The 144179-nt window shown below is 41.8% G+C and overlaps 2 protein-coding genes across 4 annotated transcripts; both read left to right on the plus strand.

Moving 5' to 3' along the window:
* The first annotated feature begins 3610 nt into the window (after positions 1 to 3610).
* Positions 3611 to 115138, plus strand: LOC139578197 (chemokine-like protein TAFA-5). Of its 3 annotated transcripts, none has more exons than XR_011675507.1 (5): positions 3630 to 4265; positions 76421 to 76570; positions 105470 to 105597; positions 112102 to 112236; positions 114414 to 115138. XR_011675507.1 is itself a non-coding variant. In XM_071405501.1 (4 exons), exons 1-4 carry the CDS (start codon positions 4154 to 4156, stop codon positions 114420 to 114422), a joined length of 399 nt encoding a protein of 132 aa, XP_071261602.1. In that variant the 5' UTR covers positions 3611 to 4153; the 3' UTR covers positions 114423 to 115138. The 3 variants fall into 3 exon arrangements, 1 of the variants encoding a protein (XP_071261602.1); XR_011675508.1 differs by lacking the exon at positions 3630 to 4265 and adding an exon at positions 50589 to 51626; XM_071405501.1 differs by lacking the exon at positions 112102 to 112236 and having other exon boundaries at positions 3611 to 4265.
* Positions 115139 to 130703: 15565 nt separating this feature from the next.
* LOC139577979 (golgin subfamily A member 6-like protein 22) lies at positions 130704 to 132554 on the plus strand. Its single transcript, XM_071405097.1, has one exon. It carries the CDS (start codon positions 130704 to 130706, stop codon positions 132552 to 132554), a length of 1851 nt encoding a protein of 616 aa, XP_071261198.1.
* The last annotated feature ends 11625 nt before the right edge of the window (positions 132555 to 144179 follow it).

A 144179-nucleotide genomic window follows, 5' to 3' on the forward strand; every position in this document is an offset into this window, starting at 1 on the left:
AATTAGTCACTAACCAAGAAACAACTTAATCAGATGACAGTCTTATAACATGTTATACAATAAATCTATGTTTTGTTCGAAAAATGTGCATATTTCAGGTATAAATCATAGTTTTACATTGCAGCTACAATCACAAATATCACCAAAGCAGCTAGAATAACTACAGAGAGCAACGTGAAATACCTAAATACTCATCATAAAACATTTATGAAAAATACATGGTGTACAGCAAATGAAAGACAAACATCTTGTGAATCCAGCCAATATTTCAGATTTTTTAAGTGTTTTACAGCGAAAACACAATATAGCATTATATTAGCTTACTACAATAGCCAACCACACAACCGCATTCATTCACCGCAAAGGTAGCGATCGCAAAAAAACAGCAAAATATATACAATTATTCACTAACCTTGACAAACTTCATCAGATGACAGTCCTATAACATCATGTTACACAATACATATATGTTTTGTTCGAAAATGTGCATATTTAGCGGTACAAATCGTGGTTTTACAATGTGAATACGTAGTCAAAATGCACAAAATTGTCCGGAGAAATCTTGGACAGTCACCTAATCTAATCAAATAACTCATCATAAACTTTACTAAAAAATACATGTTGTACAGCAAATGAAAGATACACTAGTTCTTAATGCAACCGCTGTGTTAGATTTTTAAAAATAACTTTAGTACGACATACAGCTTACGTTATAGCGAGACAGCGCCCAAAATAAGGCCGGAAAATATGACTAAACATTTTCAACAGAAATACGAAATAACATCATAAATTGTTCTTACTTTTTGCTGAGCTTCCATCAGAATCTTGTACAAGGAGTCCTTTGTCCAGAATAATCGTTGTTTGGTTGTAGAATGTCCTCTTCTCCTGTCGAATTAGCAACCAAAGCTAGCCATGTGGCGCAAACGTGCCCAACTTCATATAACGCAAAGAAAATAAAATTCCGAAAATCGCAATAAACGTTCAATAAACTGATATAACTCGGTTTAAAATAACTACTTTATGATGTTTTTATCACATATATCAAATAAAATCAGAGCCGGAGATATCTAACGTCTATACCGAAAGCTTTTCAGAACGCAATCTGGGGTTCCTTCTCGCGCCTTCCAAGACAATGAAAATTCCAGACACGTCATTCCAAAAGCTCTTGTTCGGCCTCAGATCAAGCTAGACACCCCATTCCACCTCTCACTGCCTGTTGACATCTAGTGGAAGGCGTATGCAGTGCATGTAGATCCATAGATTTCAGGCAAATTAATAGGAAGGCCCTGGAACAGAGCCTCGATTTCAGATTTTTCACTTCCTGACAGGAAGTTTGCTGCAAAATGAGTTCTGTTTTACTCACAGATATAATTCAAACGGTTTTAGAAACTAGAGAGTGTTTTCTATCCAATAGTAATAATAATATGCATATTGTACGAGCAAGAATTGAGTACGAGGCAGTTTAATTTGGGCACGATTTTTTGTGAAAATGAAATAGTGAAAATAGCGCTCCCTATTGACAAAAGGTTTTAAGGTAGGCTGTTCTCACTGTTTGTTTGTGGGTGATTGTTGCTGTGTCTGTGTTTGTTTCACCACACGGTACTGTTTAGTTTTGTTCGTTCATTTGTTCCTACCTGTTTGTGCGTTCATGTTTTATGTTCTCAAGTTCAGGTCTGTTCACGTCGTTTTGTTATTTTGTATTTTGTCAGTGTTCTGTTTTGTTGGATATCATTAAAATTCGACATCATGAACATTCACCACGCTGCGCCTTGGTCCTCCTCTCTTCCACCTAAAGACGAGCGTTACACATACCCCCTCTAGCACCAGTGTTTTGCCATCATGGTAAGCTTGCCACACACACACTATACAATACATTTATTAAACATTAAAATTAGTGAGTTTTTCACAACCTGGCTTGTGGGAAGTAACAAAGAGCTCTTATAGGACCAGGGCATAAATAATAATAGAATAATAATCAATAATTTTGCTTTATATTTAGCCCTCTTACATATTACAACTTTATTTGTACATTGAAAATGGTGAATAACTGACCACAGGTTAATTAATGAGAAGGGTGTGCTTGAAAGGATACGGGGGCCCATTATCAGCAACAATCACTCCTGTGTTCCAATTGCATGTTGAGTTAGCTAATCCAAGTTTATCATTTTAAAACGCTAATTGATCATTAGAAAACCCTTTTGCAATTATGTTAGCACAGCTAAAAACTGTTGTTCTGATTAAAGAAGCAATACAACTGGCCTTTAGACTAGTTGAGTATCTGGAGCATCAGCATTTGTGGATTCGATTTCAGGCTCAAAATGGCTAGAAACAAAGAACTTTCTTCTGAAACTCGTCTGTTCTGAGAAATGAAGGCTATTCCTTTGGAGAAGTTGTCAAGAAACTGAATATCTCGTACAACGCTGTGTACAACTCTCTTCAAAGAACAGCGCAAACTGGCTCTAACCAGAATAGAAAGAGGAGTGGGAGACCCCGGTGCACAACTGAGCAAGAGGACAAGTACATCAGAGTGGCTAGCTTGAGAAACAGACGCCTCACAAGTCCTCATCTGGCAGCTTCATTAAATGTACCCGCAAAACACCAGTCTCAATATCAACAGTGAAGAGGCGACTCCGGGATAAAAAACATTTGTTTTTTATTTATTTCACCTTTATTTAACCAGGTAGGCTAGTTGAGAACAAGTTCCCATTTGCAACTGCGACCTGGCCAAGATAAAGGAAAGCAGTTTGACACATACAACAACACAGAGCTACACGTGGAATAAACAAACATCCAATCAATAATACAGTAGAAAAGGTCTATATACAACATGTGCAAATGAGGTAGGATAAGGGAGGGAAGGCAATAAATAGGCCATGGTGGAGAAGTCATTACAATATAGCAATTAAACACTGGAATGGTAGAATGTGCAGAAGATGAATGTGCAAGTAACAGGGCAGACGTTTTTTAGAATCCCTGAATGTAGCTTTGTGTTTCCAAACTCTCACTGGGTATAGAAATGTGTGAGTACAAGATGTGCTCGATAGAGCCAGACGTATTAGACTTGTATGGGATGGCGTGATACTCACTGTGTGATTGACTCTCTCCGTGAACAGCTAGCTAGTATAATATCCTACTATACAACAGCTGAAGAATCTAACACTGTAAAAATGAGAAACAAATCGATAATGTAATAGTTGCAGGTTGAAAATACAAGCTACACAGAACATTCTAATCAGCAGGTTTCGCACGGGTGCAGTTTGGTTTGCCTGGTGACATCACCATGTGGTAAAAGTTAATAGACCAATAACAAAGAGTTTGAAACCTCTGCCAATAACAACACATTTTCAGTTTACATATCCCTCCCATTAGGCCCCTCCGCTCTGGTGGATTGATTCACATGTTGAGTCCCTCTAGGATTTGTTGAGATATTTACTGGCAAAAATGCTTTGTTTTTCTGGGGCAATTCTGACATTTTCCCTGGCAATATGATTTTGTCCAATTTGTCTCGAAAATGCGCTGACGAGGGTCAAGGGGAAAAGTTTGTAGAAGTGTGGCTTGATTAAACCATATAATACGCTATTATGTGCGGTGATTGGTTGAAATTGCTAGCACTCCTTTTGTACTGCGGTGATGGGTCAGTCATTCGATAATTGCGATGTCTCCCCAAAGTAGCCTGCATGTGCCTGAAGTCAAAACGCCCCCGAGACCGCTTGAAGGAAGCAGACAATTGAGCAGTATCTGAAAAAGCGTGACCCCGAGTTTCAGATGGTCTTATAGCCCTCAAGTGTGTGGCATGAGGTTGCGAGAACATTTCGCCCTCTATTTTTTGGAAATGTCAACGACCTGCTTTGAATTCATTGAATCCATTCTCAGAGAACACGGATACGTATAACACGTATCTTCATGTCTAATTCGTAATTGGATCATATCCTATCTAAATAATATTTACTATTGTAACGGACATCCACCAGGCACCAGACAGCATTCATTTTCACAGTGCATTAGCCTACGCTCGGACACCGGGGTTTATCTTGGACTAGCACACTCTGGAGATGTCTTTCTTTGGGATTACTCGTGGCGAGAGGCGCTCCCACCGAGCGCGACCTGGCTGGTGAATTGTTCAATTTCTTTCGCTACGGGGAACTGAAACTCAATGGCTTCGTCTCGTAAACTGAGTCGGCGGAGGAATGTTACTACCTGGCCAAGAATGTCTTCAACTTTCTGGGCTGCGGTGCTACTGACCAGTCTGCTCATCATATACTGCGGTAAGGAACTGCGCACTTGCTGGCGTTGCTGCTTTAAGTGTGTTTTTATGGGATTTATGTCGATAATGGTTTTTGATTGGCTGATTACTGCCTTGGATAGAATGTATGCAGATTGTGTATGTGAACAATTTAATTGGTAGAGATGAAGATTGAATGTCTTCAACACTGCAACATCAGCTCAATGGAAAATGTGTAGAGTTGCAGACAATTAGTTTTACAACAGCAGCATTTTCTCTACACTAATAGACTATGTTATAGTTTACACTTCCTCATGAAAAAAAAACGTTTTTCCCCCCGTTTTTTTTTCTTGTTAGCGTATGATGAGGGTCCCTGGGTCGCCGGTTTGCCTGGGCGGGCGTCCCTGATCAAGAAAAGTTTGAAAACTCCTGGCCTTTCGTCGTTTGCTGTCCGCAGAGCTAGTGCTGAAAGGTGCCCCGCGGGAAATTCTCCCCACGTCCAAACCTGATTTACATTGTCAGCACCAGCTCACGATTCCTCCTGTTCAGCTGAGCGTGCGGTGTTTAGGAACAGCAGTCACTCTCAAATACAATTCGTTGTCACCTATCCTTCCTGCAACAAAACGATTAACTTTGTTGTAAAAGTAATAAACCATATAGTGCGCAATGATGGAGTATACCCAGCGCGAAACGTGCTGTAGTCCTATACAAATTGATAGCCTGTACGCAGTGGTTTTGAAATGTCACAGTTTTTTACTGTGCAAACATTCTGACTATGGCAAGCAAACTGAAGAAAAGTGTACGTTGGTATGTCCTAAGACAGAAATATACTTCCAAAATGTGGGTCTCATCCAACCTCTCTCTCTCTGGCCTTTCAAATCAATTGAAGGTCAGGGCTCTGTGCAGGCCAGTCAAGTTCTTCCACACCGATCTCGACAAACCATTTGTGTATGGACCACGCTTTGTGCACAGGGGCTTTGTCATGCTGAAACAGGAAAGGGCCGTCCCGAAACTGTAGTGGGCTCCCGAGTTGCGCAGCGGTCGAAGGCACTGCATCTCAGTGCTAGAGGCGTCACTACAGACCCTGGTTCGATTCCAGGCTGTATCACAACTGGCCGTGATTGGAAGTCCCATAGGACGGAGCACAATTGACCCAGCGTCATCCGGGTTAGGGTTTGGCCGGGGTAGGCCGTCATTGTAAATAAGAATTTGTTCTTAACTGACTTGCCTAGTTAAATAAGTAAAATAAAAATAGTCTAGAATGTAATTGTATGCTGTAGCGTTAACATTTCCCTTCACTGTCCAAATTCTACATTTATGACATCAATATTTAAAAAACTGAAGAACAGCACCTGACCATTATTCCTCCTTCACCAAACTTTATAGTTGGCACTATGCATTCGGGCAGGCAGTGTTTTTTTCCTGCCATCCTCCAAGTCCAGATTTGTCCGTTGGACTGTCATATGGTGAAGCGTGATTCATCACTCCAGAGAACGCGTTTCCACTGCTCCAACGCTTGGCATTGCGCATGGTGATCTTAGGCTAGTGTGTGGCTGCTCGGCTATGAAAACCCATTTCATGAAGCTCCCGATGGACAGTTCTTGTTACTTCCAGAGGCAGTTTGGAACTCGGTAGTGAGTGTTGCAAACGAGGACAGACAATTCTTACACACATCAGCACTCGGCAGTCCCGCTCTGTGAGTCTTTTGTTTAGACATATATCTAGCTAGCTAAACAATGAACCATAATTCCAACCCATACAGTACAAACGGATTGTTACAGCTAGCCACCATGCATGAAATGCTGTGGTATGAATCTGCAGGTAGCTAAAGCTAACCAACTAGTTTCAATGTTAGCTAGCTAACTTTAGGCTATAACTAGCAATGCAAATAGTTTCTGAGATACATTTACTACACAGATCATACACGTAACGATAGCTAGTGAGCCAGTAAGCTAACATTTGCTAGCTATCTAACAGTACGCTTTAACTTGCAATGAAACAACCTTCTGACAAAATTAGAAATGTATAATATCTGAAAATGTAGCTAGACTCTTACTGTATACATGGATAAACGCTTCATGGCAGACTGGGACCACTTTAGCTAAGTAAGACATCCCGTGTCGCTTCCGTTTTGTTTGTAGCTACAGCTTGTTTGGCCCATTGTGTCAAGTCGCTCTGGTTCACACTGACAGAAAGTGCAGAAAGTAGTCCATCACAACTTTTTTCTACTGATCTTTGTCAATAGCACCTGCTAAACTCAGGGCAGCAATGTTGTTGAGAGCAGTAGCAACAATTTTGCAGTTCTCCATGGCTAACATTATATCTTTCAAAAAATTTGCTGTAGCAAGGATTATCTACACATGCTGAACAGCTCATGCTATAGACAGAAGCGAGCTACATGGCAGACCAATCTGAACTCATCTCTTGGCATGTCCAGCCCATCCGTTATCTCAGTCATGGCTAGCGGGAAGGTTACTGACTTTTTCCGTGGCTAAACCAACTAGGCTCGTAATTTCGCTATTTTATTTGTATTTACGGATGGCATACAAGTATGGTATTATTAAGGCACATGAAAGTTCACATGTTCCCGACGGCATTTCTGCCCCAAAACCTTTTTGTTGTTGCCTCTCCTGTGAAGTAGTGTTGTGCGACATACGCCTAGCTTCCTGAAACGGGTCACATATGGTCATACATTTGGCAGGAGGTTAGAAAGTACAGCTTAGTTTCCACCACATCTCTCTCTCTCTCGCTTTCTCTCTTTCTCTTCTCTCTCTGAATTCTGTTAGTTGCGCACCTTCTCTTGTCCTTGTGTTTTTTCCAGTGGGAAGCGGAGGTCTTGATGCATCACTTCACAGCAAAAAAGGAGAACACAAGTCAATATCACAGGACAGTGGTCATTTTAGGGACTGTAACTGGATTTATTTTTGTAATAAATAATGCAGCGTTATTTCCTTAGGCACCAATGTCGCAACATCACAGTGTAGTGTCAATGTGTTGTCCATGCACAAGGAATAGGAAATCAGTGGCTTTGTTTGATTGGCATTGGTTTGTATTCAGTATGGCCCTTAGATCTTGATTGGTATTTTGGGGCTATGACTTTGATTAGGAAGGAATCCAGTGGATTTGACCCTCCCATTTTAACACACAATCAATAATGTCTTGGTCAAAACACGAGGGCTTCTCTACCTATTCAGGCCAATGGCCTTAGGCTGATATACACAAACGATGTATGTAAAATGTAAGGCACCTTTAACAAGACTCTGAGAAAATGATGTTTGTGGGTTATGTCAGTTATGCAAGAATATTGAAGAGCTTATTTCCAAAACACTATATCCACCAATCTTTCACATTTGTGTTTTTACATCAGAAATGATTGCTTATGGGTAGGGTTGGTCCTGTAAGTCACTCTGGATAAGAGCGTCTGCTGAATTACTGAAATGTAACTGTTTCAAAATTCTGGGAATTTTGAAACCCTACTTACGTTCATGTGTGTAAAATACTGTTCTCAGATTTGTTTTTTTTAATAAGAGAAAATGTTTTTTTTGCTAAATGCTATATATCCATTGTTTAGCTCGAATGGAATGTTCGTATCCTGTATATTGACTGTGATATGTGCTTGTCTCACCTAGCTATCTTAAGTTTAATAGATAAGAGTCGCTCTGGATAAGAGCATCTGCTAAATGACTAAAATGTCAAATGTAAATGTTTTGCATAGAGATCTCATAATACTGTATAGATTATTTTTTTAAATATTGATGTCATAAATGTAGAATTTGGACAGTTCTTTATTAAAATTGTATGTATTGAGTACAGAAATGAGGTAGTCATTAAAATAATGATGTTAAACAATATTACTTTGTTTTATTTTCTCTCAAAGTAAGAAAAGCTATTTTAGAATTGACAAATTACATTTGTTTTGATGGTTTGACGGCATTTTATGTTTTGAAATAATACAAATTCTAAATTTGCTTTATGAGTAGGGCATGACCCTAGGGGGTAACACATACAATATATATATAAAAGGATGTGGACACTGCAACTTCAGCCACACCCGTTGATGACCGAGGTATAAAATCGAGCACACAGCCATGCAATCTCCACAGACAAACATTGGCAGTAGAATGGTCTTACTGAACAACTCAGTGACTTTCAATGTGGCATCGTTATTGGATGCCACTTTTCCAAAACGTCAGATAATCAAATCTGCCCTGCTAGAGCTGCCCCGGTCAACTGTAAGTGCTGTTATTGTGCCGTGGAAACGTATAGGAGCAACAACAGCTCAGCCACGAAGTGGCAGACCACACAAGCTCACAGAATGGAACCGCCAAGTGCTGAAGTGCGTAGCGTGTAAAAATCGTCTGTCTTCGCTTACAACACTCACTACCGAGTTCCAAACTGCCTCTGGAAGCAACGTCAGCACAATAACTGCTGGTCGGGAGCTTTATGAAATGGGTTTCCATGGCCGAGCAGCTGCACACAAGCCTAAGATCACCATGCACAATGCCAAGCGTCGGCTGGAGTGGTGTAAAGCTCGCCGCCATTGGACTCTGGAGCAGTGGAAACGCTTTCTCTAGAGTGATGAATCACGCTTCACCATCTGGCAGTTTGACAGACGAATCTGGGTTTGGTGGATGCCAGGAGAACGCTACCTGCCCAAATGCATAGTGCCAACTGTAAAGTTTGGTGGAGGAGGAATAATTGTCTGGTACTGTTTTTCATGGTTTGACTCCTGAGTGGCGCAGCGGTCTAAGGCACTGCATCTCTGTGCAAGAGGTGCCACTGCAGTCCCTGGTTTGAATCCAGGCTGCATCACATCCGGCTGTGATTGGGAGTCCCATAGGGCGGTGCACAATTGGCCCGGCGTCATCTGGGTTTGACCGGGGTTTGTTCTTAATTGATTTGCCTAGTTAAATAAAATTAAATAAAATTTAAAAGTAGCGAAGTAAACTATAAAAATGGACGTTACACACAGCATATAACATTTAACGAACCAAACGTTCAAATACTGTTATAGAAGATAAAGTAAATGCCCAAACCGGTCAGTGCATCAATACCAGTATATCATAAAATACCGTATACCGCCCAGACCTAACATGTATTGATTCAGGGAGTTGAATACTTATGTAATCAAGATATATGAGGGGGGTTTTCTCAGAAATTCTAAATTCTGTAAAAAATATATATATATATTCCACTTTGACATTACAAAGTATTTTGTGTAGACGGTTGACAAAAAATGACAGTTCAATCTTTTTGAATCCCACTTTGTAACACAACAAAATGTGGAAAGAGTAAAGTGGGTTGATTACTTTCTGGAGGCACTGTATAGCGATCTGGAATGAAACTCTTCATATCAAGAATATCAATGAAAGCTGCCCACACTGCCAGACTACCGCCAGCCTGATAACGCTGTACCTTATACCCTGTGGTATACGCTGTCAGCGCAGTAAATGGGGAGAGTGAAAGGGCTGTTAGGTTCCACTTGGATGTCTTTAATGCTAGGATGCCCAGGCGTTGTTTGTTTTGGTGGGTCAAAATGGATAGTTGTATGTGGATCATTTTCACAGCTGCCTGTAAGCAAAAGCACCTGTGCTCTGTTTGGGATGATTTTAGCCACTACTCCCTAAATGGCACTGAAAATACATCTCATCCATGAGACCTGTCATTATGGAGCAAGACCACACACACACTCCACCTCTTTCCCTTACAATGCATTTCCTTGTTACTCATTCTTTTTGCTCTGAAAAGCATTGGGAGGACTGGCAGCTTGTTAGTGAGAAGGGTTGCATTGATTTCAGTGACTCATGCAGTAGATGTGTCCTGATATCAGTTTACTACGTTCCTGGCTTTCAGAACCTCAGTCAGTTTGGAGTTGTGTGTGTGTGCGTGTACTCTGGTATGTTTGCACAGCTCCCTTCTGTCTCTTTCCCTCTTTCTCGCTATCTACACACACACACACACACACACACACACACACACACACACACACACACACACACACACACACACACACACACACACACACACACACACACACACACACACACACACACACACACACAGAGGAGCAGAGTAAGACAGCGAGTGGGAGAGAATGTGATTAGAAAGTAGATGAGAGTCTAATCTAATTACAAAGTCATTTGCATGAATGGTGTCAGGCTAAGGTCGCAGCTGTCCTTATTAGGTCTTGAGTGTGATGTGACAATGGCCACGGATTAAGAATATTAGATTTTAAACATTAGACAAGCTTGGCATTGTGGCCTTCTATTGTGTGCTGGCTCCCTCCCCTGGTTGCTACCTGTCATGCAATCTTATTATTCCACTGTGTTCTAATCAATCATATTAGTGGCACTGGGGGACCTGCATTTGTTTTAGATTCGGAACCTGATGACGTCGGATAAGGCAGTTCTGTCATAAATCTAGCTTTCCTCCAGGACATATTTCTACATTGGGAGCCACAATGAATGGAAATACATTAATTGAAACCTATAGGGCTTATATGTTGCTCTGGCTTTATGACATCATTGTCTTATAATTTGTGTCCTTATCCTGCCACATGCCTAGTACTGAATTAGTCCTTAATACTCTAAAATTGCTTGCTTTCTTAGTGTGAAACGTGTCTTCACAGGGAGCAGTGTCCAGTAATTTTTCAGACTTTATTTCTCAGTTCAGTCAGTTACTTCCATGCGGGCGCAATCTCATTGGTTCTCTGAAATCAGAGGAAAAAGCTCTCACCATACAATGATCATGAGCCCCATGAGCAAATGAAACAGGATGTACAGAATCACCATTGTCAGGCAGGGGCGTCACCTGAGTTTCATAACATTCTGGGCTCAGCCCTGAAGAAAAGGGGCTGAGAGGCTCGTGATGTGACACAACACAATCACAGCAATTTAAAAAAATAAGCTATTGATACTCTGTGGCTAAATTATGCTCTCTGGTGTAGTATTTTCAATGATTTAACTAATTTCTGTACAGACAAGAGAAGACTAATTATATAATTTGGCAAATGTATTTCAATTTATCTGCAGCACTTCCAGCACCCCTTCCTGCTGCTATGTTTTCGTCCATGCTCTGTGCTCTCCCCAAGGCCAAATAATCAACACTTCTCCTTACTAACGCAATGGATTGTATTCAGTAACCTTATATGAGGCTATCTATCAGCAAGTAGCCTTTAGAGTTAATTCAGTAAGTCAATGAACACGTGTTTCTATCTAATCAGTTATTTTTTTCTGTTTAAGCCAATAGTGATTTCTGCTATATTGTTGTAGATATGATATAGGCCTATATTTAAGCAACAAGGTCCGAGGGGGTGTGGTATATGGCCAATATATCATGGCTAAGGGCTGTTCTTTTAGCACGACGCAACGCTGAGTGCCTGGATAGAGCCCTTAGCTGTGGTATATTGGCATCTGCACGCCAACCGTCTGCACGCCAACCGTCTGCACGCCAACCGTTTGCACGCCAACCGTCTGCACGCCAACCGTCTGCACGCCAACCGTCTGCACGACAACCATTTGCACGACAACCATTTGATCCCAATCATTTTGGGAATATGCAAATCGATCTCCTTTAATTATAGCCTATCTAATGATTAATCAGATTTTAGAGTAGAGGGAGTTAAACACAGCCACCTGCATAGTTAGCCTATAGTGAGCGATGTTGAGTTCTGGCTGCATGAGAAAACATTTTTGGTTGTTGTAATTTCAGCACATTCATCCTAAATTGTCGTAAGAAATTACGTGGTGTTTTTGGTCATTATACAGTGCATTCGGAAAGTATTCAGACCCCTTGACTTTTTCCACATTTTGTTATGTTACAGCCTTATTTTAAAATTGATTAAATGGTTGTTTTCCCTCTTAAATCTACATACGGTAACGACATTATTTTGTTGTTGCAAATGTATATAGTAAAATAAAGATATAACATTTCTATAGTTATTCAGACCCTTTAATCAGTACTTTGTTGAAGCACCTTTGGCAGTGATTACAGCCTCGAGTCTTCTTGGGTATGATGCTACATGCTTGGCACACCTGTATTTCGGGAGTTTCTCCCATTCTTCTCTGCAGATCCTCTCAAGCTCTGTCAGGTTGGATGGGGAGCGTCGCTGCACAGCTATTTTCAGGTCTCTCCGGAGATGTTTGATCGGGTTCAAGTCCAGGATCTGGCTGGGCCACTCAAGGACATTCAGAGACTTATCCCGAAGCTATTCCTGCGTTTTCTTGGCTGTGTGGTTACTGTCGTATTAAGTATTAAGGGACATCCTCTCCCTGAAGCTGATGCCTGATGTTATGTTATTTATACCACAGCATTGTTGAATACTTGTTTCTGGTGGGTTGGAAGTGCATTCAGTGCATGATGAACATGCATTTCTCCGTTCCCTACTGTTGCAGTCTGAGGTCCTGAGCGCTCTGGAGCAGGTTTTCATCAAGGATCTCTCTGTACTTTGCTCCGTTCATCTTTCCCTCGATCCTAACTAGTCTCCCAGTCCCTGCTGCTGAAAAACATCCCCACAGCATGATGCTGCCACCACCATGCTTCACCTTAGGGATCGTGCCAGGTTTCCTCCAGACATGACGCTTGACATTCAGGCCAAAGAGTTCAATCTTGGTTTTATCAGACCAGAGAATCTTGTTTCTCATGGTCTGAGAGTCTTTTAGGTGCCTTTTGGCAAACTCCAAGTGGGCTGTCATGTGCCTTTTACTGAGGAGTGGCTTTCATCTGGCCACTCTACCATAAAGGCCTGATTGGTGGAGTGCTGGCAAGATGGTTGTCCTTCTGGAAGGTTCCCCATCTCCACAGAGGAACTCTGGAGCTCTGTCAGAGTGACCATCGGGTTCTTGGTCACCTCCGGGACCGACCATGATCTGTGCCTCGACACAATCCTGTCTCGTAGCTCTACGGACAATTCCTTCGACCTCATGGCTCGGGTTTTGCTCTGACATGCACTGTCAACTGTGGGACCTTTATGTAGACAGGTGTGTGAGGAGAAAAAACAATGTAATACATTTTAGAATAAGGCTGTAACTTAAGAAAATGTGGAAAAAGTCAAGGGTTCTGAAAACTTTCCGAATGCACTGTATATGCTATGATATTTGGTTTGTTATGTAGAATGCTAATTCATCGTTAAGTGTTCGTGTGAGACAGCACCGTTCCGAGAAGCAGCAAAACGTCGCTCTGCGCACCGGCAGCACTACAAATCTGATTATAATTGTGGATGACTTCGGGAGTTTCACATAACCAGGATTCTATGAACTAACTAAGCGGCACATTCAGTTGACAAAAACATATTTTTTGACATAATTGCAGCAGCGCAAAAGATTCGGGGCTGACCAAAAATCATTCGGGGCAGAGCCAGGTCCTGGTGACGTGTTGGATTTTTTTATTCACACCTGGCAAAGGGCTGGAAAATGGCCATAATATATGTTAGTTTTTTCCTGAAACTAGGCATATGTCACACATCACTATTTCACAGGAGAGCCATTTGAACGTAAACGTTTTTTGTTGTTGTCGAAATGCATTTCTTTTTGGCAGAAATGCCTTCTGGAACATGTGAACTTTCATGTGCCTTAATAACAAACCTGTATGCCATCTGTAAATACGAATAAATTGTTACATTACGAGCCTAGTTGGTTTAGCCACAGAAAAAACAGGAACCTTCCCCCTAGCCATGATTGGCTGAGATAATGAGTGTGCTCGACATGCCAAGAGATGAGTTCGGATTGGTCTGCCACGTAGCACGCTACTGTATATATTATGAGCTGGTCAGTATGTGTAGGGAATCTTTTCTAACGCAGCTTTTTTGAAAGATATCACGTAGTAAAACTGCAAAAGTGTTGCTCTCCACTTTCTAGAGGACCAAGTTTTGAAATCAGTGGAATTAGAGTATGATAGCTAAGGAGATGGAGAAAATTCTGGCGTTGGATTGCAAATATGCAGAGGGAGTCGAAAAGAGAACACACAGAGGCTATTGTATAAAACACCTGTGTCCGGATTACATCTTCAAACTAAAGGCAACCATGGCATCCGTGACAGAGAGGGAGAAGTGTCCATCCATGTATATGGGTAAGATAGTCTAGCTAGCTACATTTTTAGAAATTACACATTTCTAATTTTGTCATGAAGTAATTTTAATTTAAAGTTAAAGCATACTCTTAGCTATCTATCTACCGTTAGCAGGCTGGCTCGCTAGCTAACGTTACATGTATGAACTGTGTAGTAATGTCATTTGCATTGCTAGTTATAGCCTAATGTTAGCTAGCTAGCTAACATTGAACCTGGTTGGTTAGATACCTGCAAATTCATGCAGGGTAATAAGGTTATGAGTTGGGATTATGGTTCATTGTTTAGCTAGCTATCTACATGTCTAAACAAAAGACTCCACTATGCAAGTAACCATTTCAATAAAATGTTCATGATGTCACTGCCACAACTGTCGATAGACATAGCTGGTAAATTCGCTCTGGCTGTCTACTCCAATTTCAGAGCACTCTCATCTGAGTGTGCCAGAGTGCAGAATAACTGACGAATTTAAGAACGCTTAACACCTGTTGAATATGGCCAGTGTCAGTAAACGTTGGCAAAAAAGCGTAATTAAATTGTTGCCAACAGCACAGTTGGTCACCAGCGCTCTGGATAACATAAAAGCAGCATAACCAGCTCTGCTAGGGCAGGTAAAATGGTCAGAGTGAGCTGTTCTCTCATTTGTCTGGAAGTCGCTAGCAAGCTAGCCAACGATAGCCAGTTAGCTTGGGTGCTTGACTGCTGTTGTTAGGTCAGAACGCTCGGATCGAGACTAGTCCTCGGCCAGAGCGTCCAGTGTGCGCTCTGAACGCTCCAAGAGCAAAACGCTCTGAACTGACCAACGGACAATCTGACAACGCTAGAGCACACTCTGAGCGCACTCTGGCACTCCAGATTGAATTTAGAAACACACCCGTAGTATAAACCAGTCTTTAGTCTTGAAATCTTTGGTTGTTTAGTACATGGCCTCACATGTGAATCTTTGAAGAGATGGGTGGGGCTAAGGCTAAGAAGGTGTGAACAATGCTGAATGGGTGTAAACAAAGAAGACCTCTCCAGTAGGTTTACCAAAAGATTCAAGGGACATTTTTTCAAAAGTGAGGTTACAAGTTTATCAACTTTCAAAGCAGAATTACTTTCCCATTGTTCCTCAACTGTAGTGTATGATATACCATTTTCTAGCTCTGAGTCTCTACTTTTATCCAATGTAAAAACACAATTTCAAATTTTGCTACGTAAGATCGAGCCGGTCGGTCACATATGAGTGTAGTATGAACAACGCAAATTGTCCTTTCTCTAGCTAATTAGTCTCGCCCATTCAGACACAAAGGCAGTGTCCACTTCAAAGTTATTGATGTTCATCCTTAACCTCCTAAACTCTTACACTTTGACCTCAGAGGCATGAACATAATCTTCCTTTGGGCAGGATGAGGATGCAGCCGAGTTTTTAAATTAATGTTTTATCAATTAGGAACACTTTATGGCTAAAGATGTAATTTTTGGAACAAACTGTTCTCTATTCCCCTGAGGTGCAACATTTCACTGCAGAATGTTAACTGAAACTGAGGAAAATGGAATGTGAAAAACACTTGGTTGTGTTTCTTATAGAGTCAAAATGTCCTGGTGTGAGTGTTATTGTGTGAGTGTTATTGAGCATTTTCAGGATGGTTGAACATCATTGTCGTCTGTGCATGTGTAGGCATGGCTTACTCAAACCTGCGTTGGCCAAGAGCTGAATGGATACGTTCGGACCCGAGACAACCTTGCACTAAATCAAATCTTCCAGATGTATCACTCAATTAGCACACCACCCAGTATATTTATTTATTTATTTTATTCGATTGCTTCCTTTTCAGTGTGTCACCCTGATTACTTTGAGGAACACCACAGGGATGCGTTTGATTATGTTCCCTGGCAGACCATCCATCTATGGACTGGGGTAAACAAAAGAGCAATAACAACTAAACAAAGATAAGATTTGATTTATTCCTGTTCCATTTTATCACTAGACTTTACAATTACCTCAAGCCATTATATTTGAGAAGTTATTGTTGGTCCCCTATATACGTTATCTTTTCCAAAAGTGCTGACAGTTTGTTTGCAGGCTGTGCAGATTCACAGTCCCCAAGACATCAGAATGAGGCATGCTCAAGTAGGGTTGGGGTCAATGCCATCTGAACTTAATTCACTGAGTGGAAGTCACAAATTGGATTGAAACATCATTCATGATTAAGAAGATGAATGGTTACACTACTTATCGCAAGCTTTTATTAAGGGACCTCCTCTCCCTGAAGCTGATGCCTGATGTTATGTTATTTATACCACAGCATTGTTGAATACTTGTTTCTGGTGGGTTGGAAGTGCATTCAGTGCATGATGAACATGCATTTCTCCGTTCCCTACTGTTGTAGTCTGAGGTCCTGAGCGCTCTGGAGCAGGTTTTCATCAAGGATCTCTCTGTACTTTGCTCCGTTCATCTTTCCCTCGATCCTAACTAGTCTCCCAGTCCCTGCTGCTGAAAAACATCCCCACAGCATGATGCTGCCACCACCATGCTTCACCTTAGGGATAGTGCCAGGTTTCCTCCAGACATGACGCTTGGCATTCAGGCCAAAGAGTTTAGTCTTGGTTTCATCAGACCACAGAATCTTGTTTCTCATGGTCTGAGAGTCTTTTAGGTGCCTTTTGGCAAACTCCAAGTGGGCTGTCATGTGCCTTTTACTGAGGAGTGGCTTCCATCTGGCCACTCTACCATAAAGGCCTGATTGGTGGAGTGCTGGCAAGATGGTTGTCCTTCTGGAAGGTCAGAGTGACCATCGAGGTATTGATCACCTCCCTGACCAAGGCCCTTCTCCCCCAATTGCTCAGTTTGGCAGCCAACTGTAGGAAGAGTCTTGGTGGTTCCAAACTTCTTCCAGAATGATGGAGGCCACTGCGACCTTCAATGCTGCAGACATTTTTTTGGTACCCTTCCCCAGAACTGTGCCTTGACTCAATCCTGTCTCGGAGGTCTACGGACAATTCTTTCGACCTCATGGCTTGGTTTTTGCTCTGACTTGCACTGTCAACTGTGGGACATTTATATAGACAGGTGTGTGCCTTTCCAAATCATGTCCAATCATTTGAATTTACCACAGGTGGATTCCAATCAAATTGTAGAAACATCTCAAGGATGATCAATTGAAACCGGATGCTCCTGAGCAGGAGGACGTGAATACTTATGTAAATAAAATATTTTCAAAAAATGTGCTAACATTTCTAGAAACATGTTTTTCGCTTTGTCATTATGGGATATTGTGTGTAGATTGATGAGGAAAAACTTTATATAATACATATTAGAAAATGACTGTAATGTAACCAAATATGAAAGAAGGGAAGTGTCTAAGTATTCATAACCCTTGACTTCATCCACATTTTGTTACAGCCTGAATTCAAAAATGGATTAAATATATATTGTTCTTACACATCTGCACACAATACTCCATGACGACAAAGTGAAAACATGTTTATAGAAATTTTAGTTTTATTTTCAAAAAGTTTGCTTTCTCATTTACATAAGTATTCATACCCCTGAGTCAATACATGTTAGAATCACCTTCGGCAGCGGTTACCGCTGTCAGTCTTTCTGGGTAAGTCTCTAAGAGCTTTGCACACCTGGATTGTACAACATTTGGCCATTATTCTTATTGGATTAAAAATCATGAGCTGGCGCACACCCAGAAAAAATAGTTTGTGTGGAGGTGCAGACTAACGGCGAATAAACTATAAACTACCAAAATAAAGAAAGTTGCACACTCCAAGTATAAACTCCCAGCAATTGAATGGGTATTTACCAACGTTTCGGCATCACGGTGCCTTCCTCAGGGTAATGTCATAAATACATGTATCAGGTTATGTAAACAAACAGTGCAATTAGTGCAACTCAGGAACATTCCTGAGCCACTCAGGAACTTTCACTCTCTTCTTAGGAAGCAACGCCAGTGTAGATTTGGCCTTGTGTCCTGCTGAAAGGTAAATTAATCTCCTAGTGTCTGGTGGAATCAAGACTAAACCACGTTTTCCTCTAGGATGCTGCCTGTGCTTAGATCCATTTTGTTTATTTTTTTATATTGAAAAACTCCTCATGCCTTAATATTTACAAGCATACCCATAACATGATGCAGCCACTACTATGCTTGAAAATATGGAGAGTGGCACTCAGTAATGTGTTGTATTGGATTTGCCCCAAACATAACACTTGTATTTGGAACAAAAAGTTAATTGTTTTCCTAAATGTTTTGGAGTATTACTTTAGCAAACAGGATACGTTTTGGAATGTTTTTATGTACAGGCTTCCTTATTTTCACTCTGTCAATTAGGTTAGTGTTGTGAAGTAACTACAATGTTGTTGATCCATCCTCAGTTGTCCTATCACAGCCATTAACCTCTGTAACTGTTTTACCATTGGCCTCACGGTGTCAACATTGGCCTCATGGTGTAATCGCTGAGTGGTTTCCTTCCTCTCCGGCAACTGAGTTAGGAAGGACGCCTGTTTATTTGTAGTGTCTGGGTGTACTGATACACCATCCAAAGTGTAATTAATAACTTCACCATGCTCAAAGGAATATTCAATGTCTTCTTCTTTTTTACCCATCTACCAATACGTGCCTTTCTTTGCGAGGCATTGGAAAACCTCCCTGGTCTTTGTAGTGGAATCTGTGCTTGAAATTCACTGCTTGACTGAGGGACCTTAAAGATAATTGTATGTGTGCGGTACAGAGATGAGGTAGCAATTCATGTTAAACACTATTATTGCACACAGAGTGAGTCCATGCAACTTATGTGACTTGTAAGCAAATACCATAACAAAGGGGTTAAAAACTGATGTTTCAGCTTTACATTTTTTATTAATTTGTAAAAATTCAAAAAAACATAATTCCATTTTGACATTATGAGGTATTGTGTGTAGGCCAGTGACAAAAACAATCTAAATGTAATCAATTTTAAATTCATGCTGTAACACAACAAAATGTGGAAATAGTCAGGGGATGTGAATACTTTCTGAGGGTGCTGTATCATAGTTCAACCTCAAAGGATGGAGGTGATGGCGTTCGTTGGCCCTGTAGTATAGCCCCACAGTTGTCATGACAACACTGGAATAAGTAAGGGATAATAAAATATGGGCTATGTGTTCTGTGGAAAATAATGTACGACGTGGAAGGTGACACGATGCGCTAGCGGAGTGGCACTAACCCTCCACAGAATGACATTATTTTCCACAGAACACATACAGCTCTGAGTTGATTATTCTGCTTATACCGTGGCTATAATTTAACTCATTTGCCACTAGAAATGTGTGTATTGCACTGAAGTAGCTAGCAAGTTAAATAGATAGCTGTAGTTGCCTTGGTAACCAAGGAAACAGACTTGCTAGATTAGCCAAATAACATATATACAGTTGAAGTCGGAAGTTTACATACAGAAGTCGGAAGTTTACATACACCTTACCTAAATACATTTAAACTCAGTTTTTCACAATTCCTCACATTTAATCCAGTAGATATTCCCTGTTTTAGGTCAGTTAAGATCACCACTTTATTTTTAGAATGTGAAATGTCAGAATAAAAGTAGAAAGCCTTTAAATTGTTTAACTTGGGTCAAACGTTTCGGGTAGCCTTCCACAAGCTTCCCACAATAAGTTGGGTGAATTTTGGTCCATTCCTCCTGACAGAGCTGGTGTAACTGAGTCAAGTTTGTTGGCCTCCTTGCTCGCACAAGCTTTTTCAGTTCTGCCCACAAATTTTCTATAAGATTGAGGTCAGGACTTTGTGGCCACTCCAATACCTTGACTTTGTTGTCCTTAAGCCATTTTGCCACAACTTTGGAAGTATGCTTGGGGTCATTGTCCACTTGGAAGACCCATTTGTGACCAAGCTTTATCTTCCTGACTGATGTCTTGAGATGTTGCTTCAATATATCCACATAATTTTCCGTCCTCATGGTTCCATCTATTTTGTGAAGTGCACCAGTCCCTCCTGCAGCAAAGCACCCCCACAACATGATGCTGCCACCCCTGTGCTTCACGGTTGGGATGGTGTTCTTCGGCTTGCAAGCCTCCCCCTTTTTCCTCCAAACATAATGATGGTCATTATTGCCAAACAGTTCTATTTTTGTTTCATCAGACCAGAGGACATTTCTCAGAAAAGTACGATCTTTGTCCAGACGTGCATTTGCAAACCATAGTCTGGCTTTTTTATGGCAGTTTTGGAGCAGTGGCTTCTTCCTTGCTGATCGTCCTTTCAGGTTATGTCAATATAGGACTCGTTTTACTGTGGATATAGATTATTTTGTACCTGTTTCCTCCAGCGTCTTCACAAGGTCCTTTTGCTGTTGTTCAGGGATTGATTTGCACTTTTCGCACCAAAGTACGTTCATCTCTAGGAGACAGAACGCATCTCCTTCCTGAGCGGTATGTCGGCTGCGTGGTCCCATGCTGTTTATACTTGCATACTATTGTTTGTACAGATGAACGTGGTACCTTCAGGCATTTGGAAATTGCTCCCAAGGATGAACCATACTTGTGTAGGTCTTCATTTTTTTCTGAGGTCTTGGCTGATTACTTTTCATTTTCCCATGATGTCCAGCAAAGAGGCACTGAGTTTGAAGGTAGGCCTTGAAATATATCTACAGGTACACCTCCAATTGACTCAAATGATGGCAATTAGCCTATCAGAAGCTTCTAAAGCCATGACATAATTTTCTGGAATTTTCCAAGCTGTTTAAAGGCACAGTCAACTTAGTGTATGTAAACTTCTGACCCAATGGAATTGTGATACAGTGAATTATAAGTGAAATAATCTGTCTGTAAACAATTGTTGAAAAAATGACTTGTGTCATGCACAAAGTAGATGTTCTGACCGACTTGCTCAAACTATAGTTTGTTAACAAGAAATGTGTAGAGCGGTTGAAAAACGAGTTTTAATGACTCCAACCTAAGTGTATGTAAACTTACGACTTCAACTGTATACTGACAAGATTTAACTCAATGCTGTAACTATTGGAATCATTTACACGAAGGCAAAGGCAGGTGGGAACATTCTAGTCAATGAAAGTGCAGATTTGCATTTGAACAACAGGCACAACTACAATATAACATTGTTTTTTAACTGCCACATGCGTCCAATTAAAGTTACATTTGTAACAACCTAAACATTACAAAAATGTCTATTCGATCAAATAAGCCTAATGTAAAAAATTAGCAATTACATTTTATGTTGACCAAATTTTACACACTCCCATTGACCTTCATACAAAAAATCTCAACTTTCATTGGTTAACGCTTTATTTTTGTGTGGACAGATTTTGGGGCGTAGTCAGCCCTTTCGCTTCGCCTCTTCCTCTCTGGCTTAGCTAACCAAATCATCAGTCCTGCTTACTTACTATTTTGAAAATCGATTTCAACAATGTCTATAATATTTTCAATTCGACTTTTGCTTTCAAAAGCAGCTCAAACATAGAACATGTAAGAATGAACCTTATAGCCATTTAATATTGTCGTGCATTAAAGGGAAATAATATACGCTCTAGAATGCCTTTCAAGCCAAGTAGAAATTAGTATTCGGCAATGCTGTGTTATAAACTGCTACAACACATGAAACATTTTCAACATAAAGGAACCCCACAAAAATGTAGCTGAAGAGACAATGCAACAAATGCATTTCAACTTTGTTTCTGAGGTCAAGTCTCTTCTAGGAATCTTCTGTAATGGTGTTGTTAGAATTGATTGTGTCTTTCAGAAGGAGTGCCTGGTTTTGTATATGCTGGCTACTCCATGACTCAGCCTCTCTAGCCTGTTCCATGTTCACCAGCCAGTCATTACATTCATGTAATTACCTCAAGGTTCCATATTTCTTCATTGCAAAAAGACTTGCCTGGAAGCAACTCAATTCTCATTGGGAAAACTAATTCATGAGATGCTTACATATAGCTAGATTATTGGTTCGAGTTTATCTTAGACATAAAGAAGTGATAGCATAAGTCTTCAATGTTCATACAGAATGTGAACACTGTCAACATTTAAGAATGTTGTGTTTGTCATTGGTGGTTAGTATTCTAGCCGAATTTAAACAAGTGAAACAGATCATAGTGAATATGTGAATTGTTCATGTACAATATACAGACCAAAAAAAAACCTGCAACATCCAACAATTTCAACGATTTTACTGAGTTACGGTTCACATAAAGAAATCAGTCAATTTAAATGAATGAATTAGGCACTTACAGTGGGGAGAACAAGTATTTGATACACTGCCGATTTTGCAGGTTTTCCTACTTACAAAGCATGTAGAGGTCTGTAATTTTTATCATAGGTACACTTCAACTATGAGAGACGGAATCTAAAACAAAAATCCAGAAAATCACATTGTATGATTTTTAAGTAATTAATTTGCATTTTATTGCATGACATAAGTATTTGATACATCAGAAAAGCAGAACTTAATATTTGGTACAGAAACCTTTGTTTGCAATTACAGAGATCATACGTTTCCTGTAGTTCTTGACTAGGTTTGCACACACTGCAGCAGGGATTTTGGCCCACTCCTCCCTACAGATCTTCTCCAGATCCTTCAGGTTTCGGGGCTGTCGCTGGGCAATACGGACTTTCAGCTCCCTCCAAAGATTTTCTATTGGGTTCAGGTCTGGAGACTGGCTAGGCCACTCCAGGACCTTGAGATGCTTCTTACGGAGCCACTCCTTAGTTGCCATGGCTGTGTGCTTCGTGTCGTTGTCATGCTGGAAGACCCAGCCACGACCCATCTTCAATGCTCTTACTGAGGGAAGGAGGTTGTTGGCCAAGATCTCGCGATACATGGCCCCATCCATCCTCCCCTCAATACGGTGCAGTCGTCCTGTCCCCTTTGCAGAAAAGCATCCCCAAAGAATGTTTCCACCTCCATGCTTCACGGTTGGGATGGTGTTCTTGGGGTTGTACTCATACTTCTTCTTCCTCCAAACACGGCGAGTGGAGTTAGACCAAAAAGCTCTATTTTTGTCTCATCAGACCACATGACCTTCTCCCATTCCTCCTCTGGATCATCCAGATGGTCATTGGCAAACTTCAGACAGGCCTGGACATGCACTGGCTTAAGCAGGGGGACCTTGCGTGCGCTGCAGGATTTTAATCCATGACGGCGTAGTGTGTTACTAATGGTTTTCTTTGAGACTGTGGTCCCAGCTCTCTTCAGGTCATTGACCAGGTCCTGCCGTGTAGTTCTGGGCTGATCCCTCACCTTCCTCATGATCATTGATGCCCCACGAGGTGAAATCTTGCATGGAGCCCCAGACCGAGGGTGATTGACCGTCATCTTGAACTTCTTCCATTTTCTAATAATTGCGCCAACAGTTGTTTCCTTCTCACCAAGCTGCTTGCCTATTGTCCTGTAGCCCATCCCAGCCTTGTGCAGGTCTACAATTTTATCCCTGATGTCCTTACACAGCTCTCTGGTCTTGGCCATTGTGGAGAGGTTGGAATCTGTTTGATTGTGTGTGGACAGGTGTCTTTTATACAGGTAACGAGTTCAAACAGGTGCAGTTAATACAGGTAATGAGTGGAGAACAGGAGGGCTTCTTAAAGAAAAACTAACAGGTCTGTGAGAGCCGGAATTCTTACTGGTTGGTAGGTGATCAAATACTTATGTCATGCAATAAAATGCAAATTAATTATTTAAAAATCATACAATGTGATTTTCTGGATTTTTGTTTTAGATTCCGTCTCTCACAGTTGAAGTGTACCTATGATAAAAATTACAGACCTCTACATGCTTTGTAAGTAGGAAAACCTGCAAAATCGGCAGTGTATCAAATACTTGTTCTCCCCACTGTATCTTTGGATTTCATATGACTGGGTAGGGGTGCAGCCTTTGGTGGCTGGGAGGGCATCGGCCCACCCACTTGGGAGCCAGGCAAAGCCAATCAGAAGGGGTTTTTCCCCACAAAAGAGCTTCGTTACAGACAGAAATACTCCTCAGTATCATCAGCTGTCCGGGTGGCTTGTCTCAGATAATCCTGCAGGTGAAGAAGCCTGATGTGGAGGTCCTGGGCTGGCGTGGTTACACGTGGTCTGCGGTTGTGAGGCCGGTTGGACATACTGCCAAATTCTCTAAAAAACATAGCTGATATGGATGACTTGCTTGAACAAATGTTGTTACTGCTGTCAATTGAGATGTGCAAACTATGGCATAAGGGGACAACAAGCAGATAAGAGGCAAACTGTAATTTCATTAATGAGCGAGCTAGGATGGATGTAGTCAATATAACTATTTGTTCAGCACCTTTGTACAGTGAAATGTACAGCGTCAGAATTCAGAACATGGGCCGTTCTTAGTGTTCTCCCTATACACCAAGTCAGAACCGTAGTATAAATAAAGGGGGCATATAAGCAGACAATAAAAGCTCTTACAATATTCAATGATTACATTTCTCTAAATCAGGTTATAGGCTACATGTGCAACAGCAAGTCACAGGACAATAATTTAAATTAAGAGGGGAAAATAGACCAAATTATTAGGGTGAGGCACATGGGCTTCTAACAGCTTACTACACAACATACACTTAGCATTACTTTATTAACTACAGTATGCATATCTCCCTGGTATATTACGTCATTTATGCAGCAGCATACAATACATTTTTGGACTCACCTTGTGGTGTTGTGCTCACTTGAACAGGAAGGTGGCATGGCCGTCCTTCGTGGGCAAATTTTGCCATCAAACTTTAATCAAAGTCTGCCGTTCTCTGGATTTATGGTGCTTTCAAGACAACTGGGAACTCAGAAAAAAACAAGGTAGAATCACGTTGACGTCAGTGATCTTCAGGTTGTAGTTCAAGAAAGAGGCCTGAGTTCCCGACTTACAATCCCGATGTGGATGACCATTAAAAATGTAGTTCCCAGTTGTCTTGCACTCACTAAAGTCAGATTTTCCAGTTCTGAGTTAACAGTTTTGAGCGCGGCAGAAATCATCCTGGATTGACAGTATGATTGACAATGTTGAATGCTTATAATTTTAAGCTTGGAAAAGAGAACCTTAAACTGATAATTGTGACCACACACCCACTTCACTGTATAGCAGGATAGTGATTGCTAGCCTGCTATTCCCTTCCAAACCACTCATTGTTGAATTTGCAATTTCCAACTTGTGTAATGTTTATGTCCAATGGCTGATGAGCACCGATACGTTGTATCTATAATTTCTCTTCATTTTTTCTCTTCATATGACACGGATTAAAAAGGATTTGCCGGTAGATTGTCAACTTGATTCATGATGATGACTGCTACCGTAGGTAAAATGTTGTCCAATCAAAGCTACTGTAGATGTAAGGTGATTTGACATAATTTTATCTGTGGCCAATGACCTTGAGCCTTCTTGGATGGGCACTTCTAATGTAACTCTAGAGCAGCACGCAAGGGGCTTGAATTTTCGAGCTCTATGTCACGATCGTTGAAATGAGCGGACCAAGATGCAGCGTGGTATGTTTCCATCCTTTATTTTGGAATAGAAAACTTAAAGAACAAAACAATAAAGCGAACAAACGAAACGTGAAGCTCAGAGTAGTGCTTACAGGCAACTATCTGTGGACAAGATCCCACAAAGCACAATGGTTGAAATGGCTACCTAAATATGATCCCCAATCAGAGACAACGATAAACAGCTGCCTCTGATTGGGGACCATACCAACACTTTACATGCTGCATTTATACACTGCTCAAAAAAATAAAGGGAACACTTAAACAACACAATGTAACTCCAAGTCAATCACACTTCTGTGAAATCAAACTGTCCACTTAGGAAGCAACACTGATTGACAATAAATTTCACATGCTGTTGTGCAAATGGAATAGACAACAGGTGGAAATTATAGGCAATTAGCAAGACACCCCCAATAAAGGAGTGGTTCTGCAGGTGGTGACCACAGACCACTTCTCAGTTCCTATGCTTCCTGGCTGATGTTTTGGTCACTTTTGAATGCTGGCGGTGCTTTCACTCTAGTGGTAGCATGAGACGGAGTCTACAACCCACACAAGTGGCTCAGGTAGTGCAGCTCATCCAGGATGGCACATCAATGCGAGCTGTGGCAAGAAGGTTTGCTGTGTCTGTCAGCGTAGTGTCCAGAGCATGGAGGCGCTACCAGGAGACAGGCCAGTACATCAGGAGACGTGGAGGAGGCCGTAGGACGGCAACAACCCAGCAGCAGGACCGCTACCTCCGCCTTTGTGCAAGAAGGAGCAGGAGGAGTACTGCCAGAGCCCTGCAAAATGACCTCCAGCAGGCCACAAATGTGCATGTGTCTGCTCAAACGGTCAGAAACAGACTCCATGAGGGTGGTATGAGAGCCCGACGTCCACATGTGGGGGTTGTGCTTACAGCCCAACACCGTGCAGGTTGTTTGGCATTTGCCAGAGAACACCAAGATTGGCAAATTCGCCACTGGCGCCCTGTGCTCTTCACAGATGAAAGCAGGTTCACACTGAGCACATGTGACAGACGTGACAGTCTGGAGACGCCGTGGAGAACGTTCTGCTGCCTGCAACTTCCTCCAGCATGACCGGTTTGGCGGTGGGTCAGTCATGGTGTGGGCTGGCATTTCTTTGGGGGACCGCACAGCCCTACATGGGCTCGCCAGAGGTAGCCTGACTGCCATTAGGTACCGAGATGAGATCCTCAGACCCCTTGTGAGACCATATGCTGGTGCGGTTGGCCCTGGGTTCCTCCTAATGCAAGACAATGCTAGACCTCATGTGGCTGGAGTGTGTCAGCAGTTCCTGCAAGAGGAAGGCATTGATGCTATGGACTGGCCCGCCCGTTCCCCAGACCTGAATCCAATTGAGCACATCTGGGACATCATGTCTCGCTCCATCCACCAACGCCACGTTGCACCACAGACTGTCCAGGAGTTGGCGGATGCTTTAGTCCAGGTCTGGGAGGAGATCCCTCAGGAGACCATCCGCCACCTCATCAGGAACATGCCCAGGCGTTGTAGGGAGGTCATACAGGCACGTGGAGGCCACACACACTACTGAGCCTCATTTAGACTTGTTTTAAGGACATTACATCAAAGTTGGATCAGCCTGTAGTGTGGTTTTCCACTTTAATTTTGAGTGTGACTCCAAATCCAGACCTCCATGGGTTGATAAATTTGATTTCCATTGATAATTTTTGTTGTCAGCACATTCAACTATGTAAAGAAAAAAGTATTTAATAAGAATAGTTCATTCATTCAGATCTAGGATGTGTTCTTTTAGTGTTCCCTTTATTTTTTTGAGCAGTGTATATTTGTTCAGTATGTTATCTTTATTTTACCTCTAAAATACTTATAGAATTTGGAAGCCACAGTCCTTTCATGTCTGCTTGAAGTATTCCAGAATTTTTGCAAATTTGCAAACATGTTCCTGTGAGAATAGACTGGCTTGTGCCTTAAAACTTTAAGAACATCAAGTGGTTTGTTAAAAGGGCCTTTAAACTATTTGGGAGGGTATGAGGCAGAGCATCTCAGAGGAGTCTGACGTCATGGAAGATAGCTTTTAAGCTTGCTTCCTCTTTCCTTGTGGGGTTTGTTAACTTTGCGACAGAGCAGCCATTTACAGTGTCTTCCGAAATTATTCACGGCCTTTGAACTTTTACACATTTTGTTGTGTTACCATGACGACATTGAATGTTCTTGAGTGGCATATTTTTTATCTCAAATCAGCTTCAAAATCTATGGCAAGACTTAAATGTCTGTCTAGCAATGATCAATAACCAACTTCACAGTAATTGAAGAATTTTTAAATCAATAATGTGCAAAATAGAAACTTACCCAGAAAGACTCAACTGTTATCGCTGCCAAATTTGATTCTAACATGTATTGACTCAGGGGTGTGAATATTTATGTTAATGAGATATTTCTGTATTTCATTTTCAAAACATTTTCAAAAATTTCAAAAAATATGTTTTCACTTTGTCATTATGGGGTGTTGTGTGTAGATGGGTGAGAGAAAAAAAATATTGAATACATTTTGAATTCAGGCTGTAACACAACAAAATCTGGAATATGTCAAGAGGTATGAATACTTTCTGAAGGCACAGTAAGTGTCAACCATTTACCAGGTCAAATACTGTATACCATTCAAGTCAAGTAATCTCTATTATCCCAGCATTCGATTGACATTCAGCTACGCACAATAGCAATACCACAATAAAATGCTTATTTGAATTCATATTGGTAGCAGAGCTGTGTTTACAGTGTGTACATATGCACGCATGCACACACACACACACACACATACACACACACAACATCACTGAGAGGGAGGGCTTTATCCACATTGGAGAATGAATGTTAAACCCATTCACACACTCGTAGATGTCTATTAAATTAATTGTTCAATATGAGAAAAGGCAAAACTAGGAAACGGCTCTCAGAATTCCTGGAGGGCCACATCAATGGGAATCGGCTTTCGCTGCTGTGGCAGAAAGCGTCTGAGGGACAAGATGAGGCAGGGAGGAGAGAACAGCGACAACAAGACATAACCAGTCAGAGGAAATTGTTCAGTCCGCTGATTCAACAGCCAAGGGAGTCAACAGATTTAATACAATAAATAAGTTAGGCCCAAACCCTTAGGGAGGGTAACTTCAAACATGACATGAATATGAATAGAAAAAATACATACTCATATTTTACTTTCGGACAGATACCAACCATATTTTGGATCCCGTCACATCTTTCTTGACCTGTAATATGGAGAATTTACCTGAATATAAGGTAGCCTGTTGTGAAAGTTACACTAAATCCATTAGAAATTTGATCATGGGCTCTGAGGTTAGGCTACACAGTTATAGCTACCATCAAAGCCTGGGTGTTTATTTTCCTCAAATAAACATTGGATAACTCTGGTGTAATGTGTCATATAGCACTTACATATCGGCTCTGAAATAACTTCTAAATGTTGTCATTCATTTCCATGGAGTGAAACTACACTATCAATGTCAACAATGGTTTATATTTCTGGGTTATGGATAGAACGATGAGGGCTCGCACATGCATTCCACCCTGACCACACACATAATATGTGAACACAGGTTATTATATTATTGCAGAGAGGATGTTTTGTTCCATTTTGTAGTTTTCATTCATTCATTACCACCCCAAAACATTAAATAATAATAATAATACACTTAATAGCGATTTTCATTAGACAGGATCTCAAAGCACTTGTTAAGCAAAATAAACAAGAAGTTATTTAAAAAGAGATATAGGCTACAACAGTAGCTGGATCAAGTCTGTTTGAGTGCTTCTTGAAGCCTCCAGATGGGCAGTCACAGTCATGAGAGGATCTGGAAGCTCATAGCTAGATGGTCAATGGAGGGGGTGGTCAGGTCAGCATGTCCAAGGGCAGGCAGGTAGGCAGGCAGCTCGATGTCATCAGGGCATCTCCACTGATCTATGTATTGGGACTCACAATTAAAGTAATTAGTGATTTATGCCAAGTGCTCCAGGCGATCTTCACATCAAGTCTATTCACCCTAATGCTCTCTGGCTTGTAAATCACATATAATGTGGATCATTCCTGCTGGTGCATCTATACAACATGGCTGTGCTATGCTTCATCATTGGCTACTCATATAGGGGTAGAACCCCCCCTTCTTTCGTCATCTTTCTGTCTCTGCTCAGTTGCTTGCCTATCAATTACATAACTGTATTTCTGACACTATGTCCATTTTATTGGCCCCTCAGGGTTTAAAGGGTCGTTGTGACACTCCAACTTGAACCCATTTCAAGTAAATCACCTTTCTGTTCCACTAGGATTGAAGTGTTTCAATCATGCTTACATTGACCACCTACTGATTGGTTGGTCATGCAGGTCCAGAAATCACTTGGCTATCACATTTTTAATCTAGTCAAAACCGATGAGGTCAAAATAGCCAGTTTGTGATGTTTTCGTGTGGTCACTGTACTCTATGGAATGACTCATATCCCTATTCAAGCGTAACAATGATATGCTTGCTAACATGCTTCTCCCCTTTATTTTCTGAATAGATCAGTTGAGGCATAACCCGGTGTGTGTTTTCAGTATGATTCCAAGTAATACCATACATAATTCATAGAGCACATTTATACCACATAAAATCATTTGTTTTGATCTTACTTTCATTAATATGTATTAGGACTTATCTCTCCAAGCAAATGTTTTGACATCTGTTGTCGCCAACATTCTACTGGGCGGTGATTCAGAAAATCACTTTTACTCACCTAATACCACCCAACAGAGGACAGATGTCGAGATGCTAATTAGCTAATCTGCTGGTAGTGTTACAGAATATTTTAAGGTTTTGCATCCACCGCTTTAATGGGGTAAGGTGTGCTTAGTGTGGTATTATGGGCTTACCTGGGGAAAACGTAGCAAACAAACAAATCTATAAATGGAGGAAGATTTAAACACAATCACCTTTTTCTAAATTGCAAACATCCACAGTAATTGGTTGTTCTACCTCGTACCCAGTGGCCGATGGTTAATTGTTTTGTGTTCAGTCATTATTGGTGAAATGTCTTTAATCCTCCTTTTCCCTTAATATTTTCCCTTAATATTTCTACCATGATGGGAATTTGTAACGCTCAGTTAAGACCGCACTGGATCAGGGGATAATTGATGGGAAGGCTTGGGGGCTCAAGAACTCAAACTTATTTTAAGGGCAAAAGATTCCCTCCACTGGCAATGATGTTAGACCACATGGTTATTTCTATCTGTTCATCTGCCCACAGAGTTTCTCCTGCTAATGTAATCGGAATATTATTCAGCCAGCATCTATTAAAGGCTACCACTGTTGAATTTATCGCCCAGGGTTTAAGTCTACGGTAAAGGATCACATTAGGCAGATGATATCGCAGTGTATGGAATGATTATGCACCCTTGCTGAAGAGAAAGGGAAGGCTGGCTTAATTAAATGCAAGGCCTTGGTTATACATCAACGGCTTCCTCGAGCAGTCCACGTACCCCGGCCTGGTCTTATACCAGGAAGCTGCAGGCTAAGCAACATATTTTTTCACACCTATTTCAGAAACTTTTTTGTAAATAATAAATAGAACTCCAAGCCTGGGGTTTAAATTTAGCGGCTGCGATGTGGCTAAACCGTAATTTTGTTCAGCGCTCTTAAAGACCTTACTTGAACCTATGTTTGTTTCATGCTAATTGCTTACACCCATACTAGATTTCCTGTTACATTCTATAAAACACAAATTAGAGGAAAGTGGACTTTCAGTAATCATAGAAACAACCATTGTTTTATCCAACCATAGATCATTCCTGCTGCCAAACTGAGAGGACAACACAGTGCTTGGCTTAAATCTGAGTCATGCTGTTTTTGAGCTGTGTTGTGAGAAGAAAAATGACGTTTGTCACTGTGGTTCCAGTCACAATATATTTCATGGAGTTAGCGCCCATCTCAGGATAATTCAATTTGAAGCACAGATTCCCTCCAGGGTTGACCCACAGTATTGTTTCGCACCCGCAGGCCGCTACAATTTCAACACTTCTCGACACTGTAACCCTTGTAAATTGTGTCCCTGTACACGGGGCAGTGGAGGCGATATTGCCAAAAATGTATCAATGTGATGGTAAAGCAATAGAAAAAAGCAACAAATACTTTGGCCCTCCAAAAGGCAGTTCGTCAAAAGGAGGCATTGGCAAAGCCGAGCTTTATGGCTTCTTCCTATCTGCGAGGCATTTGTTGTGTGGGATATCACTGTTACTGAAATTGTTTTTCCCACTTCCGTGACGCATCATTGCCGTGTGCAACCAGCCATCATGCCCTTTACGCTGAGCTTTTCTTGCTAAACTAAATCAAGTTAAAGTTAAATGTGCAAGGCATGCCAAAGTGGAGTCTTGCAGCCCCTGAATAATGTAAAGAAATTGCTATTTTGGCTTGTTCGAGAATCTGCTCGGGGTTGAACTAATTTAAAGAATGCTTTCAAAACAGTTACATAAGCGTAATGACTGTGTTTCCATGCTTTCCCAAAGCTCTCAAAACAAATTACCGCAGGCACAAGACCTGACCTTTCATCCATTCATTTATATTGAGAAATGCTTATCTTTTTCCCGTCCAATTTGCAAGCCCAGATTTGTTTGTGCTTTAGCTGTGTTCCGTGGCAGGGTACCTGTATGGGATGAGGAACATCTAACATCGCTTTGGCTCATGTTAAACTGCAAGAGGCTTTTACGTTCAAGTGGAACTCTGAGACCATTGGGTTCACACTGAATATTCTGGACATTGTCTGGATAATATGAGCTGTGTGTGCCTCTGTCTCTCTCTCTTTGTCTCTCTCTGTGTGTGTGTGTGTGTGTGTGTGTGTGTGTGTGTGTGTGTGTGTGTGTGTGTGTGTGTGTGTGTGTGTGTGTGTGTGTGTGTGTGTGTGTGTGTGTGTGTGTGTGTGTGTGTGTGTGTGTGTGTGTGTGTCAGGCAGACAGAATCCAGAGAGAAAGATAAAGGGAAAGGAGTAGGCTATGTATTTGTCTGAATTTAGTGGGCAGCAGTGCGAGGAAGTAAGCTCTGGAATTAGCACAGTTAGGTAGAACTAGGTCTCGCATTTACTAAGCTAGTATAAACGTCTTAAAAAGTTCACAAAAAGGATACAGTAACGAGCCACTTAATTTCAAACCACATCGGCTTCTGGGGGAGTGGCCTTACATTGATGCAATCAAAGCTTGGAGCACGCCTGTAGCTTCAATCCTAGGTAATACCCCCTGAGATGCATTCAATGTCATAATGCCTCGACCATGGGGCAAAAAGACACAGGCTAACACCAAGTCCTAGTGTCACTTTCTAATCCTCTTTGCTTAAGTATTCTAAACGATTTGCAGCCTTCTACATGAATCTTTCTCTCTCTCTCTCTCTCTCACACACACACACACACACACACATCCACACATCATACCCAGGCACACCAGCACCCATGAAGCCCAATAAGACTAAATGCATCTAGTCGCTCAGATAACATTATAATACCCATTCACAGAATCACCTGCTGTCAGATGCCGGGGCCCAGGTATGATTTAAGTAGACAGGAAATGCACATCATGTTTAGGGGTTTGTTATTATCTTCCCTTTCATTTAAACCCTCCTCTCCGAACCCCCTCTTCCTCTGTAGAGTTTAGTTCATTGAGATTGTTTCTTGAGCTCGGTAGCCACAGGGACAGCTGGTTTATGGCTTGCCTTGAGAATGTCCTTGTGTGCTTTGCATAGCAATGACCGGGAAACAGATATAATTTCCGAGCTGAATTTAAAATAAATGTATTCCCATTTGACCTCCGGGCAATAAAATTCATAAAGTGTCCTATCTTTTATGGGTACATTAACTTTTTCCCCCTCCACTCCCAATACAGTGTGTGATGTTGGAGCAGGAAATGTGGCTATCTTCAATGGAATGCTATAATGTCATTACATCTCAGGCCAAAACTATATTTTAGCCTAAGCATTATTTTATATCCGTAATATCTCAAAATGATATTGCTTTCAAATGTTTTTACCTATTCAAAGCCCTTGCTGAAATCCACTGTTCATATGTATCTGAGGTCAAATTGGTAATTGGACCGTTAAAATGCACAGTTGAGTTTCTCTGCATATCCCTGATATTTTTTAGTGACATTACCGTAAAAAGCCTTAGTTACAACATATTTGAATTTAAGTACAAGACACTTCCAATCGGTGCAGACACTCCAGATGCACCACTCCAGGAGGCTAATATTTTTGTTATTGTGTTACATGCTGATAGGGTCATCTTTCGTCAGCAGTGTGATTGACTACACTGTCATGGTTGTCATTGGTTGTATGATGACGGAGGCGATTTATCACCCAGGTGTTGGGATTGGTGCGCTGCCACTTCTCTCTGGGATCTTTAGTTAACGGTGCGGTTTGCTCTTGCACTTGACTTTTCAAATCTTCTTAAAAGTTACGAACCGTAAAACTTCAAATAAATGCTGAGTCTCAAATATCCGCCTGTCCCTTTTAATGGCCGGGCAACGGCACCCCTTTTCAGAAAATGAAAGCCCATTTCAAATAAACACTAGGTCTAAATGAATTGTTTACGAAGTTGCCATGAATTACCATGAATTGTTAGCGAGATTTAATGTTGATTTGTTACATTAAATAATTCAGTAATGACTCGAAAAAAGGACGGGAATCAAACTAAGACAAAAGAAATGTGACACAGTATAAATACAAAAAACAAATATTACAATGCTGGAAGTGAATGCTGTTATTAAAAAATTAACTATACAAATGAGCAAAAGCTGTGTGCATTAAGGAAATAGACGCCTGGCTCAAATAGAATCCTGTCTCTAGTAAGTGTCTCTTGTGTTCAGTGATTTAAGAAAATAAACACCCAGGAGAGCCTCACAGTTTGAGGAAATACCCTTATCTTTTTAGCCTAATACGGCTATTTACTTACTTTTGTAGCTCTTCATCAGAAGCACACTTTTTGTAAGTAGTTAACTGTCCTCTCCAAGTTTAGCTGGTATTTAGACCGAATGGATTTGACAAATGTGATTGGTTGATGATATGACATTGGCCTACGTCTCATCTTGCGCTGCACAGAATATCGGATCTCACAATGATTGTAAAAGTGTTTAACATCACCAGTATCACATCTTTATGATATATATCTTGTCAAAAGTGCAATGTGACTGCAGAAGAGACAGGTTGGAATGTCTGACTGAAATACGGGACAAATTTGTTGATAAAATGCAGGACAATGCAGGTGTAAGAAGATGGCACCGATAGAGATGGCAGCTTCGCTTCTAGTCCTTAGGAAACTGTGCAGTATTTCGTTTTTTATGTGTTATTTATTGCATTGTTAGCCAAAAAAACTTGAAGTGTTATTACATACAACCGGGAAGAACTATTGGATATCAGAGAGACGTCAACTTACCAGCACAACCTCCACTACAATATGGAATATGACTTTCCCAAAGCGGGTCCTTTGTCTGCACCTCCCAGGGCATTTGAACTGATTCTAGAGGCCGACCCAAATCAACGCCACCGGAGGAGAGGGTGTCGGAGCGGTCTTCTAGTGAGGCTTCGGAAGCGCGCACACCACCCACCGCTCCCGAGTATATTACTCGCTAATGTCCAGTCCCTAGTTAACAAAGTCAACGAAATCTGGGCAAGAGTTGCTTTCCAAAGAGATAGAGAGTCCATACAGCCAAACCATATATCCTGAGGCTGCATTTATTGTAGCTGGGGATTTTAACAAAGCTAATTTGAGAACAAGGCTACCTAAATTCTATCAGCATATCGATTGCTGTACATGAGCGAGTAACACGCTCGACCATTGCTACTCTAACTTCCGTGATGCATACAAGGCCCTCCCCTGCCCTCCTTTTGGCAAATCTGACCATGACTCCATCTTGTTGCTTCCCTCCTATAGGCAGAAACTAAAACAGGAAGCACCTGTGCTTAGGTCTATCCAACGCTGGTCTGACCAATTGGATTCCACGCTTCAAGATTGATTCGATCACGTGGACTAGGATATGTTCCGGGTAGCCTCAGATAATAACATTGATGTATAGGCTGACTCTGTGAGCGAGTTTATAAGGAAGTGTATAGGAGATGTTATACCCACTGTGACTATTTAAACCTTCCCTAACCAGAAACCGTGGATTGATGGCAGCATTCGCACAGAGCTGAAAGCACATACCACCACATTTAATCATGGCAAGGCGACTGGAAACATGACCAAATACAAACCGTGTAGTTATTCCTTCTGTAAGGCGATCAAACAACCAAAGTGTCAGTATAGAGACAAAGTGGAGTTGCAATTCAACGACTCAAACACGAGACGTAAGTGGCAGGGTCTACAGACAATTACGGATTACAAAAATAAAACCAGCCCCGTCACGGGCATCAACGTCTTGCTTCCAGACAAATTAAACAACTTCTTTGCATGCTTTGAGGACAATACAGTGCCACTGATGCAGCCCGCTACCAATGACTGTGGGCTCTCCTTCTCTGTGGCCGATGTGAGTAAAACATTTAAACGTGTTAACCCTTGTAAGGCTGCCGGCCCAGACGGCATCCCTAGCTGCATCCTCAGAGCATGCGCAGACCAGCTGGCTGGTGTGCTTACGGACATAGTCAATAAATCCCTATCCCAGTCTGCTGTCCCCACATGCTTCAAGATGGCTACCATTGCTCCTGTTCCCAAGAAAGCTAAGGTAACTGAACTAAATGTATATTGCCCCGTAGCACTCACTTCTGTCATCATGAAGTGCTTTGAGAGACTAGTCAAGGATCATATCACCTCCACCCTACCTGTCACCCAAGACCCACTTCAATTTGCTTACCGCCCCAATAGGTCCACTTACGATGCAATCGCCATCACACTGCACACTGCCCTATCCCATCTGGTCAAGAGGAATACCTATGTAACAATGCTGTTAATTGACTACAGCTTAGCATTCAACACCATAGTACCCTCCAAACTCATCATTAACTTCTCTAGGGTAGGGGGCAGCATTCGAAATTTTGGATGAAAAGCATGCCCAAATTAAACTGCCTGCTTCTCGGTCCCAGAAGATATGATGTTCATATAACTGGTAGATTTGGATAGAAAACACTCTAAAGTTTCCAAAACTGTTAAAATAGTGTCTGTGAGTATAACAGAACTGATTTGGCAGGTGAAAACCTGAGAAAAATCCATTCGGGAAGTAGTTTTTGGGGGTGTTTTGTAGTTTTCTATTCAATGCCATTACAGTATCCATTGACTTAGGACTCAAATTGCAGTTCCTATGCCTTCCACTAGATGTCAACAGTCTTTAGAAATTGTTTCAGGCTTGTATTGTGAAAAATGAGGAAGTAAGAGCAGTCTGAATGAGTGGACCCTAAAGTGTCAGAGAGCTTTTTCATGCGCACGACCGAGAGAGTGCCTTTCTTGTTTACCTTTTATATTGACGACGTTATTGCACGGTTGAAATATTATCTATTATTTAGGCTAAAAACAACCTGAGGATTGAATATAAACATCGTTTGACATGTTTCTATGAACTTTACAGATACAATTTAGATTTTTTGGTCTGCTTGTTTTGACTACGTTTGAGCCTGTGGATTACTGAAGAAAGGTTTTTGGATATAAAGAGACTATTGAACAAAAGGAACATTTATTGAGTAAATGAATGTCTGCTGAGTGCAACCATATGAAGATCATCAAAGGTAATGGATTAATTTTATCTCTATTTCTGACTTGTGTAACTCTTCTACTTGGCTGGTTACTGTTTGTAATGATTTGTCTGCTGGGCTATGTTCTCAAATAATCGTAAGGTATGCTTTCGCCGTAAAGCATTTTTTAAATCTGACACCGTGGTTGGATTCACAAGAAGTTAATCTTTAAACCTATGTGAAATATGTTTTGTTTTCTGAATTTTTATAATGAGTATTTTTGTATTGAATTTGGCGCCCAGCAGTTTCACTGGCTGTTGAAGAGGTGGGACGCTAACGTCTCACGTACCCTAGAGAAGTTAAGCTTGAGACCCTGGGTCTCGTCCCTGCCCTGTGCAACTTGATTCTGGATATCCTGACGGGCCGCCCCCAGTTGGTGAAGGTAGGAAACAACATCTCCGCTCTGCTGATCCTCAACACTGGTGTCCCACAATGCACAATTCTCAGCCCCTCCTGTACTCCCATGTTCACCCACGACTGCGTGGCCATGCACGCCTCCAAATCAATCATCAAGTTTGCAGACGACACAATAGTGGTAGGCTTGATTACCAACAACGATGAGAGGAGGGGAGGTGAAGGCACTGTGGTATCAGGAAAATAACCTCTCACTCAATGTCAGCAAAACAAAAGAGATGATCGTGGACTTCAGGAAACAGCAAGGGGAGCACCCCCCCCTATCCACATTGAAGGGACAGCAGTGGAGAATGTGGAAAGTTTTAAGTTCCTCATGTTCATATCACCAACAAACTGAAATGGTCCACACACACACAGAGGGTGTGGTGAAGAAGGTTCAACAGCGCCTCTTCAGCCTCAGGAGGCTGAAAAAATGTGGCTTGTCACCGGAAACCCTCACTAACCTTTACAGGTGCACAATTGAGAGCATCTTGTTGGACTGTATCACTGCCTGGTACGGCAACTGCACCGCCCACAACAGCAAGGCTCTCCAGAGGGTGGTGCAGTCTGTACAACGCATCACTGGGGACAAACTCCCTGCCCTCCAGGACACCTACAACACCCGATGTCACAGGAAAGCAAAAAAGATCATCAAGGACAATAACCACTCGAGCCACTGCCTATTCACCCCGCTTCTATCCAGAAGGCGAGGTCAGTACCGGTGCATCAAAGCTGGGACAGAGAGATTGAAAAACAGCTTCTATCTCAAGGCCATCAGATTGTTAAACAGTCACCACAAGCACAGAGAGGCGGCTGCCTACCTACAGCCTTGATATCATTTGCCACTTTAATAAATTGAACACTAGTCACCTTAATAATGACACTTTAAGAATGTTTACATATCGTGCATTACTCATCTCATATTTATATAATGTATACTACATCCTTCACAATCTATTCTTCACTATCTATTGCATCTTAGCAGCTCTGTCACTGCTCAGCCATATATTTTATACTTATATATTCTTATCCCATTCCTTTACTAGATTGTGTGTTTTAGGTTTTGTTGTGCAATTGTTAAATATTACCTGTTAGAATCCTCTGCACTGTCGGATCTAGAAGCATAAGCATTTCGCTACACTCGCAATAACATCTGCTAACCATGTGTATATGACCAATACAATTTGATTTGATTGAACTGTTAGCCTCTTACAAACCATCTTGATCTTACTTTCTGTTTCATTGAATCCGTGTAGCAAAACAGAATGTAAGCTCGCAAGATCAATATCGTTCGTACGAGGCTAGCGGAATGCAGGACAAAGGGCCAAAAAGCGGAACTGTCCCGCACAATCCGGAACATGTGGTCACCCTAGAACCAACCGAACTAGGGTTCACAGCATGTTCCCATATCTCTGAAGTAGCAACGTTAAATAATTACTACACTGTTATTATAACATTATCAAACAATATCAATATCAGAATGGTTTGTGTGAATGCTGCCCTATGGGATATTAAAGAGTACATTATACATCAAGATACTGATGATGGGGATAGGGATGGCTATTAAGGTACAAACAGCAAGGGTAAAATTATGTACCTATAACTAAAGGTACAAAGGACATACCTTACAGGGTACCACTAGTGACAAGCATTTGTACCCCTTTAGTTAACAAATCTGAACCTTTATTTCTGAGACTGTATATCCTATGGAGTGACATATACCTATGGCTGGCCCGGCAATTAGGCGGCTGCCTATGGCTGCAGATTCACACGGGCGGTATTTTCAAAGCTAAACTGACCAGGAAGCACCTCCAACAACCCATAAAACCTCACATAATTCTGCCCAAAAACAATGACAATTTCCCTCAACCAGTGGCATATGGGCTTTTTAGGTGAGCGCTTATGCCGCCCTGTGATAAGCAGTGCCCGCTTTGTCAACGGCAGGGGAGCAAAAAATCCTCTAACACAAATCATGTAGCAGATATAGCCAGGGCCGGCTCCAGGCATAAGCGACCGAAGCGGTCTAAACTTTTAGTAATCATGGCCGAATACCGAACGGGCACGCAGGGCACATGCCCAGGGGTCCCTGACCTCCAGGGGGCCCCCATTGATTTTAAGGGTCAGACACACCGATAAATCTGACTGCCGATAGGTACCTAGCACCTCTGCCCAGAGTGGCAGTTACCCTTTGGTTGTTCACACAGAGTGAGTGGACCTGGCTGCCAAGTGGGTGGGCCTATGCCCTCCAAGGCCCACCCATGGCTGCAACCCTGCCCAGTCATGTTAAATCCATAGATTAGGGCCTAATGAATTTATTTCAATTGACTAATTTCCTTATGACCTGTATCTCAATAAAACTTTGAAACTGTTGCGTTTACATTTTTGTTCAGTATATATACACTACATGACCAAAAGTAGGTGGACGTGCTCATCAAACATCTCATTCCAAAATCATGGGCATTATTATGAAGTTGGTCCCCCCTTTGCTGTTATAACAGCCTCCACTCTTCTGGGAATGCTTTCTACTATATGTTGGAACAATGCTGTGGGGACTTCCATTCAGCCACAAGTGCATTACTGAGGTCGGGCACTGATGTAGGGCGATTAGGCCTGCCTTGAAGTCGGCGTTCCAATTCCTCCCAAAGGTTTTCAATGGGGTTGAGGTCAGGGCTGTGTGCAGGCCAGTCAAGTTCTTCTACACCGATCTCGACAAATCATTTCTGTATGGACCTCGCTTTGTGCATGGGGGCATTGTCATGCTGAAACAGGAAAGGGCTTTCCCCAAACTGTTGCCACAAAGTTGGAAGCACAGAATTGTCTAGAATGTCATTGTATGCTGTAGCGTTAAGATTTCCCTTCAATGGAACTAAGGGGCCTAGCCCGAACCATGAAAAACAGCCCCAGACCATTATTCCTCCTCCACCAAACTTTACAGTTGGCACTATGCATTGGGGCAGGTAGCGTTCTCCTGGCATCCGCCAAACCCAGACTCGTCCGTCAAACTGCCAGATGGTGAAGCGTGATTCATCACTCCAGAGAACGAGTTTCCAGTGCTCCAGAGTCCAATGGTGGCAAGCTTTACACCACTCCAGCCGACGCTTGGCATTGTGCGTAATGATCTTAGGCCTGTGTGTGTTGCTCAGCCATGGAAACCCATTTCATGAAGCTCCCAATGGAAGGTTTGTGCTGAAGTTGCTTCCAAAAACTGTTTGGAATTCGGTAGTAAGTGTTGCAACCGAGGACAGACGATTTTTACGCGCTATGTGCTTCAGAACTCAATGGTCCCATTCTGTGAGTTTGTGTGGCCTACCACTTTTCGGCTGAGCCGCTGTTGTTCCTAGATGTTTCCACTTCACAATAACAGAACTTACAGTTGACATGGGCAGCTCTAGCAGGGCAGAAATGTGATGAACTGACTTGTTGGAAAGGTGGCATCCTATGACGGTGCCTTTCTACTGCCAATGTTTTCTATGGAGATTGCATGACTGTTTGCTCTATTTTATACACCTGTCAGCAACGGGTGTGACTGAAATAGCCAAATCCACTCATTTGAATTGGTGTCAACATACTTTTGTGTATATATAGTGTAACTAGCATACTAGGAATATTATAATTAAATCACAATGGATTTATTTTTGAATGAAGCAGCTGCCTGTTAGCTGTCGAGAGTCGCTGGAGTAGCTAGCTAGCTGTGTTGTACTAAATAGTGATGTTAACCGTTTAGCAAACGTTAGCTAGCAAGTGAACTGGCACAGGCAGTATAGGAAAATGGACAGTGAATGGAATTACTTCATCATCTTGTTAGTTAGCTAGCTTGGTTAAGCATTTAGTTTTGTGTGCATTGTGCTGCACTTATCACCCCATTCATTTCATATAAAGTGTGTGTGACTGTCTAGCCCAATTATCAATCTAACATTAACTAGCTAGCTAACTAATGAGCAGGTGCACATTATTAAACTGAACCTAACAAAAAATCAGTCCTCAAGCACAAATCTCCTTAGCTAGATGTAAAAGATTGCTCTAGAAAAAAATGTTTTATGCAGCTTTATTGTTTTTGATACAGTTGCTAGAACAATTCTGATGGAAAGGTGGTGGATTATACCAGGAAAAGTTTGGTTGTCACTATTTACCACAGCCACAAAGTAAAAATGTCCTATATCGTAAAATAATCATGGGGGTTAGCTATAATTATGACTTTGTGGATGTGGTAACTAGTGACAACCAAAAAGTTTCCTCTTCTTTTCCTTTTTCTTGTCAGTTCTGTCTGCTCCCCCACATGAAGTGTGTGCTCTCTGATTGGCTCAAAGTCAAGTTCTAGGCCACAAGTCGAAATGGCAGGTTCTTTGGTACCAGGTCAGTTAACAGCAGGGCCGTCTTTTGTTCTAGCAAGGGAAGGAACGGCCTCCTACTGTGCTAAATGCCGATGGGCAGTCTGATTTCTCAGTGTGTATGTACCACTAGTCACTCTAACTCAGATGTCATTAACATGGCATAAATCATGGCAAAACGTGTAGAATTGCAGGAAATTTGCTTCAAAACTGCAAACACTAACCCTAACCAACCAACTCCCACTTAGGGCCCCCAAAAGGCTAGAGTCGGCCCTGGATATAGCCTATGGTAGAAAGAGTATGTGGCCCTTTCTGTAGCATACTGTGGCTGGAGATAAAATGTATGACAATGTAAGGAGACTGACACTTTTTAAAGCATGCACGTTTCTCCGATCAAATAGCCTGACCTAAATGGCGCCCAAACAAATAAAAAATGCACTGACATGTTAACAAACACAATATCCTAAAAACAGGACAGGTCAAAGTAAAATGGACAATCAGGCGACTCACAACTGCTGTCCAGGAGTTTCACCCCGTGGGCTAAACTGTCATGATCAGTGGTTTCAGTTTGTATCCATTTTTGTCAAGCTAGCGGAAAAAATATATACTTGTGCATTTTCCACTGTGTAAACACATTGATTCTCATTGCAAGTAGGTTCAGGATAACTCCTGGTAAAGCTGGGTAGATGATATTCAGAGCTTAAATAGTCAAATTGATTAGTCACAGGAATCAGGACAAATAAGGCCAATGCAAGTGCCTGTTTTACAAACAGTTGGACTACCACATGGATGGGCTTTCATAAAAGTTCAATGCAGCAGCACTGTAGGCTACACCCCAGTAGGCACGGCCGATGTCTTTTGGATGTCTTTTTTTTGGCTCTGACCAGATGTCTTTTTTTTTGTGTTTTACAAACGGTAGGCCTACCACATGGATGGATGGTAGGCCTACCGTCAATGCCCGGAAAATAAGTATTTTCAACTTTAATTCAGAACTGAAAATTAACCTGATTTCAACGTCCGATAAAGACGTCTTTTAACCTTTTTTTCAGAACCTAAAATGAACCAAAATTCAGTGTATGGAAAATACTGTTTTAGATAACTTTTCAAGTTAATTTTGTTTACTGAGACTATTGTAGATTTGCGTGGGTAGAGAAGGGTGGCAAAAAAAAACTCCCATAAGGCAGCTTAACGGCCAAGACTGGACTTGCTAAACCGAACAATACTTTCAATATGGAATATGACTTCATGTTTAAATTACAGTATGTGTATTTCGCTTTTAAGGCAGTAATTGCTGCACCAATTACTGCAGCACAAATAACAACAATCTCCCCCCTGTAATACATAGCTGCTTAAATTTGGTTTGAGGTGTCTCTTCGAATTTCCAATTCAGCCACTACTGTGAGTGAGAACTGAACACACACACGCACACACACACACACACACACACACGCACACACAATCGGATAGTGAGGTAATCATACTCCACGTCTAGATTTGTGACCCCCTGTGGGGTTGATTGACACTTGGAGACCTTGATTTGAGTCTTCTGTCTATCTTTGACAGGGCAAACCAAGTTGCCTTGAGGCTCGACCTCTCTGTTTATCTCTGAGAGCTTAGAACTTTTCACATAGGCAAACAAACTGTCCAACAATGGATGAATATGTCTTGTTAGGTTAGACACACATCATGCCAACAGATGCTCTGTCCTTAGATATTGGTTATTTTAGTGGTTCGTATGCATTTATTTCCAACAACATATTCATTGATGCTTTGCTCTTCACAATAAGCCTATGTCAGATGTTTTGACGTGTGTCCTTGATGCATCACTAAAGGAATGAATCCAAAAATAATAACCCACCCACCTGCACAAGCTGCTTCATGTGTAAAGCAACCTACTTATCGGGTAGTGTTGGCGACCTGAGCGGTACTTCCCAGGTGTCTGCATGACAGGTTACTTCAAAGGGTGGATTTACAGTGCAACACTTCTTCTAAATTGCCAAACAGCGAACCATCATCTTCAAGTTCACCAACTCGCTACTGGGATACCATCCCAGTGCAGGCACCAGGAGCCAGCCTTAACATATTCAAGTTCCCTCCACCTGCCATATCTCATCTTATTTTATTCTCCCTGTATTCATCTCCTTAGGATACCAAGGGCACTAATGGCTGTTCCTCTTATGTGGGAGACATTAAAATGTCAGTGTCATTAATGTAGTCTACACTGGCACTGGCTGGATGTCATTAATGTATTTGACAACGAGCCACCTAGAAGGCCAAGTATTGCATAGGATATACTAGTGTTGCCAATGGCCATATTATTATATAATAAACCGCAGAGCTGAGAGCTGTCATCAACTTGCACTGGAAATACATTTAGAATTGTCCAAGAAGGTGAGGTGGGTGGGCATAATGCTTATGTATGACACCATCTATGAATTGTTGTGGCTCACAAAAGGTTTTCAGGCACAAATATGCAACTGTATGGTTGCCTAGGCGTTCACCGTATAATTTATTCATGAGCTATAAAAAGTCTAGAAAGGTAAACAAACAGTGGTGATGTGTAAATTGCATTTTTGAATTCATTTCTATGCAGAGCTTCCACCCTCCCACCCACACAAACATGAACACAGACACATACTCTTGCGGTAGAGGGACCTGAGAAGTGTTTGTCAGCAGAGTAAATCAGAAGCTTTATCTATACTCACCCTGTGCTTGAATACAAGGTGCGTCAAATAAACACAAAATAATGTATTGCAGCACCCACCACAAAACCCACTCCCTAAAAACTCAAGATAAGACAAAACCCTGCAAGATTACACAGCACTTCACCAACCAACCTACCACAGATAGTCACATACCATTATTCACACACCGCCTCCCACTACTCTCAGCCGGAGACAAAACCCTACACGCTTACTCCGTCAGACTGCATTCCAGCCTCAGAAACAGGGGGACCAAAAGGGGCGTGACGCGTATAGAGGGAGCTGATGAGGCGGGGGGCGGGGGGGAACTCATTTAAACGTTACACTGCCCAGATTCTTTCTAGTTCAGCAGGTGTGCTCTCTCTTCACCGGCTCCTAGGCCTCCCGGTGGTCACCACATGCCAATTAAATTCCATTACTCAAGAGGAATCTCACACCGCCACAAATTAATTGCAGAGTGCCTAGAGGAACAAAAGAACGAAAGAAAAGAAAGGCGTACTCTAATCTTTAGTGTAATGTTACTGCCTCAGGCATCTACAAAGCCCTTACTCTCCACCTCCACATTGGTTGGTGGCTGGGATCATTTTGAGAAATGCACCATGCACCCCATTTCAGTAAATCCAGTTTTACACAAGGCACCCGTACTAATTTATTGTGTGCAATACGCTCACATTTTACATACACTTCAATCACCATAAAATATATGCGGATTGTTTGCATATTACATTTATATTGAGATGCAGTGGATTCTTTCAGCAGTTTACCAGCAATATGGTCTGTGAAATGTCACAAGTTTCCATACATTTAATCATGTATTCCTCACTCATGCAGTTTACCCATGAAAAGTTCTGCAATAAGCTCAGGACAGTAAAATCGATTTAAAGTTGACTGCTCTGAAAACTTCCTTGATTTCCTCATGCCAAACAATCTGTGAACGTCAGAGACACGGAATGCAATACAATAGTAGCAACATGTAGAGGGTTGGGCAGTTCCATTTCCTTGATGACTTGAAGATGGATGATGTCTAAGAGTGTCCAGGTTCATATATCTCACTTTCTTTTCACATGAAATAAGAGGCCATTGATGGACATCAGTGTGAGAAAGGTAATCGATGAGAAAAAAAGCACACAATCAAAGGGTGGCTGGGGACATTGATGGAGTTTCATGACAGATCCGGAAGTGTTGAAGGATTCGATAAGCACCTGGGCCTCTCTTAACTCTCCTGTTCTCAAAAGCTTTGCGATCAATCTCCCTGCTCTAATTTAAGAGTAGCAGGAATTGGATGGATAAAGTGGTTGGTGGTTAAATCTGTAGAGATGGGCCCCAGGGGTCTGTAGCTAGAATTATTTCAATACTTCCTTTCCTTGTGTCCTTTCCCTTACAGCCACTGATCAGACAGGATTACGGAGGTGAGTGTCATCTGGTGGAGGCCTATCCAGTCCTGTCTGCAATCAGTGGTCATGGAGGGAGTTACGACTACTGGGACTCATCAACTGTCCCCTACCTGTACCTACAGAGAGCTATAAATCCTTCAGCTTTGCAATCATTATCCATTTTAACATGGTAAGATTAAATTCAGTTCATGAACTGGAACCTCCCTCATTGAAATGTATGGTCTCTTCCCAATACATTTAATGCGTTGAACTATTGACCCCAAAGTCTATTTACTGAAGCCATCCCTCTCCCACAACCCTCTCTGCCTCCTTGTCTCCCTCAGAGCACCCCAGGCCCATCTTTATCAGTGCAAGGCCAGATGCATCCTGGGTGGTTTAAGCCATCCATTATCAACACAAGGCCAGGTGCTTTGTGGGATGGCAGATCAGAGGTCTCCCAGGAAGCTGATTGGGTCTTGTTCCAGTAGGGAAGGAGAAGCCTGGCCGATAGCAAAGAGGCACAAGGGACAGAAGGCCAGCACTGTAACTTATGGCAATGTGATGACCTGCATGAGAGGCACACACTATTAGCTAGCTATGTGGCTATTTCTCGACTACACCATTCTGCAGGACAGAAAAACTGTTTGGCAATAATAGTAGTTAGACAAAAAGTGTGTCATGGGAATGTTGTTTATGTTCTTTATGTTTCAGTGACTATATGTTGACCCAGCAACTTCCATACACATGTTGTTGGAAACAGGTTGGTGTGGGCAGAAAAATGTATTATGAACCTACAACAATCCCTACACTATACAGGCCACGGTAGTGGTGTAAGCCTTGGAGAGTGTACACAGTATTCAATAGTCAATTGCTTTGAAGTTTCTGGACAATAATTGAACCAACAGAGACATAGACTGTTCCTGAAAATGCCCCCACAGAAGAAGTTTTCTGGAAGGTATCATCACGATTCAATTTCTGCTTGAGAAAACAAATGCATTCACATTTTGATCCTGATCTTTGATAATGCTCTTATGACCTAAAAAAGTAAATGCAGATTTTTTTAATGGTAAAGCGAATATGTAGAATTAACTACAAGATCTTTAATTTTGGTAAATCTATTTTATTTAGGGAAATCCCATTGAGGCCATAGCCTATTTTACAAGGGACCCCTGTACACAATCATACAAATTCACAATATTTACAATTCCAATGCAATAAAAACACAATATTTACCATCAATTTAAGAAAAGTAAGTTAGAAAACACGATCATTCCTCAATTAAAAAAAAGTAATCAACTAGCTGTCTGAACTGCCCGACCCGCACCAATTCATGCAACTTTAGAGAGTTCTGGAGATCATTCCACAAGCAAGGTGCAAAAAAACTAAACACAGATCTACCTAACTCAGTGAAGACCAAATGGATCTCCAGAGTTAGCCATCGCTGTGATCTGGTCTAGTGACTCATATGCCTGTAATTTAACAATGAAGCAAGGTATGGCGGAAGTTTGCACAAGAGGGCTTTATAAACAAAAAGAGAGCAGTGCATTACGAGACTTGCTACTTTCTGATACAGTGATGTGTACTGAACCTATCGCCCATAATAAAGCATAGTGCGCAATGATAAACTGCGTCCATTGGCTTCAAAAGAGTGGCAGCTGCATTCATATAGACGATATTGCCATAGTCTAAAGCCGGAATGACCGTCGACTGAATGATTTGTTTTCTGCTATTTAACAAAAGGCATGTCTTATTCCTAGAAAGGAAGGCCATTTTTTATTCTTAACTAACTCATCAATATGCTTTTTGAAAGATACCCTGATATTTATAACAATGTGAGCACCATTTTCTTTAAAAAATAACCTATACTTAGTTTTGCATTAAGTACCCGCTTCAGTTCAACAAAGGCTTTCTGTAAAGCAAAAAAGGCAGATTGTAGTTATGAAAGAGCCTTGTCAGTAGCCTATAATCTAAAGATAATTTGCTCTGGAGAATGACCTTTTACAATGTTTTTCAAGTACATGTACCATGCTGCCATGGATACAGAGGCAGAGAATCATGTGTGGTTAGGCTTTTCTACAGGGCTACAAAATGTATACTATTTTCCAATAGATGAGTATACCGTATTTGCTGTGATATTCTCTTAAGATAACTATATTATGGCACACAGTCATTAGAAGAGCCAATAGTGTAGGTCTACCTTAGGGGACAAGGTGGTACAAAAACATTGGAAAAGGGGAGGATGGAGAACAAACGCCTGGATTGTTCTCCATCCTCCCCAGATTCAGAATATATACTTTTCATAATCATGACACGCTTTGTTCAAGAGCTATTGGAGATTGAAATACAAAATCTTAAAATATTTTTATGAAAAGGTGTTGATTGTTCTCCATCCTCCCCAGATTCAGAATATATTATGTTCATAGTCATGGCATGTGTGGTTCAATAGCTATTGGCGATAGAAAACCGAATATCCAGTGTAAAACTAATTTTAGCTCGATGTTAAAAACATGGTCCAGCTATAGCAAGTGGAAAATATTCCCAATACCTTGCTGAGTGAAAATCGACCACAAATGTTTCAGTCATTAACTCAAACTAGCATCATCAAAGCAACTTTGTAACAGACCCGCTGGTGTTTTCAAATCTGTGCGCGTCATCCGCTGTCTCAGACGGACAGAGAGCAGACAATATGAACCGTTAGAACATGCATTTATTTGTCTGCTGAATTACACTTTTATTCTTCAACTCTGTTATACAGACTCTTGTTTATAATAAGAGGGATAAAGATAGGCATATTTGTATTGTTGATGTGTTGCTGTAGTCGTGGATGGATCAGACGAACAGATAGGCCTAGAACGTAAACAAAGAAGCATCATGAGTAGGCTACCTGGAGAAATCTGACCTGCAATTTGCAAACAAAGCTGTTGTACTTTGAAGTGACACAAATGGCAACTTAATTAATTTTCACTTTCGTGAAAATACACTTTTGTTTATTATACTACAGTCATCAACACTAAATAAAAAAATTTGATCACTTTAAAATGGACATACATCAATAATTTATAAGCCCATTTCATAGAGGGTTAACACTGGACTATATTTAGGAACTTCCTTTGAAGAGATGGTGACTGCGACTAAATAGTTGTTTGATGGTCTAAATTCAGTGTACTCGTCTTTAACTGCCATTTCCAGATAGTCAGACTCTTCCCACATGCCATCTCATTTTTCTCAGCTTCAGAAGCATCTGCATTCACCAAATATGGTGTGGTTATCCTTATATATATTATCCAGTCTTGCCCAGAGGGAATTGTTAATATGTTGTACATTTTTATTCTAGTTAACATTTTCTTTGGAAAAATGCCGCAAAAAAGAATTATCCATGCATATCTTAAGTATTTTACAGATAGAAACATTTAATAATATTTATGCACAAACTGCTATGGTCCTGGAGTGTCTTAACAAATTAAAACCAACATTTTTAGGCTGTCTTCATCCAGTATACAGAAAAATGGATTTGCATGATATGCAAATCTGCACCTTTTTTATGAGTTATCACCGAATTTTTCGAAAAATAGTAATACAAAAAAGTGTTATTTGTGTCTAAATTCAACTGGTATAAATTGATTGTAATATGATTAAAGGGGGGAAAAAATATGCAATGAGGGTGTGATGCCTGGCCTTAAAAACTTTTACTCCAGTGAGCTAAATCAGGGTCACAGAGTGTTTATTGGTAGTCTTAAACAAATGTACTTTGAAACAAAAGTGTACACATCACACACATGGTTATGGGCTTAAAACAAAAAGAAGACACCTGTACCATGTCAGATATAGAGTTGAAATGTATTACATTTTGAGTTTGCATCCCAATATTACACTTTATATATATCAAAGAAGACTGAAATATAACAAAACCGTTAACATAACACTGGATTTTCGTTGTTTAAAAATATGTATATTAATTATGAAATTCTGAACAATATTAATAACGTTCCACCCATGAGGCCACTAGAGGGGGATTTGGTCATTTGACTGCAGGAAAGTGGTACAGCAACCCTCATAGTGTCTTGATATGTTTCATAAAGGTGTTTTGAATGCATGTAGGCTATATTCAAATGATACCGATTTATTTTTTCCTCATAGCTTATTCCTGCACCCCCCCATGTTTTTATGTTACGCATTCTAAGGCATGTGCATAATGCATGCATGCACTCAATCTGGAAAGGGACATTAATTAAATGGAACTAGCTAGGCTGCAACACCACGTTCACATTCCCAAATTATCATCGATGCATGGGAGGAATCAAAGTCTTTGTGCGAAATGTGAGAGGTAGTCATGGGTCTAACGGAATCATGTCCCCCGATATGCCCTCAACCGAAAACAGCCTGTGGAATTGCCCAGAGATAAAACACTAATGGCTGTGACGTCACGTCGAGAGCTCAGTGAAAGTCGCTCTTGAAGCCGCGGGTAAGAACGGGGGCAAGCCCGAGAGGTATTGGTATATTGAACAGTATAGTGACGCCGCAGTGTCTCCACGAGCTGCCCATCATTAATTTCACAAGTTATCCGGGTATTTGCATTACATGGTACTGGACCTGATGCTCAGCGTAGTCTGTGAGCAGTGAGCTCCTATTTGATGTGGTTTCATCTTGACTTCTTATCCATCAGTTTTGGGAATATTGTGAAACACAATGGAAAGAGTCGAAATGGGTACAAGACGAAGAGAGATATAACTTGGAGACAGCGAAGATGGACGTTTCCCAAACCGGCAGCCACTGTCTAGTTAGTGATATATCTCATGCGGAAAATATCGAGACAAATTTCATTTTACGCAATTGCTGCAAAGTGTTCCGGTGGCGCAGCCGTCTCATATCATACTAGCCATCCCGGAGAGTGGGAATCACAGAGTCACTGCGCTCCAAGCTCAGAGAATAATTTGCGGTGAAAAGCAGATTAAATTAAAGTGAGAAAATGCCTCACTTCAAATGATGTGATGGTCTAACGACTTGAACTTTTCTCTCCACTATAGGCTATCTGAAGAACGGAAAGGTTGCATTAATTTGGAATTGAAGGGATCATATAAATTATCTGTCATGGATTGTGCCTATTTTGTATTTTACTTTGAATTTAAGCCAACGGAGTAGCCTTAGGGAATCAACTCACTTTTATTTTAAACACTGCTGCATTGGATCAGAATGGATTTGTCATTGTAGCCAACTGCTGCTGCTGAAGACCGTGCGCTCCGTCCGGAATTTCAGACTTTTTTTCCCCTCAACGATGCAGCTCCTTCGACTAGCGTGGGCTTTAACCGGAGTCGCAGTCTGCTGTTTTGTTATCCTCCTCATTCACTCACACGTTCTAAAAGAAGGTAATTCCTTATCCATCGCTCTTCTTGGCTTTGTAGACCACTATTCTGAAACACATGTTTTATTTCACAAGCCTATGGCAATCTGTTAAAATATCATAGCCTATATTTATTCATGAATTCACGAGTAACGTTAGCATACATGCGTTGTGAAGAGGATTGGGGGTGAAGAGGATTGGGGGTGAGGAGGATTGGGGGTGAAGAGGATTGGTGGTCTGTGCTTCAACTGTAAGACGCCTTAATGTCCCATAAAATACTGATTTTAATCATTCATAGATTTGTAAGGTGTAGTTTTAATAAAATATCTCAACATCTATTATTACAGTAAATAACATGCCTGGTGCAGAGAAAGAGAGGGAGATAGAGAGCAGTGTGTTGGGAGCAAGAATAGAGAGGTCTTTTGTAAAAAAAAAAAAAAAAAGATTTCGTTATTCTTCAATAGATGGCACCAGAGTCACACTGAAGGACAATGTCAGGGTCAATGGTAATTACATTTTAGCATAATTACATAATTATTTCTTGTGACTAAGACATACATTACTCGGTTAGATGTTGCAACTGCCATTCACACTTGAATAGAATGCCAGCCACATGTTTTGGCGTTTTGAAAAGGTCTGTTGTAATCACATATTTACAGACACAGTGCTTGCACACACTTCATGAACTTAATTTTGATTCACAATAAAAATGTGTGCCCAGTAATATGTGAATGCAACTGTGACAGAAAATAATTACATTAAAATGAATGTCATGGGGAGAGTTGTTGCAGGAAAGTCAAACACACAATAAACTCTCCTTCCTGGGTGGGTGGGTAGTCCACTGCTTTGTGAGGGGTGCCTGTAATGGGTGACGCGGCGTGTCTCTTTCTCCTGCAAGGGGGCTTTGTGGCAATATATGGCACAACCATTTCTAATCCCACTTCGCCCCATGTTCCTTCCGGATCTTGGTGAGAAAGGCTGTTGAGAAAGCGCCGTTGTGAGAAGTAATTGCTCTTCCATACCCGCCGTATATGTGACCAAGTGATTAAGTGCGAGTTCACAACTTTGTTATGAGATTAGAGACATTTTTTCATAAGCTTTATTGGAATGGACGAGGGTGTATACATACTGAAGCTGTGAGAGCTATTGAATGTGGCTGTGTTTGCTTTGAGCAGATGCAGTAAAACATGCTCCCATTTTCCAAAGCTGGTGGGATGTGGGCCATATTATTTCTCGCTAAATTGTGGTCAAATGCTGGTTTCACACACATTGTGCCCTAGTGTGGGATCTCTTCCTTAGTTTTGTCTCATCTCAGATTGTATTTTATTTGATTGCGTACAACAGTATAAATCACTCGTAAAAGAAATACCCCATATGGAAAAATCACATGATTTCACATGTGACATTTCCACATATTTTGCACATGTAAAATCATGCGTTTTTGGGTAACTTCACATGTGATGATACTTCACATGAAGTTTCACATGTGGATTTTCACATGATAGCATAACCTTTCACATGTGGGTTCAAATGTCACGAGATTGTACAGGTGAAGTGTAACGTGATGTGTTCCAAAAACACGTTTTCATATGATTTCACTTGTGAAGTGTCACAAAGTGTACCAAAAACACGTTTTCATATGATTTCACGTGTGAAATGTCACAAAGTGTACCAAAAACACGTTTTCACCTGTCATGTGAAATCATGTGATTTTCCACATGTGAAATCATGTGGTTCAATATGTGACATGAAACTACAGTGTTAGCCATTGCTGTTAATTTTGCGGAAAATGTGTCATTTTACTGTACATTTCCACAGTAATAGTGTTTTGCTATATACACTACCCTTCAACAGTTTGGGGTCACTTAGAAATGTCCTTATTTTTGAAAGAAAAGCAATTTTTTGTCCATTTAAAATAACATCAAATTGATTAGAAATACAGTGTAGACCTTGTTTAATGTTGTAAATAGCTGGAAACGGCAGATTGGCCCATTATCAGCAACCATCACTCCTGTGTTCCAATGGCACGTTGTGTTAGCCATTTAAAATGATAAACTTTGATTAGCTAATTGATCATTAGAAAACCCTTTTGCAATTATGTTAGCACAGCTGAAAACTGTTGTCCCGATTTAAAGAAGCAATAAAACTGTCCTTCTTTAGACTAGTTGAGTATCTGGAGCGTCAGCATTTGTGGGTTGATTACAGGCTCAAAATGGCTAGAAACAAAGAACTTTCTTCTGAAACTCGTCAGTCTATTCTTGTTCTGAGAAATAAAGGCTATTCCATGCGAGAAATTGCAAAGAAACTGAAGATCTCGTACAACGCTGTGTACTACTCCTTTCACAGAACAGCGCAAACTGCCGCTAACCAGAATAGAAAGAGGAGTGGGAGGCCCCGGTGCACAACTGAGCAAGAGGACAAGTACATTAGAGTGTCTAGTTTGAGAAACAGACGCCTCACAGGTCCTCAACTGGCAGCTTCATTAAAAAGTACCCGCAAAACACCAGTCTGAACGTCAATAGTGAAGAGGTGACTCCGGGATAATGGCCTTCAAGGCAGAGTACCTCTGTCCACTGTCTGTGTTCTTTTGCCCATCTTAATCTTTTTATTTTTATTGGCCAGTCTGAGATTTGGCTTTTTCTTTGCAACTCTGCTTAAAAGGCCAGCATCCCGGAGTCGCCTCTTCACTTCACGCCTCCTCACTATTGGCAATTTCTAGAATGGAATAGACATAATTTCTCAGAACAAGAATAGACTGATGAGTTTCAGAAGAAAGTTCTTTGTTTCTAGCCATTTTGAGAATGTAATCGAACCCACAAATGCTGATGCTCCAGATACTCAACTAGTCAACTAGTTTTATTGCTTCTTTAATCAGGACAACCGTTTTCAGCTGTGCTAACATAATTGCAAAAGTGTTTTCTAATGATCATTTAGACTTATTAAATTATAAACTTGGATTAGTTAACACAACGTGCCATTGGAACACAGGAGTGATGGTTGCTGATAATGGGCCTCTGTACACCTATGTAGATATTCCATTAAAAATCTGCCGTTTCCAACATTAACAATATCTACACTGTATTTCTGAACAATTTGATGTTATTTTAATGGACAAAAAAAGAGCTTTTCTTTCAAAAACAAGGACATTTCTAAGAGAACCCAAACTTTTGAACGCTAGTGCATTTACTATGAATTGCAATACACTTGGGTACTTTTTGGCACGAGTTGCAAGTTAATGTACAAGAAATTCCAATTATTTTCAAAACTGGAGAATGTGGAATTTGGTTCACTTTCTGAAGTGACTGGAACTTAAATGGAATTGACATCAACATTGGTTAGCACACCTGGGACAGACACAACAACACCTATGATTTGAATTCACAGCCTCTTGGAAGCTAGCAACATGAATTTCCTGCTTCACCACCAGGTCTGTGGCCGTGACAGATATCGGCCACAGATTTATTGGCAAGAATACATTTCTTCACTTTGCTAAAAGTTGCCCGGAATCAAGTCAATAGCCGTGCAATTATCTGACAATACCAACGAAAAGTAGCTGTGCTCAGGGACACTTGACATTAAGGTCTAGATTTAATCAGATCAAGCATAAACACGTGATTGCCAACACCCACATAGCTGGTGCAGATCTGATAGAATCTAGCCCTAAAAGTGCATAAATGCTATTGGGATTTGAAGTTGCAGTATTTTAGTCTGGAGTGCATTAATGTCTCAGCACTGCCACAATATGGTTATTTGTTACCAGGAACATGTATCCACACACTCTCACATATAAGAGTACAGTTATAGTACAGTGTTGTTCCCTGGTGTACAAAAAGGTCAAAAGTGCACATAAGGTGCCTTCGTAGGTACACAGGAACTCACATGGGACTTTTTAGGGTACATGTGCGGATAATCTTTTATAATGGTACATTTTCTACCCAATATATTCAATATAATGCTGAGTTCGTAACCATGTGGGAGGTGGGAATTTACCAGTTGTGAAGTCGTAAATACCAGTTGGATGCATTCATGTGTTTGAACTTGTTGAGAAACGAATGTAAAAGATGCAAAAACAGAGATCAGGAAGCATAGAAATAGCTCACATAAAACAGATCTACTGCTTCTTAGACTTGCTATTAGTAAGCATGATAGATCTATAACACATATTTGGTCAGGTCGCGCAAAAATGTACATATTGCAGCTTTGTAAGAAATTACAAATTCACAGCATCAAGTTTTCATTAAGTTACTGGAAAATGGACAATAACCTCTTTACAGTGCAGCTCATTACTGACACATTCTCGTGCAAAGTTTGCAGAACAGGGTCAAAGGAGTTGCTCAACTTGCATCGCCATAACTAACCATCAAACTACTGCAACACTTCCATTGACGGTTGGCACAAATACACATATATTTAATCACGTGCCAAAATATGCCAATGAGCCCCAACCAGTACATTGCCCCCACCCATATTTTAAAACGCAATAATGATCCTAGCTTATATTCAAAATATTGTGTAGAAAAATATCCCGTTATCTACAAGATACCAAATTGTACCATGTGAGTTTAAATCTCTTTTACGCTCACAGATCTGGTGGTGTAGCTGCACTGTAGCAGGACATTACAGGTTGGTAGCGAGCAAGGGGTTATTAGTTTAATTCCCATTTAAGACTGAATCCAATGTTGTTCACATAACACAATTATACAAGATTTTACAGTAAAAATAAGTAAAAAAGAATTCAGCAGAATACTGTCGTTTTATAGACGTAACACTGTCAAGTTGTATATATTTACATTATTTTTACTGCAACTTCAGGCAAAGTGCAGAAATGTATTCGTGGCAAAAAATATATAGCCAATCTCCATTATGTCCATAGACCTGGTGTCTCAGCAGGAACATTATTCCTAACATATTACCCCTTATCAGAGTCTCACAATGTTGAATGTTTTGGTCTTCATACCCACCATTCATTGACTGAACATGTTTAAATAACTGTGTTGAATCTTCTCTCATGTACAGTATGTAGCGATGAGTACCCAATACTGCCTATAAGTACAGTGCATTCGGAAAGTATTCAGACTTTCTCCCCCAATTGCTCAGTTCGGCCGGGCGGCCAGCTCTAGGAAGAGTCTTGGTGGTCCCAAACTTCTTCCGTTTAAGAATGATGGAGGCCACTGTGTTCTTGGGGACCTTCAATGCTGCAGAAATGTTTTGGTACCTTTCCCCAGATATGTGCCTCAACACAATCCTGTGTCCGAGCACTATGGACAATTCCTTCAACCTCATGGCTTGGTTTTTGCTCTGACATGCACTGTCAACCGTGGGAGCTTTATATAGACAGGTGTGTCCCTTTCCAAATCATGTCCAATCAATTGATTTACCACAAGTGGACTCTAATCAAGTTGTAGAAACATCTCAAGGATGCACCTGGGCTCAATTTCAAGTCTCATAGCTTAGGGTCTGAATACTTATGTAAATAAGTTATTTCAGATTGTTTCAAAAACCTGCTTTCGCCTTGTCATTGTGGGTTATTGTGTGTAGATTGATGAGGAAACATTTTTTTTAAATCCATTTTAGAATAAGGCTGTAACGTAACAAAATGTGGAAAATGTCAAGGGGTCTGAATACTTTTCTAATGCACTGTACAGTATGTCTAAGCTCTGAGTGAACTCTCAAATCATCTATAAATGATTTACCCACATGCATAACTGCTAAAATGATACCGCATTTTAAAGTGTCAATCCTCTGAGCATTAACAAATGAGTTACCAACATTTATAACTGCTAAAAAGATACCATTAAATAAAGTGGAAACCGGCTGATCATTTATTAATGAGGTAGGCCTACCAATATTTATAACTTTTAAAAAATGTAGCTTCAGAGAAAGTGGAAACCTTCTGGCTATTTATAACAACATATATTCTCCTCAAAAATGCAATACATAGTGAGAACAAAATGTAATTTAATAGAAAGATACATTGGGGAAACTATTTTATTTGCAGTGACTAAAATCTATAGCCTATCATTGGTATAGTGAGTAGCCTAGCTAATTCAGATAAACGGGGTATTTTTCTCCCCTTTTATGGCAGTACAAATCAGAATAGAAATTCAAACCAGATGAACTATTTAAAATACAACCTAGGGTTGCATGGTCCCCTTCTGTGTCTTCATCTGTTTTTTTCTTGTTAAGCATTTTCCCATCCTGGAGCCTGAGATCTTATGGGAATCTGTGGGAGAGAAGAGGAATTTATGACAATTTAGCTTACTATCATCATTATCATGATTTATATTGTCCGTAGAGCTCAGAGACAGGATTGTGTCAAGGCACAGATCTGGGGAAGGGTACCAAAAAATGTTTGCAGCATTGAAGGTTCTTGAGAACACAGTGGCCTCCATTGTTCTTACATGGAAGAAGTTTGGGACCACCAAGACTCCTAGAGCTGGCCGCCTGGCAAAACTGAGCAATTGGGGGAGAAGGGCCTAGATCAGGGTGGTGACCAAGAACTCGATGGTCACTCTGACAGAGCTCTAGAGTTCCTCTGTGGAGATGGAAGAACCTTCCAGAAGGACAACCATCTCTGCTGCACTCCACGAATCAGTCCTTTATGGTAGAGTGGCCAGACGGAAGCCACTCCTCAGTAAATGGCATGTGACAGTCCACTTAGAGTTTGCCAAAAGGCACCTCAAACTTTCAGACCAGGAGAAACATGATTCTCTGGTCTGATGAAACCAAGATTGAACTCTTTGGCCTGAATGCGGCACAAAGTACAGAGCGATCCTTGATGAAAACCTGCTCCAGAGCGCTCAGGACCTCAGACTGGGGCGAAGGTTCACCTTCCAACGGGACAACAACCCTAAGCACACAGCCAAGAAAACGCAGGAGTAGTTCCGGGACAAGTCTCTGAATGGTCTTGAGTGGCCCAGACAGACCCCGGACTTGAACCCGATCAAACACCTCTGGAGGCACCTGAAAATAGCTGTGCAGCGACACTCCCCATCCAACCTGACAGAGCTTGAGAGGATCTGCAGAGAAGAATGGGAGAAACTCCCCAAATACCGGTGTGCCAAGCTTGTAGTGTCATACCCAAGAAGACTCAATGCTGTAATCACTGCCAAAGGTGCTTCACAAAGTACTGAGTAAAGGGTCTGAATACTTATGTAAAACCTGTTGTTGCTTTATGGGGTATTGTGTGTAGATTGACGAGGAAAACAAACCTTTTTATCCATTTTAAAAGAAGGCTGTAACATAACAAAATGTGGAAAAAGTCAAGGGGTCTGAATACTTTCCGACTGCAATGTATGTAGTGAGACTATGTTGAACTAGTTGTGTGAACCAATTTTAATTTGCAGTTACACCCCAAAATGGCTGACTTGCCATGTTTTCAGAAAATTCAAAAACAGCTCTGACATTGGGTGCAAGAAGCATCATGACACAAGATGATAGGGTATGGGTTTGTTTACAGGCCATGGTAATAGAGATACTAACCATTATAAGAAGAACAGCAACCGACGCTGCATGATGTCAAAAGCAATTTCAACCTAATCATTATTTCCCTGTTTTGACTTGAAGGCCAAACAAAGGAACCTTCATTTGTGGCACGGCCATTTAGTGAACTGCGTGATTGTTATTCCTATTTTCAATTTGGAGGAAATTAAAAAAAGATGGCTTTTAATGAATATCCCATATCAATGAATGTCACTTTCCCTTATTCCCTCATCCTTGAATAAATTGCATGCCAGTTGCAATTGTATCCCAACTGAAAGCAATTGGAAAATATTATGATTCAGGCTATGTAGCAAGTGAAAAGCAATATCACCACAGAAAGCTCTCTCTCATTTCCTGCTATAATTTCATTATTTGTGATCATGAGTGGGCCTGGTTATGCCTGAGATGTTTATTCCACAATGAAGAGCATCACATGGTGTTAATTTGCTCTCATTGCTTTTGCCTTTCACCAGTTGATCACTAGTCATGATCTTCAGTTTAGAATGCAATTAGTTTAATCAGCTGTGTTTGCTAGGGATGGGGAAAAAGTGTGACCGGCCCCCGAGGACTGGAGTTGCTCTATCTGAAATAGGGGAAATGGAAGACACATTGTTCTCAAAGTAAGGAAAGTGTGTCTGGTTAACATTGGTGGCAATGTTTGAATTTCATGCTTAAAACAGATCTTTCTTTTGTCTCTATCTTTCTTTTTGTGAATCTGGACATATACTTTCCTTCCATTTAAAGCTCTCTATAAAGTAGTATATGCAAAATGCTACATAGTATTTTGAAGAATAACTCACAAGGCTTTCTCTGCTAGTAAATATCAAACTAAAACACAGATTAAACAAGGAAGTGCCCTTGACAAATGACTCTGAATTGCATAACCGTATATTCATGTACTGTATCTATCCTGCCTATCATCTATCTGCCCAACTTTTATTTACAATGTCTTTCATTCATCCATCCATCATCCATCCATCTTCCTTCCATCATTCATTCATCCATCCATCTTCCATCTTCCTTCATCCACCCATGTCTGAAATGTCTACATGTTAATGGTTTTAAATGTATGTAAATTGTAAAGTATTTTAGTCTTTTTCATAAAGTCAGACCCCAAGAAGACTAACTGTCGTCCTAGCGTCAGCTAATGGGGATCCGAATAAAATAAAATAATCCATCCAACTTTCATCCATTCCTTCTTCCATCCTTTAATCCATCTATCCATCCATCTGTCGATCTAAGCAACCACAACATTAGTTAGGAAACATTAGGTTTGTTAAGGTGGGGTAACATGCAGGTGCATATGTACAGCATACATTATACTGTATTGATTGTAAAGAGGTAACACTCCATGGACCATTTGTCTAAATATTGGAATTTATGTTACCCACAAATGGTTTGTGGATAACATGGATGGATGGATGGATGGATGGAAGATGGATGAATGGATGGATGGATGGATGATTGAAAGACATTGTAAATAATTGGGCAGATAGATGATAGGCAGGATAGATACAGTACGTTGCACAATAGTTTCTGTTGGGAATAACAATTATTATATAGATATGAAGTGAATGTGCCCTTGTCAAACTGGGAATAAATGGAAATAAAAACAGTAGAAATGATTGACTTCAAAGTCATAATGGTCAGTCAGTAAATACACACAGAACTGCAACAATTTTTTTATTCATTCCAAGTTCAATGCAGGGCCTTGTAGCCTTTCTTGATTCTCAGTCCTCTGAGAACTCTCTCTGAATGTTCCTGTAGTATAAAGACTAGCCTTGTGCTGGAAAGTGACTGGTGGAAATGATGAATCGATCAAGAGATGATGAAATTGACCAGTCAAAAATGACACTCAACGTTTCAAACTTAAAGTTGTTGTGTGATTGTGGGCTTTTGCATTTGGTGAAAGTCCTCCATGGCACTTTCCATGCTAAAACATGCTTGGGGGCACTAGAGTCCTCTATGTATCTCTTTATCACCACCCCATTGAGCTCCTCTTTTTTCCTAGTCAGTTTCCATCCAACCTTTTTAGGCAAGTAAAAGGTCATGACAGGCCTGATGGAAACAATAAAATAAAACCAAATGATGACAATATTGATATAATAACCATGGTGTGTGGTCCTCCCACTACGACTCGGGAAAGCATGCAGTTCATTAGTCTGCAGATTAAATAAATGACGATGAACTTCACAGGGTGGTGAAAGTGCAAGGTGATAAGCTTGATGTTCCTTTCCAATAAATATCAAGAGTCTAATTCTACTGACATAATGATCAATGCTTGGTTGCTGTTTGACAAATACAAATAATACCAATAAGTTATTTTCATGTGCATTATGTGAACATATACAGCCTAACCCAAGTCAATTTGATGGAAACACATCTCTGGCGAGAAAATGTACGTATTGTTTTTGTGCGGTTTTAGAATATTCACATTCAAATCTGTCACCAATTGGATGGAAACTTAGCTATTGTCTGTCGGCTTTATTTCTGTGGAACATGCTAGATGGAGGCGTGAAGGACAGGAATGAATTGGAGGTGGTGAGTAGAGAGAGCAGGTGAGAGATCGACAGATAGAAGGAACGCTATTGCCGCTCTCTGTGGTTACCATGGGTTACCCGTTACTGAGTTTCCTCTTTGGCTCTTCGACCGATGCGTCATACATCATCTAAATGTTGGCAGAATGAATTACTGCAAATAACTACCTTTCTCTTGGGCTTCAACTGGTGCTGAACCAGGCATTTGGTTCAACATGTGATCGAATAAGTAAAAAGCTCTGTTTGTGGCATTCAGAATGAGGTACAGAGCTTGGTATTTGCAGTAGTGTTTCCCAAATGGTCTGTTGAGGCCTATTCCTTTTGGATGGCAGCTTAAGACTCCCGAGTCGTGCAGCAGTCTAAGGCACTGCATCTCAGTGCTAGAGGCGTCACTACAGACCCTGGTTCGATTCCAGGCTGTATCACAACCGGCCGTGATTAGGAGTTCCATAGGGTGGCACACAATTGTCCCAGCGTAGTCCGGGTTAGGGTTTGGTAGGCCGTCATTGTAAATAAGAAATTGTTCCTAACTGACTTGCCTCGTTAAATAAAGGTTAAATAAAAAAGTAAAATACATGTTCTGGGTAGAAGAGACAAAGGTCTGGTTGACCTGGTGGGTCACAATACATTTTCAAAAGCTTTACAAGAATCACAGTATGTTTATGTCAAAAGTAAAGACCTTTGTCTGTCAATGTTAGTGCTTTATTGAAACCATCTAGGTAGATGGAGGGTTTCCATAGTCTGACACATCTTTCATGTTTACCTTTAACCATGCACACAAGCTACATGAAAAATGCCATTCCACTCGAATCCAACCATTTAGAATTTTTGACCTCCATGTCACACGTTAGCCCCTTTCTACATGGAAAGAAGCCTTCACACTTCTGAAGTAGCTCTGCTGTCTCCATATGAGCAGTCAGGGGGGGGGGGATAACCATTATCAGACTGTCTTTCACTGGCAGTGAGAATACCAGTGATGAGATACATTAGCTCCTATACAGTCCTGAGGTTGGGGAATCACAATGGAGTGGTCCGGTGATTGGAGTGGCACAGTGATTGGAGTGGCCCAGAGTCATATCTTATACAGGCTGTCAAACACAATTACAAGGTTAGTTAATTTATGGCTAGTCAGACACACACACACCGCAGAATCATGCTTTTTGGGTTCGTATTGGAGGAATTATTCTGAAAGCCAGGAAAACTGCCACCTCCTATTTTGTGCCACTTTTGCTGTGTACTAATCTTGCTGATTTAATTCATCCTACAATGTTTTTTATAGTGCGTTCTTCTCTAAATGTGGCTTGAAAGCTGACATCTCTTTTCAAATGTGTCTTGGAATAGCGATCAGTGTTGGCTATAGACCCTAGTAGTAGCAATGGAGCTTAAGTCTAGTCTTTTCTTGGAGGCAGAACTGAGTGATTTACCCGTGTATAGGCCAGCTGCAAAGTCAAAATTGTCTATATTGTAAACATTTATAAAAACAATGTTCTTTTTGGTCTTAATTTATGGTTAGGGTTATGGTTAGGTTCAAAATCATATGTTATGACTTTGTGGCTGTGCCAGCTAGTGACCACTCTGCAGAGCTGCCTCCAGAACAAGACTCATGATGAGCCTCAGCCGATGTCTACATCTCCTAGTTTAAAACATGGACTCAACCAAGCATGAGCCAGTGCACAGCATTACAATATGTCATTTGGACAGGAACATTACCATAGCATATCTTTGGCCTTTTCACTAGGAGTGAGACCTAGTGGCAAAGAACTGAAGTACTCAAGTAATTTCACTCTCCATTGCCGAGTAAATTGCATCTCTCTTATTTACAGAGACGTGCAACAAATTTGATTTTTTAAAATTTGATTAACAAACCCAGATTTTTTTTTTACTCATCTCAAAGGACAAGCTACTTAATCTCCTAAATCATCATGCATGTATACAAGCTTGGTGTCCTTGCTGTCTTCAACTCTTAGATTTGTAAGTACTTGCACACAAACAAGTGTGTATGTGGGCACATATCCTTTGGAACAGACATATTTTCTGATACTGTACTGTGTTCATTTTTTCAATCCACTCCTGTGGGACGAGTATCACTGTCAGTGCTGCCTTTTGGCTGTGGTAAGCCACGGATGAGTGCCAAAATGATCTGGCAAGGGGACAGACAACCGGCAGACTCCCTCCACAGTATACCCAGGCCTCCAAGGGGTTCACCACGGAAACGTTCTCTTCTAAGCAGCCCTCTCTATATCCCAGCAGCCAAAACAGGGAGGTCAGTTTGGTTTTTAAGCTTGGTGAACATGTTGTTTATGTGTTCCTGTAGCATCCATGTTGGATTGTTGCATTCCATCTCCCTGATTGTTGTTGTGTCAGACAAGGCTATTGTTAGCATGTAGATTCTGTTTGTACCTCCATTTCATATCATTGTCCTTGACTATTTCATTAAGCACTTTACATTAGATCAGAAATAAATTAGCTCCCTGTCAAGAAAAAATGTTTGAATGTGTAGCATTCGTCCTTTCACAGTAAGACGGCTCTTCACAGTGATTCGTTTTTGTTGTAAAAGAGGGTTTTTGAATAACATGACATTGTCAGGGGAAAAAGCCTCTTCTGGATGACACAGTTGTCAGTTTGACTGCCATAAAAACGAAGGACTAACTGAAGTGGAGAGTGGTGGTTGACGTAGCAAGCAGTTGCACTGTCACTCGGTACGTACACACAGCCAAGACACGTTTATCTTGTCAAAGCCGGCGTTGTCGCTCATCACGAATTTGAGGTACTTAGTAGGTCTCAGCCTTATCACTAAAATATGTTTGGGTGGATTAGTGTCTGTTTGATAAGGTACATGGCTGAGGCAAATTTTTCCTTCCAAACAACATGGTTCTTGATTTCTACTTAAGAACAAAACCAGCTTTTTTCCCGAAGAAGCGTCAAAAACTGACTGTTAGCCATATTTAATAAGGAATCATTTTTGTGTTCTGTTTCCAAAGTAATTCTTAAGTACATAAAATGTACAATAGGGACATATTAAGGGTTTGGGTAAGCATCTCTTTTCACCCATGCCATGAGACAAATAATACATGTTGAACATCTTACATGTTTGGAATAAGACGCCCCAAGCAAGATAAACCCTGAAGTATAAAACCTGTCCTTGGCAAGCACATAAGTTCTTACCCAAGGTTATGTAGAGCCACATTTTGTTTTTAAGTGCATATCCAAGGTCAGAGTTTGCTCACCAAATTTTGTTAAAATGCTCTGCATATGAAATGCTTATGCAGTACTGCACTTTGATATCTTACTGCTTTGCACTGTGATTTTCCTATCCAGAGTTATTTTTGCTACCCTATGTCGGAGCACCTTTGATCAAGTATTTTCTGAGGGTAGAAGTCAAGGATTGAGATCAGAGATGGGGAAAAGGAATCGAACCCTGAGAGGAAAGAAAAGACAGGGAAAGTCACACTGGGGGAGGAAGTACTAAGACAGGGAAGGTCACAGGGAGAGGTAGTACTAAGACAGGGAAAGTCACCGGGAGAGGTAGTACAGGGAAGGTCAGAAAGGGGGAGATAGTATTAAGACAGGGAAAGTCACACAGGGGGAGATAGTATTAAGACAGGGAAAGTCACACAGGGGGAGATAGTATTAAGACAGGGAAGATCACACAGGGGGAGATAGTATTAAGACAGGGAAGATCACACAGGGGGAGATAGTATTAAGACAGGGAAGATCACACAGGGGGAGATAGTATTAAGACAGGGAAGATCACACAGGGGGAGATAGTATTAAGACAGGGAAGATCACACAGGGGGAGATAGTATTAAGACAGGGAAAGTCACACAGGGGGAGGTAATACTAAGACAGGGAAAGTCACACAAGGGGGATAGTACTAAGATAGTACTAAGACATGGAAGGTCACACAGGGGGAGATGTGTGTGGGAAAAAAAGTTGGAGAGAGAGAGGAAAGAGGGAAAGAGAGAGGATGTGTGTGAGTATATTTACCATACAGCTGATCCACAGCACCATTTCTGAGGCTGAATGAATGGATGAAGGGGAGAGATTAAAGCCTAGGCGTTGGGAAGTCTGCATTCAGTCACTGCAGTGACCGCGGGTGCCCTCTCGCATGCTGATGAACTCCTATGAATGGGCCCATGGACTCTCCCTACTCCAATATCTAGCAGGCCCCAACAATTATGGCCTATATGCAGGAAAGGACGACAGACAAATGGCAGTTTCTCTCCAGAGAGACCAGAAGGGTATACTATGTATCTGGTTTAAGGAGTTAGCGAGGTAACTTTGGTCAACTCTGAGTTCAAGTCGGGATAACCGGTATCACACAAGTGGCTCATCTTTTAGTCAGATTAATTTCTATGACAACGAATGCTTCAGAACTATCCTGCTCCGGGGCAGGCTAACTCAGAATTGACACAATTCATCCAAAATGGAGTGTCTGAGCCGCAAGTTGAGGACCAATTAAATCAGATTCCCTTCCTCTTGCAAATGTGAATATACAGTTGAAGTCGGAAGTTTACATGCACCTCAGCCAAATACATTTAAACTTAGTTTTTCACAATTTCTGACATTTAATCCTAGTACAAATTCCCTGTTTTAGGTCAGTTAGGATCACCACTTTATTTTTAGAATGTGAAATGTCAGAATAATAGTAGAGAGAATGATTTATTTCAGCTTTTATTTATTTCATCACATTCCAGTGGGTCAGAAGTTTACATACACTCAATTAGTATTTGCTAGCATTGCCTTTAAATTGTTTAACTTGGGTCAAACATTTGGGGTAGCCTTCCAGAAGCTTCACACAATAAGTTGGGTGAATTTTGGCCCATTTCTCTTGACAGAGCTGGTGTAACAGAGTCAGGTTTGTAGGCCTCCTTGCTCGCACACGCTTTTTCAGTTCTGCCCACAAATTTTCTATGGGATTGAGGTCAGGGCTTTGTGATGGCCACTCCAATACTTTGACTTTGTTGTCCTTAAGCCATTTTGCCACAACTTTGGAAGTATGCTTGGGGTCATTGTCCATTTGGAAGACCCATTTGCGACCAAGCTTTAACTTCCTGACTGATGTCTTGAGATGTTGGTTCAATATATCCACATAATTTTCCTTCCTCATGCCATCTATTTTGTGAAGTGCACCAGTCCCTCCTGCAGCAGAGCACCCCCACAACATGATGTCGCCACCCCTGTGCTTCACGGTTGGGATGGTGTTCTTCGGCTTGCAAGCCTCCCCCTTTTTCCTCCAAACATAACGATGGTCATTATGGCCAAACAGTTCTATTTTTGTTTCATCAGACGAGTGGACATTTCTCCAAAAATGTCGATCTTTGTCACTATGTGCGGTTGCAAACCATAGTCTGGCTTTTTTAATGCCGGTTTTGGAGCAGTGGCTTCTTTCTTGCTGAGCGGCCTTTCAGGTTATGTCGATATAGGACTCGTTTTACTGTGGATATAGATACTTTTGTACCTGTTTCCTCCAGCATCTTCACAAGGTCCTTTGTAGTTGTTCTGGGATTGATTTTCACTTTTCCTAAGTGTATGTAAACTTCCGACTTCAACTGTATATATATTTTTTAAAGACATTAAAATGCATATCACATTACTTATTTTGTAATTACAAGGAACATTTGAAAGTCCACGTAGAGTAAAACGTTTGTATAACGTTATAAAAAATATTTTATCCATAGGAGTGGGGAAAAAGGTGCTGTGTTCATTGATAAGCACAGTAAAGCACATCAAAGACGGCATTAACAATACGTAGTAAGAGAAAGACGGCACTTCTAAAAGCCTAGTTCACATCATATCCTGCTGAATTTGCAAGATATCTTTAATTTCATGCTGATTTTGGCAAACATGTTAATGTGGCACTGGCTCCCTCATGGATTGATGTTTCAGCATCGTCTCAATGACGAGTTGGGAATTGGACTGGCCGTGTGTGACATGCACGATCAGTTATTAGCCTGTCAGAGTTGGCGGCAGACGAACGAGCAATATCCACCATCGTAGTACAGATGAAACCTGAGCTGGAATGTGAAACTAACTGAAACTAGCTAATTAAAAAAAGCCTGGGTACATCTAGCTACATGTAGTATATCGTATACCCCTCAGGGTTCCCCAGCGTCCAAATAAAGTGGTTGAAAAAAAGCCAACAACATTTCTGGTTTCTCATGGAAGGGGATGGGGAAGTATGTAACGTGGGGGAAAAAATGTCGTATTTAGACCCTGTGGAGTATAAGCGGATCTCGCAGGGGTTTGGAATACATTCCATTAAAACACAGCACCATGCGTAAACGTGAGGGTTCACTTATTGTTCTTCATCTTCCCTCTTTAATGGTTTTTCTAGCTGTTTCTTGACAAGGAAACATAATACAAGGCCAAACCAGAAAATAATTACTGCACATACTATGGAATAATAGCAGATTTTCCTGTGACAAAAGATAAATATCTAAGGTCATGCAGTACAACAAGCCACCTTGGTTCTAATGGAAAATGTACTTGATATTTAATTAAAATTAGGTTCGCTACACACTCACCTACACAATTTCTGAACAATGGTAGCGTACCAAGACTTACATACATGGGCATTTAGAAATGTTTTATGTCAAAAGGCTGCAAAGTCATTAACGAAGTAACATTGGAAGACAGTGAACATTGAAATAACTTTGAGAGTTATTTGGATGAGGTGAAAGGGAGAAGAGAAAGAATCAAATCATCTCTTGAAAATCTTCCAATAATCACTGAAGTTCTCAAGCAACTCATCTGCCCGAAATAGATTGGATTGAAAGTTTCAGTTTTCTGATGAGAACAGTTGCAGCAAGGCTCATCCAGAGAAAGGTTTTCTTTGGCAGTTCTGACAGAGGTGTAATATTTCTTTGCCTTTGTAAATTTATCCTGAATTATGACGGGTTGAATTATGACAAGTAATAAACTCTGCCTCGGATTCAGCAGAATGGTTGATGGTCAGTGCTATCCGGATCCTTGGGACGTCCCTACCCTAACCTTAACTCATACCTTTACCTTAACCTTAACCCTTACCTAACCTTAACCCTTACCTTAATCATTTTACATTTCAACTTCAATTGGTAAGGACGTAGCACGGATTCCGGATAGCTCGGATTAATGGTTGATGAGGTAAACAAAGACGGGGGAAGTATTTTGGATGAACACCAACAGGAAGTTTATCTGTTCAGTTTTGGGATTCATATGATTGATGTATGGTATGTACCACATGTTACTGAAATTATGCATCATTGTGGACATAGGTAGTAGTGAATGCAGCATTATTTAACATTGAACATGTGACTGGCTTTGACCTACAGTATGCCATGGCAAAATAAATGTTGTTTGTGTTTAACATTGTTTGTTGAGGTGAGCACTCCCACATCCATTCGAGCTCAGCAGACGCAGGACAGAAAATAGACGGCAACAATGGAAAGCAGAGATTTCACACCTGGAAAAAAGCTCTATTAGATTGAATCATGGAATGATTCAAATTACATACATACCTTTTCCCTGTAGCATAATCACAGTGTGCCGTATCTTATTTTCAATAGCCACCTTTGAAAATGTTCTACCTCTGGATAGCAAGCATGTGATATGTGGTGATTTGATCATTCACAAATAAATGTAAGATCTAAGCTGCCCATGATGCGATAGGGAACTCCAGAAGGTTTTCTATTCATATAAATGTGAAGAAGATAATGGCCTCTTGTTGTTTATGATTTAGCAGATGAATAAGGTAGGGTTAAAATGGGAGCAGTATTTTACTCAACTCTTCCTCACAAAGAATGTCACAGACCTAACAAGAGAGAGCTTACAAAAGTATGTTTGCTTTACCTCAACTTGAACAGCGAAAGGACAAACCAACCCCTTTTTTTTGATAGGTGTACTGTGATGCTAAAGGAAAGAATATGCTGGGAAAAATGTTTGATTTCATTGCTCAAGGTTGTTTCTTGGCATGCTTGAAAAGGAGAAGCATGCAGAATAAAGATGCCATGTCCATTTTGGAGTTTTCATTTGCAGTCAGCAAATCAATCCAAATGAGAATGATATCTGAGCAAAGGAGGGAATGTACAGAAATCCCAGAAAGCGCTTGAGTGAGATGTCAATAATCACATCGATGATGTAGTTATACAGTAGACTGCTAATCCGTCTCCATCTTTCAGCTTTTGATGGAGTGTTTATTTACCCCATCTGCACATACATCTTCATCTAGCCACCATTAATGTGACAGGCCTATTTTATGGCAGCATAATGTATATTTACGGCAGACTTGGACCTTCGCTTTCTCTCCTTAAAGCTACAACAGGCAGGGCCAATTCTAACGTGGTCAGTGCTATTCGGGATCCTTGGGACGTCCATACCCTAAACACTAACCTTAACTGTTACCTTTTTTATATTTTTATATTTCAACTTCAATGGGGGCTGGGACATCCCAAGGATGCCGGATAGCACAGACCATTCTAATGAGTTAACGTTCATGCTTTGCTTGTCAAATAGACTGTTTTTTTTGTATATATCTTAATCTCACTTCTATCTACGAACAAAATATACTTTCCTGCAACCCGCCTCACCCTTTGTGGTACGGATCTGCTATTTTGATTCCTTATAACTGGAACTTCCATCAGAAGCTAGCCAGCTAACTAGCTACTAGTCTTTGTTAGCCACGGCTAGCTGTCCTCGCCTTTTTCCCCCGGATTCATCCAGCCTTAGCTCGGACAATCACCTGCCAGTCTGCACAGCGCAACCCACAGAGCATATCGGACTGCTTCTCTCTACGATATCACTGGATTTCTGCAACCCGCCTCACCCAATGAGGTGCGGATCTGTTATTTTTATTCCTTATAACTGGAACTTCCATCAGGGGCTAGCCAGCTAACTAGCTACTAGTCTGTTAGCCACGGCTAGCTGTCCTCACCTTTTTCCCCGGAATCAGCCAGCCTTAGCTCGGACAATCACCTGCAAGTCTGCAAAGCGTGATATCAACCCAGAGCATATCGGACTGTGTCTCTCTACCATATCACCGGATTCCTGCCACTCTGGATCATTACGCTGGAGCATTACTCCTAGCTAGCTAGCTAGCTGCAAACTAATGGCTACTGTTAGCTAACGCCTCTGTCCCGAAGCAAGCACCAGCTAGCCTCGAGCGAGGCCCATATACCAACTAATTCTAGGGCTACAATTACCTCCTTTGCCAATTGGCCTGGACCCTTTATCGTCGACACGGAGCCCCGCCGATCCATCACAACTGGACTGCCGACGTGATCGCCCGATGTGGTCTCAACAGGCTATTCTGTTACTGGGCTAGCAGAATCATCTACTAGCCCAGGCCCGTTAGCTTTTTCTGAATGCTGTGTCCCCTGCTCGCCCAGTGTATTAGTGAATACCGTACAGCACCCTGTCTCACCTATTGCTACTCTTTTGACCCTATGATCACTCGGCTACACAGCTGATGCCCCCTGCACTGTTTCAATAACACGGTACATAATGTTGTTTACCTGTCGGCCCCAGCCTCGAACCCAGGTCCTGTATGTATCTAACTGACCCACTCTGCCCTTTCTTCGCCATTTACCCATTGTTGTCTTAGCTCTCCTGATCAACACCTGTGATTGCTTTATGCCTCTCTATAATGTCAATAGGCCTTGTCTACTGCTGTCTTGGCTAGTTTTTATTGCTTTATTTCACTGTAGAGCCCTCAGTCCTGCTCAAATTGCCTTAGATAGCTCTTTCGTCCAACCCCACACACATGCGGAGACCTCACCTCTGTTAATTGATAACTCCAGAGACGAAACCTCTCTCATCATCACGCAACACATTCTTACCATACCCTTGTCTGTACATTATGCCTTGAATCTATTCTACCACAAGCAGAAATCTGCTCCTTTTATTCTCTGTCCCCAAGGCAATAGACGACCAGGTCTTATAGCCTTTAGCTGTACCCTTATCCTACTCCTCCTCTGTTCCTCTGGTGATGTAGAGGTTAACCCAGGCCCTGTAGCCCAGAGTTCCACTTCTATTCCCCAGGTGCTATCGTTTGTTGACTTCTGTAACCGTAAAAGCCTTGGTTTCATGCATGTTAACATGAGAAGCCTCCTCCCTAAGTGTTTTTTTCCACTGCTTTAGCACACTCTGCCAACCCTGATGTCCTAGCCGTGTCTGAATCCTGGCTTAGGAAGGCCACCAAAGATTCTGAAATGTTCATCCCCAACTATACCATTTTCCGCTAAGATAGAACTGCCAAAGGGGGTGGAGTTGCAATCTACTGCAGAGATAGCCTGCAGAGTTCTGTCATGCTATCCAGGTCTGTGCCCAAACAGTTCGAGCTTCTACTTTTAAAAATCCACCTTTCCAGAAATAAGTCTCTCACTGTTGCCGCTTTTTACAGACCCCCCTAAGCCCCCAGCTGCGCCCTGGACACCATATGTGAATTAATTGCCCCCCATTTATCTTCAGAGTTTGTACTTTTAGGTGACGTAAACTGGAATATGCTTAACACCCCGGCCGTCCCACAATCTAAGCTAGATGCCCTCAATCTCACCCAAATTATCATGGAACCTACCAGGTACAACCCCAAATCCGTAAACTCAGGCACCCTCATAGATATCATCCTGACCAACCTGTCCTCTAAATACACCTCTGCTGTCTTCAACCAGGATCTCAGCGATCACTGCCTCAATGTCTGCGTCCGTAATGGGTCCGTGGTCAAACAACCAACCCTCATCACAGTCAAAAGCTTCCTAAAACACTTCAGCGAGCAGGCCTTTCTAATCGACCTGGCCCAGGTATCCTAGAAAGATATTGACCTCATTCCGTCAGTAGAAGATGCCTGGTTATTCTTTAAAAGTGCTTTCCTCAACATCTTAAATAAGCATGCCCCATTCAAAAAATGTTGAACCAGGAACAGATATAGCCCTTGGTTCACTCCAGACCTGACTGCCATTGACCAGCACAAAAACATCCTGTGGCGTACTGCATTAGCATTGAATAACCCAGCGATATGCAACTTTTCAGGGAAGTTAGGAACCAATATACACAGGCAGTTAGGAAAGCAAAGGCTAGCTTTTTCAAACAGAAATTTGCATCCTGTCTCACAAACTCCAAAAAGAATTGGGACACTGTAAAGTCCATTGAGAATAAGAGCACTTCCTGCCAGCTGCCCTCTGCACTGAGGCTAGGAAACACTGTCACCACCGATAAATCTATGATTATCAAGAATTTCAATAAGCATTTTTCTACGACTGGCCTTGCTTTTCACCTGGCAACCCCTACCCCGGTCAACAGCTCTGCCTGGTCAACAGCTCTGCACCCCCCACAGCAACTTGCCCAAGCCTCCCCCATTTCTCCTTCACCCAAATCCAGATAGCTGATGTTCTGAAAGAGCTGCAAAATCTGGACCCCTACAAATCAGCTGGGCGAGACAATCTGGACCCTCTATTTCTAAAATCATCCGCCGATATTGTTGCAACCACTATTACCAGCCTGTTCAACCTCTCTTTCATATCGTCTGAGATCCCCAAAGATTGGAAAGCTGCCACGGTCATCCCCCTCTTCAAAGCGGGAGACACTCTAGACCCAAACTGTTACAGACCTATATCTATCCTACTCTGCCTTTCTAAGGTCTTCGAAAGCCAAGTTAACAAACAGATCACCGACCATTTTGAATCCCACTGTACCTTCTCCGCTATGCAATCTGGTTTTTGAGCTGGTCATGGGTGCACCTCAGCCACGCTCAAGGTCCTGAACGATATCATAATCGCCATCGACAAAAGGCAATACTGTGCAGCCATACTCATCGACCTGGCCAAGGCTTTCGACTCTGTCAATCACCACATTCTTATCGGCAGACTCAACCGCCTTGGTGTCTTAAATGACTGCCTTGCCTGGTTCACCGACTACATCTCAGACAGAGTTCAGTGTGTAAAATCGGAGGGCCTGTTGTCCGGACCTCTGACAGTCTCTATGGGGGTGCCACAGGGTTCAATTCTCAGGCTGACTCTTTTCTCTGTATACATCAATGATGTCGCTCTTGCTGCTGGTGATTCTCTGATCCACCTCTACGCAGATGACACCATTCTGTATACTTCTGGCCCTTATTTGGACACTGTGTTGACTAACCTCCAGACGAGTTTCAATGCCATACAACACTCCTTCCGTGGCCTCCAACAGCTCTTAAATGGAAGTAAAACTAAATGCATGCTCTTCAACCGATCGCTGCCCACACCTTCCCGCCCGCCTAGCATCACTACTCTGGACGGTTCTGACTTAGAATATGTGGACAACTACGAATACCTAGGTGTCTGGTTAGACTGTAAACTCTCCTTCCAGACTCATATTAAGCATCTCCAATCCAAAATGAAATCTAGAATCGGCTTCCTATTTCGCAACAAAGCATCCTTCACTCATGCTGCCAAACATACCCTCATAAAGCTGACTATCCTACCGATCCTTGACTTCGGCGATGTCATTTACAAAATAGCCTCCAACACTCTACTCAGCAAATTGGATGCAGTCTATCACAGTGCCATCCGTTTCGTCACCAAAGCCCTGTATACTACCCACCACTGCGGCTGGCCCTCGCTTCATATTCGTCACCAAACCCACTGGCTCCAGGTCATCTATAAGTCCTTGCTAGGTAAAGCCCCGCCTTATCTCAGCTCAATGGTCACCATAGCAGCACCCACCTATAGCACGCGCTCCAGCAGGTATTTTTCACTGGTCACCCCGAAGCCAATTTCTCCTTTGACCGCCTTTCCTTCCAGTTCTTTGCTGCCAATGACTGGAATGAATTGCAAAAATCACTGAAGCTGGAGACTCATATCTCCCTCACTAGCTTTAAGCATCAGCTATCAGAGCAGCTTACAGATCATTGCACCTGTACATAGCCCATCTGTAAATAGCCCATCCAACTACCTCATCCCCATATTGTTATTTATTTTATTTATATATGTATGTATTTTCTCCTTTTCACCCCAGTATCTCTACTTGCACATTCATTTTCTGCACATCTATCACTCCAGGGTTTTTTTGCGAAATTGCTACGGCCGATTTCTTGCCTTACTTCCCTAATCTTCCCTACTTCCCTAATCTTACTTCATTTGCACACACTGTGTATAGACTTTTCTATTGTGTTGTTGACGGTATGTTTGTTTATTCCATGTGTAACTGTGTGTTGTTGTTTGTGTCACACTGCTTTGCTTTATCTTGGCCAGGTCACAGTTGTAAATGAGAACTTGATCTCAACTGGCTTACCTGGTGAAATAAAATGAATAGAAAAAAATATTTGGAAAATGGGGTACATGTGGAGCACGGGTTATTGTTCCTCATGTCCAACAGTATGTAGCAACGTGGGATTGGATTATAACCTTCCCTGTTTCCCCGGGCCTGTGGATATAGCTCAAATGGCCCAATGGTTATGCATTGACAGTGCACTGTTGTGTATACAGTAAAACATATGACAGTGATTTCTTCAATGCTGTAGTTACTGTACTGACGGAGTCTTGGTCTAAATGCCAGTGAATCTGCATGTTCAGTTATTTTAATCTAAATGTAATGCAGCTACAAAGTAACTGATCTACAATGAATGTGGCACAAATCAAGTGTAATGTTTCAGAACTGTCGTGCCTTGTCAAAGCGTGTGACCTGCATTACTAGCGAAATAATTGTATGGAGGGCAGGAGGTCCAATTCCAAAGTATTAATATCCCAGTATTTATCCTGACTGTAATATTACTCTCAAACATTTTAGTAAATGCACTTATCTAGAGCAATTTACAGGCGCAATTAGGGTTAAGTGCCTTGCTTAAGGACACATTGACAGATTTTTCCCCTAGTGAGCTCTGGGATTCAAACCAGCAACCTTCCAGTTACTGGCGCGACATTCTTAACCGCTAGGCTACCTGCGCCGGTTATACCAGAGAACAGATGTGTTGTGCTTCTCTCCATCTCCATTTTAACTGGGAACCCTCTGAGAGGCTGGAACATTTCTCTCTGAATCACTATCCGACAGCCCACCATTACTCTGGATGTGTCCCTGCAGTAAACTTAATTAACTCCCCAGAACCTCTACACTGTGACTTGGGGCCAGATTAAATCACCACACCACGCTGCTTGCAAATTACAACCGCTGACTCTGAGAGCCCACTGAATCCCTATGGAGAAGACCCCAGGGCCAGTCCAATCACACAGGTTAATCTCCAATCAGGAGCTAGGTCAAAAGGTCCCAGAACTTAGATACATCAACAACTCTGGTGTCCAACCAAACCACTGTCCCACCTCATCCATGCACTGAGGAAGGGAAATGAACACTGAAATATGACTGGGAGGTATAAGTGGATTTCTAAGGAAACCTCTAGAGACCATTTTATCACGTGTGATGGTGTCAGAGCACAAGAGGTTGGTGGCACCTTAATTGGGAAGGACGGGGTCCTGGTAATGGCTGGAGCGGAATATGTGGAATGGTATCAAACACATGTTTTGATGCCATTCCATTGACTCCGTTCCATCATTATTATGAGCCGTCCTGCACAAAACAGTCTCCACTGTGTCAGAGATGATGTTAGCCTATAGGATGTGAGGGGAATGGCCATGAGGAAGGACACTGGTCCTTTGTGATTGGTTATGATTGGTGGTGAATGATTGATTGGTCAATGTTCTAGTTTCGCTAAATGTATCCATTTAATGGGACCTTTCACCTCAATGTGTCTAAGCACTGGAAGTACAGTATCTCCCTCCATATGATCATTCTGCCATGTGGAATAGCCTTCACTTCCACCTATCTGTCTGACATAATTTCCTCTTCCTATCTTCAGGTCAGTTGGCAGCAGGTACGTGTGAGATTGTCACTCTGGACCGGGACAGCAGTCAGCCGCGGCGGACCATAGCACGACAGACGGCGAGGTGTGCCTGCAAGAAGGGACAGATTGCCGGCACCACGAGAGCCAGACCGGCTTGTGTAGACGGTAAGAGCCAAGATCTACCTCCATCCTTCACTTTCAGAGAGAGCCCCCCCAAGCATAGGGATTGAGAGGGGCTTAGAAAGCTCCCCTCGAGGGCCTCTTTGGGCCACCACCCCCTATGTATCCCCAGGACCATTTCTGATGTTGTGGATTACTCTGTTATCTCTGTTGAGGTGGTTTAGGCATCTCGTATGGGAATGGAATGTTGCATTGCATTTCATCACCTGCTGTTCTTGACCTGGTTGCCATCTGGGGAGGATTGGAAAGCAGCTCCTGGCTGTACAGAGAATTGTCTCTCTCTGTGGGGATTCCATTGAGCTTATATTACTTTGGACGTTCTATCAAGTTAAAATACCTTCTCTCCATTTGTGCGATACTTACAAAGATGATTTGACAAAAGCCCTCAAAAAGTTCTTAACTTATAAAGGCAGAAATTGGCATTTTGCACTAGTTGTGACAGAAATGTGTACCCTTTCTATAATGTTGCCTAGCACCAAAGTGACTATTTTAGGCACCCTCAACTTTGTTTTGGCATTTTGAGAATGCTGCTGATCGCTGTGACCTGTTTTTCCAGCTTTACTGTTGACAACTTGCCTTTGACACTCTTCCTGTAGCTGTTGTTGCTATGATACCTCTCTACCTAAGTGAAACGCATAACACAACATCCTAATGACAAGTTTAACACCTGAGGTGTCTGGTGGTTGTCGTTGCTCTTAAAAATATGTCGGTATACAACTTCAGTGACCTTTACTTACCTAGAGCATGCCGTATCTTTGCAGGCTTGGTATTTATGTCAGGTCGCATCTTAGCTCGGCCACTCATTTTCTTTTGTTGTTTGTTCCAGAAATAAACATTGGGGAACGAACCATAGAGCAGGGTTTACTCCATCAGTCTGAAAAAACGAATGAGATTTCAATCATTTTTAATCTTCCCCTCAATTCTCAAGGTCCCCAAGCTGCAGTACCACGTGCTCCAAATGATTTTGTCCTCTATCCCCATTCCTTTGTTCCACAGAGGTCACATTTCTAACAGGATAATCCATATATCCATCACATCTTAAGCCCTCTGCTACAGCCAAACTGCAAGGATGTGGGCAAAAATATCTCAAAAGTCAACTAAATCAGTAATCCTCCATGCGGTGTTGTCTTTGGCTCATAAGGAGTTGGATTATATTTACAAAGGCACAATAGGAGTTTAGATTGCCTCTGCTTTTGTGGAAATGTTACCATGTAATGATTTCACCTGTGACTTTGATCTCTTTCAAAGACCCTCAAGGCCTTTTTCTAATCACACAGGGAACAGCTGCCATTTGCCGTCGCAAATGACTCTCAAAGAAATATTGTGTGAAACATTCCTTCAGCGTATTAGTTCATAGGAAATAGAGACTTCAACAGAATCAACAAAAAGCAGGAGTTTGTAGCCATTGTTGTTTATATAGACTTCACTTCTTTGCTATTTCATGCTATCCGGTCCCCTTTCAACATCTCCCTGAAGTGACAGGGTGCCTGGTATTGATTTCAGTTAAAGAGAGAGTGAGAGATGAAAAGGTGCTGTTGTCAGGGTTGAGGTACTGTTGCCACCAGGTAGATTAGTGGCGTTGTTGAAGTCTGCTCTGGATGTAATGATATCACTCCAGTAGACCAGGGGGATGACTTACGGGGCACGGTACAGTTCATCTTAACTGGAGACCCATTACTCTTTCCGATTGTGATTATAAAATAAGTTACACCTGAGACCTTTAAATGTGGACAAAAGGTCACTGTAGGGGCAGATTTGTGTGCTGTGGCTTTGCTGTTGACTCGTTTCAATTGATCGCCGGTGTCTTCGAGAAAACAAAGGAGGTACCTTAGATGTAGTTTCTCAATTTAAGATTATATTCTTTACTGCCTTTCAAAAGGCCTAGAGGCCAAAAAAACATCCACCTAAAAAGTTGCCTTCTTTTCAACATGTTTCAATGGTGATTTTCTGCTAGTGATGTAGAGCATCATACGAGAGATACTGTATAATGACGAGATGGTCTTGTCTCTTCCCTAACAATGGGAGTCGTTGTCCCAAAGGCGGGAAGGCAGGCGAACTGCTTATCGGTCTGCTTATCAGTCTGCTTATCACTGTATTCACGCATGGACAGATTTTGACGTGAGTGGGCCCTCTCGCTTCGCCTCTTCCTCTCAGATCATACTGAAAGCATCAAGAATCATCAACCTGTTCGAGGGCAGTCGCTGAAGGGAAGATTTAGACTGACTGTAATTGTGACCCCAGACAGTACATGGAGAACAGTGTTTTCCAGTGACTTCTGTTGCATTGCAGTATCATTTGAAATTGGATACAAGCCATTCTGAGTAGTCAGAGTTTGCTGCGTTTCATGATCATTTTATGTTCTACCTACAGTACATAATTGTGATCCCTTTTGATCCATGTCATATTATGAACATGATGGACATTAAAAGTTACATTTAGAAGAAGAGTATTGCAACTGACCTAAAAGCTCAGCTGGAAAGATGAGAGGTTCAAAATATGACTGCAAAGTTTCTCTACAGTCTCTCAAACAATTGTAACTCAGGAGGGAATTATATTTTTGTAAAGCAAGAAAGAGAATTAAAAAAAAAAAAGAGCATTGTTGACATGACAGGTAGAGTAATATGAGGAAAGAAGTCTAATTTGCCTGTAAGGCTACAACTTGACATGTGACATGAACATTAGCATAACAATGACAAAGTTTAGGAACGTTAGCTTTGATTCTGAGACAGAGCTGAGCCACCTATTCAAAAAGTGTTTTAAAAACTATTTGCCCTCTTTTAACACCTCTTTTGACACAGATTTAGGAAAATGATGACAGGAAACCTGTAATATCAAATTCAATTATTTGGTCACTTGTCTCCAAACAAGTACAATTCAAATCAGATAACCTTTCATATGAATTTGTCTAAATATTACAATCTCAAATGTCGGGGGCATTATGTGGACCACATTATGTACAGATACAAACCCTGCGGGCCAATTGCAACCATCCATGGCCCCCCAGATTATCGCTATCTGATCTGTTGTTAAACCATCAATCACCAGCACAGCTGATCTCAATTGCATCCGTTATAGGCCATCAATTTACCTCTCCCTAAAGCGGATGTCGGGGTTTACTCTTAATCCTGATTGCTGCCAACATTTTCATGACTATTTCGCACTCTGGTGGGTATTATCATTGGAACAATTTAATCCTTTTAATTGAGCAGACTAATGACGACTTATCTATTTGGCAACCATTCTGTCGAATTTAAATAAAATATTACATTTCTTTGTTTTCCACGGCAAATCAACAATGGCAATGTAGCCATACCCTACCTATTTATAAATGGAAAAATGGTTTAGGATTACATTTTCGTTTCCAATTAATGTAATCCGTTAAAGGTCCAATGCAGCCATTTTTATCTCACTATCAAATCATTTGTGTAACAATTAAACTACTGTTATATGAATGTTTTCAATTAAAATTGTAAAATTTGTACAGAAATTGCTTCTTAGCAAATCGCAAAAATGTAGCTAGGACTGTCTGGGAGTGGTCTGAGTGAGGGGACTAATTGGATGAGCCTAATGGCAGGGATATGTAACCTGAAAACTAGCTGCTTTTGGCAGAGATATTTGAAACTCTCTTTGTTATCTATTAACTTATACCACCTGAGAATGTCGCCAGGCAGGCCAAAACTCCATCCCACCAAAACGCGCTGAAATTTCAGGTGGTCTTTTCAAACAGCACTTACACTAAAAAGCCATTATCATAATTTTCACAAAATTATTTGTTATTTTTGTTACTTTTTTCTACATTGTAGAATTATAGTGCAGGCATCAAAACTATGAAATAACACATATGGAATCATGTAGTAACCAAAAAAGTGTTCAACAAATCAAAATATATTTTATATTCTTCGAATAGCCACCCTTTGCCCTGATGACAGCTTTGCACACTCTTGGCATTCTCTCAACCAGCTTCATGAGGTAGTTACCTGGATTGCATTTTAATTAACAGGTGTGCCTTGTTAAAAGTTAATTTGTGGAATTGATTTCCTTCTTAATGCGTTTGAGCCAATCAGTTGTGTTGTGACAAGGTAGGGGTGGTATACAGAAGATAGCCCTATTTGGTAAAATACCAAGTCTATATTATGGAAAGAACAGCTCAAATAAGCAAAGAAAAATGACAGTCCATCATTACTTTAAGACATGAAGGCCAGTCAATACGGAAAATCTCAAGAACTTTGAAAGTTTCTTCAAGTGCAGTCGCAAAAACCATCAAGCGCTATGATGAAGCTGGCTCTCATGAGGACCACCACAGGAATGGAAGACCCAGAGTTACTTCTGCTGCAGAGGATAATTTAATTAGAGTTACCAGCCTCAGAAATTGCAGCCCAAATAAATGCTTCACAGAGTTCAAGTAACAGAAACATCTCAACATCAACTGTTAAGAGGAGACTGTGTGAATCAAGCCTTCATGGTCAAATTACTGCAAAGAAACCACTACTAAAGGACACCAATAATAAGAAGAGACTTGCCTGGACCAAGAAACACGAGCAATGGACATTAGACCGGTGGAAATTTGTCCTTTGGTCTGGAGTCGAAATTTGAGATTTTTTGGTTCCAACCGCCATGTCTTTGTGAGACGCGGTGTGGGTGAACGAATGATCTCCGCGTGTGTATTTCCCACCGTAAAGCATGGAGGAGGAGGTTGTTATGGTGTGGGGTTGGTTTTCTGGTGACACTGTGATTTATTTAGAATTCAAGTCACACTTAACCAGCATGGCTACCACAGCATTCTGCAGCGATTCGCCATCCCATCTGGTTTGCGCTTAGTGGGACTATCATTTGTTTTTCAACAGGAAAATGACCTAACACACCTCCAGGCTGAGTAGGGCTATTTTACCAAGAAGGAGAGTGATGGAGTGCTGCATCAGATGACCTGGCCTCCACAATCACCCGACCTCAACCAAATTGAAATGGTTTGGGATGAGTCGGACCGAAGAGTGAAGGAAAAGCAGCTGACAAGTGCTCAGCATATGTGGGAACTCCTTCAAGACTGTTGTAAAAGCATTCCAGGGAGAAGCGGGTTCAGAGAATTCCAAGAGTGTGCAAAGCTGTCATCAAGGCAAAGGGTGGCTTTTTGAAAAATATCAAATATATTTTGATTTGTTTAACACTTTTTTGGTTAATACATGATTCCATATGTGTAATGTCTCACTATTATTCTACAATGTAGAAAATAGTCAAAATAAAGAAAAACCCTTAAATGAGAAGGTGTTATAAAACTTTTGACCGGTAGTGTGTGTGGGTGTATATATATACATATACAGTTGAAGTCGGAAGTTTACATACACCTTAGCCAAATACATTTAAACTCAGTTTTTCACAATTTTTACTCTGACCTAAGACAGAGTAAAAATTCTCTGTCTTAGGTCAGTTAGGATCAACACTTTATTTTAAGAATGTGAACTGTCAGAATAATAGTAGAGAGAATGATTGATTTATTTCAGCTTTTATTTCTTTCATCACATTCCCAGTGGGTCAGAAGTTTACATACACTCAATTAGTATTTGGTAGCATTGCCTTTAAATTGTTTAACTTCAGTCAAACGTTTTGGGTAGCCTTCCACAAGCTTCCCACAATAAGTCAAGTTTGTCGGCCTCCTTGCTCGCACACACTTTTTCAGTTCTGCCCACAAATCTTCTAGGATTGAGGTCAGAGGTCAGGGCATTGTGATGGCCACTCCAATACCTTGAATTTGTTGTCCTTAAGCCATTTTGCCACAACTTTGGAAGTATGCTTGGGGTCATTGTCCATTTGGAAGACTCATTTGCGACCAAGCTTTTACTTCCTGACTGATGTCTTGAGATGTTACTTCAATATATCCACATAATTTTCCTTCCACATGATGCCATCTATTTTGTGAAGTGCACCAGCCCCTCCTGCAGCAAAGCACCCCCACAACAAGGTGCTTCACGGTTTGCATGGTGTTCTTCGGCTTGCAAGCGTTCCCCGTTTTCCTCCAAGCATAACAATGGTCATTATGGCTAAAAAGTTCTATTTTTGTTTAATCAGATCAGAGGACATTTCTCCAAAAAGTACGATCTTTGTCACCATGTGCAGTTGCAAACCGTAGTCTGGCTTTTTTATGGCGGTTTTGGAGCAGTGGCTTCTTCCTTGCTGAGCGGTCTTTCAGGTTATGTCGATGTAGGATTAGTTTTACTGTGGATATAGATACTTTTGTACCTGTTTCCTCCAGCATCTTCACAAGGTCCTTTGCTGTTCTGGGATTGATTTGCACTTTTCGCACCAAAGTACGTTCATCTCTAGGAGACAGAACGCATCTCCTTCCTGAGCGGTATGATGGCTGTGTGGTCCCATGGTGTTTATACTTGCGTACTATTGTTTGTACAGATGAACGTGGTACCTTCAGTCATTTGGAAATTGCTCCCAAGGATGAACCAGACTTGTGGAGGTCTACAATTTTTATTCTGAGGTCTTGCCTGATTTGTTTTGATTTTCCCATGATGTCAAGCAAAGAGGCACTGAGTTTGAAGGTAGGCCTTGAAATACATCCACAGGTACACCTGTGTTGACTCAAATGATGTCAATTAGCCTATCAGAAGCTTCTAAAGCCATGACATCATTTTCTGGAATTTTCCAAGCTGTTCAAAGGCACAGTCAACTTAGTGTATGGGATCTTTTAATGTAGACTGTACTGTACTGACTCTGTTTTACAAATCTTTCATTGAGAGTATTTTAACTTTTTGTAATGTTTGTTGGTTTGGCAATGCCACTGTCAGCCAGAGAAATATGCTGAGAAGGATTATCACCACAGCAAGCAAGGTACTTGGAGTCAAACAGACAGGCCTGTATGAGATCTTTAAGGTCAGGGCCCTCCACAAGGCTCACAAAATAATTTTAGACCCAAGCCACCCCCTGTACCCGGACTCTGAACTACTCCCCTCTGGGCGCAGGTACAGGGCACACCTGAGCAGGAAAAACACAACTAGACAATAATTTGTGCCAGGTGTGATATCCCTCCTAAATAGCTCGGGCTAATGTTCCTATTGACTCAGTAAGGCCAGCAAGCTAGTCTTTAAAAAAGAAGCTTTATTGGTGTGTAACTGTTAGGAAAGTTGTATTGTCAATTTTGTTTTGTATTTAAACGCCACTTTAAACATCTACATGACTCTGCAACAAAATTTCCCCATGGGGACAATAAAGTAAGTAAGTAAGTAAGTAAGTAAACTTCTGACCCACTGGAATTGTGATAAGTGAAATATTCTGTCTGTAAACTATTGTTGGAAAAATTACTTGTGTCATGCACAAAGTAGATGTCCTAACCGATTTGCCAAAACTATAGTTTGTTAACAAGAAATTTGTGAAGTGGTTGAAAAGCGAGTTTTAATGACTCCAACCTAAGTGTATGTAAACTTCCAACTTCAACCGTATATATATATATATACAGTGGGGAGAACAAGTATTTGATACACTGCCGATTTTGCAGGTTTTCCTACTTACAAAGCATGTAGAGGTCTGTAATTTTTTATCATAGGTACACTTCAACTGTGGGAGACGGAATCTAAAACAAAAATCCAGAAAATCACATTGTATGATTTTTAAGTTTTAATTTGCATTTTATTGCATGACATAAGTATTTGATACATCAGAAAAGCAGAACTTAATATTTGGTACAGAAACCTTTGTTTGCAATTACAGAGATCGTACGTTTCCTGTAGTTCTTGACCAGGTTTGCACACACTGCAGCAGGGATTTTGACCCACTCCTCCATACAGACCTTCTCCAGATCCTTCAGGTTTCGGGGCAGTCGCTGGGCAATACGGACTTTCAGCTCCCTCCAAAGAATTTCTATTGGTTTCAGGTCTGGAGACTGGCTAGGCCACTCCAGGACCTTGAGATGCTTCTCACGGAGCCACTCCTTAGTTGCCCTGGCTGTGTGTTTTGGGTTGTTGTCATGCTGGAAGACCCAGCCACAACCCATCTTCAATGCTCTTACTGAGGGAAGGAGGTTGTTGGCCAAGATCTCGCGATACATGGCCCCATCCATCCTCCTCTCAATACAGTGCAGTCGTCCTGTCCCCTTTGCAGAAAAGCATCCCAAAAGAATGATGTTTCCACCTCCATGCTTCACGGTTGGGATGGTGTTCTTGGGGTTGTACTCATCCTTCTTCTTCCTCCAAACACGGCGAGTGGAGTTTAGACCAAAAAGCTCTATTTTTGTCTCATCAGACCACATGACCTTCTCCCATTCCTCCTCTGGATCATCCAGATGGTCATTGGCAAACTTCAGATGGGCCTGGACATGCGCTGGCTTGAGCAGGGGGACCTTGCGAGCGCTGCAGGATCTTAATCCATGACGGCGTAGTGTGTTACTAATGGTTTTCTTTGAGACTGTGGTCCCAGCTCTCTTCAGGTCATTGACCAGGTCCTGCCGTGTAGTTCTGGGCTGATCCCTCACCTTCCTCATTATCATTGATGCCCCATGAGGTGAGATCTTGCATGGAGCCCCAGACCGAGGGTGATTGACCGTGATCTTGAACTTCTTCCATTTTCGAATATTTGCGCCAACAGTTGTTGCCTTCTCACCAAGCTGCTTGCCTATTCCATCCCAGCCTTGTGCAGGTCTACAATTTTATCCCTGATGTCCTTACACAGCTCTCTGGTCTTGGCCATTGTGGAGAGGTTGGAGTCTGTTTGATTGAGTGTGTGGACAGGTGTCTTTTATACAGGTAACAAGTTCAAACAGGTGCAGTTAATACAGGTAATGAGTGGAGAACAGGAGAGCTTCTTAAAGAAAAACTAACAGGTCTATGAGAGCCGGAATTCTTACTGGTTGGTAGGTGATCAAATACTTATGTCATGCAATAAAATGCAAATTAATTACTTAAAAATCATACAATGTGATTTTCTGGATTTTTGTTTTAGATTGCGTCTCTCACAGTTGAAGTGTACCTATGATAAAAATGACAGACCTCTACATGCTTTGTAAGTAGGAAAACCTGCAAAATCGGCAGTGTATTAAATACTTGTTCTCCCCACTGTATACAACACAGAAAAATCAAATTTTTCACTGCACTGGACCTTTTAAGGATTTTACTCTTATTAAAATATGGCCATTTCTTAACAAGAGTGGAAAATGAAATATTCCTGAACTATAGGCTACACATTTTACATTTGAAACTATATACATTTGGATTGTGTTGTAATTTTTATCAAATCACATAACCGAGTGGCGCAGCAGTCTAAGGCACTGTCTCTCAGTGCTAGAGGTGTCACTACAGATACCCTGGTTCGAATCTAGGCTGTTTCACAACCGGACGTAATTGGGAGTCCCATAGGGTGGCCACAATATGCCCAGCCTCATCCGGGTTTGGCCGGTGTAGGCCGTCATTGTAAATAAGAATTTGTGTTTTTGGTCCATTGTTTATTAATAGAACAACGGGATAAAACTCAATATAAACCTTTACATTTCTTACAGGTATACAGTTATTAGGCCAGTAGGCCTACAGTGGCATAGTGTACTTTGCTGAAGAAACAATGTCTGAATTGGAATGTGATAGGGAGAGTCATTTCTTATTCTTTGGAAGTCGTTATCTTAAAGCTGGAATCATTAATGGTGAAACAGCCACATTGGTTTGCGATATTACAACAACAAAGATGTTACTGCAAACAACCAACACAGTTTTCCCCTCTGACATCTTCACATGCGCGCTAGAAGAGCACAATATGTACTGCAATGTTTTTAACATGCTGCACAACGCTCCTCAGCTCTGCTACAAAAACAATAACAATGGTGGTGGGGCGGTCAGTCCCTACTGTGGATTCCATCTTTGAACGGTTGTAGACATGTTATGACCATCATTTTTACCATTGAAGTCTATGGCCATATGGAATTGTGACTGGCTATGTGCGGCTTCCGAACAGATGCAAAGTACTTCATTTTATTATTATATTTAAATTGCCTATCACACATGTTGCTGCAATCCATATCACTTTCATTTACAATGTGGTAATTAATTAAAAGTTGGTCTTCAATAACTTGCATGTAGGTGTCATTGTCTGCAATTAAACATGTTAACTCAATTATTGTAATTGATTTAGGCTACATTTCCAGTCAAATCATTTTATTTCAATTGTAATATGTCATTTTTCCATTTATCTTTTTCCTATTTTGATTTCATTGTACTTCATTGGTGCGGGAGTAGTGAACGGCAGACAATGACCATTTCAACTGTCTAGTATGGAGCCGGCTGGACACCATAACAATGTCTAGTAGTTTATTCTTGTAATCTCCTGTTAGTAGCTACATCAATTTTTGGACATATAAATTAATGATATGTACGTACCCATTGATTCGTGAAGAATATAACTTAGAAATCCTCATGAGCTTAGTCAACTGTAAATATAGGCTTGTGTTACTACAATGTTTGTAAACAAAATAAAGGTTAACAAGTACTGCATAACCTCTAAACATGTTTAAAACTAGAATTTTGATATCATGGATGGTCAGTCCTTGCATCCATAGCTCCATCTATGAATTTGAGAGTGGTTACATTTCTCCAGCCCCATCCCTTTTTAGCAAAACAGTGGCGGGGAGTCTTTGTTATTGTTTCAACTCCTGATTACAGCTTTAAGCAATCCAGCGGTCACCTGCAGGAGCACATCAAGTTCTGCCTGATCGTTATAATACACTCTGCATGTTTAATGATAGCTACAGATATTATCCCTGTAAACATCTGCATCGAGAAGATCAGGAACTATTTGAACCATAGACAGAAGGACAGTTAAACAAGCATAGGTCAATTTGTAGCTTGCCTTCAAATGATTCTCACCAATGTGCTACATCAGTGTATTCATTCATATAAACCGGGTGGTTTGAGCCCTGAATGCTGATTGGCTGACAGCCGTGGTATATCAGTCCGTATACAATGGGTATGACAAAATGATATGCCGAATACAACATGTGTAGGCATTACAGTGAAATGTTTACTTACAGGCCCTTAACCAAACAAATAGATAAGTAACACATTTAAAATAAAAGTAACAACTAATTAAAAAGCAGCAGTAAAATAACAATAGCGAGGCTATATACAGGAGGTACCTGTACAGAGTCAATGTGCGTGGGCACCGGTTAGTCGAGGTAATTCAGGTAATATGTAAATCTAGGTAGAGTTAAAGTGACTATGCATAGACAATATACAGAGAGTAGAAGCAGCATAAAAGAGGGGTCTGGGTAGACCTTTGATTAGCTGTTCAGGAGATATGGCTTGGGGGTAGAAGCAGTTAAGAAGCCTTTTGGGCCTTGACTTTGCACTCCGGTACCGCTTGCAGTGCGATAGCAGAGAGAACAGTCTATGACTATGGTGACTGGAGTCTTTGACAATTTTTAGACCCTTCCTCTGACATTGCCTGGTATAGAGGTCCTGGATGGCAGGAAGCTTGGCCCCAGTGATGTACTGGGCCATACGCACTACCCTCTATAGTGCTTTGCGGCCGAGTAGTTTCCATACCAGGCAGTGATGCAACCAGTCAGGATGCTCTCGATGGTGCAGCTGTAGAACCTTTTGAGAATCTGAGGACCCATGCCAAATCTTTTCAGTCTACTGAGAGGGAATAGGCTTTGTTGTGCCATCTTCATGACTGTCTTAGTGTGTTTGGACCATGATAGTTTGTTGGTGATGTGGACACCAAGGAAATTAAAGCTCTCAACCTGCTCCCCTACAGCCCCGTCGATGAGAATGGGGGGCGTGCCCGGTCCTCCTTTTCCTTTAGTCCACAATCATCTCCTTTGTCTTGATCACGTTGAGGGAGAGGTTGTTGGCCTGTCACCACACGGCCAGGTCTCTGACCTCCTCCCTATAGGCTGTCTCATTCTTGTCGGTGATCAGGCCTACCACTGTTGTTTCATTGGCAAACTTGATGATGGTGTTGGAGTTGTGCCTGGCCATGCAGTCGTGAGTGAACAGGGAGTACAGGAGCGGACTGAGCACGTACCCCTGAGATCCCGTGTTGAGGATCAGCAGATGTGTTGTTACCTACCCTAACCACCTTGTGGCAGCCCGTCAGGGAGTCCAGGATCCAGTTGCAGAGGGAGGTGTTTAGTCCCAGTACACATTTACATTTACATTTAAGTCATTTAGCAGACGCTCTTATCCAGAGCGACTTACAAATTGGTGCATTCACCTTATGATATCCAGTGGAACAACCACTTTACAATAGTGCATCTAACTCTTTTAAGGGGGAGGGGGGGGTTAGGAGGATTACTTTATCCTATCCTAGGTATTCCTTAAAGAGGTGGGGTTTCAGGTGTCTCCGGAAGGTGGTGATTGACTCCGCTGACCTGGCGTCGTGAGGGAGTTTGTTCCACCATTGGGGTGCCAGAGCAGCGAACAGTTTTGACTGGGCTGAGCGGGAACTGTACTTCCTCAGAGGTAGGGAGGCGAGCAGGCCAGAGGTGGATGAACGCAGTGCCCTTGTTTGGGTGTAGGGCCTGATCAGAGCCTGAAGGTACGGAGGTGCCGTTCCCCTCACAGCTCCGTAGGCAAGCACCATGGTCTTGTAGCGGATGCGAGCTTCAACTGGAAGCCAGTGGAGAGAGCGGAGGAGCGGGGTGACGTGAGAGAACTTGGGAAGGTTGAACACCAGACGGGCTGCGGCGTTCTGGATGAGTTGTAGGGGTTTAATGGCACAGGCAGGGAGCCCAGCCAACAGCGAGTTGCAGTAATCCAGACGGGAGATGACAAGTGCATCTCCCGCCCTGGTAATCCGCCCTGGTAATCCGTCTGGTCCTGCTGCTTTGTGAATGTTGACCTGTTTAATGGTCTTACTCACATTGGCTACGGAGTGCGTGATCACACAGTCGTCCGGAACAGCTGATGCTCTCATGCATGTTTCAGTGTTACTTGCCTCGAAGCGAGCATAGAAGTAATTTAGCTCGTCTGGTGGGCTCGTGTCACTGGGAAGCTTGCGGCTGTGCTTCCCTTTGTAGTCTGTAATAGTTTGAAAGCCCTGCCCCATTCGACGAGCGTCGGAGCCGGTGTAGTACGATTCAATCTTAGTCCTGTATTTACAATTTGTCTGTTTGATGGTTCATCAGAGGGTAGAGCGGAACTTCTTATAAGCTTCCGGGTTAGAGTCCTGCTCCTTGAAAGCATCAGCTCTACCCTTTAGCTCAGTGCGGATGTTGCCTGTAATCCATGGCTTCTGGTTGGGGTATGTACGTACGGTCACTGGGGATGACGTCATCGATGCACTTATTGATGAAGCCAGTGTCTGATGTGGTGTACTCAATGCCATCAGAAGAACCGTGGAACATATTCCAGTCTGTGCTAGCAAAACAGTCCTGTAGCTTAGCATCTGCTTCATCTGACCACTTTTTTTATTGACCCAGTCACTGGTGCTTCCTACTTTAGTTTTGGCTTGTAAGCAGGAATCAGGAGGATAGAATTATGGTCAGATTTGCCGAATGGAGGGTGAGGGAGAGCTTTGTACTCTGTGTGTGGAGTAAAGGTAGTCTAGAGTTTTTTTCCCCCTCTAGTTGCACATTTAACATGCTGGTAGAAATTAGGTAAAACGGATTTAAGTTTCCCTGCATTAAAGTCACCGGCCAGTTGGAGCGCCGCCTGGATGAGCGTAGTAAATCCTTCCCGTCCAACTCATTAAAGAGAAAGTATTCCTCCAGTATGGGTGAGTAATCGCTGTCCTGATATCTAGAAGCTATTTTCGGTCATAAGATACAGTGGTGGCAGAAACATTATGCACAAAATAAGGTACAAATAATGCGAAAAAACACACACAATAGCACAATTGGTTAGGAAATCGTAAAACGGCAGCCATCTCCTCCGGCGCCTTTATTACGTTGGTAACCAGTTGATAATAATAATAAGGCACCTCGGGGGGGTTTGTGGTATATGGCCAATATACCACGGCTAAGGGCTGTATCGAGCACTCTGCGTTGCGTCGTGGTTAAGAACAGCCCTTTGCTGTGGTATATATTGGCCATATACCACACCACCTCGGACCTTATTGCCTCATTAAACGTTCTCTCCTGACGTTTTCAGACTACTTCACTCATTAACTCATCCTTTTGCTCCTCCCCTTCTATCCCCAGCCCCGTTGAATGTAGTTGTCCCTTTTTTCCTCAAGGGACATGCAAGCAACCTTCTTTCTGGAAGAACCTACCGTATTGATGAATAACGTGATTACTAAATGGTTTCCTCTTTGAATAAATTGAGTTACTTACATGGATGATGCTTCATGTGTATTTACACAAAGCAACAATAAATCAGAGTACACAATGATAAAGTGTTTGCAGGTGTTCAGGTGGGTTCAGAACAATTGATATGTAACATTAATAAAATGTTCTGCTACCGCCGATGCTTGGCTGCAGTTAATTAGTTATGGTGAGGGTTGCGATGGTGAGGGTTGCGATGCATTATTCTGTAGACTTGGCAACACATTGTCTACCCATTGTCTAACAATTTTATTCTCTCAACTTTCCTCTTTTTTATAATGGCCGTGGTCTCTAGTAATACAGTATTTCCCTCACATCCTTCACTAATGCACCCCTTGAGCGATGAGCGTAGACGCCCCAAAAAGTATTGTACCACAACATCTGTTTATAAGAATCCTCACCATATTTTATTTACAGACTAATTGTCTCAATTACGGGGGGTCCTGTAGAGGTTAAAGTATGATAGCTCCTCTTTTTTAGTATAGAAGACCTTTAGCATTTACGCAATCCTTCAGGCTCTTTCCAAACGTAAGCTAACCACATCTTTGATTGACGCAGCATGAGACAAGGCAGTCTTCGAAAAGTATTAAAGTTATTGTTAAAACTGCAGTTGTTGTTTGAGGAAATCGAACATGATACAGTCAATCGAGGCATGTATACCATTGCAGTAATTGTCAGATAATAGAACACAATTTTCAGTATGCATTTCAACACTACACATGCTAGTGCATTGGAAGAGATTTACACACACACACATCTTTTAGAAGTGCTTAAAATGTGCCATGGAGACAAGCATGTTGTAATGAATTCTCGGGGGACTAAGATAAAAGGCTGAATTTGAGGATCGTAATCTGTCTATTGGAATGAAGCTATGGTCTTGGTCCTTTCATGTGACGGTGTTTAGACGATATGATGCGACTCCCTACAGTTTCTAGTCATTTGGAATAAGGAACGATGTTGTTCATTAGGACATTAGCATTTTGAAGGACACAAAAACATCACAGAGATGCTTCTTTTTCTGAGAAAGCGTTGTGTACAGCCAAGGGACTAATTTAGAAGGCACTAAATCATTTTGCTGTAACACAAATAGTCCCTTTTCTCATATCATGACCTGCCTTTTGATTCGCTTTTCATTATTTTTTATGTTATTGTAATGTAATAGACAGATTTGAATTTATTTTGTGTTTAGGGATGTTCCTGGGGCGGGAACGGCTTTGAGTTCCTTACTTTCTCAACAAATTAACCAATTGATTGAAAACCAGCATTGAAGACATATATTTCAGGAGTGTGTTTCGTTTGCACAGCAGTGTGTCCCATGAAGGCAGTTTACACTTGATTGAGACACGGGCAGTCCCTTGGCATGATCCATACAGTTCTGATGGCAAACCTGGCTGAGAAGTCAACCAACTTGACTGTTTCAACCAGCTGCGCATACTGGGAAGTTGTTGCCTATACTTTCTCTTTCATAGGGGGATTTGAATGGCAAATCCAGTGAGGTACTAGTCATGTGTGTGATACTCTTTACTGCCTACAATTATGCTCTATTGTTATTGCCAAATTATGTCTCAAAATACATTGGAAAATATAGGTGACCAGGCCAGACCTTTGTCCTTGGGAATGTTCGCTGTTGCAGCAGTAAAACATGATGTGCTCTCACAAGTCCCCTTAACGCATGAGGACCTACATCATTATCCCACACAACATCCATTTGGTCTGGGGCCACATAAAAAAGAGACAACATAAAAAAACGCACATTCTTCCACTCTGTCACTCCAGGCAATTTTCATAAGAGGGTGTTCATGGGATATAGGGAGTGGAGGGGGGCCTCAAAATCATTTTTATGACCTCAGCAACAAGCCTATACGGCTGAGACAAACAAGTGAAGGATGGAAAAAGGGCAAATGATTATAAGATGATATCTACAATGAAAGAGGATGAATGGTGCGTGAATTAATATGTACTGTATCACCATGGCAGATTAGTTTCCCCCGTGACACCCTTTCCCAGAGAGACTCTCAAAGGATCCACTCAATACAAGCTAAGAGCTGTAAACCGATGACAAAACGTTCTCTTTATGCTATTGTCATAACATGGATGAGTTTAGCTTCTTTGCATGAGTAACTGGCATTACAAATGCCATAAATACAAATCAATCATCCAAAATGGCTTTTGTTAAATAATTTAATCAGTGTTGCAAGTGATTGATGCCAATGAAGTGTAAATAGTAAGGATCTCTGCCTAGATGACTGGAATCCCACATCTCTTATGATGTAATACACGTTTTGGTCACCTTAATAACCAACGGTAATGTAATAGATTTTTTTCATTTATTCACTTTATTTGTGGGTTGTAATTTCACACAACAACATATAGCTTTTCTTGTGCCTCAAATTTGAATCAATGAATACATTTGTCAAGAAAGCACATTTCTTCTTTCTGGATAAGTTTGATTTGAACTTATACGTGTACGTATTAATGGTTGTATAAGAGCTACACTTGTGTGATGAGTAACTTTGCTTAAACACCAGATGACTTGTAATACCTAGGCTTTAGCTCAGTCCTCTGGTGCACAGAAGACCTGGGTTCGAAACCTGTCAGAGACACAAACACACACAAACTCACATTCAACTCTTGTCACCTGGAAACACTACAACCACCATCAATTTGAATGGAGCTCATTTGCATGGACACCTCTATTAATATTGATGAACTCTATGTTTGTGACTTGCTGGGAAGCAATTTCCTAGAAGAGGCAAGAGGGCTTATTCATGCAGCTGTCTGCAGCTTAGGGTCAAGTGCAGCCACACAACTCTCTCAGATAAATGTGGGTCATTTGAGAACATTTGTGGGGGTCAATGATTTTTCACATTTAGCCATGGTAATTGTGATACTACATAATTTAGACTGCATTTAGGGTAGATGTTTCATCTTATGATGTCTAAGATCAAAGTTATAAATTGGCCAATTGCTGATAGGAGACATGGAAAGCAAGCTAGTTCAGAATTAATACACATCTGGACTCTTGACTCAGTACGTGCTTTGTCAACAACCAATCAATCAATCAATCAAATTTATTTATAAAGCCCTTCTTACATCAGCTGATGTCACAAAGTGCTGTACAGAAACCCAGCCTAAAACCCCAAACAGCAAGCAATGCAGGTGTAGAAGCACGGTGGCTAGGAAAAACTCTCTAGGAATCTAGGAAGAAACAGTCTTGAGATCAATGTAATTAACTGCACATAATATTCTTTTTTTAAATAACATTTTGTATCGGTGCAACTCAAATTTGGCGAGTCCTGGAGACTTGAAGTGTTGCAATGCTGAACAGAGATATTTGTTCGAGGGCACTATAGTGACTGCAGAGCCTTTCAAATATCTTAGAATTTGTCCAGGGAACCAGCAACCAGAAGAATAATACACCTGCCACTTCCAGTCAGCCTCAGGCTGTGACAGGGGGCACTGTGCTATCCATTTAGACCCAAATGCCAACGGGGCCTAGGAAGACTTTTACCCTCTCAGAGTAGTACAAAGATTACTGAAAAAGAGAGTTGTTTTGGTATTTGGAGCAATCACCCTTCATTTGAGTTGTAGCCCCTTTCCCTTGATAGTCTCACTAAAGTGGAAATTGATTGTCTCATTTTGGTTATGGAAAAAGCTGGAATTCCCCTAACTTGCTTCCTTGTGACTCCAGTGACAAATGAACTATTGATTAGTTGTTTACCATTTGGTGAATATCATGATAGACCTATAACATCTCTGAGAGAGTGGCTCTGTAGTGGGAGCCATGTGTGTTGTAAAATACCAATCGCTAACTGTTATTGGTACTTCCTTTCCATCATTTAAATTAGGAACTCCCTGGAACTCGTACCTAGAATAACTGATGTCTTTTTCAAATTTGACCGTTAAACTTTCTGATACATTTTGCCCATGACATTATGCAACTATTAGCTTGGACAGAACACCTCTAAGCCTCTGAAATCCACAGTTAATATCCGTCCTCCGCATTTACAACACAACAATCCTAAATGAAGACCTCAAAATGTATTTTAAGGCTTCCAGTCTTTTTGGAGTGGCTTACGTCATTTCCAATCGATCGTGGAAGGGAACCGGCTCAGAGACGGTCAAGCGTTTAGGGGAGGGAGAGGGTTCAGCATTAAGCAGACTGACTCCATTTAGCATCGCTGAGGCCCGGAGTGTTGCTGTCGTAACCTTTGCTATTGATTCAAGCTGATTTGTTTAAAATGTCAAGTACAACACCCGGGCAGACGGTGCTCACAGATGTTGGCTCTCTGACTATCTGAGCTATGAACTCTACAGTGTAACTGGTGGTTACCTGAGATAGTTTATGTCATGCTACTGACATATTTGTAAATTGCTCATCTACTCTGGATTTTTATCAACTAAACTATTACACAAATAGCATATGATGTTTTATAGCACTTGCTGCCATAGTGTTGTTCTCAATTCGTTTTTAACTGCATTTTCAGTGGAAATCTTTGAACAGGACTTTTCTGGGGACTATAAACGAAGGGGACCTGTGAAGTTGCAATGACCAAAGCTCTCCCAGCTTGTTGCAGTGGGGCTCCCGAGTGGCGCAGCGGTCTAAGGCACTGCATCTCAGTGCTTGAGATGTCACTACAGACACCCTGTTTTGAATCCAGGCTGTATCACAACCGTCTGTGATTGAGTCCCAGAGGGCGGCGCACAATTGGTCCAGCGTCGTCCGGGTTTGGCCGGTGTAGGCCGTCATTGTAAATTTGTTCTTAACTCAATACAATTATTATTATAAATATATTTTTTTTTAAATCAAGACGAGTTTGGTGCTTCTTTTAGTTTGTGTCCGTGTGTCCATGTCTCTGAGGAATGCCCACAGGGGTAGGCCTTTGCTTTCCATGCAAAGGAACAGAAACTAAAGACAGCAACGCAAGGCTGTGTAGCGCTTACCAAAAGTCTTTATCAAAATATATAAATAATCTCTTGTCCACCGCAACGCGAAGCCCCTCTCATTTATCGTCTCAATAAATCCTGTCGGCAGGTCTCTGCATCGGTCATCAGTCAGCGCCTACCTTAACTGGGTCAAGACCGCCAAGGCTCCAGAGACTACTTCCCCCTCTCTGTCTGCAGAATGCTGGCTGAACACAGCTGGGACCGGGCCATCGCTCAGGCCTAATAGGGACCTGCAGAATTCAAGATGAATTCAGGGGAATGTGGTGGGGCATTAACCGTTTGGAGAAAAGAGGGGCTGTTCCGAGTCAAGGGTGTGATTCAACTGTCACACTCCACCTTTAGTGCAACTCCACTGTGCAATGAATGGTCTTTTTTCACATGAACCTCTTTTTAATAGCAAGATGTCATTTGTGCCAAGCTGTTCTTTGTGAATCCTTTTTCTCTATATTGGTAGCCTATGTATAGTAGACTTGTTGTCTTAGTTACCTGCCCACCACAGTTGCTACATACTCCAGGTGCCTTCAATATGAGGGAGATCCGATGCCTTCTCTCGTTGCTCTTCAGACAGAGCTTGAAGTTGGATAGCGCATCATGCTGCACAGCAAGGATCCGATTGAGATCCTTGTGCTTCTAGTATCCATAAAGCATGTCCATAAGCAGCGATACCATGAAAGCTTGCGGTCTAAGATCGAGCTGCAAGGCTTCCGATGAAAGCTGTTCCGAGGACCAGCAAAGACAGGCGGCTGAATGAATGAAAGCGTTATCAAGGGAAGCGTGTGGCGCACGCACTTAGGGAAGGTGTCCTGGGATGATTGAGGATAGAGATGTAGCTCCAGACATTCCCAGGGAATTAGATTAAGAAACAATGTCTCCACAAGAGCACACAAAGAAAAATGTCCTCTATCCTGCCGAGTTTAATACACTCTGCAAAAAAATTACAAGACAAAACAGCCTTTATTCATTGGAGCTGTGATTAAATCTTACAGGGATTGTGTTCTCTTTCACTAATTTTTTTTTAACATTCTACCCCTGACACTTCTAATTACACCTTTGAATAACAATGACCACACATATTATAGGTTTTATACCAGTATATTTTCAAAGAGAAATTCTGTACATTCCCCATTTCCCAATTATAGTCAAGTCAGGTAAGCTAAGGCAATATGAGGTGGCTCTGCTTACTGTGCATGCAGGTTCCTCCGACTGGATTCGTCACATGCCTTTTTGTTTGTGGGCATTTGGCTGGCAGTTCTGGGTTCAGGCTGAGTACAGCGCTTTGATGTATCGATTTACAAAAGGCTGCACTGGGAACAGCTGTGTTCCTCCATAGTCTGCGTCCCCGCCGAGTGACAGGCTCTCCGAGCGGCAGAGACAGCGTATGTCTCATTAGAGAGGGAGTCTTAGTGTGTGGCTCTGTAGCCATGACAGTTAATAGAGGGTGGGAGTCTGTTTGTTTGTTTCATTAAAGCTTGCTCCCATTTATCCAACGTAAGTTCAATTCTCCTGCTTAGAGGACTTTCAATATAATTGAATTGTTTTATCAAGGCATATCAAGGTAATTCGCTTATAAATCAACTTCTGTTCGGCCAAATCGCTTCACGACAGTCCTGGCTGAAAGCCTCGCTTCCCTGCTTTAATTCAGTTGGCCAATGACGGGCCTGCAGCAGGTGGTGGTGGGGAGGTGGAGGTTTGTCAGTAAAGTGTTGACGTAACACGCAAGTGAAAGAATCTAGGTGTATTTTGACATATAAATACATCACAAGATTTATGCCCATTGGTGCCTCAGCTAGTGTGGTGGAGTTGTACTAGTGTGCTGTGCCCATTGGTGCCTCAGCTAGCGTGGTGTTGTACTAGTGTGCTGTGCCCATTGGTGCCTCAGCAGCGTGGTGTTGTACTAGTGTGCTGTGCCCATTGGTGCCTCAGCAGCGTGGTGTTGTACTAGTGTGCTGTGCCCATTGGTGCCTCAGCTAGAGTGGTGGAGTTGTACTAGTGTGCTGTGCTCATTGGTGCCTCAGCTAGCGTGGTGGAGTTGTACTAGTGTGCTGTGCCCATTGGTGCCTCAGCTAGAGTGGTGGAGTTGTACTAGTGTGCTGTGCCCATTGGTGCCTCAGCTAGAGTGGTGGAGTTGTACTAGTGTGCTGTGCTCATTGGTGCCTCAGCTAGCGTGGTGGAGTTGTACTAGTGTGCTGTGCTCATTGGTGCCTCAGCTAGCGTGGTGGAGTTGTACTAGTGTGCTGTGCTCATTGGTGCCTCAGCTAGAGTGGTGGAGTTGTACTAGTGTGCTGTGCCCATTGGTGCCTCAGCTAGCGTGGTGGAGTTGTACTAGTGTGCTGTGCCCATTGGTGCCTCAGCTAGAGTGGTGGAGTTGTACTAGTGTGCTGTGCTCATTGGTGCCTCAGCTAGCGTGGTGGAGTTGTACTAGTGTGCTGTGCTCATTGGTGCCTCAGCTAGCGTGGTGGAGTTGTACTAGTGTGCTGTGCTCATTGGTGCCTCAGCTAGCGTGGTGGAGTTGTACTAGTGTGCTGTGCTCATTGGTGCCTCAGCTAGAGTGGTGGAGTTGTACTAGTGTGCTGTGCCCATTGGTGCCTCAGCTAGCGTGGTGGAGTTGTACTAGTGTGCTGTGCCCATTGGTGCCTCAGCTAGCGTGGTGGAGTTGTACTAGTGTGCTGTGCCCATTGGTGCCTCAGCAGCGTGGTGGAGTTGTACTAGTGTGCTGTGCCCATTGGTGCCTCAGCAGCGTGGTGGAGTTGTACTAGTGTGCTGTGCTCATAGGTGCCTCAGCAGCGTGGTGGAGTTGTACTAGTGTGCTGTGCTCATAGGTGCCTCAGCAGCGTGGTGGAGTTGTACTAGTGTGCTGTGCCCATTGGTGCCTCAGCAGCGTGGTGGAGTTGTACTAGTGTGCTGTGCTCATTGGTACCTCAGCAGCGTGGTGGAGTTGTACTAGTGTGCTGTGCCCATTGGTGCCTCAGCTAGCGTGGTGGAGTTGTACTAGTGTGCTGTGCTCATAGGCTAGAAGATAATAGGTGAACGACATTCCGCACGTGGCTAATAGTAAAAGAGGAGGAGAGTCGTGACGCTATGCTGAAGGTGATAACGTTTGTAAAACTAACAAATACATTCCACTATGCCCATAGAGAGGAAGCAATGAGAATTATATTTTGCTTACTGAATGAAGTCAAAAGCGAGCTAGCCATTCAGACAAACCTTACTGATTGAACTACCATTTGAAAAGAATATTGCAGAGGACTGAAATGACAGCATTAATATTCTGATACCTCTCATAAACAATGTGCTATCAGCCTAACTGTATTAAAAGAAGGGAAAAAAATAGATTGATATAATTATTATTATTATTTAGGTGATATCAAGTTATCCATTTTACATTTTGGACATGAGACCCTGCTCAGTACAGTAGGAAAGATGGGGGAGATGAGTGTTGGTGCAGAGATGCAGCCTGTCATCTCCATCACAAATGTGGGTGTTGTCTACTGACCTGGACCATCGTAGAAGTACCAGAACATCCATAGAACATTGTTGGTATGTCATAGATGCTCAGCTTGACTAGAAACTCAAACTTTCAACAGAACCCTCAGTAGCTTCAAAACCATTTCTACCTTTTCACCTCTGCCATGTTGACACCTCGTTTTGTAGACCCTCATCAAGCCCCCCAAACGAGCAGAATATTATCATTAAAATAGGGGCCATGTATGAGTAATTATGGAGAAGGGCTTTTTTCTTATCATGAACACAGCACTGCATAGTAACGCCTGTGATTTGGTGAGAAAGAGAAGTGACTCGCACCAGTGAGCTGATGAATAGAGAACATTGTTAATTAGGTGAATTACTGTATGCAGCATAGACATAGAAAGCATGGATGTCTCTTGTGCTTTCCAGACTGCACTCCTCAGAAACTACTTATTGCATCAAAGCAGAACACAATTCGACAAACCTTTAACCTCTTAAAGGCTTGAGCAGTTAGGCCTACCCACAGTTTAGCAAAGCAGAACATTGTGATCAAGATAGGCTATCACTGTTTCCATATAAAAAGTGAGTGGTGACTCCTGGAATGTTTTTGTCTATTGAGAATTTGGTAGCTATCCCTCTTGAATGGGATGTGCTTCTTCAATGGAGCCTCAATGAGCCCAGCGTCTGACATGATTTGAGTGTCTTAGCATCGGAGGCTACACTATGAAAACAAGACCCAGTAAATTAGCTGCCCTAAAAGCATCTGTCATTACAGAGTTTGGTGGTTAATGCTAATGCTAATGCATGAGGGGCAACTGGCAGGCTTTAACTCTAAGGGGTCTGGGTATGCAGATGGTTTGCAACTCTGCAGGTACTCCCATTAAGACCTGAAGACTGGGACTGGAACAAGATGCACAGCAGTATTTACAAAACTCACAAACAACTCACTGTCACGTTCTGACCTTTATTTCCTTTGTTTTGTCTTTATTTAGTATGGTCAGGGCGTGAGTTGGGGTGGGCAGTCTATGTTTGTATTTCTATGTTTTCCTATTTCTGTGTTTGGCCTGATATGGTTCTCAATCAGAGGCAGGTGTTTTGTGTTGTCTCTGATTGGGAACCATATTTAGGTAGCATGTTTTGTGTTGGGTTTTGTGGGTGGTTGTCTTCAGTCTTTGTGTGTCTGCACCAGATAGAACTGTTTCGGTTTTCACGTTTGTTGTTTTGTATTTTGGAAGTGTTCAGTTTATTGTCTTTTATTAAACATGATGAACACTAATCACGCTGTGCTTTGGTCCTCTCCTTCTTCCACCGAAGAAAACCGTTACACTCACTGACATCTGGGTACAGTCTCAATGTGGAGGAGTATTCACTGTCCTACAATCAGGGATGGGCAAAAATACAATTTCAAATTTTTTTTGTTTGTTGAAAATACCCTAAAGAACAACATATCAAAATAAATTACGACATACATTTGCAAAGTATTGTATTTAATTAAAATACAAAAATATATTAGCAAGTAACCTCCTTAGCAACAACAACATTCTCAGTAATGGTTAAATAACTTTTTGCTTACTTTTTAATTATTTTTGATCTACCTCAGTTGAATGCACTGCCTGTAATTCGCTCTGCATACGAGCATCTGCTAAATTACCAACATTTTTATTTAAATGTAAAAACGAACAACTGCAAAGCACACTAGGTATTACTATTGGCCTTGTTTTGGGGGACGGAGCTCATTAGAATAATACTCGGCATGTTTTACGTGTATGTTTTACCATTTACATTTTGTCATTTAACAGACACTTCAAATCAAATCAAATGTTATTTGTCACATGCGCCGAATACTACAGACCTTACCGTGACGTGCTTACTTACAAGCCCTTAACCAACAATGCAGTTCATGTAATAGAGTCAAGAAAATATTTACTAAATAAACTAAAGTGAAAAAAATATGTAGTCCAAAAATCCAAAAGTAACACAAGAAAATTACATAACAATAACGAGGCTATATACAGGGGGTATCGGCACCGAGTCAATGTGCGGGGGTACATGTTAGTCGAGGTCATTTGTAAAGTAAATATGCACAGATAATAAACAGCGAGTAGCCGGAGTGTAAAAACAAAGGAGGAGGGTCAATGTAAATAGTCCGGGTGGCTATTTGATCAATTGTTCAGCAGTCTTATGACTTGGGGATATAAGCTGTTAAGGAGCCTTTTGGTCCTAGACTCGGCACTCCGGTACCGCTTGCCATGCTTTAGCAGAGAGAACAGTCTATGACTTGGGTGACTGGAGTCTTTGACAATTTTTGGGGGCTTTCCTCTGACACCGCCTAGTATATAGGTCCTGGATGTCAGGAAGCTTGGCCCCAGGGATGTACTGGGCCATACGCACTACCCTCTATAGTGCTTTGCGGTCGGAGGCCGAGTAGTTTCCATACCAGGCAGTGATGCAACCAGTCAGGATGCTCTCGATGGTGCAGCTGTAGAACCTTTTGAGGATCTTAGGACCCATGCCAAATCTTTTCAGTCTACTGAGGGGGAAAAGGTGTTGTCGTGCCATCTTCATGACTGTGTTGGTGTGTTTGTACCATGATAGTTCGTTGTTGATGTGGACACCAAGGAACTTGAACCTCTCGACCCGCTCTACTACAGCCCCTTCGATGTTAATTGGGGACCTGTTTGTCCCACCTTTTCCTGTAGTCCACGATCAGCTCCTTTGTCTTGCTCACATTGAGGGAGAGGTTGTTGTCCTGGCACCACACTGCCAGGTCTCTGACATCCTCCCTATAGGCTGTCTCATCGTTGTCGGTGATCAGGCCTACTACCGTTGTGTCATCAGCAAACTTAATAATGGTGTTGGAGTCATGCTTGGCCACTCAGTCGTGGGTGAACAGGGAGTACAGGATGGGACTAAGCACGCACCCCTGAGAGGCCACAGTGTTGAGGATCAGCATGGCAGATGTGTTGTTACTTACCCTTACCCCAGTTGCAAAGGAAGGTGTTTAGTCCCAGGGTCCTTAGCTTAGTGATGAGCTTTATGGGGTCTATGGTGTTAAACGCTGAGCTGTAGTCAATGAACAGCATTCTCACATAGGTGTTCCTTTTGTCCAGGTGGGAAAGGGCAGTGTGGAGTGTGATTGAGATTGTGTCATCTGTGAATTTGTTTGGGAGGTATGCGAATTGGAGTGGGTCTAGAGTTTCCGGCATGATGGTGCTGATGTGAATCATAGTGCCATCAGACTTCTGATACATACCAATGCAGGGTGAAAGTGGGCCACATAATTGTGAAGCTCTATAAGAAATGGTATAGAAAAGTATTTTAAAATAGAAAATACAGCTCTCGAGAGTATCTTGTTAGAAAATACATAACGTTACTTGAAATACATATTTAAAATACATTTAACAGAAATACTGCCCATCGCTGCCTACAGAAAAGGCTGCAAAATGAATATGTTACGTTTACGGTTTCTGTACTGTGGTACTGTATAGAGGCAGTTTATATACAGGTATACAGAAAGAAGGAGGTGTGTTCTCTCTGTATTCCCTGTCCTGTCCTTGGGCCAGATTAGCAGCCCCAGCCCCTATCTTGGCAGACCCCCGGCTTCACACCATATTAAGCAGGATTTATCACCCGGGGCGGCAGCTGTTGACGGCTCAGTGATATGCTATTTCACAGACATACTGCCTCACTGGTGGATGTAATAATGTTATTTCTGTCTTATCTCCACAAGATGAACTGTGCCCCCATCCACGCCCATCTCCTCTCCATCTACACTCTCACACACACACCTTCACGTAGGTAGATTACATCCAGGTTGTTTCTTCCTCTTTTCATGATCATTATTCCACAACAGAGATTGCTTTTGGATCCCCAGCTGTTTCAGTTGAGTGGCCGCCACAGCTAATGGTGGGATAATGAAGGAGAACAATAATTTGAATTGATTGTTATCTGAAGGTGGGAATGACCTCGGGAAGGCGGGCGGCGTGGTGATTGGGTGTTATGGATATACTTATCACTTCCACTACCCCCTACCACATTAGATAAAGGTATGCGGAAATGGAAGAATTGAATTAAGGACCATTTTTGAGAGGGTCTCATGTCCCATGGTGTTGTTCAATGGAAATTCAGGTTGATAATTGAGGCTAACAGGTTGTCGCTATAAAATTTCACCAAAGGAGAATGTATTACCTTGTTAAGCAGTCCATACACCATTTAATTTTCTATACCATCCTCTGGTCGCGCTAGGAATTTAGTGCAGGGTACATGAATGCGTTTTGTATAGTATAAATGGTTTGGCCTCTCCCTCTAAATTTGTTATCCGTATCTCTGGCATTCAAATGTCTCCCCATGCAAATTGTTCACTTCCAGAAGGATCCCTGCAGCATCCCTGGCAAAGTTTAATTTCATTGAGGTGGACGGGAATGTGAATTATAAGGATCTGTTTCTCTTAAAGTTATGACTTTCATTATTTTTCTCTTCACCCGTGTCTAGTTTTTTTGTGATTACGTTTTGGTATTTTGGTATTTTATTAGGATCCCCATTAGGAGTTGCGAAAGCAGCAGCTACTCTTCCTGGGGTCCACATGTGTCCTGTTTAAGAAATCAAATCAAATCAAATCAAATTGTATTTGTCACATACACATGGTTAGCAGATGTTAATGCGAGTGTAGCGAAATGCTTGTGCTTCTAGTTCCGACAATGCAGTAATGCAGTAATGCAGTAATGCAGTAAAATAACCAGTAATAACCAACAAGTAATCTAACCTAACAATTCCACAACTACTACCTTATACACACAAGTGTAAAGTGATAAAGAATATGTACAATATGTACATAAAGATATATGAATGAGTGATGGTATTGGTGGACATGCGCTTACAATGTTTTTGTTATTTGTCCAATGCTGTTAATCTGCCTATTGAATGAACATATATTTTAAACAATTATCAAAAAAATGCAAATAAAATTGGCATCATGTGTTCCCATGACAACATTGAAACAAATTTGGAATAGGCAGTTGCACCAACAGTAGATCCTCTGTTTGAGGAAAACATGTATTTTACCTTTATATTACCATTTAAATCTACTGTAACTTAATTGAGTTTGTACAATTGATTTGTTTGTACTGCTTGTAGTGGTAATTGAGTGTTCTTCCTTTCGCTGTGTGAACACAATAATGTTATAATGTTGCCCTTGGCTTTATGTATGTGCAAAGGTGACACATTTTATCCCTGATGCTGAATGTGCCACCATTTGCATACTTTAGTTTTTGTTTGTTATAAGCTATATTCTGCTCAATTATCATTTTCCCCTAGACCTAAATATGCATCTCTCTCTCTCTCTCTCTTTCTCCCTATCCCCCTCTCTCTCTGAGGGCCAATTGGGATGTCATGATATGCAAATGCAAGTGGGATAATGCCCTAGTTTCTTATAAATAGACATGTGTATGATCAAGTATAAAAACAGGTCTACTTCAAGAGGAGACCGCTCTTTGTAGAGATAAAATGTTCTGTTTCATAATCACAGATCTAATTATTCATTTGTCTTGTTTTATTCTGGCATTTCTATTTTCCTGTAGTCTTTGTGGTCGTGGTTACCCTTGCTGTGTGTTGTTTAACCTCTGAGTGTGCTAATGTACATGAATGGGGTTTAATAACACCTGAACACACACTCTTTCCCAAAATGATGTATTGTGGAGGGCTGCAATCTCCAGTGTTGAGCAGGTGTCTCTCTCACACACACACACATGCACACACACACGCACACGTACGCACACACACACATACCATTCACTTTGTTTCATCAAAGAGTATGGTTTGATAAGGTCGAGAGAGCCTTGCCGCAACCCATCGTGAAATCTAAGCGCAGGCATTGGTTGGTTACCTCCAGTGGGCTGTGAATTATAACAACCCGAGATCAGATGGTATACAGCAGTGTGCTGATCATTAGAGCGTTCCTGCTTCATAAGCTCAATGATCAATGGTCTTTCATAACATGTCCCCTCTCCATCCCTGTGCTGCAAATCCTACATGTTCTCCAATGTTTATCACTTTCCTCTCTGTCTCTCTCTCTCTCTCTTGCTTACTCACTCACTCTCTTTGTCTCTCTCTCTCTCTCTCTCTCTCTCCCCTCTGTCTCTATCTATGTCCCTGTCTGTCCACAGGCTTTTTTTTCATTAGTTTGATAGATTCTGCGATAGTTAACCATCCCTCTTTCTCTCCTCTCCCCACAGCTCTCATTGTGAGAAGCCGGCAGTGGTGTGAGATGACGCCTTGCTTGGATGACGAGGGCTGTGACCTCTTAGTAAACCACTCTGGCTGGACCTGCACACAGCCAGGGGGCCGGGTGAAGACCACCACGGTAAGACAAGACTGCCAAGCCTCGTGACCACAATCTGTCACAGTTAAAGTGACCAGAGTTCGTAGTCATAACACCTGTCCAGAGACCTGTCTTAACACCTGTCCAGAGACCTCTCATAAGACGTGTCCGGAGACCTGTCATAAGACGTGTCCAGAGACCTGTCATAAGACCTGTCCTGAGACCTCTCATAAGACCTCTCATAAGACGTGTCCAGAAACCTGTCATAAGACCTGTCCTGAGACCTGTCATAAGACGTGTCCAGAAACCTGTCATAAGACGTGTCCGGAGACCTGTCATAAGACGTGTCCAGAGACCTGTCATAAGACGTGTCCGGAGACCTGTCATAAGACGTGTCCGGAAACCTGTCATAAGACGTGTCCAGAGACCTGTCATAAGACGTGTCCAGAGACCTGTCATAAGACATGTCCAGAGACCTGTCATAAGACGTGTCCAGAGACCTGTCATAAGACGTGTCCAGAGACCTGTCATAAGACGTGTCCAGAGACCTATCATAAGACGTGTCCAGAGACCTGTCATAAGACTTGTCCAGAGACCTGTCATAAGACGTGTCCAGAAACCTGTCATAAGACGTGTCCGGAGGCCTGTCATAAGACGTGTCCGGAGACCTGTCATAAGACGTGTCCGGAGACCTGTCATAAGACGTGTCCGGAGACCTGTCATAAGACGTGTCCGGAGACCTGTCATAAGACGTGTCCGGAGACCTGTCATAAGACGTGTCCGGAGACCTGTCATAAGACGTGTCCGGAGACCTGTCATAAGACGTGTCCGGAGACCTGTCATAAGACGTGTCCGGAGACCTGTCATAAGACGTGTCCGGAGACCTGTCATAAGACGTGTCCGGAGACCTGTCATAAGACGTGTCCAGAGACCTGTCATAAGACGTGTCCAGAGACCTGTCATAAGACGTGTCCAGAGACCTGTCATAAGACGTGTCCAGAGACCTGTCATAAGACGTGTCCAGAGACCTGTCATAAGACGTGTCCAGAGACCTGTCTTAACACCTGTCCAGAGACCTGTCTTAACACTTGTCCAGAGACCTGTCTTAACACCTGTCCAGAGACGTGCCTTAACACTTGTCCAGAGACGTGCCTTAACACTTGTCCAGAGACGTGCCTTAACACTTGTCCAGAGACCTGCCTTAACACTTGTCCAGAGGCCTGTCTTAACACCTGTCCAGAGACCTGTCATAACACCTGTCTACTAGTCATTTTCAGGATAACTCAATTGAATGAGTCTTTGTCACCTATGTCTGTGGTCAGTGACTGATGTGATTAGCTTTTTGTATGGCTGTATCATATAGCTATTTCAATGTGTTACAGCGTGTTTTTTTGTGTGTCTTTATGTGATAACAGAAAGGAAACCAAAGCTTAAGTGTGTTGATTAAATAATTCTCACTCATGCACACTTAATGCCACTCCCTGAATGGTACTTCTGTCGCTCTCTTGTCAGGGCATCCATTTCAGTGGTGATCAAGGAGCTCCATTTCAATAGGGTCATTCTGCTACATTCATTTGCATCCCCATCATTGGCATGTTGTCTGATGTTCATAAATGGGGCAGAAAGGTTGTTCATTTATATCTACGCCATAAAGCGTTTACAGAGCACATGCACTGCAGCTCATCAACCTAATAGCTTATTGTTAGCATTCATACAAAGATAAGGCATTAACTAAAAGCTTCTAATTTACAAATTTGTCATTGCATTAAGGTTGCGTACTTCTCTCCGTTATCAATAGCAGCTAACATACACATCCTGCTAACATACACATCCCGCTAACATACAGATCCTATAGTGGTCTTCTGACTATCATAAACACCTGTGATAGTCTTCTACATCGCAAAGAATCAGGTAGAATTCTCTGAATTTCCCTCCAGAAGTGTCTTGAAGTCTGAGGGGTAGTCATGCATGCTCAGGCTTTCAGTGCCATGGTTGGCGGCCTGAGACAGGAGGCTGGTGGGCTGTCAGTCTAGATACTGAATAATGAAACCTGTCAACCCAAGGATCGCTTTGAAAGTCCAGCATTTTATGTGCAGAAACCCTCTGTTCAGGCGCCATTGCTTTCAATGGAGCTTGTTTTAAAGATAGACAGGGGCCAAGGGAGCTACTAACCCTGTAAATTCTGTCTAAAATAACAGGTGTCTCTTGGTGGACCGTTAGAGCCATCTCCTGTATTGCGGTGGCAGACTCCATTTTGTGCCAATTGTGTCCGATGCTAAGGGATTCTGCTATGTAACCACAAAGCTTTAGCAGGGATAAGAAAACAAGCCTTTTTTCCCTAACTTAACAACACAGACCTCCAAAGTTAAGCCCTGCCGTGGCTGACTACACAGAAACTAATGAATTCAGATGTTGTTATAGAATACATTTGACTCAATTATGTTGAACTCCTTTGCCCCAGACTAAAAAGTAAAAAGTATTGTGCATGTCACAGTAACCAGTGACATTTTCATCCGAGGGCATTGTCTACGGATGGTCTCAAAACTATGGATTGGGCTTGAGTGCTTTTTAACATTTTATAATCACATACAGGACATTAACACATCACACTACATAATGTTTGCAAAATGTTTAGGCATGTTACCACATGTATTGGATTATATATTTGTATTTTATACAGTACTAAGTAGTACACAATGACCCAGAGGCATTACTGATTTCTAATTCATGAAATAAGGAGTGGTTATGGCAAACTGTTTTCTCCATAATTAAAAGTTGAGCATTTTGACTTGGATATCATTGAGATACGCCAGAGTTCTCTATCTCTGGTCATGGAGAGCCACTGGATGTGCAGGCTTCCGATCCAGTCCCATGGTAACACCTGATATAGCTAATCAATAACCTGGTGAACAGCTAATTAGTAGAATCAGGTGTGCTAGGTTAGGGTTGGAATGAAAGCCTCCTGTAGGGTACAGCAGCTCTACTGGACCCTGAGGTCTAACATATAGCTTAGTACATGATTGTCAAATATGTGCAGCTTAATGTGTATAAAAGTGACTCTGTTTTTTGTATAGGACTATAAAGATGAATATTACAGCATCAGTATATTTTTTTTACAGCATGCTAATGTAATGTATATATAAAATACATTTTACAGTGTGAAAGTTATAATATTAGACTCATTAAACTAATCTTCTTAAAATGTCCAATCATTCTCATATGGGCCGCCCTTAAGCACGTCTTCATATTCTGCAATTCAATTTCCATATTTATTTTACGGATCCAGCTTTTACTTTACCTAAGATTAACAAGCATGATTTTGACTTTCTTGTTGTATCTCTGTCTCTTGGCTTTTTTTGTATCCCCTGATTTAATGTTCCTCACAGCATGGCAATATATTCTGTCATTCAGTGGATGCTGAATCATGCTCAGACTTAGTATCATGTTCAAACCAAATTCCTTGTGCTTGTACCTGGATGCTGTGTCATGGGCATCTAAAATGGTGCAATGTAATTGGACAGATTTAACAATGGGAGAGTCTGTTCTTCCCTGCATGAAACTATTACTGAGAGAGAGGGAAAGGGATTCAGAAAGAAAGAAGGAAAGAGAGGCAGAGAGAGTGTGGAGAGAGGAAGTAGAGGGGAAGTTGATAGTCACCAGCCAAATCAACTCACAATACCTGGCTCTTCTGACAGTATAATAGGCTAACAATGGCAGAGGAATTAGCCTTTTTGCTATATAAATGCATGGATAATTTGAACACTAATATTACGGCATGTTTAACATAATATTCCCATTTTATAAGCTTCAAGCTGGTAAGAAAAATGGAAGCCTATTTCCCGTGTAGCAGAATGATTTAGGGGCAGTGGATGTTCTTCACGTATCTGTGTAGCCTATGCTTCAGTGTTTTGTCATTCATTGTCATGCCAAGCAGTCTAGGCTCGCTGTCATCGTCTGTCTAGACTTTTTTGAGCAATAAGGGCGAGGAGTAGAGCAGGCCTTATCCTGATTCAATAAATACCTTCAGCCACATAACCTAATCACAGACATTGTTGACACAGGCATGTATGCAGCTAGCAAGCCCAATTCATATGAAACTGGCCTTACTGCACATACTCTAGTCTTGACCTGAATTAACACACTTGTGTTGACATGTTTAGATATTGTCCATGAGATGTAATGTCACAAAAATCAAGTTTCAAGTGAAAGTAGCTTACCCATCAGCTATACATGTTAGCTAGCATTATGCAGTTGCTAGAACAACCAAAATATTATTATTATTATTTATTTTTTCTTACCCATATTTTACCAGGTAATTTTACTGAGAACACATTCCCATTTACACCATCAACGTGGGGAATAGTTACAGGGGAGTGGATGGGGGGGGGGGTGAATGAGCCAATTGTAATTGGAAGCTGGGGATGATTAGGTGACCATGATGGTAGGAGGTCCAGATTGGGAATTTAGTCAGGACACTGGGGTTAACACCCTTACTCTTACGATTAAGTGCCGTGGGATTTTTAGTGACCACAGAGAGTCAGGACACCCGTTTTAAAGTCCCATCCGAAAGACGGCACCCTACACAGGGCAATGTCCCGAATCATAACCAGCGACCCTGCCCAAAATATCTTTGCATATGACGACCAGCTAAAGCAGTGGACCAGAAGGTTTGGCTCAACAAAGAATAAGGCAGAGCTGTTACAGGCTAACGCACAAACATGCTCGTTTTTTTGTTGCTTTGAGATATTTGCCAATTGCTTGCCTGTTTAACTCAATCAAATATCATCTTGTTTTGCTCTCAAAACAAATTCCTTTTATTTATTTTTTACCAAAACTTAATTATGTGTAAACGCAAGAAACACAGCCCCTTTTGTTTTCCAATTAATTTTAGCAGGCCTAAAAATGATGACAGATAACAACATCCATTTTATTCAAACCCCAAAAGCGGGTATTGCCATCCGTATTCACATTCACACTCAATTTCTAGATGCAGTGAAAGTTCTTAATTATATGATAAAGCTCATCGGTTATTACCTCTCTCTTTACTGTGTGGCAGACTAAAAATGAACATTCTGTGGTACATCATCATTAACACTGAGGAATGAGATTACTGTAATCAGTCATATTTGGCAGCTGGCATGAACAGTCAATGTGAAGACACCGAGACAAGGAAGTTATGGTTAATTTTCATGTACTGTCAGGACCACAACTCTTTCCCTATGTATGCAACAAGTTTTTAATAAAGAGTATTGACATCAACCAAATTAGAGTGTGTGTGTGTGTGTGTGTGTGTGTGTGTGTGTGTGTGTGTGTGTGTGTGTGTGTGTGTGTTAGTGTGTGTGTGTGTGTGTGTGTGTGTGTGTGTGTGTGTGTGTGTGTGTGTGTGTGTGTGTGTGTGTGTGTGTGTGTGTGTGTGTGTGTGTGTGTGTGTGTGTGTGTGTGGGGGGGGGGGGATGCATGAGTGGACAGTACAGAGCTCTATAAGAAGACAGATAGACTGGGCTGTGGTGGAGCTGATTCTCTTTCCCTAATTGATCCCCTTGGGCAGCCAGGCTTTACCAGGACCAATCAAATCAAAGTTCGAACACAATCACCATGGAGAGGACAGCTGTTCGTCTGAACACAGTGCAGAATGACTCAAGGTTGTAGGATCTGCCTACCCTTCACCAATCCTAACATTAAGCATTATGGAGGTGAAATGCTATATAGACTGGTCATAGGTCAGAACATAAGAGGCAGCGATAACCTCATCTCAGCATTCTCCCAATGTCAACACTATTTTCCCTATCTAACTGCAGGAAACAACAACTTTATTCCTCAGAATTACTTCCAATGTGTTAATAACTGTGTCGTTCATTGAATTTCTGTTGACTAATCATATTTGGTCTTGAGCATATGGTTCACCTTGCATCTTTATTTTTTCTGTATCAACATTGCTGTATCCTTATGCATTTAGGATTTATCCCTGTATTCCACTGGTTGTGCCGTCATTGCCTCATGCTTCCAGACATCACTATGCTTTGTCCTGGCTAGCTATGCTACATTGCCATGAGTATCTATACATTGGGCAATCAAAAATCTAATCATTTTTCTATCAAAACAAATAACTGGGAATTCCTGGAGAAACAATATAGGTGTAGCACTGCAATAGAGAATGTTTCAATTGCTACACAGTTAAGTTTGTTTTTGTTCACACAAAAAACGTTCTTATATTGACATTTTGAACCCAAGTATACATTTTCACAGCTCAAAAATGTGTTTTATCTAACCAAAGAAAATGTAGCATCACTCTTCATTTAGTATAAGACCATGCTTTATCCCTATGCATACACTTAAAAAAAGGGGTTCCAAATTGGTTCTGCGGCTGTCCCCATAGGAGAACCCTTTTTGGTTCCAGGTAGAACTCTTTTAGAATGTTCTACATGGAACCCAAGGGAGTTTTTCAAAGGGTTCTTCTATGGGGACAGCCGGAGAACCATTTAAGCTTCTAGATAGCACCTTTTTTGTATGACCAGAAAATGCAAGAAACGCTCCCTGTGATTTCAGGCCCTATGACGACACACACACAAAGACACAACGCCTTGCCAGCCAGACAGACAGCAAAAGTCAACCACTTTTCAAGGACAGACAGGAGAGAAACAACAAACTGCAGATCCTGGCAGGCTAGAGCGACACAGCAAGGTACAGATGAATTCTGTTTCCCCTAAATGTCATATGCATGATTACTCCTTTGTGATGGCAAATGACACACTTGTTTTCTCTTCCGTAATGATGTTGGGCAAGATGACGCCGACAGACATGGCAGATCTGCTTCTAACTCCTATGCACAAGCATTTTGCTACACCCGCAATAACATCTGCTAAATATGTGTATGTGACTCAATAACATTTGATTTGATTTGAACAGCATCCAATGAAATGTTGACATTAATGACATGAATGATATCTGTAATGATAGATACATTTATATTTGATCCCTGTTTAATTAGCTTGAGTCAATAATACAGGGGAGATTCAATTGGCAGTGGGCCTTACCGTACTGTTTTGTCTCTGCTTTGGAATTCCTATTACAGATGTACAAGACAGTTACAAGACGGTTATGAATTATTCAATGCATACTCCCCCCAAAGGTGCACTTGTTCAAAGGCTTCACCTGGAATTGACTACGACACTGCCCTTTAAGGGACACAAATATTTTTCCTGCCCATATTGTCTTCCGTTGTTACTTTTTAGAGAAAGCTTTGAGTGCTATCCCGAAATAAATATACTGTCTGCCTTTGTCGTGGCATCTTTCTATAGTCTGTGCTACGTATGATTTCCACTGTAGTCTGATTTGGATTCAAGCAGGCAAATGAATCTATGGCTAAAGAAAACCAACCATGGTATATTTAAGCAAAAAGGCTGAGGGGTGTGGTATATGGCCTATATCCCACAGCTAAGGGCTGTTCTTACCCACGATGCAACACGAAGTGCCTAGATACAGCCCTTAGCCGTGGTGTCTTATTGCTATTATAAACTGCTATTATAAACTTGTTACCAATGTAATTAGATCAGTAAAATAAATGTTTTGTCATACCCATGCTATACGGTCTGATATACCACGGCTGTCAGCCAATCAGCATTCAGGGCTCGAACCACCCAGTTTATAATTGTTTGTAGTCTGCTTGTGGATCTCTGTCAGGTAATGTTTACTTGTGAGGTCATTTTTGATCATGTGTGTCTCCTGATTTTATTGTCCAATTGGGGAAATAATGTTTACAACTTCATGCACAGATTAAAGGGCATTAAACATGCAGGACAACGAGAATGACTTACAACTACAGTACAATCAACACAAAATACACAGTCAATATAGTGTTGAAGGATATACGGCGAGTTAATTTGATATCAGGGTTTGTAACGCGTGGTTGAGATGCAAGGGGAGGCTTGAAGTATCAGTCATCAATATAGCAAGAATGACCTCTATACTGTGCCCTCTATTGCAATGAGGTAGGAAACATGACGCCTGCATGACATTGTATTGTAAGTGTGGGGGCAGTGACTTATGCAGTGCACTGAGGCATACTTCAGTTAAATTGCTTTGTGAATGCGCAGGGAAGACATTTTGCTTCACTTTGTCATTTCGTCTATGATGTTGTCATGATTTTTAGCATAACCAAATGGCTAGAGGGCAGTGTGGAGCCCCACATTATCTTTGGTACATTAAGGGCTGTGTCAAGTCGCAGTGAATTCGAAACAACTCTGATTACATTTAAAATCTAACTGTGTATGGAGAAGATCTGTCACACTCTTTAACCCCTGTACTGTTGGGTCATCGAAAGTGATGGTACTCAATTGAATGAAGGCTGTCAGACAGTGAGGTCTGCCTCACGCCACAGTATTCGTCACTTCATTTACATCTTGTGCGTGTCTAATCTCAACTTGAGCAACATCTTGGCATCATTAGAGCGAGTTCATTAACTGAAATGAACGTGATACAGTCGGAGAATAAAGAACATTCTGTGCAATTTTATCTGTAGAACACAAGACATGGATATGGAAAAAAAGTATTGTTAATCTTTAAAAGTGTTCGCGACAGAGAGAGGCGGGGGGGGGGGGGGGTCGAAATAGAGGGGGGGGGGGAGAGAATCTGCAGCTCGAAACATTCAGACTCCTGATGTCAAACCCCAATGTTTTCTGAATCACACATAACATGCTGCATTGAGTCCCCTGAAGTGATGGGCTTGCCATTTTATCGACGGTGGCCGTCACCATAAATACATTGCTTACACAAGCAGAAGGGCTCTCAGAGCCAGATGTCGCATGTCGTCCTGCATCCTCTTCTCCCCTGACGGCTGTTGTGTTCCTATCGATTCCCAGGTCTCCTGATGATGGCGGGGACAGACGCTCCCGAGCGAGAGAGAGGGGATGGTGTGTGAGCTGCTTCCCATAGTCCATCGTCACCGCCTGTGTGGAGCATACGTCGTCTTATCATCAGCTGTCCGTCTATTGTTCTGTGCAGCAGCGTGAAGCCACGTAGAACGGCCCGGACTCCAAATACAGGAATTGCAGCTTAACATGGAACATATGGACTCTGCAATGCTCTGTTATTCCATGGGAGACAGAACTTATTTTTCAGTTGAGTTTGGAGAATTCTGATGTGTGTCGTCATGAACTTCTGGATCTGACCCAACCTAGACTTTGGAGACACGGGACAAAATGTTTATTTTGGAGTTTCCGCTTGGCAACTCCTCTGTAGTGATTTTACAGACCAAAGAAAAAGATAGCCGACTGCTCCATATTTTGGAGACACAGTGGACTTTGGGATGAGGGGTTTAGAGACTTTTCCAAGTTGATGAAACATGCAATCCAATATTCCCTCTCACAATATTACAGACTCTAGACATACCCACAAATGTACACATGGTGATAAAAGTGATGTGTTGTGCAGAGTAATTGTGTACAAATGAATGACGAATACTGAATGGAAAAAGTCAAGGGACGTTGTGTAATTCGTCAATGATGTTTCTCTTGGACTACTAAACTGTACTTGTATACTCACTGCTCTATTTTGAACATACATTAAATCAGATATACATTTTCAATTGCTATATTTGGACAATTTGCAGTCAGCATGACTGGCTATAGTGAAAGAAACACATAATTTCTCACCAGTAAAGAAGAGGAGGAAAAGAGTAAATACATCATATCTGTTTGGGGGAAAGAAACATTAAATGTATTTTCAAAAGCCTAAAGTTATATATTTAACAGTTTTATATGTTGTATCTTTGTAGAAAACCTTATTTAACCCTGAAAATGTGGTCACATTGTGTATCCACAGTTTATGATTGGCAATGAGCTATGTCCTTAACCTACTGGTCTCTTGTTCATTTGAACAAGTTTTTTCATCATAAAAAGTCAATTATTTAACATGAAATGAAGAAGGAACAGAATTAAAGCATTCAGATCATAGTACAGAGCCCATTTCTAAAGAAAGGTTATATGTTCTAATTCAGATCATAGTACAGAGCCCATTTCTGAAGAAAGGTTATATGTTCTAATTCAGATCATAGTACAGAGCCCATTTCTGAAGAAAGGTTATATGTTCTAATTCAGATCATAGTACAGAGCCCATTTCTGAAGAAAGGTTATATGTTCTAATTCAGATCATAGTACAGAGCCCATTTCTGAAGAAAGGTTATATGTTCTAATTCAGATCATAGTACAGAGCCCATTTCTGAAGAAAGGTTATGTGTTCTAATTCAGATCATAGTACAGAGCCCATTTCTGAAGAAAGGTTTTACTTTTCAAACCACTTAAACTACATTCAATGACCAAGCTACTGCCATTTTCAATTGAAGGGGGAGACATTTAGTGAGTTACTCATTGGCGACTACAGTTTGCGACCAAAGCTCAGAAAGTGACAAGGCTACTTTTGCAATAGCCAATGGGGGAGAGAAGCTCTCGTGCTAGTGAACTTCTACACTGCTGGTGAGGCTACCACCAACATGCTGTTTTGCATGCTGTTCAGAAGAAACACACATGAGGATAATTTCATCAACATGGTACGGAAGGTCGCGAGCAGTATGAACGTCCTGTTAGTAGTTCAACCCTAGTGGTGGGATTATGCCACAGCATTGGAGTATTGGATCAATGAGTGGCAAATACGTACACTATTATGGGCCAATTTAAACATAACTTCTACCACTGTCTGTAGTCTCAATGCAAGTTTTCTCTAGGATTCTGTAAAGATTTTACTTTATATCAGAGAGACTTCATGGGAATATCATATACATAGGTAAACATTGATTTACAACATCTATCATCCTACAGTACCATCTCTAGACAAACATGGATTTAACTAATTGTTTCCTCCTTATTTCAACTGACTTCATCAACATAATCCGGTTGCATCAATGTGGCTAATTGGTATAATTAGTGAAAAAGTATCAATAATATACAGATTACACATGGTCTACTTTCACAATATTTCCTGTAGATTTTGAGTCTGGAAGACATGAGTATCATGCTCTTTAGATGTTGTTCGCACATGGCCATTTAAATGCCTTTGTGCCATCAAAGAGGATATCAAATCACTTGCATAGAGTATTTCCATATGACATACAGTCGGGTCCAAAATTTGTGAGCAAAAAACAAAATAATAAAAATACTAAGCTCCAAAAACTTTATTTGTATTTAAATAAACAGAGCATCATATACAGTGGGGTGTGGAATTATTGACACCCTTGATAACGATGAGAAACATCACTGTATAAAATAAATAATTCTAATATTATTTGGGAAATTATATTACTTAATACTAAACGCAATTGCTCAGAGAAAGAGATTTTGTTAAACAAGTAATATCTTTTTTTTATATATATTTTTTAAGATCAAAATTATTGGCAACCTGGTTTTCAATGTCTTTCAATACCTCACATTTCGAGGTTAATGTCACTGAGCCTTTTTCAAAATGCTTTTGAGATTGGACAACACATTGGGAGGGATCTTAGAACATTCCTCCATACAGAATCTTTCCAGATCCTTGATATCCTTTGTCTGCGCTTATGGACTGTCCTCTTCAATTCAAACCACATGTTTTCAATTGGGTTGAAGTCCAGAGACTGAGATGGCCATTGCAAAATGTTTATTTTGTAGATAACTAATATTTTTCTGTGGATTTTGATGTGTGCTTGGGGTTATTGTCTTTCTGGAAGATCAACTTGCGGCCAAGTTTCAGCCTCCTGGCAGAGGCAACCAGGTTTTTGGCAAAAATGTCCTGGTACTGGGTAAAATTCATGATGCCGTTGACCTTAACATGGGCCGCAGGACCATTGGAAGCAAAATACCCCCATAACATCAAAGATCCACCACTATATTTAAAAGTAGGTATGGTCTTCTTTCTGCAAGACCCACCACTGGTGTCTGTGGCCAAAGAGCTCAATTATCATGTCATCCAACAAATGTAAATGCCAAGAGTTTTCTAAACGTCACTGGCACTTGGATTGGAACCTGTGCTATGGTCAGATGACATGAAAATAGACACCAGTGGTGTGCATCGCAAGAAAGATGCGTTTATCAAGGGGGCCAATCATTTTGGACCTGACTGTGTGTGAACATATTAACTTAGTAGAACAGATAGAGGCGTTTGAAAACACTACAAATACAGAATGGTTCAAATGTAGGACTTTAGTCTCAGAGGCTGTGGATTTATTATATTGTCCGCTTTTATTTATGAACTTTATTCTGGCCTAGTTTTTTTACCTACAGTACTATTAACACACTTAAACTGAGAGTAAAATGAATTATCCTTCTGAAAGTCCTTATGCCATTTTGGTTTAAGGTATTTGGTAATAAATATACTGTATTTTAAACAAAAGCTAAGTCATAGAAAGACTTCAAAAGTAGTTGACAGTAGATTAATGTATACATTCTATCTTGCAAAATGTATGTGATTTTAGAATGTACTTGAATGTACTTCACCTTGGCTTTGCACAAAATCGACCACGGAGACAGTGGCATGTAGGTTGGTCTTCGACAGTGACTTTTTTTAACCTCAGTTCTAGAATAGACCCCTTAAAAGGTGAGTGTATTGATGTCAGGTGTTCCAAGAGACAATATCCTTCCCTTTAACCAATTTTACCATCAACACTCTTCAGCAAATATTTGTACAGTGAATGTACTCAGTAAGTAGTTTCTGCATAAATGATAGCTACCAGCAATCAATTTGTACAGTTGTGTTTTATCATGGATTTCCTCAGGATCAGCAAACAGCCCGGAGAAGAAAATGGCATGAAGTTGCTTTATGTAATGGCTGCCTAACAAGGTGGCTGACATATTTAATTCCCCTTGATTGAATTCCAATAACCTGCTGGTATCCTGGAGGCAAATGTGTTAGAAGTCATGCCTCTACATATTTAATTTGGGTATTAAAATAATCATATGGGGTTTCCTCCTGCTATGGATTTTTCAGGTAAAATGATGGCAAGATGGACTCCCTTCTAATACTCTAAAGCAGGGGTGGCCCACTAAATCTATATTCATACATTTTTGGGAGGGAGGGACATATTTATTTTGGGTTAAAAAACACTCCAGGCCACACTTGAACGTTTAAAACTAGGTAGAAAATATGTAGAAATCATAATGGATCTATATATTTTCAACTGCATTTTTTTCTCTCCTGCAAAATTGATTTTGATTAAAAAATAGGTCCCCCCAAAAATCTGTGCAGCCCTCCATTGAATTTTGGTCCTCGAGCCAAAATGATTGCCCACCCCTGCTCTAAAGGCATATCAAATGGGTCACGTATTAATGGATTAATGTTCATAAAAACTAACGCTGTGTGTGTGTGTGTGTGTGTGTGTGTGTGTGTGTGTGTGTGTGTGTGTGTGTGTGTGTGTGTGTGTGTGTGTGTGTGTGTGTGTGTGTGTGTGTGTGTGTGTGTGTGTGTGTGTGTGTGTGTGTGTGTGTGTGTGTGTGTGTGAGAGAGAAGAATGACAGGCATATTACTGAAGTTCAACATTAGTGTCATTGAAATGTAAACACAATGTTCCCGCGTTAGTGGAGACTACATTCCCGGTAAACGCTGCATTGGAAATTACCTTAAAAATGTTATTGCGCAATCTGTAACTCTTCAGTGATACTTTGGACTCTATTCAATCTGTATCTTCCTCCAACACAACACTGATTTTCTATTTGCGATGAAGTCCACATGAAAAAGGCCTGACCAATTGAAACACCATAATATGGTGTAAAGTTATTTCTGTTTAATCCTTGAAACCTTTGGTTGACTGTGCTGTAACAAAGTGACAGACCATTTTTCTCATCTCTGTCTTTAGGTCCTCCACCAAAGAAAGTACCGTGTTACAGAGATTAACCAAACACATCAGACACAAATCCTGATGTTTTAATTTGATTGATACATACTGTAACATGAACTTTCAATGCAATTGTCACATTGTCCATTGTTGCTTGAATTACATACAATATGGAATGTTTTACTGTGCTTGCAATGGAGAAAGTACAATCAATATGCAATATACCTTCCACAGCTGCTTCCCCGTACGGCTATGGCAGCTATTATTTTCCTTCAGGCGAAAAATGTCAGGGGGAGAAAACATGGAAACACTACAAAGTCCCTTTGGTGTCGTTAGTGTGTCGATATGTAGTGTTTTATCTTTGACCTGCCGACCTATGCAAAACGGGTCAGCAAAATGGCAAAACACAAAACCATAAAAAAATTTAAATACATAGCAGATAATGCACAACTCAAAAATAAAATAAAAAATGTTTTATACATTCACCTACATTTTTGCAAATTACCAGGCAATGATAAACCATGTAATTGTAGCTGCTTGGTAGATTACTGCTATGGACAGATTTTAGTGCCCTCTTCTCCCGGACCTCTTGTTTTTCCATTTATCTTCACTCTTTCCTCCTGAGTCACCCCAGCTCTCGTCCTTCATTCATCCTCCTCTTCGCCCTCATCCTCCATGGGCTCAGAGGAGATCTGCCTGTGTCAGCCAGGCGTCAAGGTCCATTTAACATCACTAACAGCCTGCATACATTAGCTCTTATTACACAGCCACCACCAGCCACTATACCATCACTGCAGCAGTAACCTGGCATATGGTGTGTGCAGGATGGGCAAAAATACAATTACAAAATACCACAAATATCAATGTATAAAAATGAACTATATATATATCCAGTAAATGTTTTATGCCTTTGCAAGTACCCAGCACGATCGCAACAACATTCTTAGTAAAGGTTACAAAAAAGTGTTTCTTGCTATGACTGTGATATGTTCTTGTATATCTACCTGGAGAAGAGTGTCTGCTAAATGACTAACATGCATATGTGAAAATTAACATAACAAAATTAACTGCAAAGCACACTGGGTATTATTATTGGCCTTGTTTTGGGGCGGAACTCATTATAATAATACTCAGCATGCATTGCAATTGTTAATTTTTATATTTCCATTTTAGTCATTTATCAGACGCTCTTATCCAGAGCATCTTACAATTAGTGCATTCATCTTAAGACAGCTAGGTAAGACAACAACCTACCACAATCGTATCAAGCACATTTTCCCTCAACAAAGTATTTATAAACATTTTTACATATACATTTATATTTAGTTCATTTAGCAGACACTGTTATCACACCATAGTACTATCAGACTTCTTATACCAATGCAGGGTGAATTTTTATTTTATTTTAAATGTAACCTTTATTTAACTAGGCAAGTCAGTTAAGAAAAAACTCTTATTTACAATGACGGCCTATGGGACTCCCAATCATGGCCAGTTGTGATACATCCTGGATTCAAACCAGGATGTCTGTAGTGACACCTCTAGCACTGAGATGCAGTGCCTTAGACCGCTGTGCCACTCGAGAGCAGCTGGGATTCGCAAGATGTGAACTACTATAAAAAAAAATTATAGAATAGTATTTTGTATTTTCAAAATACAAATTACAGTATTTTGAAAAAACAAAATACATTGGAGTGTAGTTTAGCCCAGTGTAATTCAAATCAAATCTAATTGTATTTGTCACATGCGCCGAATACAACAGGTGTAGATCTTGCAGTGAAATGCCTACCTTGCAGTGAAAAGCCCTTAACCAACAATACAGTTAAGAAAAAATACCTAAAGAAATAAAACATTTAAAAAAATAATCTATAAATAAAAAATTACATAAAATGTATACAAAAAGAAAAAACAAAAAAAAAACATAAAAGTTACAAATAATTAAAGAGCCGCAATAAAATAATAATAGCAAGGCTATATACAGGGAAATCAGATGACAAGATACGTATTTCAAATACATGTCACAGAAATACTGCCCGTGTGTGTGTGTGTGTGTGTGTGTGTGTGTGTGTGTGTCTGCTAACACACCTACCTCCTCACCAGTCAAATCCATAAAGTGTGAATAGCTGAATTATTGAATGGCTCTAGGGTCCAATAGGTAATACTGTATATTTGTAACTAATTGACCTTATGTTTTCATATTTTCATTCATTTCTCTACTGAGACTGTAGCAGGGTTGAATTACTCATGCAATAATATAGAGATTTCTTTGTATTCCATTTGTGAATTTGAGAGTGGTTACATTTCCCCAGACCCATACCTCAGCGTTATACTAGACCAAGCAATTCAGTCTGTGATAAGAAAGGTTTCCATTGGGCTGAAACACCAAACTCAGGATTTTGGATTTATTCCGTTTTTTAAAATGTATTTTCAAGCCGGTCCAGCAATTGAATCCATGATAAGAAAGCCTTGCAGGGGCTGGCTTTCCCTGAAACTGGTTTCAGAAAGGCTTGTGGAAACAAGCACTGTCATTATCTGGGCACGGGGGAACAAACTGAATCTTCTAGTCACCCTGCATGTGCACACAAAATGGACTTGGCAAAGCCAGAGAAGGGTCTATTAAAACCTACCATCTTCATTGACTGGATGCCATTAAAATGTTACCAATGTCTTGATCAGAGAGTGGCCCCTCTTCCCCCTCTTTAATTTAGTCTGTAGAGCCTGTGTTTTACATTCAGACAGCATCTGCCCAGACATAAAGACCTATCTGGGACTGCATACAGAATGTTTGGGTAATGATGCTGCTTCCACAGATGGTTTCATGGCTGCTCTACATCTACAGGGGCAGTGGAGGAGTCTTGAAAGGGGGCCAGCCGGGGGAGAGAGAAAAGGTACGCGAATTGCCTCTACTTGTGCCCCCCCTCCCCCCCCCCCCTCCCCAACACAATGGCTAAGTTCAAATAGTCCTACACAGTTTCCTTTCCTTGTCTCCTTCACCTCCTGACCTCAGATCTGATAGGACAGAGTGGGTGTAAGCAATATGGTGGAAATATGGTGCTCACAACTATGAAAGTAGACATGGTATGGAAGCGAACCAAGAGGATTAGAGTGCAGCCACTGTGTGCCAGGATGGACTAACCCACAACCTCCATTGCTTTCTTATGTCTTTCAAAGCTGCCAATGTAAAGCCAAACAACAGTGATGAATATGTGGAAGTGAGGAGACCTCCCGTTCATCATCAGGTCCTGGTGTGTTGGGTTTAGCTCTATTGCATCCAGATGAACCAAAGCAGCTGGAATCCTGGCCTGCTCATTCACAGCCTAAATGAGGAAAATTAGCACCTTTGCCAGTTCCTTTATAACCCCATTTCCATTCTGTCAGCTCTTATTAGGAACAGAGAGTGGTGACAATAGACCGAAATATGCATGAGAGAAGGCCCAGCCCATCCTATCACGGTAATTCTGACCCCCACTTACCAAACTGCCAGCTGATTTTCTCATTGCAAAGCTGCTTTTTTTCTCTCCCTTTGCCAAAACTATAGATGGTAACAGCAATTGCCTGATATCCTCCCTTAAGCAGTTTTACACAATTATATGTGCCAGTAACAGTATCAGCGAAAGGATTAGAGTTGCTAAACGCTGAGCCATGAATAAATTATCCCCAGGGTTTTGCATAAGAATGACTACGATGGAAAGAAATAGAGAAAATAATTAGCTTTGAAAGAAAAGTGTTGGTATGCTGACATGCTAACTGAAGCCAACATTTCATTCTGTCAGTTGGGAGATTTAAAAGTACACATCTAAATATCATTACATATTTATTTATTCGCTTAAATCTATTATGACGTATTGAACATGTGTTTTTGTAATGTTCAACTTGATAGTTACCTAAATTTCCTAGATTCATTTCCCACAATCAATGATCCCTTCTAGTGTTCCATCTGGATGCATGCTGAATGTTAATTATGATTTATTGTTGCGGATGGTTAATGGTTAATATCTGGTGGCAATTATTCAGTCACCATCATGTCCATTGGTTCAGCTTTCCCATTCACTGAAGAGGTTCCCTAAAAACATGCCACTTTGATACAGCTATAACCGGAAGTTACTTTTTTTGTCACAGGTTAGGAGAACTTACACAGCAGGTTACGAGAATTAACGTAGCAGGTTCGGAAAATTGGGTTAAGCTCAGTAAAAGGGTTAGGGTTAGGGAAAATGCTTTCATAACCTGCTATAAAAAGCCACTTCCGGTCATAGCTGTATTGAAGTGGTGTGTCTTTAGGGCGTCCCATTCGCTGAGAGCTTTATAATACAAGGTGTAGGGTAGGTAATCTGCAATTCAAACCAAAAGTTAGAAGATGCTCATGCACAACAATGATTGATCCCTATTGTTGCATCTGCAAAATGTTACAATAAATTGTTGGCTCTCAGCTGTGTCTACGGGCAACAAATACCCCTTTTATAGTTGAAGGGAGAGATTTGAAAAATAATTCCTCTCTTTATAGTGCAAATTTATAATTGCATCCATTTGACAAAGATCCACACATTTATAGGTAATTGCGTGTGGGCAATTATCTATTACCATGATAAAACCTTAGCTCACATGAAAACCCACAAGTTCACACCTGAAATGAACAAACGTGTCAGGCGAAAGCTGAAAGGTATTAGAGAAAAAAAAACACATGAAGAGATCTATTTTTACCATGCTCAGACAGACTGGCAAAATGAGAAACACCATATCCTGACTGTATTTTCATCAATAAATGAAATACTTGATACTGTATGTTATTGAAATAAGCATATTCTAACCTTTGTTTGCATGCAAAGCAGTTGCATTTATCTGCTTTTGTTGAATTGGAACGATCTACTCATGGTTAGAGAGTCACTTGATTACAATTTCATGATATAGTTTTGTTTTTCATGTTTCATTCAGTACTAAAAAAGCAAGTGAAAAATTGCAGTAGAGGCACTTGATAAGTATATATAGCGCTCAGCCTTTCCCTTGTCTCTGAGAATTGCTGTGATGATGTGCACAGCTGAAAACACATTGAGGACCAAATGGTGTTTGAAATGTTTTTAATCTACTCCCGTCTCTTCATTAGTGGAATAATGCCACTCTGGGGGTGGCGTCTTTTCTGTAGTCGCTCCTCTCACAATCCCAGGGGGCATAGTTTCATCACCACTATGTGAGGGAGAAATTAAAAGCTGTGATGTATCCGTAGCGTTCCTCCTTGACAGTCTGCCAGAATTACCTGGCCCTTTCCATTTGTCGTGAATCATGAAGAATAACTCCATTAAAAGGCCCAGACCAGCGGCCTTAATCTCCATATACAATTTATTCAAGGTAACAATAATGTTACTTGCTACCAAACTGCAGCGGCCCCACTTTGGGCAGCCCTGGTATGTAAGAAACAATGTTACAAATTATATGTCAAATCAAAAAGAAATATGTTTTCATTCATGTGTACAAAACTTTAATTAAATATCACTTTATGTTAAAATATGTATTCAAGAAGCATTCCTGTACTTAAGTGATTTCCCCCAACCTAACAGAATATTTTAGCATAGCAAATCTCAGCCAATTATGGACTGTTGGCAATCATTCTTCTGTCAATGTCAAATTTGTTATCTTTTCACAGAGAGTTATATTTTCTGTTTTGTGATGGTGTATACAACATTCATCTAAATAACTGTAGGAATTGCAGTTGTTTTTATCATCTTGTAAAATTTGAGCAACGAAATATTCCAACTCGTAATTTAAAAAATATACAGTATATTGTAAGTGTTCACAGATTATGTGGGTGAAACAGGACAATTTAATTATCAAAATGATAAATGTCATCTCAGTCATGAAGGGTAGGGGATATACACAGGAGAGTTGAGGAAGACTTGGCTCACAATCTGGGGAGTTGGGTATACACTTAGAAAAAAGGTGCTATCTAGAACCTAAAAGGGTTCTTCAGCTGTCCCCATAGGATAACCCTTTGAAGAACCCCTTTTGGTTCCAGGTAAAACTATTTTGGGTTTAATGTAAAACCTTTCCCACAGAGGGTTCTATCTGGAACCAAAAAGGGTTCTATCTGGAACCAAAAAGGGTTCCATCGGAACCAAAAAGGGACAGCCGAAGAACCCTTTTGGAGTGTACCCTGTTAAAAGAGTCAGCGAGGTACTGTCCTGTTCTGTCCTACTGCAAATGCCACGTGCATGTGTTGGGACTGTGAGTTGCATCCTAACCCTTCAAGTAGTAGCTGTGACCTAGTCATAAATCATCTACAGGCAGTGTCCCCTGCTCTCTGTGGAATGATTTAGTCCTTCCCCCCCTGCTATCATCGTGTCCACAGAGACCTTAGACATCCTAGCACCTGTACACCTCAGCCCAGGGAGGAGCCACATATTCACAGTGTCCGCCGTGTGACCTCCAGCTCCACCAAAAGTCACAGTCCTTCAGGGACATAGGACAGGTGAGGACAGGTTTCCTATCACTTTATGGTACAGACACGTGCACACAGGAGACTCCCATACTCAGCCATGTATTTCTGCATTCCCATCTTGTAGCTCTAAACAAATAGGACATAGACAGACTCAGACACGGACTTCCATTACAACACGGCAGATGGTCTTGGAATCTCCTAAGTTGCAGTAAGAGTACAGTATAATCATTCTCTAGCTAAGATTATGCCTTCAGGGTTGCACAAAGTACTGTATGCTACTTGTCTAACATCATCTTCGTAGTCTCAGCATGAGTAGTTTTTTAAGGCCATGTTTTATCTTTCTTCATAATGAATGTTTTCCTGCTGTACCCTTCTCAGTGAATCCCAAACTCTCACCCTCATGGGCTACACAGCATCTGCTGGTTTTTATCCATTCCTTTTAATCAGACTGACTGATCTACACCCAGGAAACCAGGTGAATAGACTATCATGGGAGACTTCAATCAATGGCTCTAATTGATAAATGAAATACCAAGGAAAATGCAAACCAGCAGGGGTCGTGTTCCCTAGGGACTGGGATTCCTCTTGCAAGCCTTTCTAAAGCTTTCTACCTTTTGTAAAGCTTATTGCTGACTACATTCATGATGTTATATTGACTTAAAAGTTATTTTAGTAAGACAATAGAAGATGCCTTCAGGTTTGAGGATCAAAAGATGGACACAACAGAACTTGTATGAAATCATGTCTAAAGCTCATGAGTGATCTCTCAGCTTGAGGGGGGAGATGCACTTGATGTTCTGGTGTCAGTAATAATCTTCCCTCACATAAACAACATAGTTTAGAACAATGCAAGACATATGAAAGACATATCAAAGACCGTAAATAGACATGTATCAGGCCATGTTCTGATGTTCTTCAAGCCATAGCCATAGCTACAACTTATAAATACATTAAAACCCTTTATTTTTCCTACATCACCAGGTATTGCACCCAAAATACCGGTTAGGCAAAAAGGTAAAATGTTTTGGGCTAAGAATATCCATTCCATTATTTGACCTGTCAAAATAGAGCCCATGAAGTATAAGCAATCACATAAGGAAATGTAGGGCTTGATTCAATCTGAAGCTCTATTGAAATGTAAAGGTCATTTCCGATTGAGCCGACATATTCAGCATTACCATGAATGCAGTTTCCACGAATGCGGGAACATTTCCTTTACATTTATAACGGACTGTAGTGCAGGTCTTCAGCACTACGGATTGAATAAAGGCCTTAGTCATTGAAAACTAAAACATTGCATGAAGACCATCAATTGGATATGCATATTTTAAGTTATCCAAGCAAAAGTACATTAGCTTGGATAACGCTACACTTTATGTTAGAGCCATTGTGTGTTAGATTAAGAATGTACGAGGTCATGTCACATCAGGAGAGTCAGATTCAAACAAAGCAGAAACAATCAGATGAATTTAGCTAGATGATTCATTATGTTGATGTAACAGATGTAGCCTATGTAGCATTACAAGTAACATCTACAACACAACATCTTGGTGCTGATGACATACTGAGACAGAATAATATAGTAACATGTCATTGTAATGCCTGCATGGATTCAATAACTGATCAAAATTGACATTAGCTATAAAAACAAAAGTAATTTGTAACCTATATTTACACTACTCATTGCTATCTGCGTAATGAAATAGATAAACAAATATAGGGTTGGGTTGGAATAGTAATGCAATTATGGCTTATAAATGTGTACTAAAGATGTACCCTAAGCCAATACAACATTTCCAAAATAATAAGTCACAAGGTCAATTAAAAAATATATATAATATCTAACTTTATTGGACAGATAATGAGAGGATGATAGTGGGGAAACATAGAGGTTGTGTCAAAGGGCAGTAGGCCGGATTTGAACCTATGCCAAAACCTTAGACGTTCTGGAGGCTGTCAAATTATCGTAGGCCAGCCAGGCAACAGTCACAATGTTAAACAATGTTTGAAAGTTGTACTGAGAGTCTGGCATCAATCATCAATCAACTATTGATTACATGTCACTATTAACTACATACACCGTCTTACAGATGTCTGAATCATAAATAGAGCAAAGGAAGTCCAGTGTCCCCTTGTACATTGTACAATGATAATGGTAGACACTTGAAACTATTACCATCAGCTTCTTTTACAGGGTTGAAATTCCTTGAGGAGAGTCAGAGCAATGTGAAAACCAGGTCTGGATAATACAATTCACACCAGCCCTATTTCTGGCTGTCCTAAACAACAGGCATCATCACAGGAAGTCAGACCTCACAGGGAGGAAGTCCACCGATGCTGCTAGGATGACTCTTCACAGGGGAGCTCTCTGGACACAAGAGGCAACGTCCCTTTACAAAAACCCCATTTGAAAAACTCTACTTCTGGGGAAGAAACTGAATTCACCACTTTCAAAGGGAAGACATTTTAACCCTGCTCATGGATACTGTCAGTATATGTAATAATACAGAGAAAAACAGAGCAAAGCAGTCATTCATCAAAATGCATCATTGGTTAGTGCTCATCTATTGGATATAATCAGCTATTATATCTGTGTTCAGTACATGGGTATACAATATGTACATAGGCTTATCTATTTACTTTTGCTCTTGTGGTAACCCTGTGTTTTTGTTGGCTTCTCTATGGTCCGGAACGACACATCTAATTTGTTATCCGGGGAACAATGGTGAAAAGTTGTTATTTTATATTCCTGACAGGAAATAGATAGTCTGGATTATGATTATCAGTTGCATTCTGACCGCCCAGAGGATAACGCAGGAACACTGTGGCTCCATGAATTGAATCATCTCTGACCTTGGAGAATGAGACGTCCATGAACAGAAGGGTTCAGTGCAGCTTTTTACATGACAATGGACATGTAATGTATCTTCTTGGCGTGAGCATGTCTATGATGTCAGCTTGACAAATCTGTCAGTATGGACCGGCGGTGGAGGGTCCTTAGAGGAGTTTGTTGAATAAGATCGATAAACAGTGTTCGGACACCCATAGAGTGTTTCACATCATTGTTGAGTGACTTTAGCGGATGTGCTAAGGCATCAGCATGCTTCAGTTTGATGGCGGCTAGCCAAGGTCGGCTAGGAGAACCAAATGATTGTGCTCTTAAACTCCCTTAAAAGACCTTTGTTTGAAAAACAAGGAAGTACTCTTTGTCCATTTTGAGACGCCGTAGCCAGTATACACTTCTTCAAAATAGTACAAATTAATCTTAGATAACTCAAGAAATCTGTCATTAACTTAGATATTTTTCCCAGGTTGCGCAATTTTACATCTAGCTAAGATGTTTGGTGCAGTATTTCTCAATAAAAAAAATCATTAAAACAAGTAGTCTCTCATTGAATGACAACAAAGACTGTTTTGAAGAATCCCTAAAGTTGACCAATCACGGACAAAGGGGCATAGACTTTGGCTCTCGAACTTCGGCTGACTTTGAGAAAAAAAATTGTGTGCCTGAACAGCCGAAAAAACCCTTTCAGAAGTCCAAAACGAACAAAAACGTCATGAAATGTTGTCATAGTAAATGGACAGGGTTGGGTAGGTTACTTTCTAAATGTAATCCGTTACAGTTACTAGTTACCTGTCCAAAATTGTAATCAGTAACGTAACTTTTGGATTACCCAAACTCAGTAACGTAATCTGATTACATGCAGTTACTTGTAGATTACTTTCCCCTTAAGAGGAATTAGAAGAATGCAAAAATGTATGTTACCAATTGAACGACATCTATTGCAGGATAAATCAATGTTAAAAGTTTACATAGCTGGTCATATATGGATGTTACATTTGACTTTATGGGTTGGTTATGTAGGCTTCTTCTAACCCATCACTTTCTACTACATATAATAATATGATAAAATTATATACTTACATTTAAAACCAAATCTATCAGAATTCCAGTCATTACAATAAATGTTATACCCCTTGATCTTCAAGAATAGGACTTGGAAATATGGAAGTATCGATTAGACAAATTGTTTTACCTGAGTATGACCCCAAGACTAAGGACTTATTAGCCAGCCCTACTCTGTTGTTTATGATTTTCTTTTTATGGCGGACTGATTGGGCTCATTGATTCGATTTGAAAAATAAATGCTGCGCCCATGGAATGGCATGTTTTGAGCACTACTGAAAAAATGTTACATTTTTATTTTATTTTTATTTAATTTAACCTTTATTTCCCTAGGCAAGTCAGTTAAGAACAAATTCTTATTTACAATGATGACCTAGGAACAGTGGGTTAACTGCCTTGTTCAGCGGCAGAATGACAGTGCTATTTACATGTGCTATTTACATGTGAAAAATGAACGTATTTGCTATAGGCCTATTGTTTGGCTTTTTGTTGGTGACACTGATTTCTTACATTGTAAATGTAAACAAACACTGTATAGCCTCATAACATAAAAACAATAATTGAATGTAATCTGATTACAATATTTTTGCTGGTAATGTAACAGATTACAGGTACAGTTTTGTAATCCGTTACTCCCCAACCCTGTATATGCACAAATTCATCCAAACTGTTTCAGCTGGGAAGCATGCGGACACCTTTAGTGTAACGTGGGGGATTTAGCCATAAATATCAATATCCTGTAGCCGATACTATGCCACCTTTTTTTATACACAAGGTGAGGTCCTCGAGACTAAACTAATTCATTTTTTATTTCACCTTTATTTAACCAGGTAGGCTAGTTGAGAACAAGTTCTCATTTACAACTGCGACCTGGCCAAGATAAAGCAAAGCAGTACGACACAAACAACAACACAGAGTTACACATGGAATAAACAAACTAACACTAATAGGTTTACACGTTTCATTCAAATAATCAAACTGACAATGACACTGTTGCAACACTCACGGAGAGAGTGTCCATGGAGAAGGAGGGTATGTCCATGGAGAAGGAGGGCGTGTCCAGGGAGAAGGAGGGCGTGTCCAGGGAGGAGGGCGTGTCCAGTGAGATGGAGGGCGTGTCTATGGAGAAGGAGGGCGTGTTGAGGGAGAAGGAGGGCGTGTCCAGGGAGAAGGAGGGCGTGTCCAGGGAGAAGGAGAGCGTGTCCAGGGAGAAGGAGGGCATGTCCAGTGAGAAGGAGGTCATGTCCAGGGAGAAGGAGGGCATGTCCAGTGAGAAGGAGGTCGTGTCCAGGGAGAAGGAGGGCGTGTCCAGGGAGAAGGAGAGCGTGTCCAGGGAGAAGGAGGGCATGTCCAGTGAGAAGGAGGTCATGTCCAGGGAGAAGGAGGGCATGTCCAGTGAGAAGGAGGTCGTGTCCAGGGAGAAGGAGGGCATGTCCAGTGAGAAGGAGGTCGTGTCCAGGGAGAAGGAGGGCATGTCCAGTGAGACGGAGGACGTGTCCAGGGAGAAGGAGGTCGTGTCCAGTGAGACGGAGGACGTGTCCAAGGAGAAGGAGGTCGTGTCCAGGGAGAAGGAGGTCGTGTCCAGGGAGAAGGAGGGCATGTCCAGTGAGAAGGAGGTCGTGTCCAGGGAGAAGGAGGGCATGTCCAGTGAGACAGAGGGCGTGTCCAGGCAGAAGGAGGTCGTGTCCAGGGAGAAGGAGGGCATGTCCAGGGAGAAGGAGGTCGTGTCCAGGGAGAAGGAGGTCGTGTCCAGGGAGAAGGAGGGCGTGTCCAGTGAGACAGAGGACGTGTCCAGGGAGAAGGAGGTCGTGTCCAGGGAGAAGGAGGTCGTGTCCAGGGAGAAGGAGGTCGTGTCCAGGGAGAAGGAGGTCGTGTCCAGGGAGAAGGAGGGCGTGTCCAGTGAGACAGAGGACGTGTCCAGGGAGAAGGAGGGCGTGTCCAGGCAGAAGGAGGTCGTGTCCAGGGAGAAGGAGGTCGTGTCCAGGGAGAAGGAGGTCGTGTCCAGGGAGAAGGAGGGCGTGTCCAGGCAGAAGGAGGTCGTGTCCAGGGAGAAGGAGGGCATGTCCAGTGAGACGGAGGTCGTGTCCAGGGAGAAGGAGGGCATGTCCAGTGAGACGGAGGGCGTGTCCAGGGAGAAGGAGGTCGTGTCCAGGGAGAAGGAGGGCATGTCCAGTGAGAAGGAGGTCGTGTCCAGGGAGAAGGAGGGCGTGTCCAGGGAGAAGGAGGGCATGTCCAGGGAGAAGGAGGTCGTGTCCAGTGAGAAGGAGGGCATGTCCAGTGAGAAGGAGGTCGTGTCCAGGGAGAAGGAGGTCGTGTCCAGTGAGAAGGAGGGCGTGTCCAGGGAGAAGGAGGGCATGTCCAGTGAGAAGGAGGTCGTGTCCAGGGAGAAGGAGGTCGTGTCCAGTGAGAAGGAGGGCATGTCCAGTGAGAAGGAGGTCGTGTCCAGGGAGAAGGAGGTCGTGTCCAGGGAGAAGGAGGTCGTGTCCAGTGAGACGGAGGACGTGTCCAGGGAGAAGGAGGTCGTGTCCAGGGAGAAGGAGGTTGTGTCCAGTGAGACGGAGGACATGTCCAGTGAGACGGAGGTCATGTCCAGGGAGAAGGAGGTCGTGTCCAGGGAGAAGGAGGGCATATCCAGTGAGACGGAGGGCGTGTCCAGGGAGAAGGAGGGCGTGTCCAGGGAGAAGGAGGTTGTGTCCAGTGAGACGGAGGACGTGTCCAGGGAGAAGGAGGTCGTGTCCAGGGAGAAGGAGGGCATATCCAGTGAGACGGAGGGCGTGTCCAGGGAGAAGGAGGTAGTGTCCAGGGAGAAGGAGAGCGGGTTTAGGAAGACTAAGGATACTACGCTTAAAACACTACATTTACTTTGTTAAAACCACCATCACCGCCCCCATCCTCCCAAGGCACGCCGACCTCGACATGGCAAAGGGGATACTCTGAACGACAGAAAATGCACAGCTTTTATACAGATGGCCATGCCCTTAATTAACAATTAGACACACTTGCGGCTGGCAAACGCATGATGGTGTGTTCGCAATACTTTAACGGTTCTATCCTGTCACATGAGTATGCTTCGAAGCCATTGAACAGAAAGTTCAGAAATGTAATAGAACCACTGTGTGTTCAGAATCCCCTTTATCTGCCCGAGTACATTTACACATACTCAGACCACCTGTTCATACCCATTCCTTATTTCCAAGCAATGCAAACACAGCAGTTTTCACTTAATGATTGTATGAAACAGAATGTGAGAGAGGGAGAGGACAGTAGAGATGAGATTCACACTTTTGCAATGAACCTCAAAGAGAAACACGAACTGGCTCTGACATTGGTCCCATGGCGACAAATATTCATAAACAGCATGTCCTGAAGCTCCACATTGCCAGAGAAAATCTATTCTATATCATTCAAAGTTCCATTAGATAAATAGCTTCTTTGATTACTTTTAATTTAGTGGGAGGGTGGATACACATTGTCTGCGGGTCTCGAATCAGCGTGAATTATGTTGTGGTCAAAGTTAGGGATCGGGTGCTCAATTGAATTCCCTGTATTTTTGGGCTATTTTGACGCACACGCACACGCACACACACAGAGAGAGCCCTGAACCCTATTTTCTTCTATGTTTGTTAACATGGCATGCCTATAACAGATGTCTTGCTTTAGTGGTTCCAAACCAGATAGGACCACGTTGGAGATCCCTTGATGAGACAGGACCAGGGTAGAGACTCCTTGATGAGGTAGGACCATAATGGAGACTCCTTGATGAGACAGGACCAGGGTGGAGACTCCTTGATGAGACAGGACCGGGGTGGAGACTCCTTGATGAGACAGGACCGGGGTGGACACTCCTTGATGAGGTAAGACCAGGGTGGAGACACCTTGATGAGACAGGACCAGGGTGGAGACTCCTTGATGAGGTAGGACCAGGGTGGAGACTCCTTGATGAGAAAGGACCGGGGTGGAGACTCCTTGATGAGGTAAGACCAGGGTGGAGACACCTTGATGAGACAGGACCAGGGTGGAGACTCCTTGATGAGACAGGACTGGGGTGGAGACTCCTTGATGAGACAGGACCGGGGTGGAGACTCCTTGATGAGAAAGGACCAGGGTGGAGACTCCTTGATGAGGTAGGACCAGTGTGGAGACTCCTTGATGAGGTAAGACCAGGGTGGAGACACCTTGATGAAGTAGGACCGGGGTGGAGGCTCTTTGATGAGGTAGGACCAGGGCGGAGACATCTTCTTGGGCCACAGACTGTGTGACAGGCTGACATGTCCATCACTCCAACAGAAAATCAACATCCATTCAACGTAACCAGAACGTCACAATGTTTAATGTACATCATACTCTTTGATCACTGGTCCAGAGAAGCATTGACTGTTCAAGCGCATGATGGTTAACGTTAGCTAAGGGTATGAGGCAAGCTAAAAAGGAAAGCAACTGGAGCATGTTGCCAAATGGAGCACCTGGTAGACTCTCATGCATCATAATTCACCAACACTCCACCATCAGCAATGGCCTCTGAAGCATTTTCTTTATCAGCAGCTGACATATAGACACAATAAAAGCCCTGTCTCAAACTGTGAATGCTTCAAAATGTACACGTGATTACGCTCCAGTCGGAATACTCAGTGACCTTCCACGGTGTACATTAGTGGTGTCCTATGTCGGAGCCCCTGTGGGGTGGGAAGGGAAGAAGCCAAGCAGAGTGGTAACAGGATTATTGGAGCAAAGAGGAAGCCAGGACTTTGTTGACCGCCATTTATTTTGGACCGCTTTTACCAAAACTGATTGATTTATGTCGGCAGCGACCCACCAGAGACACCTGAATGTCACCTTTCCACATCAGTGGAAGTCACCATGCTGGAGGCCTGGGAATACAGTGGGAGAGATGTAGAGAGAGGGAACAGGGAGAAGGTGGAGCGAGAGGGAACAGGGATAAGGTGGAGCGAGAGGGAACAGGGAGAAGGAGGAGAGAGAGGGAACAGGGAGAAGGTGGAGCGAGAGGGAACAGGGATAAGGTGGAGAGAGAGGGAACAGGGAGAAGGAGGAGAGAGAGGGAACAGGGAGAAGGTGGAGTGAGAGGGAACAGGGAGAAGGAGGAGAGAGAGGGAACAGGGATAAGGTGGAGAGAGAGGGAACAGGGAGAAGGAGGAGAGAGAGGGAACAGGGAGAAGGTGGAGCGAGAGGGAACAGGAAGAAGGAGGAGAGAGAGGGAACAGGGATAAGGTGGAGAGAGAGGGAACAGGGAGAAGGAGGAGAGAGAGGGAACAGGGAGAAGGAGCAGAGAGAGGGAACAGGGAGAAGGTGGAGAGAGAGGGAACAGGGAGAAGGAGGAGAGAGAGGGAACAGGGATAAGGTGGAGAGAAAGGGAACAGGGAGAAGGAGGAGAGAGAGGGAACAGGGAGAAGGTGGAGCGAGCGGGAACAGGGAGAAGGAGGAGAGAGAGGGAACAGGGAGAAGGTGGAGAGAGAGGGAACAGGGAGAAGGAGGAGAGAGAGGGAACAGGGAGAAGGAGGAGAGAGAGGGAACAGGGAGAAGGTGGAGAGAGAGGGAACAGGGAGAAGGAGGAGAGAGAGGGAACAGGGAGAAGGTGGAGCGAGAGGGAACAGGGAGAAGGAGGAGAGAGAGGGAACAGGGAGAAGGAGGAGAGAGAGGGAACAGGGAGAAGGTGGAGCGAGAGGGAACAGGGAGAAGGAGGAGCAAGCGGGAACAGGGAGAAGGAGGAGAGAGAGGGAACAGGGAGAAGGAGGAGCGAGAGGGAACAGGGAGAAGATGGAGCGAGAGGGAACAGGGAGAAGGTGGAGCGAAAGGGAACAGGGAGAAGGAGGAGAGAGAGGGAACAGGGAGAAGGTGGGTTGAGAGGGAACAGGGAGAAGGTGGAGAGAGAGGGAACAGAGAGAAGGTGGAGAGAAAGGGAACAGGAAGAAGGAGGAGAGAGAGGGAACAGGGAGAAGGTGGAGAGAGAGGGAACAGGGAGGAGGAGCGAGAGGGAACAGGGAGAAGGTGGAGAGAGAGGGAACAGGGAGGAAGAGGAGAGAGAGGGGACAGGGAGAAGAAGGAGCGAGAATTAACAGGGAGAAGGTGGAGCGAGAGGGAACAGGGAGAGGTGGAGCGAGAGGGAATAGGGAGAAGGTGGAGCGAGAGGGAACAGGGAGAAGGAGGAGAGAGAGGGAACAGGGAGAGGAGGAGAGAGAGGGAACAGGGAGAAGGTGGAGAGAGAGGGAACAGAGAGAAGGTGGAGAGAAAGGGAACAGGGAGAAGAAGGAGGAGAGGGAACAGGGAGAAGGTGGAGCGAGCGGGAACAGGGAGAAGGAGGAGAGAGAGAGAACAGGGAGAAGGTGGAGAGAGAGGGAACAGAGAGAAGGTGGAGAGAAAGGGAACAGGGAGAAGAAGGAGAGAGAGGGAACAGGGAGAAGGTGGAGCGAGCGGGAACAGGGAGAAGGAGGAGAGAGAGGGAACAGGGAGACGGTGGAGAGAGAGGGAACAGGGAGGAGGAGCGAGAGGGAACAGGGAGAAGGTGGAGAGAGAGGGAACAGAGAGAAGGTGGAGAAAAAGGGAACAGGGAGAAGAAGGAGAGAGAGGGAACAGGGAGAAGGTGGAGCGAGCGGGACAGGGAGAAGGAGGAGCGAGAGGGAACAGGGAGACGGTGGAGAGAGAGGGAACAGGGAGGAGGAGAGAGAGGGAACAGGGAGGAAGAGGAGAGAGAGGGGACAGGGAGAAGAAGGAGCGAGAGGGAACAGGGAGAGGGTGGAGAAACAGGGAGAGGGTGGAGAGAGGGAACAGGGAGAAGGAGGAGCGAGCGGGAACAGGGAGAAGGTGGAGAGAGAGGGAACAGGGAGAAGGTGGAGAGAGAGGGAACAGGGAGAAGGTGGAGAGAGAGGGAACAGGGAAAATGTGAAGAGAGAGGGGGGATGATGATCGAACAGTGAATGTTGGGAACCGTGGAGAATGACATGGAGAGGGAATGAGAGACGTCTAGTGTGAAAGAATGGAACAGAGACAGCTGAGATCGAAGGAGGATTGTTAACAACACAGACTATAGGACACGTATAAGGCAGAAGGCAATTGAACTTCATAGGATTCCACAGACAGCAAGTCCGACATGCCATTGAAGTCTGGTTCTATCAGGTGGCTGCCCATATAGAAACACCACTAACCCATTTGTTGACAGCACACGGTGTCCTCTATTTACTTCAAAATGACATGGCAACAGCTACAACCTTATTCTATCTATCACTGTCGATTCAGATAGGAAAGTCATTATATGCCGCTCTGGTATGACATGACTATTGACCACTGCATTGGAAAGTATTCAGAACATTCTTTGCAAATACTTTGCTTTCATACACAAAACATTGTTAGGTAGTTATATCTCACCGTTGGAAGCATTCACTGCCACTTCCAACCATCTATCGTGATCTTTCCGCTCTAATAGTGGTGTTGTGACACTTCCTTGTTGGCGTCCAGCCTGCCGAATCCCCCCTCACGGCTCGCTAGCGTTAGCAGTGCGCTATGACAGGTGACTGGCGACGCTAACAATAGCCTGACCGGACAGACAGCCCAGCGCTAAAGACTGCCGCATGATAAATTACCCTCATCAGACTGTTTCTCCGCAGGACCCTTTAGGTCACCGGATAGCGCAATGTGACATTTTTCCTGTACTGTATATGCAAATAACTGCCAATCAATTAACGAGTTGTTCCTCTGCCTTCCCACAGCTGCACATTGTGATTGCAAAAATTGATTGGGGAGCAAAAATCAACATAACAGCCTGCAAAGAGTCCAGGGTCATTGGGACAGAGGGGAAACAAAACAAGTTTTCTCACTTCGATAGACTCTCTTCTGTGGCTGCTTTGCCATGTCTTTCCATTATTCAGTTAAGAGAGTGCATACCATTCAATTTAGTACAATGGACCAAGAAATGGCATCGATTTAAGCACCCAAAGAATTTTGGAATCTGTGGAGAGATCAATGTCAATTCCCATCAAACTGAAAGTACTGTTTTAGCTGGAAGGGGATATCATGCAGAACTATGGCGTGAGGTTCAACCCAGACACAATGAGTTGTTGTGTGGTAAGGTGGTTAGAATGTAATGTGGGAAGCATGTTTTAGGACACACTGGAGTAGTATGAGGATGACAAAAACATTATAAATGATATATTGTTCAACCAGAAGTGATCATATTGTTCTTCCAGGAGTGATTCTACCACAGAGGCTTGGGAATGCACTGGTGTCCATTCATCTACTCACTTAAAGAGTATGGAAACAAAGGGGAAAAGGAGAATAGTCTCCAAATAATGAAACTAAAAACACTGAGAGAAGGACAGTGAAAGATTAATAGAAAATGTTAGGAGAGAGAATGTGAGACAGAGAGAAAGAGGTAAGAAACAGAGTGAGGGGAGACATTGTGTGTTTATGAAGAGTAGAGATGTGGGTATACAATGAGTGTATAAAACATTAGGAACACCTTCCTAATATTGAAATACACCCCCTTTTGCCCTCAGAACAGCCTCAATTTGTTGGGGCATGGTCTTCTACAAGGTGTTAAAAGCATTCCACAGAGATGATGGCCCATGTTGACTCCAATGCTTCCCACAGGTGTGTCAAGTTGGCTGGATGTCCTTTGGGTGGTGAACCATTCTTGATACACACAGGAAATTGTTAAGCATGAAAAACCCAGCAGCGTTGCAATTCTTGACACTAACTCGAACCGGTGCGCCTGGCATCCATGTCTCAATTATCTCAAAGCTTAAAAATCCTTCTTTAACCTGTGTCCTCCCCTTCATCTACACTGGCTGACGTGAATTTAACAGATGACATAAATTATGAATCATAACTTTCACCTGGATTCACCTGGTCAGTCTATGTCATGGCAGGTGTTTCTAATGTTTTGTACACTCAGTGTATCACATTTACAGTTGAAGTCGGAAGTTTACATACACCTTAGCCAAATACATTTAAACTCAGTTTTTCACAGTTCCTGACATTTAATCCTAGTAAAAATTCCCTGTACGTCAGTTAAGATCACCACTTTATTTTTAGAATGTGAAATGTCAGAATAATAGTAGAGAGAATGATTTATTTCAGCTTTTATTTCTTTCATCACATTCCCAGTGGGTCAGAAGTTTACATACATTCAATTAGTATTTGGTGGCATTGCCTTTCAATTGTATAATTTGGGTCAAACGTTTCGGTAGCCTTCCACAAGTTTCCCACAATAAGTTGGGTGAATTTTGGCTCATTCCTCCTGACAGAGCTGGTGTTTGTAGGCCTCTTTGCTCGCACACACTTTTTCAGTTCTACCCACACATTTTCTATTGCGACCAAGCTATACCTTCCTGACTAACGTCTTGAGATGTTGCTTCAATATATCCACATAATTTTGCTTCCTCATGATGCCATCTATTTTGTGAAGTGCACCAGTCTCTCCTGCAGCAAAGCACCCCCACAACATGATGCTGCCACCCCCATGCTTCACGGTTGGGATGGTGTTCTTCGGCTTGCAAGCCTCCCCCTTTTTCCTCCAAACATAACGATGGTCATTATGACCAAACAGTTCTATTTTTGTTTCATCAGACCAGGGACATTTCTCCAAAAAGTACAATCTTTGTCCTCATGTGCAGTTGCAAACCGTAGTCTGGCTTTTTTATGGCGGTTTTGGAGCAGTGGCTTCTTCCTTGCTGAGCGGCCTTTCAGGTTATGTCGATATAGGACTCGTTTTACTGTGGATATAGATACTTTTGTACCTGTTTCCTCCAGCGTCTTCACAAGGTCCTTTGCTGTTGTTCTGGGATTGATTTGCACATTTTGCACCAAAGTACATTCATCTCTAGGAGACAGAATGTGTCTCCTTCCTGAGCCGTATGACAGCTGCGTGGTCCCATGGTGTTTATACTTGCGTACTATTGTTTGTACAGATGAATGTGGTACCTTCAGGCATTTGGAAATTGCTCCCAAGGATGAACCAGACTGGTCGAGGTCTACCATTTTATTCTGAGGTCTTGGCTGATTTCTTTTGATTTTCCCATGATGTCAAGTAAAGAGGCACTGAGTTTGAAGGTAGTCCTTTAAATACATCCACAGGTACACCTCCAAATAACGAGGCACTGAATTTGAAGGTAGTTCTTGAAATACATCCACAGGTACACCTCCAATTGACTCAAATGATGTCAATTCGCCTATCAGAAGCTTCTAAAGCCATGACATCATTTTCTGGAATTTTCCAAGCTGTTTCAAGGCACAGTCAATTTAGTGTATGTAAACTTCTGACCCACTGGAATTGTGATACAGTGAATTATAAGTGTATTAATCTGTCTGTAAACAATTGTTGAAAAAAGTACTTGTGTCATGCACAAAGTAGATGTCCTAACCGACTTGCCCAAACTATAGTTTGTTATTAACAAGACATTTGTGGAGTGGTTGAAAAACGAGTTTTTATGACTCCAACCTAAATGTATGTCTGACTTCAACTGTATGTCCTTGGTAGGACATGGGTGCATATTGCATTCAAAAAGCATACGTTATGCCTCTGAAAGAGAAGGGGTCTAGCGTTTGAATTATTCACACTGCAGAGCTCACACACTACCAACGAGAGAGCATCAACATGTCTCATACACACTCTCCTATTATAACATCTAATTCAGGCAGAGGGAAAATGTAATTTGCCATCTAACCTGAAAACGCAATGCAGCAGTCTCATCCTCATCAGCCCAAGTTTGATAAGTGTGTGTGTGCGTGTGCGTGTGCGTGTGCGTGTGCGTGTGCGTGTGTGTGTGTGAAGCATGATGACATGCTAATGTTAAGTATTTAGGGGTGGAAGGCCTAGCAGCAATAATTTTTTCATTATCCTGCATGCATTCAACCATAATCTCAACTCACTGAAACTAATGAAAGTCAAGGCACCTTTTTTCTTTACTTCACCATATATGTAAAATCTGTTGGGTAATGTGCTGTGAACTGCATCATTCTACAATGAACTCCTCTCCCGAGCGGCCATTTTGTTGCCGATACGATGCTGTTATCAGTGCAGTAACAGGGCTTCCCTGTCAGGTGAATGCAACTGCAGAGACATTAAACACATAATGTAGATGTGCCAGATCTGCTGCCAAGCCATGGCTCCTTATAGAGAGATAAGAGGGGCTATTACCTACCTCTGTCAGGATCTTTAAAGCACTGCCGACAACAGAGTGGAATCCTTTTAAACAATCAACGCAGAATCGCTAAAGCCCTGCACATGAGAAGGCTACACACATACTAAACACTTCACAGAAACCATGCATAGCAAGGAAGATAATATTTGACAGGCAGATATTTATACTATAAATCAGATTATTAGGAGTAGTGATAAACTTCTTGTGGGCAGATGAGAAACCTTGAGCATCAATTGGCGAGGGCTCATATCAGTATTTTGCTGACATTGGTTTTGCCTCTCTTGTCTGATGGGGCATCACATTCATACTGAATTTGTGGAATACATACTTGTGGAATACAAAAAAATATATATTGATATATATTTCCATTTAGGAGATGCTTTTATCCAGTCATGCGTGCATACATTTTTCGGTCACAATTTATTTGGATACCCCCTAACTATTTATAAGCAACCGCTAGCTAAGGTTACAGTTAGGTTAAGAATAAGGGTTAGGATTTGTAGACAGTTAGTTGAAATGTTACTGATAGTCTGTAGAGCATCTACAGAAGGACTATCCAAATAAAGTGTTATTAATTTTACATATGGGTGGTCCCGGGAATCGAACCCACTAACCTGGGGTAGCAAGCAACATGCAATACCAACTGATAGACAGAGAACTTACACACCACTATTCACAACAAAGTTACTGAGAGGGAAGTCCATTGGTGGTTTTCCAGCTGTGCTCATGTCAGAAGACTACACTGATCCAGTTGATGTCCACAGCAGCCAAAGTGCCAATAGGAAGACTGATTTCCAAGAAAAAGGGAGGCTAGTTGATTGAAAACGGTGGTGCACTGTAGTCTATTTAGCAATGGTGAGAAAGGATAAGGACACTTCTGGGAGAGTTTCTGTCAGCAGTATCTGGTTAGCTTAGCATAGCTACATCCTCTGTTGCTAATAGTGACGATGCTAGTTTGTTAATTCTATTTTAATACAGGGGTCGGCCTTTTGTGTCCGTTTTATATTTTAAGTAGAAATTGTGTACCAATACTGAATTTTAAAAGCCTGTAAAATAAAGTGCCTTTTAATATATACCACATGGAAAATTCTATAAACAAGATTTTCATATGGATAAAGACTTGCTAAACTGCCAAAAATCTGAATTTTGAATTCTAGGAATATTTTAACCCACTTAATTACAACAATTCTTATTTGACCTCTGGAGATGGGGAAACAAGTTTATGAGGTTGATCATGCGCTCTTTATGACAGAATGTAAAAATTTGGTGAAATAAATTGTTTATTTTGACCAAATTATACTTCCCAAAAAGCACTGTACTGGTACATACATTAAATGTTATTCCCTGCACTGTGGGCACAGTTGTACAACCAAATAAAAGTTGTTCACAAAAACATAGAAAAGTTTATTTTCACTTTTTCATCAATTGAGTTTCAAATCCTCTCTCCTGAATAGACAGAGTAGAAATCGATTTGGCCCTTAACAGAGAGGAAGATGCATTTCTATGGGCTTATTTTGGACCTAAGCTTGTTACCTGCCTTCCATTCTTTGGGACAACGACTCCCGTTGTTAGGGCGGAGACATGAGCATCTCGTCATTAGTTACAGATCTATGCCCTAAACCTGTCTGCAATTGAATGCCACAAGTGATATATGTCATTTGAAATAACTATTTTTTTGAATGAGTGACAGGGTGAGTTACAGTGTAGAAAGAGTGACAGGGTGCGAAGGATTGGATAGTATGACACCTACTATGACACCATCACCACCTAAAAATTGTATTTCTAACTCATAAGTACTTTTGTCCAGGGGATTTTGGGATAATGAAACAGAACAGATTACTCTTTCAAGTTGTGATTGAGATGTATTGGATGCAATAGGAATGAAGATGGAGGATTGGAGTATGAAGTCTCGAGGTGAGAGGATGGAAGATCAAGGGAAAAATGACCCAGAAAGCACGCACTTACATTATATAAGCAAAAGTAAATGAATGGATTCGGTTATTTCAGCTATACCCGTTGCTGACAGGTGTATACAATTGAGCACACAACCATGCAATCTCCATAGACAATCATTGGCAGTAGAATGGCGTTACTGAAGAGCTCAGTGACTTTCAACATGGCACTGTCAGTTCGTCCGTTTTCTGCCCTGCTAGAGCTGCCCCGGTCAACTGTAAGTGCTGTTATTGTGAAGTGGAAACGTCTTGGAGCAACTACGGCTCAGCCGCAAAGTGGTAGGCCACACAAACTCACATAATGGGACCACTGAGTGCTGAAGCGCAACACATAAAAATTGTCTGTCCTTGGTTGCAACACTCACTACCGAGTTCCAAACTGCCTCTGGAATCAATATCAGCACAATAACTGTTTGTTGGGAGCTTCGTGAAATGGGTTTCCATGGCCGAGCAGCCGCACGCAAGCCTAAGATCACCATGAGCAATGCGAAGTGTCAGCTGGAGTGGTGTAAAGCTCGCCGCCATTGGACTCTGGAGCAGTGGAAACACTCAATGACATTCTAGACAATTCTGTGCTTCCAACTTTGTGGCAACAGAAGGCCATTTCCTGTTTCAGCTTGAACATCAAATCAAATCGCATTTGTTACATGCGCCGAATACAACAGGTAGACCATATTGTGAAATGCTTACTTACAAGGCCTTAACCAACAATGCAGTTCAAGAAATATAATTAATAAAATATTTACGAAATAAACTAAAGTAAAAAAAAAGATATGTACATAACAATAACGAGGCTATATACAGTGGGCTCCGGTACCACTACTGTGCTGTAACAGAGAGAACAGTTTATGACTTGGGTGACTGGAGCCTTTGACAATTTTTTGGGCCCACCTCTGACACCGCCTAGTATATAAGTCTTGGATGTCAGGAAGCTTGGCCCCAGTGATGTACTGGGCTGTATGCACTACCCTCTGTAGTGCCTTACGGTCAGATGCCGAGAAGCAGCTATAGAACTTTTTGAGGATCTGGGGACCCATGCCCCCGTGTACAAAGCGAGGTCCATACAGAAATGGTTTGTCAAAATTGCTGTGGAAGAACTTGACCGGCCTGCACAGAGCCCTGACCTCAACCCCATAGAACACCTTTGGGATGAATTGGAATGCTGACTGCGAACCAGACCTAATCGCCCAACATCAGTGCCCTACCTCACCAATGCTCTTGTGGCTGAATGGAAGCAAGTCCCCGTAGCAATGTTCCAACATCTAGTGGAAAGACTTCCCAGAAGAGTGGAGGCTGTTATAGTAGCAAATGTGGGATCAACTCCATATTAATGCCCATGATTTTGGAATGAGATGTTCGATGAGCAGGTGCCCAGATGTTTTTGGCCATTTAG

Source organism: Salvelinus alpinus, chromosome 6, assembly GCF_045679555.1.
Source record: "Salvelinus alpinus chromosome 6, SLU_Salpinus.1, whole genome shotgun sequence".
NCBI lineage: Eukaryota > Metazoa > Chordata > Actinopteri > Salmoniformes > Salmonidae > Salvelinus > Salvelinus alpinus.

What these genes read in the sequence shown, in the direction of transcription:
- LOC139578197 (XM_071405501.1), top strand. Translation starts at nt 4,154, where the DNA reads ATGGCTTCGTCTCGTAAACTGAGTCGGCGGAGGAATGTTACTACCTGG. An exon ending in TCTGCTCATCATATACTGCG is followed by an intron (nt 4,266 to 76,420) that starts GTAAGGAACTGC and finishes TCCTATCTTCAG; the next exon opens with GTCAGTTGGCAGCAGGTACG. An exon ending in CAGACCGGCTTGTGTAGACG is followed by an intron (nt 76,571 to 105,469) that starts GTAAGAGCCAAG and finishes CTCTCCCCACAG; the next exon opens with CTCTCATTGTGAGAAGCCGG.
- LOC139577979 (XM_071405097.1), top strand. Translation starts at nt 130,704, where the DNA reads ATGGAGAAGGAGGGTATGTCCATGGAGAAGGAGGGCGTGTCCAGGGAG.